Source organism: Paramisgurnus dabryanus, chromosome 18, assembly GCF_030506205.2.
Source record: "Paramisgurnus dabryanus chromosome 18, PD_genome_1.1, whole genome shotgun sequence".
Lineage (NCBI taxonomy): Eukaryota > Metazoa > Chordata > Actinopteri > Cypriniformes > Cobitidae > Paramisgurnus > Paramisgurnus dabryanus.
The window spans coordinates 4,242,110-4,357,227 of NC_133354.1; the positions used below are offsets into that span (position 1 = coordinate 4,242,110).

Sequence of the window (115,118 nt, forward strand, 5' to 3'; positions counted from 1 at the left end):
ATGCTTGTATATGCAAAAAATAAGCTTTTTATATCAATGACTATGCAAATTAGAGTTAATCCATGGTCATCTTAAATGTGTATTAATTAAAAAGTTCTGTTAAGTGAGCTTCCGTAAACGACGAGGACAACTCAGCTAAGTTAGCTAGGACTTTTCTACACCGCCAGTTTACGTTTACAGCCCGGAGATTATGCTGATGTGTTTTGTTTTCATAGCATCATATGTGAGTGAATGTCTTTGATAGGGGACATAGTAGTGCATTTGTATGAGCATTTAAATATTTGTAAATCAAAATACACCTGATGACAGTTAGAATTTGAAGTATTGAGTATATGTTCTGTATAATACAGTAATATACTCTGTATATGACCATATTATGGTGATCCTGGGGTCGTGATGATGGGGCCCTTGAATATTGTTGCCCAGGGTATAACAAAGTGTTAATCTGGCCCTGGGGAGATGCGGTGATCACAAGGAATTTCAATCACGGTCCTAAGTGGATCCCCGGGTTCATTACAAAGATGACTGGCCGGTCTCCTACAAAGTCATGTTAGTGTATGGTAGCATTGTGCGCAGACATGTAGATCAGATATTGGCAAGTTCTGAGGACAAGGACTGGGAGGAACCAAAGTTCCTGGAACCCCTAGACCTGCCTGAGGTATCTGCAGCAGCTTGTGCAGCGGCAGAGAGTCCCAGGCCTGAGGGAAATGACTGTATGTCAGAGACAAGCGCTCAGGATGTGACAGAATCTGAGGCCGAATATGCTACCCCGGCCGTATTGGACATGTCATCTCCTGGTACTCAAAAACCGTCGCCCACTTTGACTGTACCAGTAACGTCGGTCGGTGAGACCTTGTGTGAAGCCTAGTTGTTTGAAGGACTATGTGTGTTTTCACTCTTAGGGTTAATTTGAGCCTATTAATGCATGTTTATTGCAATATTATAAATTTGTGGTAGGATGTATTTGCTTAAGGGGGGAGGAATGTAGTAAATGGGAATATCTCTGTTACTGGATATTGGAGTGGTCTCTAGGGGGCAGTGGTGATTCATTTGGTAGTATGGGGTGGTCATAGGTCATGTGATAGACATATAAGGAAGTGATCTTGCTCATGTATCACGTTGTCCCTACGTTTTGAGTAAAGACTCTAAAAGTTATACCGTTGTCCGCTTTACCTTTACCAATTGCAAGGATATTACACTGTACTAAAATCGTAGCCAGCTAACGTTCGCTAAGCTATATTTACTGCACCAGCCGGTGTTCACCCTGCAGGGTGAGGTGGGATAAAGTAAAGTAATAATTACAAGAGTTTTTCTGTTGTGAGTATTGTGTAAGGCGCTATATAAATGTGTATTATTATTATTATAAGGTGCTGTGAGCTGCGTGATCCGCCGAGCTTTAACAAGCTAAGATGTCAAAAGTCATTCACGTTGTGCGGGAGGATCTGGAACAGAGGCTGTTTTTCTTCGTAGGGAGCACATTGAGGAGACCCAGTTTGGAATCGACAAACATCAGTCTGACTTGTTGTCATTGGTTATGTCTGTTTTTAAAGATAAGGCTCCACCATGTTGCCAAACTCACCTCTCTTGAACTACAGAAAGGGAGCACTGGTAAGAAGCTCTGCAAAACAGTCCTCTTTCAAGGGTTTGTGTGTGTGTGTGTGTGTGTGTGTGTGTGTGTGTGTGTGTGTGTGTGTGTGTGTGTGTGTGTGTGTGTGTGTGTGTGTGTGTGTGTGTGTGTGTGTGTGTGTGTGTGTGTGTGTGTGTGTGTGTGTGTGTGTGTGTGTGTGTGTGTGTGTGTGTGAATTATCACGTTGTGGGGACCAATTGTCCCCACAAAGATAGGAATACCAGTGTTTTTGTGACCTTGTGGGGACATTTTGATGTCCCCATGAGGAAACAAGCTTATAAATCAAACAAGATGATGTTTATTGAAAATCTAAGGTACAAGAAAGGTTTTTGTGATGGTTGGGGTTAGGGAATGGGGCAGGTAAGGGGAATAGAATATACAGTTTGTACAGTATAAAATGCATTACGTCTATGGAATGTCCCCACAAAACATGGAAACCAGAATGTGTGTGTGTGTGTGTGTGTGTGTGTGTGTGTGTGTGTGTGTGTGTGTGTGTGTGTGTGTGTGTGTGTGTGTGTGTGTGTGTGTGTGTGTGTGTGTGTATGTGTGAGAGAGAGTGAGAGAGAGAGAGAGAGAGAGAGTAACAAATCATTTTAAATTGTTTCTTCACCTTATTAAAATATCTTATTTTACTGCAACTATATGTTTCTGCATCTTTATCATATTTACAATGTTTGATTTATAAAATATCTTATATCCTACATCACATATTTTGATTTTGGACGTCTGCTCACTTGATATCTTATATTAGAATATTTTATTACTGTTTAGTGAATATTCTTTCATTCCTACTATGAATATTAAGTGGCGCTGTCCACATTACTGTTTGTAACACTTATACCCTATTCTAAACCTAAATCTTGACAAACTATATATTGTTGGAAAGCTCAAAGAGTATAATTTTCATATTTCATTACCATTTGGGGAAATTATGACATAGTGAGGGTCTGTTTCTAAAAGGTTACGGGCCCACAGGTAGGCCAGATTTGTTTTTGCATATTATAACACTAAACCCTTACTCTAAACCTAAAAAATCATGACAAGCTATATATCATCGGAAAGCTCTCAGAATGTAGTTTTAACATTTCAAACCCTTTTTGCATTAATAATAATGCGGTGACAGTAATTTCTAGCAAAATCTAGTGGCAGTTGTTGGTAAACCACTAAAAGTATTACACAAACCTCATTTTTATGCTTTTATCTTGAAATTTGTATCACAACTACTTGAGACATATTGCTTCATGTTCACATTATTTATTGTGTGAAACATTTTTATACTTTTATTTATGAAATTAATATGTTATTGCATTATTTTTGTATATTAAAATTAAGGTAAACTGCTATAAAAAAAATTATATTTAATATTGTCACCTTCTTACACATCTGTGAAAAACCCTAAATTGTCTTCTTTAAAACAAGACCAAGATTAGGCTTCTAGCCCAAAAAATCCCAAAGAAATATTCATTTAAAGATGTACATTGTCGTCACCCACCACTCAAATGGAATTTGCGCCACATAAGGGGTTAAAATATGCTGAACCATGTGTCCTGTATCATAGATACATGAATGACCTTTCCAGCAAAACAATCCGCGTGAAAATCAGTTCGGTGTTCACTGAGATATGATTAATTAAATGCGCTGATAGCTCATTCCACCTGTCATACAGATTACACTGAGTGGAGCGGGTGACCAATCTAAAATGGCGGCCCCACCACGGCTCAACCGCGTCAGTAGGCAGTAGCGGTCGATAGGGCGTCTACCTATAGACCGTTTCACCGGGCGCACGTGCGGTGACGCGACAAGCGGCTGGTCCGAACTTTACTTCCGGTTTCTGTTTGTTTAATGGTCTGACTAGTTGCTGAAAATGAACTCTTAAACAAATACCTCGTCGAAAATAACAAATAGTTTGGGTTCCAATGTAATCTATGTGTTGCTTATTTTGCTTATTATATAAATAAACTACTTTAAAAGGACTTTGTTGTTATTTATTCTTCGTGGAGTTTACCGGAAGTTACGTGATGACCACAAAGCCGCTTGTTTATGTTGTTACTGCTGAAACCTGCGCACTTGATGCTGCCACGACCACCAGATTCAGCGAGGGGGAGCTGGAGCTCCAGCTCCGCCCATTTGGCTCTGCAGCAAGCTCCACTTGGAGAAAGACGGCAATTTCAAAATAAAATACACATTTCACAATCAATTAAAATACAGCAACGAAGGAACGCATCACAGTGTAACAAAATAAAAGTAAGATTTATTTTTTTCCACCTCGGAAAGGCAAAGTGAGTCGAGAAGGGCATATGGGCAGTTGCCCAGGCAACCTGAGAAACCCCCCTGTGCATGTCCCTGCTGTTGAAAACATAATACATCAGGTAATCTCTTCGTCAATGCTAATTTAGTCCCTGAAAATGGGGGTCCCAATAAATTGTTCCCAGTTCCTGTGGTGTGAATATTTTAATTGTTAAGATACTATAAAAAGGTACCCGCTGTTGAATGGGGCTACGATCATTGACCAAGGAGATCATTGAGGAACAAATCTGTATTACCCCCTCCCCTCAGTTTTTTTGCAATGTTGATTGTGTTAAAAGCACTGGAATTTGAATTTTTTTTTTTTGTGTCCTTTAAAAAATGTATGCATGCCTGCATATGTATGACTATCTGCTGGTGCATATCGATAATTACAGTTAGTTAACTTTGTTTAGAAACTATGTTTATTACAATATCATTGTCAAATATTAAGGCTTAAAAAGGCTTATTGGAAACAATTGAATCAAGTGTATAGTGGTGTGGTTACATTTTATTTCATGTTTTCTCTATTTGCTGTATTTTTTCTAATATAACAACAAAAATACAATGAAAATTAAGCAATATTAAATTAAACATTGTTTTTAAATCCAAAATATGTCACTTTTTTTACTAATCCCACCACAATATCTCTCATTACTGCTGTAAAGAGTAAAGTTTTGCTGAATTCAGTGGATCAGGATGAAGAAGAAGAGTGGCCATAAGAGAAAGAGGAGATTCTGTGTGACGCTCTTAGCACCGTTACACAGATTCCCCTTACAGCATGAGAAGCTCATGTAACCTGCATTCGCTTGTGATGTGGCATCACAGATAGATTTAGAGGCACATCCTTTAACAGTCTGAGAAGCAGACCCACCAGGTACTAATGTAAAGAAAACAAAAGCGTATTAAGTGAATCATTCAAAACTTGACAACACAGAAATCTGATAAAACACATACGGAATACATACATTATACTCGTGGTTATGGATTTCACAATTTTATCGTAAATAGCCTATATGATAAATATATTTCTGTGATTAAAGTTTATCAGAAAACCATCTTCTCTGATTCATGTTATCACATATTGGTATGTCCTATTGGTATGCACTTACAAATAGTGCAATTAAAAAATGTAACCTAATCAACTATAATAATGCAGAAAAATGACTTGATTCTCACCTGTAGCTTTAATGCAGTAGTCTTCGTTTCCTAAACAGTTTAATATGTTGAAGCAACTCAGTCCATCGCAGGAGTAACATTGTTTTCCATTGAGGCTGTTAGAGCTGGAATCTGTAGATGAAACAAATCTTATTCTTTTATTTTATGGAATACCTTAGCTTAATGCCTGCATATATACTAAATTATATATATATATGTGTGTGTAAAACAAATAACAAATATCTGTTTATCAAAGACATACCTGGGGCGTCTTTGCTATTACAAAGGTCTGAGTTACAGCATTGTGTAGATGTAACTGTCCTTGTAACTCCGAAGTTAATAGATGAAGTTATACAAGCCTCCGTCACTGTACAACTCTTAGACTGCATTTTAACTTCATTGCCACCTAAAAAAAAAATTATATGCTTAATGCTTAACACAAGACCATTGTGATTTGTAAAGCAAACGTGTGTGTGTGTGCAGGGCCGGCGTCAAGGGGGGGCATTCGCGGGCAGTGCCCCCCAAACAGTTTTTTTTTATATATATATCAAGAATAATTAAAATAAATTAAACATTGAATGTTTCATGACTTGTAATGTAATCAAATGAGGAAAATATAGTTGATATATGTTTTCTTTAATTAAAATAGACCAGTTTCTCTGATTGGATGTATTGCCGCGTCTCACCCGTCTTACGTCTTTAGCATATTTGTGACTTGATACTAGCAACGTGTTTTTTCGCTGCATTTTATGGATCGTGTAAAATATGAATATTAGAACATTTAGAACGAATCAGCAGCGCCTGCTTCATCTGACTTCATGCAAACACAGACTGGCTCAAACTCAGAGATTAGAGGTCGAGGTGGAATTTACAAATCTACAGGACCCTGTTTTAAGGAAGTTTATGTTCGTACACGCCGTCTTCAGCTTTTTTAAAGCATTGTTTTAAATTACGTAAGCTTAAATGTGAAGTGTGGCTATAGACCGTTAACAGCATTACGACGTGATTATGTTAAAGCGGCTTTTTTCAAGCCAGGACGCGGTGTGCGCTGCCCTATGAAACCCATTCATTTCAATGGCTTGCGCCGCGCGAGGGTGGTTTTTTGTTGCGTAGAGCAAAGCTTGCGCTCACGTCGCGTTCGAAGTTCAATAGTTTTGCGCATAGTTTGTGGTCTTTTTATACAGGAAATGAGCTGACAGTCTGTACCAGTTGTATGAGTGTGTGTGTGCTTGCACTGTATTTGTTGTTTTAATGTATTGTTTTTGAAAGTTATTGTTGCTATTGCGTGCCCCCCCCGTTGGAAGCCAAATGCCCCCCTGTTCGTTATGGTCTGGCGCCGGCTCTGTGTGTGTCTGTGTGTGCGTGCGTGCGTGCGTGTGGGTACAAATTGGTCCCCACAAAGATCGGGGACTTACAGTAAATTTTTTACCTTGTGGGAACATTTTGAGGTTTAAGAAATGAAATACAACACAGATTTTTACTCTTGAGTCAGATTTCACTCGTTTCATCAATAATATACCCACACAAATAGTCTGCTTTTAAGAAACTCCCTTCAATTGCATTAGTTTATGAGGAGTTCAGATGTAAAATCTGACATGTTTTCTTGTAAATGAGCATTTACTTATCAGGCTCTTATGCTTATAGGTTTAGTAATTCCTTGTGATGGCACTGAAAAGTGTTGAAAAGTCAGTAACTGAAATTCACAGATGTCACTTTAGTAATTTCATTCGTATTTAACAAATTTGACTGTCTTTAGCTGCAAAACCCTCTAAGTGCAAAGAGTCCTTCTTTACTCTCCTTTTTGTTGTTTTTAATGCTATTTGAGCATGAAACTAAACCCCTGAAAAAACATTTATGATACTAAAATACGGACGGAACTAAAATATATAGCTAGATTTTTTAAGATTTTTTGGGGGGGAGTGGACCTCACAGTTAAACGTTTATGGAGCGGCACGAACCTATAAAGCTCATAGAAATATATAAGCCAAATATATATATTTGAAAATAAAATGTGTTTACATATTGTATTAATTTGAGAAATGTTTGTGGCACCCATACAAAAGATATCTGATAGAGAGATAGAGGAGGATAAGAAGTTCATACATTTTTATCATAGATTTGTAGTAAGGTAATGAGGAAATAATTATGGTAATATAACTATACATAATATTACTATCTACATTATATACAGTATTATTTTATTATTATAGTTGATCCCACTGTCTGTAAAAGTGCTACAAATTAGATATTTTATTATAATTTTTAAATTGTTGTCGATGGCAGCTGTAAAGACGACCAAAGATGCGGTGTTTAAATGTAAATAGTTTTTAAGTACATTTGCCTTTGTTGAATAATTTAAATTTAAATGACACTTACACACATGATTTGGACAACTTTTTATATCAAGTAACATAAAACTGATAAAAACTGTTTACACTATTAACAAGGCCGCCTTAATGCACGGGCTTACCTGGGCTGAAGCCCAGGGGCCTCCCAAGTTCAAGGGCCTCCCAAGTTTGCGTTCATGATGAGCTGAAAAGGTCATATTGTTTTGTAACTTGTCAGGTTTTCTGTCAATCATTCTAATTGCACGTTACATGGCTGCTGATTGGTCCGTTGTAACTTAACGTGAAATAAAATGTTAGACGTAACAGATTTTTTATTCCGCGTAATGTAATTAAGTGCGCGTTGTCAACTTGACATTCCTGCACGTTAGACTGAGTGTGACAGAGAAACGGGAAATAATCCATCATCAAATGAAAGAGTAATTTCTGAAATTTCATAATAAGCACTAGTGAGGTGCAGGTCTCTCTCTCTTTCGTGCGCGCGCGCTCGCTCTCTCTGTGCTCGTGCAGCTGAGTCTCTGGCATGCAGAAGTCTCTCCAAACGTGCACAAGAAACTGTGCCGCTAAATTAAGAAAGGAGTTCCCGCACATAATGCTGTTAGTTGTTATAAGTTTACTCGCGTTTATATCAGTGACGCGTGCGCAGCTGGAGCGATGTAGTTTGACGCGACGTTAGCTCACAGTACATACATCTGTTGGTTTAGAAAGACGAGAAAGAGACGCAACGGTAAAGGTGCAAGTCTAAGAAAGTAAAGAGCGACAAGACCATCTCAAATGATCATCCCCTGATAGCACCATTATAATCTCATTATCTAAAGATCTTATATACAGGTATGTTCCCTGTCTGTCTTGTGCATATTCATACTTGGTCGTTTTACATGCTTATGTACTAAATACAATGCATACTATATCTTCAGTAGCCTACAAAATAAATAACTGATTAAAAAACAAGATTCTGTCTATAAAGACTTATCTTTTGTTATCATTAATGCATTTAACAAGATTCTGTCTATAAAGACTTATCTTTTGTTATCATTAATGCATTTTTACGTTAAAACTAACTTTAACTTATTATATTTTTAAAACTGTGGTGAGCATTTAAGTGTGAGTGGCAATTTTCTGCAAATTTGTATATTCCAAAAACTATATAAATATAAAGCTTATAAACATATATACTTTCACACATTTTGGTTTTATTATCACCACATGTTGCTGTGTGTGGTTGTTAAATAAAGTGTCTTGTGTTTATGCTCAAGTGGGCTCAGTGATATGTTAATAATGATATTATGGTGTTTTCTGGCTCAAAGAGGGAAAACTCACAGTTGTATGTCTCGAAAGAAACTAATGCATTTTGTGATGTAGATTACCTAGATATTACACTTTAAAAAAAAAAATTAGACTATAAATCGAAGGGAAGGGGGGGCCTACAAAACCTCTTAGCCCCGGGGCCTCACATTAGGTTAAGGCGGCCCTGACTATTAATGAAGTAATGCAGTTTTTCTTTTAAAAAATCATGAACATGAAATTTAAATGATGATAAAATATCTAATTTGTGGCACTTTTACAGACAGTGTGATCAATACAAGATGTGTTAAAACAACACAAAGTGTGTTGTTCCAAAAATAACACAGATATGTTTTAAGTTAAGGACAACACATTAGATGTGTTTTCCTTAACTAGACAAAATATGTGTTATTTTAACACATTTGTTTTAAAAGTGTATGTACACCCCAAAAAATGTTTAAAAAAATTATTTACGGATTTAGAAATAATTTTCCTTTAACTGGTGTGAGAGCACAACGATGCTGTAAATGTTTTGGTATAGCATAGTTATACTTTTTATTTCCTTTTCTGCCCTAAGGACATCTCGTTTAATTCAATGTTAAGGACCCTCCGTAGATCACATTCTTTAGAGCAGGGGTTTTTAAACTGTGGGTCGGAACCTACTAGTGGGTCCCACAGTGGGATCAGATGGGTCACAAAGTCACTTGAATGTTGTCGTCAATGACACACAAACAGTTTTGTCCTATTTCTGACAATGGATTTGATATCAGGTATTTTGGGATTGTAATTAAACTTGCATTTAATTCAATAACAATGAAAATATAAACTACTCTGTTTTAAAATAGAACACATTTTTGTATTTCTAAATTTATTTTTTGAGCATATTTTTATAAAAAAAAAATCTTGGTTGGTCCTGACATAGATTATACCCATTACGCAACCTTCTGAAACAAGACACAGCCAGTATATCTACTTTAACTAGTATATCAAGAGTTTATACTATAACTAGTATATACTCTGTTTGAATCAGCTCAGTTAAAAAATCCTGATATATTTTGGAAATATGAAGGGGAAATGTTATGTTGGCTGTTTGAAAATGATGTCTTTTCTTTGGCAAAATTTATAGAAAAGGCCTGGTGTCGGCGGCAAACTATTTTGTATCCCATATGAAAAGCCGAATCTTTTTGTATGTGTATTTTTAGTGGTTCAATTGTGTTGGGATGCGTTTTGTGTTATGTTATGGCCATCTGGAGATAATGGTGAAAGTATTACTGTAGTGTCTAATAAGCCCATGAGGGCTGGGCACCATATGTTGTTTGACACTAAAATAAATATATCATTCATTCATTCAAGACCTGTGGGGACGATTTTAGGTGTGGTGGGCAAAAAAGCTGCAGAATTAATGTAGCAGAACATATATTAACCGCATGCTCTCAACACTTATAGACTACATACACCCTCTAATACTTTCACTTTCAGTTCAAATCCGCTTAATCCCAGCCTCACGCCATTCAGAAATACCAGTTTTATGGCAGTATTTGTTAAGAGTGATTAGAAGAAAAACATGTCAGATGAGCTTTTTAGTTATTTTTTTACAGTTTAGGATAATGAAAAAAATTCAGTTGAGTTAAGCTAACATTCATGTTAAATTACCCTAATTTCCATTGGTTGTCTATAATATTTCAGTAAATTTATCCTCCATCATACTGAACTCACCAGTGTTGGTCACAATTGTTGCACTTCCACATGTAGCTGTGGCAATGCCTGGACACGTTGTCACTTTGCTTTCACAAGAACCCATTATACCTGAACACTCAAAACATTTGAGTGAATGTCCTGAAAAAAGAAACAGAATGAGGTAGAAATTTATTTTGTAACGAATAAAACATTAAATAGGATTTTGTTGTTTGTACCTCCAGTGAAAAGAGCGCAGAAGAGAACAATGAAGATTTTCAGTTCCATCTTTGGTCTGTCAGGAGGTGAATAAAATCACAAACCCTTTCAGTGGCTTTTATATGAATAATCAAAAGAGGGGGCAAGGCTTTGATGAGAAAAGGAAACTTAAATAAAAAGGGCGTAAGTTTAATTTTGACATTGGTGGGTACATAAGTAAAATAGTCTTTAGAGCCACATTGTCACAAAGCTTTATTACTGTTTACTTGAACAATATTTAAAATAGTATTTCTGTTGTCATAATCTTATTTATAAAGGTTACAGGTCAAAAACAACAAATATACAATAAGCCAGGGCTGCACGATAAATCGCTTGTGATTGTTATGCGTATCTGGTATTTTACCACACAGAGCTGTAGTTCACCAACAAGCAAGCCAACTATCGAATCGCCTGCAATAATTAAATGCGATATTGCACAACTTGTCATTGAATGAAACAACAAACAAAAAAATATAATTGCTAACTACATACTGTACAGACTACGAAGGAGGATTAGGGCCAAGCTAAAATAAAAATAATAAAACCATCTCGAGATTAAAGTCATTAAAATGCGAGAGTAAAGTCATTATTTAACGAGAAAAAAGTCAGAATAAATATATTTTCGAAAATAAAGTCGTTATTTAACCAGAAGTAATTATTTAACGAGAGTAAAGTCATTATTTAACGAAAATATAATTTCGAGAATGAAGTCAATTCAGTTTAGGCCTTTTCTTTACGTTGTTTACTGCATTAAGACAGTGATATAAATACACTAAATTCACTACACACTCACGGGCGCTGTAAAGGGGGAGTAAATGATGATGATTCTCGGGCCCATGACTAAGAGGGGGCCCAGAGAAGCCCCCAATAAATTGTGGTGCTAAAAAAATATTTGATAGTTAAATTATTAACTTTAAATTATTCTATTTGCTGTTTCCTGGTGTCAATTTTTTTTTATTTGTTTTGGGAAATACAGACGTCTGTGGGCCCCTCTCCTCCTCTCGATTATCATAAAATGGTTCAGTCTGCCCAAATTGTATCCAGGCAACACAAACAGCTTGACTTCACTTATAGCGCCGGCAGAATATCATTTTGACAGAAGAGGAAGTGAAAATGCCTCAAAAATCTGGAAGTCAAAAACGGAAAGAGAAAAAAATAAGTGAAAGAGGCAAAGGGTCGACAGTATGTTACCCAATATTTCACAAGAAAAGGTGGGTTTGTAAGTAGGCCTAAATTGTTAGTGGACCGCCTGTGACAATGATTGTAGCCTACGCAGGGGTGCTGTAAAGGGGGGGTAAACAATGACAATTCTCGGGCCCCACGAGTAAGAGGAGGCCCAGAGAAGCCCCCAAAATTTGTGGTGCTAAAAAAATATTTAATAGTAAAAATTATTAACTTTAAATTATTCTATTTGCTGTTTCCTGGTATCAAAAAAATGTATTTGTTTAGGAAACACAAACGTCCGTGGGCCCCTTTCCCCCTCTCTCAATTATCATAAAATGCTTCAGTCCGCCAAAATTGTATAATCCAGGCAACACAGCTTGACTTCACTTATAGTAGACCCCGAAGCCGTTTGTTTTGAGAATAATGGCTGGCTGATGAAGTTATTGGCTGGCTAGCCGGCTCAGCCGAAACCTAAATGGCTGCTGCAGCCGCCAAACTTTTCATAGCTGCAAATGGCTGAAGCTGCCACATGTCTACAGATGTCTACGTTATACTGATTAACAGTGTTGGGAAAATTACTTACAAAGTGTAATACATTATATATTACAAATTACTGTAATTTCAAAGTAATTAGTCACATTACAATGTTACTGTCTCTGAACTGTAATGAGTAACATTACTTTTGAGTTACTTTCATCAAAATAACAGAAGTATGACTAGGCATTAAAAAATGTTAAAATGTAGTTTATCGATGCTTATAAATCTAGAAGTTATGTGTTTGCCCTCGAGCTTTGAATAGGCACAGTGAAGACTTATGGCAAAATACAATAACTGTCAGAATTATAAACATAGACAAATGATCTGGTAAAAGTATGGTAAATTATGGTACACATAACCAAACACAATAGAGCTAGAGCCCACTATAATGCTACCTATAGACTAATAACATGGCAAAACATGCAACCTCTTTTAATTTCTATTCTTTAATTCACTTTTAATTCAGAGCCACAGCACAAACCTGGCATGCACTGGGTTGAATGAATGAATGAATATGGGTTCCCATACAAAGGCTGGTAAAAACTTTTAACATTGATGTTTAAAGTCTACACTAATTTTACGTTGTAGTTTTGGTTGCTGTTTGTAATAAAACTGTAGATAGCATAGCAATAGCCTAGCAATCTATGTATCTGGACTGTAACCATAGCAACGTTAGCTTACCTTGTCATTGCTGGTGTGATATGGATTTTACTGGCAAGCTTTTTAAAAGTCTCTTTACTTCTGGGGTTCAAGCAGCACAGGAGACCGATAGAAACTTTCTGTTGGTTTTACTTAGTGCTCTCATTCGCAGAATTATGCGTGTGCTGCGCTACCGGACCTGATTGCGACCACTTTAGTCAATGTTATACAGCCACGGACTTCCCAGAAGAAACGCTCTTATAAGAAACACGTCTATATTTGACTTCACCGATTCCAAATCGCAGTTCCAATACAAAATTAAAGTAAAAATGAACATACTGCATACAGTACCCGGAAACAGACATACAAACGTTATTTTACCCGCAGCTTTTTCCTGTGTGGATGCTGGTCGCGCGCATTGGTCAAAAATAAAAAATAACACGGTCTATTTTTGAAATGCATTGTTGTGACGCGCACTAATGCTTCGCTTCTTCTGTACGGAAAACGGGCAATTTTAATTTCCCAATCTGAAGACTGCAGCCTCCGGAGGTCGCATTTTTACGCTGCCTACGTCATCAACACTGTCTTATTTCAAAATATCAACAATTATAAAGTTTATTCTTATTATAAGTTAATCGTAAATTGTTTTAATATGCGTATGGCTTGCGAATGTAATGCCCAGTTAACTTAAATAAACCAGGCTTGATGACGTATGCAGCCTGCATATGAGACCTCCACAGGTTGCAAGTTGCAACCCCTCTGTGTATTGTAGCAACGAGCGAGCACAAGACTGTGCTGTTATGAAACCAATCGGAAAATGGATCTCGTGTATTGTTTATATATTTCGTGTGTGTATGTCTCTATGTGATAGAATTATTATTTGATTGCAAATAATTCTAGACGGCTCAGCCAAACTTTGTCAGCTGGCGGCTCAATTTGGCTTAGGAAATTATTGGCTGATGGCGGCTGAACTTCTAAATGGCGCAAATGGCGGCGCCTGGCGGCGGCTTCGGGGTCTAACTTATAGCGCCGGCAGAATATCAACTTGGCAAAACTCAATTTAAACAGCGCAAAATGAATGCCTGTGGACGTTATAGATAGAAATGATTATATTTCTGTTTTTATTCACACAATAAATATTTAAACTAGTTTTAATGAAAATGCATGTAGTTTTAGGAAAATTCAGAGAGCAGCAATGCTTTATGATTTATTTAGACAAAGTTATTGACGGTCAAAATGACGCCTTGTTTGTTCTAGTGTTAAAGATAATTACCACACTGCAAAAAAATTTTTTCAAGAAAAAAATTCTTAGTAGTTTTGTCTTGTTTTCAGTAAAAATATCTAACATTTCTTAAATAAAGATGCTTTTTCATGATGAGCAAAACGACCCAAGAAAATTTATCTAGTTTTTAGACCAAAAATATTAAATTTAAGTGATTTTGTGCATAAAACAAGCCAATGGGGTAATCTGCCAAAATCTGCCAATAGGGTAAGCAAAAAAATCTTGAACATTTTTCTTAAACACTAAATTCAAGAAAAATTCAAGAAAAATGTGCTTACCCCATTAGCAGATTTTTTTGCTTGTTTTATGCACAAAATCCCTTAAATGTAATATTTTTGGTCTAAAAACTAGACTTATTTTCTTGGGTCGTTTTGCTCAAGAAAAACCATCTTAATATAAGAATTTTTAGATATTTTACTGAAAACAAGAAAAAAAAAATACTAAGAATTGTTTTTCTTGAAAATAATTTTTTGCAATGCATAAGTTTAAATGTTATGGTTAAAATGACTGCTGGTGGCCGTTCTAGTGTTAAAAGTGCATGATAAGGGAACTCAATTTTCTCCCCATGTTAGGTCAAGAAAACGCTGGAAAAAATAACAATACACAGTTTTAGTTAAACGTTCAACACTGCAAAAATGGACTTTCTTGCTTAGTATTTTTGTCTTGTTTTAAGTAGAAATATCTAAAAATTCTTAAATTAAGAAGCTTTTACTTGATGAGCAAAATGACCTAAGAAAATAAGTCTAGTTTTAAGACAAATTAATATACAATTTAAGTGAAATTGTCCTCAAAACAAGCAAAATGATCTACCAATGGGGTGAACATTTTTTTTAAAATAATATTTCTATTTTCTTAAACACCTAATTCAAGTAAAATTTTCTCACCCCATTGGTAGTCAAAATACCATAAAAGTGCATGATTTTATGTAAATTAATATGAGAAAAGTCTCAGCTGTGTTGGGGGCCCTGTCAAGATTCTTTTCATGGGGCCCAAAATCCTTAGCAGCGCCCCTGAGCCTACGGCACTTTTCTGTGCTTACGAACGCTTTGTACATGAGGCCCCATCTACGGTGGCCGACAGGGGTCGCTGCACTGCAACGAAAGAAAGCACATGCAAATAGAAAAACACCAGCATATCAAGAAAACATCTTCATCAGTTTGACAACACATATGCTGCAGATATCGCAACACATCCAAATACAGAAACGCGTTGCAAATATCACAACACGAACAAAAACAGAAACGCGTTCCAAATCTCGCAACACGCACAATAATAGAAACGCGCTGCAAATTTCTCAAAACACGAGCAGAAATGCGCTGCATTAACAGAAACGCACTGCAAGTATTTCAAACGACAACGGAAGTGTTTCAGGGGGGTCACAAAAAGTGATGCACTGGTCTGAGAAGTGTTTTCGGTTTACATTCAATTCGTCTGTGGAGCTTTTGTGAGTTTACATCGATCAAATGTAAGTTTTTCTTGTTTATTTTAATATCCTAATCGCATATTTGTTTTAGCCTTTCCATTATTATTAGACTTAAATAATTTGACGAAATACATAATAAACTGTGAAACGTTGTGTTAGCTGGCTTAGTTACACAAATGTCACTAGATAGTGTTCTAGGAGGACAATAAATACCACATTCTTCATTAAAACAAGTAAAAATAACGTGTGTGTGTGTGTACACGCGTGTTTCTATGTGAGGTTTTTGTGCTAATAATAGCTTATAGAACGTCTAACCGAACGTCTAACCAAACGTTGTGTGTGTGTGTGTGTGTGTGTGTTATTTTCAGGCAGCAAACATACTGTTTATAACTATATACAATAGTGTTAATTCAAGTTGTTTTTCATATTTTATTAGTTTTATATAATCTTTTTTATAAACTCTTTTATTATGTCTCAAACTTGTTTAATTTATATTGTGTGCTATGTGTTTTACAAATAGTTTTCAAAGTCTTTTATGTCATGGGACCATAATGTCATTAATTGTACATTAACTTTGCATGGTATAGGAACACTGAGAAAGTCGCTGTTCAGATTATTCAGTAAATCCAAAACAGCTGATTTGCCGTAGTCGCTACAACGTGAGAGATTATGTACATAAATATTATGTTTTATGGCATATGACATTGTAATTGCATCAGTTTATGATTTTACCAGTATTTTATATAATATGTGTTCGAATGTTTTAAATTTAAGCTAATTTTAAAGATTTTTAAGTATTCAACATTTTCAGTATTGCTTGAATCTAGGTTTTTAGACTTATTTACATCATACAATAGTAAAAACTCTTCTTCTGACAAAATATTGTCATTTAATGCCAGCAATCCTTCTTCTCTTGCTTTTTTAAATGACATATTTTTGCATCTTAATAAATTAATTAATACCGCGTTGCGCTGTCCTGTTTACGTTTGCTTACTGATTTTTACGTTCTTGGCTACGGTGGTCTGACAGCTTACTTCCGGTCGCCGTAGCCGTTCCATTCCCAGCTGTTGCTTAAAGTCCCTACTTTCAGAGAAAACGAAACCTAAGTAGTGTTTACCCCTGAGCGCCCCTGCATTTACAAGAACCCCTTTCCTGACATGTACTGCCTTACAACAGAAGCTGTGTTTATTTGTTTGTACAAAACAGCATCGTTTTATTGCCTTACACATTAAATAAATATTTTTAATAAATGATGTTATGTCACACCCCTTCCTTACACATTAGAATGTAACAAGTGTAGTTATTTAAGTATTTTTAAATAAAAAATAGGCTAATTAATGATTACAAACTACCCAATAAAACACTTCAATTTGTTGAACGACTTATTGGTGTCATGGTCAAAGTTCAGTTATTCATTTAATAGGACAAAAGAACAATAGATTTTAAATACAAATGAATACAAATATTTTTTATTCTGATAGTCAAATAGAAATGCATATCTGGAGTCTCCAATAATCAGCAAATTCAAAAGTCCTCATACTCTACTGTACAAAGAATCTGCTGCATGTCATTCCAAACCACTATGACTTTCTTTCTTCTGAGGAACACAAAATAAAATTATTTTTTTGAAATATTTCTGTAGTGTTGTGTCCATACAATGGAAGTTAAAGGAACAAATTTTGTTTGATTACCAGCTTGGACTACTAAAACTATTGGCAAGACAAATACAAACTACAGACCAGACTGGGCCTCTGTATGTTTTGTGCATAAAGAAATTCAATTCAATTCAATTTTATTTAAATAGCGCTTTTCACAATTGTTAATTGTTTCAAAGCAGCTTCACATGAATAGATGTAGGGAAAAACACAGAATAATAGACCAGTTCAAATGATGTAAACAACACTGGTCCAGAAACACTTTCTGTTACAGTTTGTGACAGTTAATTTTTTATTTCACATATATTTTTATCTTTAAGATGTTTGTTTAATTCAGTTAATTCAGGTTGATATGTTCTGTTGGTTTATTTTATCCCAACGTTTATCTAGTGTTAAAAAACGGAAACAGGAAGTGCTTCTGGACCAGTGTTGTTTACATCTTTTGAAATGGTCTATATATAATATAATATAAATAAACATTTACTAAGAAATCTATGAAACACAAGGGAATTGTTTGGTAACACAAAAGTTAATTGCAGTATTGTATTAGCAGTTATGTGAAGGAAGTTGTGCAGAGACCAAGAACTTTCGATACAACCACATAAAGTGCACGTGGTAAATAAAATGTCTGTGGGGGGAATCCGATGTGATAATTACATATGAATAATTACAGTAATTTAACTTAGCTAAGACATTTTGTTATCATTATAAAAAAATTTCAAATGTAAAAGCTTACAAACGCTTATTGAAAAAATCGAAGCAAGTGTGGAAGTGGTGTGGTTACATTCAAGGGCGTCATGCACCAATTTTTTAAGGGGGCACAGTGTGCACAGCTCACAGAAATTTGTGCATACACAGACATCAAACCAAATATTATAGAGCTTTCAGTTTTTTCCATGGCACTATTTTGAGCGCCCCTGCCTTAATGCAAAAACCTCCAAATTAAAAATGTTGACAAACTTTCATATCAAATACTATTCAATCAGAATAATTACATATGAAATGGCTGGTTTTGTTTATTTAAGTTTTGTTTATTGACTTGTTTAATTGTGCCATTAATGCATTTTGCACAACAACTGCATTATCCAATAAAATTAATGTAATTTTAAATCCATATATAAACAACAAAAATTAAGCTATAGCCACGTGATTGAGTTTATTGTTTAATAATGATAAAAAATGTTTAGATAAAATTATTAGAGGAACGGATTTTTGCATTCAATTAATTTTACCTCATATGTAAGCATGTGTGATTCCGCGAATCTAGAAATCTCTACTGATGTAACGTTGAGAACCATAAACCATACATTTTCTAAACAGAGGAGGGCCAACAGATACCACCACTTTAGTTGCAGAACATGTATTAGCTTTATTAGGACACACCGTCATCACACCTTCACAAGAACCTATCGCACCTGTACACTTATAACATATGAGTGAGTGTCCTAAAAGAAAGCACAATGAGGGAAAACATTAATCTGTATTTGTAGCTAATAAAACATTAAATAAGCTTGCGTGTTTTGTACTGTACCTCCAGCAATAAAAGTAACAAGCAGAACAATGACGATGTTCAGATTCATCTTTGGTCTGTCAGGAGGTGAATAAAATGACAGACCCTTGTCAGTGGGCTTTATATGGCTGATGAGATGAGGGTGAGGCTGTGATGAGGAAATGCACCTTGAAACAAATGTGGGCATTCTGTGAAAAAATAGTTTACACACCGACAGCATCGTTTGGTTGAACATCATTTTATAAGAAATGTGCACTTTATTAGTTTTACTGCTGGCAGTCTCTCAAATCAGTTCCTGTTTACTGCAAAGGGGCCATCAGTTGTAATCTAATATTTGTAACATTAAAATGAATGACAATAGAAGTAATGTACAATGTAGTTTAGTCATTGAACTTCCATAACCATGCTGTTCACAAGCAAATATTGGGTAATCTGATGTGAGATCATTGCCTGAATTGATTACCTGAATAAGCATAAGCATAGAAATGAATTGTGGTCTGAAGGCTTTAAACAGATTAACAGAGCAACAGGTTTTCACTTTACAAAAACAGGAAATTTGTGGCAGAAAGCAAAACTGAAGTATTGTTTGCCCCCAAGGGCCTAAGTTTGACTAAATACCACCTTTCCTGACATTCACATTATAAGCATTATGAATTTTTATATGCATTTAAATTAGTTGAAAATTACAATTTACAATTACAATTAATATTGTGGTTTCTCAGAGTCTGTTTGTCGTCGCACATTGGGATGGTTCATGCATGGCACCTATATGAGTGGATTATCATCGCATCTTGTTATACTGTGGAGCTGCAAATTGGGAAATCTCTTGGTTTCCTCTTTTACATATTTTTATGGACTACGCAAGCATTAATATCATTGACCATCTTTGGATTCGTATTGCATTCAGCACTTGGTAAGTGGTGCTTGCGGGGAAATTGTATTATGACCATGTCGTTGTTTGGCGGCTGGACTTTTTGGTGTCTGTGTTGGGGTGTTAGTCATTTGTAGCAGTGTACCTGTACATTACCCCTTTGATATGACTTCACCATCGGCTTGTAGCATTGTTAAGCAACTACACTGCACTAGAACTCAAGTGTCTGAACTGTCGACTTAGATCTCACCTGATACCAAGCACTTTGGTGCGCTAAGTTGGGTATCCTTAAAGTTTTCCAGCTTTCACGGTAAATCCTGAAATATACCTGTTATATGGTCTACAAAGCGATCAGAAACAACCACAGTTTGGTGTAAATTCAGTTTCTCTCCATTTTATATCAAAGAGACTTACTTTTAAGAGTCCTCTTTACAGGGAAATAACATGACGCCACCAAGAATGGCGAATAGCTTACATTTAAACCAATTCTGGTCAGGATAAAACCAAGTCGGGATAAAAGAGTTTCTAAGCCTATTGGCAGGACAGGGGAGTCTTGGATCAGCTATAATGGATTGGGCCTTCTTTGCCACTCTGTTGGAGTAGATGTGGGAGAGAGTCGGATTGATGCCTGCAATCTTGCTACATGTCCTAATGATACTGTCTTTTTTTGGGGTTTTTTATGGACAGAGAACCAAAACAGCAGATAAAACAAAAGGTTAAGACAGACTCAATAAAACAAGTATAATACATTCTCATGAAAATGGGATCAATGTTAAAATTAATGGCTTACACCAGATGATCACAGTTCCTTATGTAAACTCTTAGAACTTTTAGTCAGGGTGGCAGGGTTGCTGTGTTTTTCAAAACTCGTTTTCATGCAGGCCTATGTCTAAAGATTGGTCTGTAAAGTTGATCTAATGAATCCTTTGCTTTGCGCTCTGATTTACAGAACACCAAAATCCAACAAGGAATTTTTTAACAGAGTTAAAAAAAAATTTAATCAAACTTGGCCACAAAAGCTGATGACATGTACATTAGGGCTGCACGATGAATCGCACGCGATTGTCACGCTCATCTCGTCACTAAAGCCGGTTCATTGATTAGTAATAAATCACCATCAGCTGCTTTCAGATGGAGCAGCATTTATTACACAGGACCGTATTGACAAGCGGGGAAATATCGCATTTATATACGCGATTATGAATGCAATATTTCCCCGCTTGTCAGTGATCTACGGCTCTGTGTAGTAAATGCTGCTCCATCTGAAAGCAGCTAATGGCAATCTTATACAGAATTCTAGTGTTGATGATTTGGTTGATTTAATTTGGTAGTTTTAATACCTCATGTACTGAGATTTTAAATTAAATTGCTACCCTCAAACTTAGGAAATTAAAACCTAGAAAACAGCCTTGGATTAACAGAGAAGTCTGTGCTCTGAGGAAGGAATGTAGAAGAGCAGACTGAAAATTGAGAAAGGATCAATTATTGCAAAATTAGTTGGTCAAATTTCAAGAGGCGGTTGCCTTGCAAAGGACTAAATATTTCTCAAATCTGATTTCTCAAAATTCTTGCCTCAAATATGCAGTGATTCATCCGTTGCTTAAAAAAGTAAATCTGGATCCATTTGATCTTAAACACTATAGACTTATCTCGAAACTTTCTTGTAAGAATAATGTATACGTGCATTGTTCAATACAGTGGATCACTGCATTCTTTTATGACTCAGCCTTATAGTGATTTGATTCATATTTCACTGAGAGGAGTTTCTCGGTGGAGAGAGGTCAGTTTAATTCATCGCCCACTTTTGTCACATGTGGGGTGCCGCAGGGCTCCATTTTAGGCCCGATGTTATTTTCCTTATATATGCTTCCCCTACATTACATCTTCGAATTTCATAAGGTTCCATATCACATTTATATGGATGATACCCAGTTGTACATGTCAATAAAATCTGGATCAAAATCTTAATCTGTTTTGTTAGCCTACATAAATGACATCAAAAGTTGGATGGGTAAAAACTTTCTTCAGCTAAACAAAAGCAAAACTGAAGTAATTCTATTTGGTTTCCCCTATTTGGTACATGGTCTGACTCCCAGTTTAGGTCCTCTGCAAGCAAATATCTGCCCTTATGCAAAGAGGGTGTTGTTGTTGACTCAAGAGTTAAACTTCGACAAGCAAATAAACTCTGTTGTTAGAGCTAGTTTTTAGGAACACCTGTTTAATTTCTCATTAATGCAATTATCTAATCAACCAATCACATGGCAGTTGCTTCAATGCTTCAAGACAATCTCCTGAACTCCAAACTGAATGTCAGAATTTTGAGTGTGGCATGGTTGTTGGTGCCAGACGGGCCGGTCTGAGTATTTCACAATCTGCTCAGTTACTGGGATTTTCACCCACAGCCATTTCTAGGGTTTACAAAGAATGGTGTGAAAGGGGAAAAACATCCAGTATGCGGCAGTCATGTGGGTGAAAATACCTTGTTGATGCTAGAGGTCAGAGGAGAATGGGCCGACTGATTCAAGCTGATAGTTGTTACTTTTTACCACTGTGCATGCTGCTGGTGGTGGTGTAATGGTGTGGGATGTTTTCTAAGCACACTTTAGGCCCCTTAGTGCCAATTGTGCCACGTCCTACCTGATCATTGTTTCTGACCATGTCCATCCCTTTATGACCACCATGTACCCATCCTCTGATGGCTACTTCCAGCAGGATAATGCACCATGTCACAAAACTCGAATCATTTCAAATTGGTTTCTTGAACATGCTATAATAAACGAAAATACCCGCATGTCATCCCAACAAGATATATCGTCCAGCTCCTCAAAATGCGGGTTTTAAATGCATATAAACAATCACGATGAGAAATGTCTGAAAACTGTATTAAAGCAGAGATCAGGGAGCTTGTCAAATATCCACTCTGAAGCTGAGATCATTCACCAGCATAGAACTGTGCGTTCACGCGCTCCTTTGTAGTCTTATCATAAACAAAAATGCACGCGAGTTGTTTCTGGAGAGAGAAATAATAAATAATATGCAAACTTCAGACGCTGCGTAGAAGAGAGGGCGGGACTTTCAACATGTCACGTGTCTTTCCGGGACCATCAGATGCCGTGTAATCTTGGCAGTGTGAATGTAAAATAATCTAACTATTCCGGAAAAATCCAGGATTCAAATCCTGTGTATTTTACGGAATTTCTGTGTGAAAAGGGCTTTAGGCAAGGCAAGTTTATTTGTATAGCACATTTCATACACAGAGGTCATTCAAAGTGTTGAAGAGGTCACTTTAGTGTGTCATCTAGTCTTAGGGCCAATCTCATTTCTCTGTCTTACCCCTTCCACTTTGTCTTCATCTTCCCCTTGCCCCTCGAAACCGAGATTGTTCGTCTAAAAAATGAGACACCACTCGATTACCGTTTTCGTCACCTTCCCTTGACGCTAACTGGCTGCTACGTAAACAGACAAGCGTTGACATAAACAAAGAAGATGCCGTCGTCTCAGGTTGTGAGCTGAGCTCAACAAATAGCGCATAACTTAGATGCTATAGCTAGCGCCTTAACTAGCGATTCAAAACAAAAACATTACAATTAAAACCTCTTGAACATTTTATTAAAAGTATCATAAAACATGAGTGTCATAAAATCTCAATTAAACTGCAGAAAATAACGTTACTTTCATTTGTGCAACTCCCCTGACAGTTCGATGTTCAGCCATAAAACATTTTGATGCCGGCTCTCCTGAGAAATTCCTACGTTAAAGTTTACCCCTCTCTTTCAAGTGTGGTCCTTATCACACTTTGTTTCAAGGGCTATGTATCCCTACGCCTTGGCCCTAGCCCTTAATCAAACTGAGAATTGAGACGCCACTTCACCTCACATGAACGCGCAAAACTGGAGGGAAGGGGTAAGGGGAAGGGCTAAGACAGAGAAATGAGACGCACCCTTAGTCTTGTGAATCTTTGTAAATGTTTTGTCTTTTGCCCCCACGTGAGCTCTTTTGTTAATAAACCCTTTTTGAGTTCACCTTCCCTGCACTTGGATCCCGTTCCTCTCCGTGAGTCATGACAGTAATATCTTTTCAACACTGTAAAAAACATTTGACAAAAAAACATAATTTTTTTCATCAATACTAATTTCATGTGTCAAATATGGTGTGAACATTCTAAAAGTGGGTGGTCCCACAAATAGTTCAGATACTATTTGTGACCCAGGAGGTCATTGAGGTAAATCTGCATTACCCCCCTTTTTTTTTTTTTTTTGATTTGTGTTAAAAGCACTGGATTTTAAATTAAAGTTGTGTCCAAGTAAATCAAATATATTCTTTGAACAAAAATTTATGCAGATACCTGCATATGTATGCCTTCTGTAAAATATATGTATCTGCTGCCACCTGCTGGTACATACCATTAATAACAGTTATTTAACTTAGTTTAGAAACATTGTTATAACAATATTATTAAAATTTGTCAAATATAAAAGCTTATGGGAAAAAAATAAAACAAGTGTATAGTGGTGTGGTTAGATTTTATTTAATGTTTTCACTGTTTGCAGTATATATATATATATATATATATATATATATATATATATATATATATATATATATATATATATATATATATATATATATATATATATATATATATATATATATATATATATATATATATATATATATATATATATATATATAATTTTTTTCTATCAATATAGTACCAAAGAATACAATAAAATTAAGCAATTTTAGGTAAGACATTGTTTTTAATCCAAAATATGTCACATACTGCTTTTGCAGTGATAAGATGCATAAATCAGCTTTTTTTTACTAATCCCAGCTTTTTTTACTAATTTTGCTGAATTCAGTGGATCAGGATGAAGAAGAAGAGCGGCCATAAGAGAAAGAGGAGGTTCTGTGTGACGCTCTTAGCACCGTTACACAGATTCCCCTGACAACATGACAACCTCGTGTAATCTTCAGGTGCTTGTGATTGTGATGCAGCATCACAGATAGATTTAGAGACGCATCCTTTAACAGTCACAGACACAGACCCAACAGTTACTAATGCAAAGAAAACAAAAGTTGATCAAGTCAATCATTTAAAACTTGACCACAAAAATATCTGATAAAACATATACAGAATACATATACGGCAATGGCGGCTCGTGACTGATCAACCAAGGGTCCAAATTCAGAATGTGTGTTCGGAGTGTCACGTGTCTTGCTCATGGTTTCAAAATATGTGTTCTGCGTGTTGAGAGATCCTGTGTGCATCACGTGTTTTGTCAAAATAAGTGCCTGCTGCACACGCGTCAAAACCATTTATGATAAAAGAGATGCTCACATTCACAAAATACTCGCAAGACATTCCCTTAACAGTAAACTCTGATTACGCATGAGATTAAGCGAGTATCTGGCAAACGCGAGCGACTCTTTTATCAAAAACCCTTTAGACACGTCTGCAGCAGGCACTTATTTTTACAAGACCCATGATGCACATAGGTTCACCTGATGCGCAGAACACATATTTTGAAATTACGAACCACACACATGTTGTGACAAACTTTGCATGGAGTGCCCTCGAAAAAAGAAGTCACTGGCCGCCACTGAAACAGTTAATATTCATGGTTATGGATTTCACAAACTAAAAAAGTACATTAGCTTTTGTTAAATATATGATAAATATATTTCTGTGATTACTAGAAACAGTACATTAGAAACCATGTTCTCTGATTCATGATATCACATATTGATATGTCTTGAACAAAAAGTGCAATTATGTAACCTATGTATTAAAAAATTTTACCTAATCTGTAATAATGCAGAGATAAGAAAGTAATTTAGTCAGAAAAAATGACTTGATTCTCACCTGTTTCTGTAAGGCAGCGGTCTTCATCTCCTAAGCAGTTTAATTTGTTGAAGCAACTCGTATCATCATTGCAGTAGTAACATTGTTTTCCATTGGGGCTGTTAGAGCTGGAATCTGTAGAAGAAACAAATCTTATTCTTTTATTTTATGGAATACCTAAGCTTAATGCCTGCATAAGTACAATATATATATATATATATATATATATATATATATATATATATATATATATATATATTAGTTATGTGTATAAAAGACATACCTGGGGGGTCTTTGTTATTACATAGGTCTGTGGTACAGCATTGTGTAGATGTAACTGTCCTTGTAACGCCGAGGTTAACAGATCCACTTATACAACTCTCCGTCACTCCACAACCCTTAGACTGCATTTTAAGTCCATCTAAAAAAAATATATATATATGCTTAATGCTTCACTTCTGACCATTGTGATTTGTGTCAATAAGAGGAAGAATTTTGCTCTCTAAAGCTGAAGGTCTATCTAGACTTATTTATGCAGCTCTCTCCTTAGAGGTTGATAAAGGAACGTTAAAAAAGGTTGATAGCATAATAAACAACGTTGTTTGGAAAAATAGAACCCACTTTATCAGAAAATCAGTACTGATAAATTCAATTAACAGCTAATGAATATGCTATTGTTTCTAATGCAAGTCCCTCTGGTGTATTTTTGTTAATGCAAGGATCTTCATTTCCATGGCCATGTACTTATTGTTTTAATTTTACTGACACAACAATTGGAGGTATATGATTCTCAGTAGAGCAGCAAAAAAAGAATTATAAAGTCAGAGCTCTCTTTCAGAAAGAATTAACTACAATTCCATATGTAATACCCTTTTGAAATAATGTTGTGGAAGGTATACCATGGGAGAAAGTATGGTCTTTGCCTCACAAGTATCTGCTTACCAATAAAGTAAAAGAAGTAACATTTAAATTAGTTGAATTTAATAATTTTTTTTTTTTAAGGTAAGTGGTTGCAATCAATTTATTTAAGCTACATTTAAACAAAAACGATTAGTAAAGTAAAATTAAATATAAAACTTTTGTTTAAATGTTGCTAAAATAAATTGATTGCAACCACTTACCTTAAAAAAATTGATTAAATTCAATGAATCATTTACATAAGCAAAAAAGTATTGGATCCAAACCTCTGTTTTCTTTATTTAAAGATGATCTGGACTGGTATATGAAAACTATTCAGAGCTCTATTAATCCTAAAGCAATGAAAACTCTTTAATCTCTCTATTCTTCCATCGTCCTTTTAATTTTGCATTATTGTCCTCTATGTATTCCTGGCATTCTCTTTTTTTTCTTTCTTTTTGTTGTTTAATAACTGTATCATTACTGCTGTAGTGTGCTGTTTTGTTGAATAAAAAAATAAATAAAAAAAACATTGTGATTTGTAGGGGTGCCCCGAATAGTCGAAGATTCGATACATCGATAGGAGAGGCCTGATTCGACTACCAATCTCACAGTCGAATCGTCGTAGATGTGTTATGAAATGAGGAACGTTCAATTTTAGCCATATATCGGTGCACAATATCGGATTTCACATATAACAGCTTTCTCCCAATATATTAATATACAGCATATTATGATAATGGTATGCATATAATATGTGAAGTAGCAGCTTTCAATAAATATTTTTAAAATGCGTTAATAAATCCAACAACCCCTGTGACCGGGCTACACGTCCATAAGAGGTTTCTATAGGTTAATAAACCATTGCCTCTTTGTTTTTACATTTAAAAAGACAAAGCTGGCAGTTTTGGATATACTTTCATTCTTTTAATAATTTCTTTATTTTATTTTATTTCTCTGATTTATCTATTTAGTTTGTGTTTTGTTTCTGTGCACTTCAGGCATTTTGCACATATTTGTTGTGCACCTTGTTTACTTCTGACCTTATTTAAAAAATATATATATTTATTATAAACATAAATTCTGATCTAATTTAAGTCTGTAAATTTTGGATTGCTTTTCGTTGTATCGATTTTGCACTGTTGCGTGCTGGTCATGCTGGCGCATGCAATTTAGCCGAACGAGCTAGGTGTTCTGCGTCTCATATTAAGGAGTTTTAAACAGTGTGGTTATCTTGTCAAAAGTTTAACTACAAAACAGGTAAGCCGTTTCTTTAAATTTCGGTGATGACACGGAAAATATCTGCACTGAACCTATTTATGCCTGACACGACTGTCTTTCTTGTGATTTAATATTATGGTCGGTGTTCACTTTCAAATGATAGAAAATAGATTCCTGAAATAAATAATATAAGAATCACCAGTTGTTTCCTAAGTGAATAGAGATGATCAAAGTCAAAGTAAGCAAGCAGGTATTTCAGTGCTAAATAATAAACGTGTCTATAAAATCATTACTTCTTTCAAATGCATCGTCAGTTTTGTCTTTCGTTCATCACTTGAAAGACAGTTTTGGTCACTTTATCAGAAAGATGTTTATGTGAGCTGGCTGCTTGTGAAAGAAAATAAAAGTTACCCATTTGGTCTGGACACTTCCCAACCCATGCACACAAACATAGATGATTCGACTATCGGTCGACTATAGAAAGATTCGACAATTCTGATTTGAATATGTAAATCCTTAGTCGAGGACACCCCTTCTGATTTGTAAAGCAAATTTAATCTTTCATTCTTGGTGTGTGCGTGTGTGAGTGTACGTGCATGTGTGGGTGCGTGCGTGCGCGTGTATCTGCGTGCAAGCGTCCGTGCGTTACCTGAGAGGTTATTTAAATTCTGACTCACAAGTACAGACTTACATCATAGTGACATCTGACATGTTTTCTTTAAAAAAAAATTTTTTTCAGATTTAGTAATTCCTTGTAATGGCACTGAAAAGGTTAATTATTCAGTAATTGAAATGCCTTATTTTCACAGAAGTCACTTTAGTAATTTCATTGGTATTTAACACATTTGACTGTCTTCAAACCCTCTAAGGGGGCGTGCACACCGAGGTGTTTAAACGCGGCTGAAAAAGGCAGGTGGAAAATGACTGTAGGCACTTGCCAGCTTTTTTCATCTAAGTTCTTTGGTTGCTATGATACTTCTGCTTTGTTTATCAGTCGTTGAACGATGCACCAGTTGGATGTTGTGATATTTGCCCCACCCAACCTGCACTGTGATTGGACGGCCGAGTAAGAAGTGACATTGACAAGCTGAGCGTTTCAGCCAAAGTTGAACATTTTCCGCTCAGACAAAACCCTCCAGCTGCTGCAGTTTTTGAAAAGTTCTAGCGAAACGATTGTCATTTTTGACAAATAAATAAATAAAAATAATTCTCTTTTAAACCACAACTTTTCATCTAGGTCCGGTCCAGCGCGACCTAATGGTCCACAGATATCACTCGAGTTAAGGCGATTAGTTGACCTTTCAATTCACGGGTTTCATTTAATTCTATTTTTTTTACACGTAAATGTAATATTTGTGTCTTAAGTTTTGTTTCAGTTTGCCATGCCTCCTGCACGGCCAGTGTAAAAATAAGATATTTTTCGACTTTAAAACTCAATCATCATATCCTAAATTGTCGGAATATATTCCATATAGATTAATTTGGATTTATAGATGTTTAAGATTCAAATCGATGCATGAGAATAATTTATATAAATTATATAATTTATTTAATACCCACCACTCTTAAATGCGCATCAAGGCTTTACAATTTAGTTCCTTTCATGTCGTTTAAATCATTTAATTCAATCTTTTTTAATTTAAATGTTTACTTTAAATGTTCTGTTACATTTACATGTGCGTTAAACACCGCAAAACAATTTGTCTATATTTTTAAATAGTTTTTGAAAAGATGACCTTTTTCTGATATGCAGGGTGAGGAGTAAGTTGGAGAAATAACACTAGTCCTCGGGACTTTTGGGCTGTGTGTGTGATTAAAGGGACACTTCACCCATTGGCATTAAGCTTTGTATAGTTAGAACCCCAGTCATGTTTTTGAATGGTCATGCATCATTTTCTCAGTTGCCGCTGAGACAGGAGAAATAGTGCATGCAAAAACTCCACTTCTAGGTCTTGAGTCCGTCTTTACTCTCCTTTCTGTTGTTCTTAATGCTATTTGTGCATGAAAAACATTTATAATACTTGATTTATTTATGAAAGAGTGAACAACTCTAATCAAGGAAGGGCTGTATTTCGCAATTTAAAATAGCCCATATAGCTTGATTTTGCGTGCTTTTATACGTTAACACTAAACCAGTTTAGCAAATCCGTCCAGTTTCCCCAGCTGTAAACCCATTGGCTTTTAAAGTCTTTTTTTCTTATAATAAACTGACATGTTGATAACACATTCAGTTTATGTGTTTATGAGTAAACTTTCAGAATGCTCTTAGTTACATGAAGTCTGTGAGTGTGGTGGTGCTTATGGGGTGTCGCGCTAGGACGAGTAAGCATAAGGGTGAGAGGGAAAAATCAAAGTATACTCACTATAAAAATCTAGACTACACCACTGAAAATAGGTAATTTCTTCACTCCTGTTAATGTTGCCGACAGTTCTGTTAAGTCAGCTTCCGTCAACGACGAGGACAACTCAGCTAGCCAGGACTTTTCTACAACGCCAGCTTACGTTTACAGCCCGGAGAATATACAGATGCTGTTGTGTTTTGTTTTCATAGCATCATATGTGAGTGAATGTCTTTGATAGGGGACATAGTAGTGCATTTGTATGAGCATTTAAGTTTGTAAATCAAAATACACCTGATGACAGTTAGAATTTGAAGTATTGAGTATATGTACTGTATAATACAGTAATATATTCTGTATTTGACCATATTATGGTGATCCTGGGGTCGTGAATCTGGCCCTGCGCTACTGTCATCATCACTGCGATCCTGACGACGAACCTTGTTGTGTTGTCATAGTAATGAGTAACAGAACGATTGCGTCTGTCACGTGACATCTACCGGTAATCAAAACTTTAGAGGTAGCAATCTGCACCATATAACTGGCTTAAACAGACGATCTGACAGATTTAAGAAGATTAAATGCAACCCGAAACTAAAAAACAGACCAGGCCTTTATTTGAGATAAACATCCTCTGTTACTTAAATAACAACCTCATGCAAAGCATTCTGGGAACCAAAATCTGAAGGAAAAAATAGGATTTCTGTTTTTCAGAATACTTTGCATGAGGCTGTTATTTTAGTTTCATTCTGTAAAAACTTGTTAATGTTTATTGTTCATTTAACTTCAAACAAACTGTCGCACATAAATAACATACATTTAAATTTACTGGCAAACCTACAGCAACAATTTTTTACACTGTACATAATATTACTATCTACATTATATAAAGTATTCTTTTATTATTATACTTTATCCAACTGTCTGTTCTACAAATTACATATTTTATCATCATTTAAATTGGTGACGATGGCAGTTGTAAATCAGGTTGGTCACACAAAGACAAAAACAGTTTTGTCCTATTAATGTCAATGGTTTTGATATCAGGTATTTTGGGATTGCAATTAAACTAACATTTATTCATACAATGACAGAGAAAATATAAACTACGGTACTCCTTTCTAAAAGAGAACACATTTATTTTTGTATTTCTAAATGTATTTTTTTCTGCATATTTTATAAAAAAATATTTTGGTGGGTTCTGAGATTACCTGTCTAAGTGGGTCTCTGCTTTAGAGGATGCAACCTTCAGAGAAAACGAAGGACGCAACCTTCTGAAATGAGACACAGCCAGTATATCTACTATAACAAGTATATCAAGACCTGTGGGGAGGATTTTAGGTGTGGGGACCGCAATGACAGAATTAATGTAGCGGATATTAACCGCATGCTCTTAACACTTATACTATACGCCATCAAATACTTTCAGTTTAATCTGCTTAATCCCAGCCTCAGGCCATTCAGGAAAAAAAAACGGTTTGATGGCAGAATTAATTAAGAATGATATAAAAAATGCTAATTTACAAGAAAACAGATGCACTTTACTAAGAAAAAAGTTAGTTTCTTACACATTTTTTGTGTTATGCTATTTAACACATATGAATCATTTAAAATAAAACACACGTTTTGTTAAAAGTAACACAAAATATGTTGTTCAAATAAAAATGTTACTAACACTGAATGTGTTGTTTTTACACACATCCGTTCTAAAAGTGCATTAACTTTTATGGTTTATTTTTTTTAAGTTTAGGATATGAAAAAGATTAGACTAGTCCTAGACTAAAATAAATGTAAGAGCTGTCCAAACTGAAAACAACTTGCACTGACATATCTTAAAATACATCAGTGCCATTTATTTTTCCTCAAAATGCACACAAGTAATGTTTTTAGTAAGGCGTGTTTGTTAAAACTAGTTATATTTTCTAACTAAAGGTCTAAGGTCTAGTCCTGGCTTAAGCTATTGACCCTTTAGTTGAGTTAAGCTAACATTCATGTTAAATTACCGTAATTTCCAAGCATATAATATTTCAGTAAATTTATCCTCCATCATACTGAACTCACCAATGGATTGTACAGTTGCTGCACACGCGGCAGTGCCCGGACACGTCGTCACGTTGCTTTGACCACAACCCATTATACCTGAACACTTATAACATTGGAGGGAATTTCCTGAAAAAAGAAACAGAATGAGGTAGAAATGTATTTTGTAACTAATAAAACATTAAATAGGCTTTTGTGTTTTGTACCTCCAGTGAAAAGAGTGCAGAAGAGAACAATGAAGATTTTCAGTTCCATCTTTGGTCTGTCAGGAAGTGAATAAAATCACAAACCCTTTCAGTGGCTTTTATATGAACGGTCAAAAGAGGGGGCGAGGCTTTGATGAGAAAAGAAAACTTAAATACAAGGGGGTAAGATTGATTTTGACATTGGTGGGGACATAAATAAAATGAGATGAGAATGTCTTCTGAGCCACATTGTCATAAAGATTTTTTGCTATTTACTTCACAATATTTACAAATAGTATTTTTGTTGTCATAATCCTATTTATAACGGTAACATGTCAAAAACAACAAATATACAATAAGCTATAACTTTAAGGAAAGGTTTTGATTTTTGTGTATTTTATGAGTTGTATCTCCCAGGATACAACATTTCCCTATTAAGGTATAAAAACGAACAATGTCATCACTATTTATTTTTTATTTGCAGCAAAAATTATGTGCTTCTGACTTCCTTTCTTGTCATACATATTTTTCATCCATTTTAAACAGTGTAAACAACAGGTTTACAAGTAACAATGTATATAAATAACTAATGTAAGTAGGCCTAACTAAGAATGAGCCATTTTTGATTGGCTTCATTGGTGCCTGTCCGCCACCTGCAAAAAACTATTTTTTTTAGGTAATAACAATTTGGTAAATTATTTGATCAATTTGTACCCCTCAATGTAGACTTTATCTGTTTCATGCATGCATAGGCCTCTTATATGGTGCAATTTAGAATAAAGCATGCCTGTCATGAGGAAGAGTACCTACATTTCTTAGTAACACATCTTCATCACTTTTCTCCGAATCTGAAGAATGCATTGGTAGCTGCTGTATATCTCACATCGGCTCTCATTCCTTCTACCGTAAAATGAGCTAGTTGTGAATCTGTGAAAGAAAATATCGTTTACGTATATCGTATGTCAGTTTAACCTGCAAATTTTATCATTTATTTAATTTTTTACTTAAAATACAAAGATATTGTGGTTAATGCCTTTTTATACCCTAATCTGGCAATGTATCTCAAAGATACATATATTTCAAAATGTACTAAATAACAATATGATCAACATATAACTTCATTTTCTTCTTCAGCACCTTAAGACAATTTTCACAATTAATATAAGCAGTATTATTATTATTTTTAAAGAAGAAAAGTAAGATTAATAATATATACTGTATATTTACTTAGGCTACCACAACACCTGTCTGTGCACAACCAGTGGCCATGTTGGACCAATTGATAAAAAAAATTGAAGCAAATCATGTGGCCCACATATTTAGGACAGATCAGGTATGATAAGTGATATAAGTTTGATGAAAAAGTATTTTTTAAGCCCCAAACAAGACACTGAAGAGAGCGTATCTCATGGTGCACATTGCCTGTTTAAATAAATAAAAGAGGGCGGTCATGGCCCAGCACTGGGTTTAAAAAATTGTTGCAAAGGTGCTCTTCACCAGAAAAACATGCATCTAAAAGGATAACCGACCAGACATGAATTCTAAAAAAGCCTGAAATGCTTTTCAGCAGGTTAATATAACATGGAAAACAGACACAGCATGAACTAAGTCAAACGTTTAGCTCTTAATAATACACTTGAAGAGTTTCGTTGCAAAACGAGATAAATCCGTTTTTTAAATTGTTCAGAAATGTCGTTTTTTTGGTTGTGCATTCCAATTAATATCAATTCAACTGCAGTTGGTTTGTTTTGATTTTAACCTTCATAACTTAAAAAATACAGCTAAGTAGCACCATAAAACAAACTAATAACATGATAACAAACATGTTTTGACAAAAATGTTAAAAATGGATTTATCTCGTTTTGCAACAAAACTCTTCACTTGATGTCTGGCTTTTTAAAACTACAGTATCTAACTGTGGTGGTCAGATAACAGCACTCGCTTTAAAGACTGATAATGTTTTTATCCTTATTCTTTTGATAGAGTAAACTTGTTTCCTTTTATCCAATTGAATAAAAAGATACATTTTGTTCAACACACCTCAAAATGTGTGTTTGAACTGCACGTGAAGCTGAAACGAAATCAAATCTGGGATCAGTATACTTTCAAAGAAAACGAAACCTATGTAGTGTTTACCCCAGAGCACCTGCATTAACCTGACATTTACATTTAAATGTAGTCACTTAGCAGACGTTTTTATCCAAAGCGACTTATACAAATGAGGTATGAACAGCAAGAACAGCACAAGAACTAGTCTCATCCAGGATTTTGAGTTAATTCACTTTTGAGTCAACTAAAATTTTGCCTTAACTTAAAATTTTAAGTCAACCAGATAACTTTTTTAAGTTGAACCAACAAATCATTTCTCAAAAGTGTTGTTACATCTGTGTGCCAATTGTTTGTCTCTCTCTCTCTTTCGCTTTTGCTTCCTCAGACCCCACCATTGGTAAGCACCCTTGTCATTTACCGCCCCTGTCCGTTGACGTCATCATCCGGTCCGCTTACCCAGTGGTTCTGAAACTGGGGGCCTCAAGATTGGGGGCCAGTTTTATGACGTTTTATAAAATAAATAAATGAATTTACATTCTGTCTAATTAAATCTCAGAAAAATAAGGATACTAACCAACAGCACTGCCACAAAACAAAAAACTTTGGATGGAGTATGAACAATGCAAACAAAATAATATGGCCTTTTTTTGTCTAACTCTATTGACTTTTATTTTTACAGTGAAATATTAACATCCCATTAATTCTTATTCTATGCCGACTCTCTGTTTGTGCTACACATCTGAATGTAATGTCATATATTTACCCTGTAAACAATATGTCAAAATTCAGTATTTATTATCATTTGCATGTTTTAATGGGCAAATGTCATGATTTTAATGATTTCATGTAATTGTTGTCTATTAGGAATGATTGTCTTTGCCACATTTTATTATTAATGTATTTAATATTGAAGCAGTTATTCAACATTGAGTAGTGATTTGTTATATTAGCATAATAATTAATATATTTATTTGTTTTGTATATGATTTGTTTCTTCTTTACTCCTAGATACATTATGCACTATATTTTGTTAATTTATATTATATTGATTTTGCCCATTTATGTAAAGAAACATATATTTTTATTGAACGCTATGGTGTGGTCTCCCCCATTTTATGTCAGGTCTGCTTTGAGCCAGGCGGTCCTTGAAATTTTAGTGTATATTTTTATCTTAACAATGTGATTTTAATACACATATTTATTATTGTATTACACCGTAATGAAAATGTGAAATATAAAGTCTTTTCTGATGTCTTGCAGTTCTGTTTTTAAACTGTTAAACCCTATAAAGTGCTGAAAATAAAAAAGTGGATAAATAAAAAAACAAATCCTCCTGACTGCTGATAAATTAAAGGTTGTTTATAGCAGCACTGTGGTTCTATACTGTATAGCACTTTTCAAGGCAAGGTTCTGCATAGAACCATCTATAAGAGTTCGATATAGCACCAAAAAGGGTTCTGCTACACTGAAAAAAACTTTTTGGTGTAGTAATACTATATAATTAATTAATTAATTAATTAAACAATATCATTCAGAACTTTACAACATTTGATGATGATAAATACACAATTAATTCATGTAGAAAATGAACTGTGTGGGAATAGTAAGTCGTATTAGATATTTTCTTGTATTATTTACATGTTTTATAATCACTGCACATAGTCCTAAAATAATTAAGTAAATTTTAATTTTAAAACTTTAGCAGATTCAAGTAAAAAAATCTTAGTTCATTTAACTTAAAAATATATAATCCATTAAACTTAAAAAATCAAGTAAAATTAAGTTAAATTTATTTGCACATGTTGTAAGGAATACCCACAATCCTTTGCGCCTGAATATTTTAATTTTTTAAGCTTTATCACAGAATAAGAACTGATAAGAACTTTAACTACTTAAATATGTGTTAATAAAATGTCATAAAGGTTTAAGCTCTTATATTATTGATGTTGTTTTGTTGTAAATTATAATTTTGTGAAGCCACCGTTCAGGTGATCAGTGTTTCCGTACATGAACCCTGTTCGGATCATTATAATAATGTATTTCTCTCCACAGTGCTGACAATGCATGTCAAAAACGCAGTTTGTGTGCGTTTCTGTTCAAAATAAAGTTTATTCATGAGTTTTGTGTTATAATGCCATTTATAACACTAAAAATAACTAAGTCCATAGAACTATGTCAAAGAAAATATCAAACAGTAAATACGATTTATTTAATATTTTTAGGAAAGCAATGCTTCAATTTAAAAAAAAAACTAAATAGACTTTACCTAAACGATTCAAATAAATATATAACTTCTGAAAAAAGTAATGAAGTAACATTTACTTAATTATTTAACATATGTTTTTCATGCATTATTAGGTAGATTTTGATTTTAGTAGGTAAGTTGTACTTAAAGAAAGCAGTAAAATTTACTTTAAAGAAGTTCGTGCAAATTGTTACAAAAAGTTGTTTTTTTCAGTGTATTGTTACAAGCTGAAGAACCCTTAGTTGGTACTATTTAAAACCATTTTACCATGTGGTAAATGATGTTATATACAGTTTTGCATTTAAAAGAGACGTTTACACAAAAATAAAAATTCTGTCATCAATGACCCTCATTTCATTCCAAACCTTTATGACTTTCTTTCTTCTGAGGAACACAAAATAAAAGAAATTTTGAGAAATATCTCAGTAGTTTTGTGTCCATACAATAGAAGTTAAAGGAACAAATTTTGTTTGGTTACCAGCTTGGACTACTGAAACTATTGGTGAGACAAAAACAAACTACAGACTAGATTGGGCCTGCAGAAAACAACATCTTTATTGTTAATGCAAAAGGTAACACAAACACAATGCAAGACAACAAAAACAACAAACGTTTAATGTAAAATGATAATTTATATGATAAACAAATATAATCTTTATATAACAAATATATGTGAATGTATGTATGTGTATTTTCTGCATAAAGAAATAAGCATTTACTAAGAAATATTTTATGAAACACAAGTGAATTGTTTGGTAACACAAAAGTTCATTGCAGTTTTGTATCAGCAGTTATGTGAAGGATGTTGTGAGCAGAGACCAAGAACTTTCTGTACAACCCACTGAGTGTCAGGATTTACTGGCAATGAACCCAAGCGCAGACAGAGATAGAAAAAACACTGAAGACTTTATTAGACAAAAACAAGAAAAACAAAACCCACAAGGGGGCTAAACAACACTAACCAGATAATACAAAAAGACTAACAAGACTAGACTAGACTAATAAGCTTCACAAGAACTAGAACACTAAACAATTGACTTGACTAAACTGGAAATAAGGACTGAACAGGAACAATAGAAAACGACACCAGACAGAACAAAGAGCACAAAGACTTTAAATAGGGAGAACTAATGAGGGGAACAGGTGACAATTATTAAACCATAAGGACGAGCGGGCTAAAGTGACAGGACACAGGAAACACATGGTCTGTCCTCCAAAAATTACGACCTAATACTTTGTTTATGCATGCACCACAGAGATGGGGACTCGAATTTGAGTCTCGGACTCCAGTGCGACCTATGTCCCACACAGTGACTTCAGACTAGACTTCAGACTCGACTCGAACATATATTTCAACTGCACCGGCCGCTGCTGTGCCATTCGTCTGAAGCTTTAGTAGTGCTGTGACGGATCCGCGGTTCGGCTCGCATGCGATTAGCGGATTAATATGCAATTTAAATAGGGTACGTTTATCATTAACATGTTTCTAAGGCTTAAAATTGTTTAAATGGTTAAACAATTTAACCGCAAAAAGGCGCTCAAGTGAGCAGATTTCTGTACGCACATGCAGTTAAATGTGTCCGGTCCAGCTCCATTCAGGTCCAGAGTTGCGCTACTTTGTGTCATACTGTAGTCCATTAACATACATTTGCTGAATATAGCAATGAAAAACAACGCTCTCCGCCCTCCGCCTGTGTGTGAGCCACGTTTAAGTGCCCTCAGTAGTGCACATACAGAGAGAAGTGTTTCAAAAGTTAAGCCAACATAAAATCATTCTTTTCTTGACAGGGCACATACACAAAATTATCTCACATTATTACACGGCTCTCTAGAATGCTTGATTCTGATTGGTCAGTTGAGACATTTGCAGGTTCGTTCTTTTCAAATAATAACCGCTCCAAAATAATAACGCATAGCCGGTACTACTTGCACGAGTAAAATCGCTCCGCGCCAATAAAGATCAATAAAGATTACTGTCTGTTTGGCGCCATCTTGTGACAAACACTTGACAACCACGACAAGACACAGACAGCTTACTGAGACTGAACTTGACAAAATAGAGCATGACAGCTACGAAGCCAACACACAAAAAAATACAGAATGGGCATTAAAACTTCTCAAAGACTGGCTAAAAGAGAAAAAATGGAGACAAGTATGAAGCAGAGGATCTTAATAAGGTATTACGATCATTTTATGCATCTGTGCAAAGTTTCGGGCAAGGATAAAAATGTTAATTTAAAACAAATATGCCAATAAAATGTTTAAAATTCATATTCATGTCCAGTTTTTTTTCTTATGTGGCAAGTAGCTTCGCGTCGGGTCCTGATCACACTGTCGGGGCTTATTTCCCAATAACTACCGGCTGCCTCTACATTATCCCTTATGTATTCTTTTTCTAATAAATACATTTGTTTATGTCTTAAGTGTATGTATAGATTACAGTCAGAAACCAGTCTGTGCTTATTTGTTCTTAAAGAGACAGTAACCTCAATTTACCTACAACCCCAAATCAGAAAAGGTTGGGACACTGTAGAAATTGTGAGTAAAAAAGAATGGAATAATTTACAAATCTCATAAACTTATATTTTATTCACAACAGAATATAGATCACAAATCAAATGTTGAAAGTGATTCATTTTGAAATGTCATGCCAAATATTGGCTCATTTTGGATTTCATGAGATTTCATGTAGAATGGTTTCTACGCAGTATTTTATAAAAATTTTCCCATTTCAGTTTTGCAAAATACACCTTTTCCGAATTGCCTGAAAACCACCTCATTAAACATTATTGAACACAAAATCAGAAACAAGTGTAGAAGTATTGTGGTTATATTTTATTTCATGTTGTTTTGTTATATAGTATATAGTATGTAGTATATATGTTTCTTAAAATCATTACATCAAGGAAAATAAAATGAATTTATTAGAGAAAAAAGCATTGCCTTTTATTCCAAAATATGTCAACTTTGTCGCTATATGTTAAGCTGCTATATGTTCTTTTAAATGTATGTTACATTCACTTGCTGCATGCAATAAAGTGCAAAGTTTTGCTTAATTCAGTGAATCAGGATGTAGAGGAAGAACGAGCAGAAGAAAATGAGGACATTTTGAGTGAGGATCTTAGCATTGTTCCAAACGAAGATCTTAGCATTATTACGAGTGAGACCGTTACACAGATTACTGTTTCAGCATGAGAAGTCAGTATAACCTTGTATACTTTTTGATTTGACAGCATTACAGAAAGTTTTAGAGGCACAGCCTTTTACAGTCTTCGATGCAGACCCAGAATTTGCTAATGTAAAGAAAACAAGTCAACGAGTCATCAGTGATTGCTAAAAATCTGATAAATCTTGTATACAAACCTATTCATTGACATGTATGTTATACAGTAGATATAGAAATATGTTAAAGATGTTTACATTTTCATGTATGGAAAATATCAGACACATTTCTTTGATTTTAATTTGATTCCTATATTATTTAAAAAAAACCATGTTCTCTGATTTTGGTTCACACAATGTACAGAGAGAGAATCATCTATTCAGAAAAAAATGACTTAATTCTTACATGTTGCTGTAATGCAGTAGTCTTCAGCTCCTAAACATTTTAATCTGTTTGAGCAACTCTTCTCATCACAGTAGTAACATTGTTTCCCATTGGGTCTGTTAAAGCTGGAATCTGTAAAAGAAACAAATATTATTCTTTCATCTGCAATGTTTAAGCACAATGTTAGGATATGTGTATAGTGCTACATTTCAAAGACAATACCTGGAACATCTCTGTTATTACAGAGGTATGTGTTACAGCATTGTGTAGATAACGTTGTCCTAAAAACGCTGAAGTTCAGGGATCCACTTCATTTGCATTCTTAAGTCAAATGAGCCTACTTCTGACCGCCTGTCACCCTACTACAGAAATTATCAGACTAAAATATATAAAATGTAATGATGCTATTTTAATGAACAAAGTTCAATGAACAAACTATAATTACAGGTGTACACCAGCAGGTGGCAGCAGATAGGCTTTTGAGTACAGTAAAGAAAGACCTTAATCCCTCGCACCAAACTTGTACTGTAAGTTAGGTGTGTATGTGATTTGTTGGCTATCACATTTGATATTAGGAGTTGAGTCATAAATGGTTTGATTGATTAGGATGATGCAAGATTAAGACAACTATTTATCTGCATGCATTGATTATTTCCATGTTGTTGTGAAATTAAAGGGTCTGACCAAAGTTGGTAGCACTCAGTGGCAGTTTGCTTGTTGACAACAGGGCCAGCTGCTGGTCAGAACAGGATCTGTTTTTTTCTTATACTGATTTTTACAGTTTTCCAATCATAATTGTAAAATGTATATTCTTTCTTTTTTTAAGTAAAAACAATGTTACGCCTCTTGTAGCCCCCTCACAACAACACTGGATCTTCTGTTTTAATTATGATTACTAAACTCTACCTATTCAAAATTGACTTTTTGGTTAAAACACCAAGCACTCAAGTTTGGTGTCATCGTCAATTTTTTTGCTCTTAATGGACTTTGTTAAAGTTCAGTTATTGATTTAATAGGAACTCACTCAAGGTTCAAATATACCAGCACAAAAATATTTGGGTCTGACGATTTCATTGGACGCATGTGTGTTGTCAGGGTTACGTGTCTGGCCCAAACTTCCGGATCGATCTGGATACAATACTGTCAGAAATGTGCACTTTATTAGTTTTACTAGCAGTCCTTTCATTTTTTGGTTTACTGAAAGGGGCCATCAGTCGTAATCTAATATTTGTAACATTAAAATGGATGACAATAAAAGCGCTCCTATGTTCTTTACAATTTAGTTTAGTCATTGAACTATCAGAACCTTACAGGTTTTTGTAGTAGAAAAGGACCCTGAGTTTGACACAAAACCTCTTCCTGACATTTACATTTGTAGAACTTTATAAGCATTTTCAAATTTGATAGGCATTTAAATGATGCATATAAAACTACATTAACATGAATTGATTAAATTACATTTGTTGGCCAAAACGACTGTTTTACATGTTAGTACTGTATGTCACGCTGTATTTTGAGTTGTTTCGAAGTAGTACAGTAATGTGAAGTAATATATGTTACACCAAACATGTTTGTATTCTGCATATTCAAGAGAATGACTTCTGTTTTAAATAGTAACACAAATTTAAGCTCAAATTCATTATATTGAAATCTAAACTTTGAAATATAGCATCAATTTTGCTTTGCATTAATGTTTACAAATATACTAAAACATCTTTCCATCCGATATAAAAAAACAAAATTGATGTCAGCATTCTGTGGGGTTTCTGTAAACATGAGCCATGTGTTTGTGGTTGTGATTGTTTTACTAATGCACACCATTTAACCACAAAAGATATTTCTAAGTATGAATCATTAACACCTTAATTATTTCTTTCTGTGACTGCATATCAGAAAATAATGCTGTTTGACTCATGTAACCAACAACAACGTCCAAATCTTGACTCTTGCTCTTAAAGGGATAGTTCACCCAAAAATTCTGTCATCATTTACTCACTCTCATGTTGTTACAAACCAGTATAAATTTCTTTGCTCTGATGAACATGAAGGAAGATATTTTGAGTAATGTTTGTAACCAAACCATTCGTGGACCCCATTGACTTCCAACGTAGGAAAAGGAATACTATGAAAGTCAATGGGGTCCACAAACAAACATTTCTCAAAATATCTTCCTTTGTGTTCATCAAAACTAAGACATTTTCACGGGTTTGAGAGTGAGTAAATGATGACAGAATTTTCAATTTTGGGTAAACTATCCCTGTAATGTAAGCAATTGTGAATTATTTTGCTTCTAAGTGTTTCAAACTCCTTAATAGTAAATACTCAAAAATGTAACATCCATTTTCAAATGAACAAAGATTAATAATGTTGAAAAAATATATTGCTCATTGTTAGTTCATGTTAGCTAATGCATTAACTAATGTTAACCAATATAACCTTATTTTAAAGTGTTACCATAAAATGCATACATCAGCAACAAACAAGCCTTTAATGTACATATGCTTATGTGTGATAATTGTCGAGAGAGAGAGAAATTGTTCTTTCAAAATTGTTATTCTTTCTTAGCGTCATAGTTACTGGACTACAGCAAACATATTTTGCCTATTTTTGGATAAGAGAAGTTAAAGTGTCACTGTCAAAATTGGTTATGTTACAGTTTCAGAATGATAATACAGAGAACAGATTCAAAAAATAATTTATAAAGCTGCCATAAATGGAGAACAAATATGAGCAGGGGACCATGCTTTGGAACCCCTAGATTTGGGCTAAGCCCTTAATGTCTGGCTCCGCCCCGGTGTCCAAGAGACTCAATAATAATCTTTTCTATTTGAATCCTTAAATTTTTTATATTATAAAAAGGGTTGTGTGCTGCTGCGCATGTGATAAGCAAACGCTCATTATCATCCCGTATTACTAACGGGATTAAATAACAAAAACAATATTGCGCCATTGACATAGACCAGGGCTATTTCAAATCTTACCCTGGAGGGCCAGAGCACTGCATAGTTTAACTCTCCAACCCTGATCAAACACACATGAGCAAGCTAATCAAGGTCTTCATGGTCAGTAGACAGACAGGTGGTTAAGTTTGGTTAGGGTTAGAGCCTGAACACACCTCGTTTCCAGACCAGAACGCCTATAGGTGCAAAACTGGCACAAATGCATTCGCTATTTAAACAATGTGGGCCAAACGTGAAAATGATCATTGCGCCGGGCTGAAACTAGCAAAAAACACTTGCATCACGTATTGCGCGGGGTGTATGATAGAGTGGTCTTCTTTCTCCGCCTAGGGCCCAAAAGTTTGCGTAGTTACTCAGGCATTTACTCGATTAATGTTTTTAATCACTGTTTTTTTACAGTATGCATTCTGATGTAATACTTTATTGTCGTATATATAAAAGTCATTTATATGTCATGTATACACATTACTGAGGGGCAGGGGCGTAACTATCGGTAAGCAGGGTCAGAGCCATAGAAAAACAGAGTTGTGCCACCGGAAGTCCAGAAGCTCGCCCGTCACGTGATACACGGAGATTTCAGTTAGTTCCTAGAAGCCCATAGTGAGCCATTGAAATACATTGAGTAAGAGGCAAAGAGCTGTGATTTTTCTTAATTTATAGTCAAGAAACGTATTTTTTTACAATATTTATATATCACATCAAAATGTGAAGGTAATATTGTTATGTAGTTATATAAACAATGTTTTTTGACAAATTAAATTCACCAATATAGGAAGATTTGTATGGTCATCTGCTGGTATGTCCCTTGTTAACATGTTTTACGCTGCCTTTAGTAACTTTAAAGCTTTAAAATGCATCACACTGTGTACTAATGTAAGTTTATGCCTGTTAATAATATACAAAGTGAATGTGCTGTGTATGTAACTCATACTGGTTTAATTTATTAATATACAAAGCACAACATAAAAAAAGACTTACAAAGCACTTTGTTTAATTTATCATAAATTATTATAATATTTCTGGCTTAGTGTAGTTTTCTTTTTGTTGTTAATATAAACATCTGATGGGAAATAACATCATCATCACTTTAAATGATTACTAATCTCTTAACTATGTAAGTATACATTTGACAAGTTATTAATAAATTAATGTATTTTATTTTATTTATTAACCAGCAAAACCACAGTGTCAAAAACACTCCACCCATACGTTTGATGCATAAATATGCACTTTATACCAGCATCACTTTATTTAATAGCCTCTCTAATTACACAATATTTACAATAATGGATGAATCTGCATTAAGAAAACAAAATTTACCAATAAAAGGCTGTTCGTGGTTTGTTGTGTGTTGCTAAAGTTATCCACAGCTTGTCCTAGCCTGACCCGTTTTCTACTAACACCCCCTAAATGTACTTATTAAATGAGAAATAATGCACTACAAACACACTGATGCATAAAAAGTCATTCGATTCACATGTATTGCTAACATACAATCTTATTTGTAAAGCGTATTAAGTCTTAAATCTTGTATTAAGTTCAACACATTCAATCTTTCTAATGCAACTCTATGGAGCTGACTGTGACTTCCGGGAACTCTGGAGAGACTCCGTGGTCCGCCATTGCTGTAAAAAAACCGTTCCATTGGAGTCAACGGACTTGACGTAACTCTCTCCTTCTATGGCTCTGAGCAGGGTAAGCGTTGCTTACGGGCCCGGACCAATCACGTACTCGTTGCTATCCGCTGTTCCCAGGCTTTCTCACGGATTTTCAACGGGGCCGTCCGGGGCTAAGCCCCGGCACATAGGCTGAAGGTCTCGCTCCGCTCTTGCCAGTGTACCAGCTACACAGTGAAGGGAATAATGCGTTTCCATTCATTATAGGGCATACTTACCAACGCAAGTTTAACGATTTGCGCGAACAGATTACATACAAAGTCAATGCAAAGACGCAACCAGGTGCGTTCTCACAGGGCGATGCAAATGACGCGAATTGGGCGGCGCAATTGCGGCGAAAACACGCGCTTTCCCCTTTAAACGCGTCTTCACGCAAGTTATGCAACTCAAGCGAAAAAACTCAGAACTGTAAGAACGCGCTCTCACACAGGATCATTTGACATTGTAGAGGAGAGAGAGAGCAAGCGAGAGAGAGAGAGAGAGAGAGCGGTAAGAATGGTGCCCACGTCGAGAAAACTTAATAGAAGACTAGAAACGTGTAAAGAATTAAAAGTATTTGTCACTCACATTTAATTACAGTATGTTAACTGGATAACACTGGATATAACTCATTGTATAGGCATCAGGGGCGTAGGAATGAGTTTAACATTGGGGGGGACACATATCGGAAACCTGACAGATCCGTTAATGATTTGAACAGAAATATGTCATACACTGCAAAACATTCACAGACATACTTTATTCTACTAAAATGATATAATTAACGTGTTCACTTCTAATCATGTTCAAACTTTCCTTTCATGATCAACAATCTAAAATCACCTCACCCTTCATATAACACCTACCTGGAGCTCAGTTCTAGCTTTCCCTGCATTACCCTCACCAGTGTCACCACTGTTAGTTTCCAGCTGAACTTCATCTGATCTCTAATATGAAAGTAGTGGAAATGAACAAGGTATAGAACAATACTGATGGGAATGTCATGAACAAGCAAAAAACACACAGACAGACTAACTCATCATGTTCTTTTACAATCATCCTAAATACTGTTTTTAGTGTCAAATCGCTTTTCTCCATTACATTACTGGAAAGTCTGCCATATTTTCGCCAGCCTTCGTTGGCTAGTAAGGTTAATAGTAACAACGTTTACCTAGCAAGAGTGTAGCGTTACTAGTTAGATGTTGAATCACAACATCAGCTTAATATCAACAAGTCTAAGGCATGGGTTAAAGTGAAAAAAAAAAAATCACAACGTGGCAATTTTACCATGACAAATTATCTATATGGTATTTTGAGCTAGAACTTCACATATGTTCTCTGGGGACACAAAAGATTTGACATTTGACATCTTAAAAAAGTCTTGTGAACTGACACTTTATGTAAATAGGTGAGACCAATAGCATTTTACGGAGAGATGTTTTAAACTGCTTTAAAATTGTCAGTTTGCATATTTTAAATGCCATTTTTAATCTCTGAAATATACTTCAGTAAATACACTTTCAGTGCATGTTTATATTTTATTTTCTTCTGATTAATAGCAAGCTACCACTTTTTTGCTATTAATGCAATATTGAAGTCTGGCATTTATAGTGTTGCCAACTGTCACTATAAAATACAGGACCAAAGGTGGGCTACAGCAGCAGTGCAAGTATGGTTTTGTGTGAATATACATTGTATTGTTTTAAGCCATTTGTCAAAATGATAGTTAATCTCCTAATTTATAACTTTTATGCCTACAACATATAGTAGGTTTCTTAATAGTTTGTTAATTTACAGCTTTACTTTTAACACAGTCCTTTAATTGAACCATTCCCTTTACTATATGTCTAAAACAACTCCTGCACTAAGGGTTAAAAAAACGTTATCCCCTTCATGTTAATTTTTGTGACTAAAAAAACATCTTACATAGATTTTGCTATTTAAAACACGCGTACAGGGTGTGACTCACGCAAGAGAATGTTCAAGCAAAGTTGGAAATGCTTTTGGGGCATTTCAGATTGAGGCGAAACAGCTACAGTAAATTACCCACTTTATAAAAAGAAAATATGAAATCGTATATCACCCCTGTAATGTACACTCGACGGGACGGGGTCTGTGATTGGATGACAGGTGTCGGTGATCATTATCATGTGCCGTGATCAGCAGCACTGCTGCTTATGCTGCGGGTTCGACTTCGGGCAGGGGTGCTGGAACCGACAGGCGGATGACATCAAAGTACCGTTAAAGCATTTCGATAGCAGTCTCCTCGTATGTTTTCTTGAATCGCTCTCACAGGATTTTGATGTCATCTGCCTCTAGGTTCTTGTGACGCCACATGAAGTTTAACAAACATGTACCAGTGACTGATTAGATCAGCGTATCAGTTAAAAAACGGGACGCGAGTGGTCATGTAACGGACAAATCCCTAGGCATACAGTGCAAAGACACCAATTTTACCAGCTTAACACACTACAGTCTGAAAACCCGGAGCGAAGTGATTACAGAATGCTTACAGTGGAGAGAAGAACGTGCTTTCGCTCCACTCCAGGCTTTGATCAAATCCCGCTTAGCAAGAGGAATACACGTCGTCTTTATGAAAAGTGAATTTAAAAATTTTGCAATTGACAAAGAACTTATCCATGGCTTACGTTAGACATAAAATATAATTATCCTCCTGGACAAAATTTATACCAACTCACATTTCCTTTCTTTCTTTTCTTCCCCAGTAGAAAGAATTATTTAAACTGAGCTGCTGCTGTCTCTTCATATTAACCTCAGACGACCTGTCGCCAGCTTCAGACCCCACTAGCCGTTGAGGGGGTGGGGCGGGCCGGTGAAAAGACGCTGTGTTGCGCTTTCAAAATAAAAGCACGCGAGTTAAAGATTTTAAAATCAAATATTTTTCAAATAATTTTTGGGGGGGACAAATGAAACTGTCTCCAATATTGGAGGGGACACGTCCCCCCCGTCCCCCCCGGTTCCTACGCCCTTGATAGGCATAGTTTAATAAAATAATGTATTTTGATTACACAAATCAAACCTAACTATATGATTGTTTTAGCTGCTGACCAGCATAGGGAATCTCTATGGCTAATTTATAAGACATGTAAGAGTCTTTTTGGGTATCTTATGCCTAGAATTATTCAAGGAGGTTGATTCTTTTAACTTCCTTTAAAATGTGATCAATTGTGCATACTGACATGTGTAACAAATGGATATAGGGTGTCAAACTCATAGATTTGCATCATTTAAAATTCAGATGCTCTTTTTAAAATATTTGGGGTCAACCTCTGGCACAGCTTTAAAGCTGAAACTTATCAAATCCTATCAGAGGTCCAGAATGTCATTGAAACACACCAGTGGCTTTGCTGTCATCAGTATTAAACATGTTACCCATCGAAGTACCCCTCCCCGCAGTGCCCCCCCCCCCACATAACAAATCCCAATTTAACCCCTGAATGTAAGTGAGCATCTTTTTTATGTATTTAGACCTAGGTGTATGTGTGTGTGTAGTCATAGCAGTAACAAAATGTTATAGTGTGCTGTCACCAGCAGTGTTGTTTCATATGTTATGGTGCGCTATCATCGATGTTATGTTTTTGTTGTGGTGCACGTAGGCTATTTCAGATTTTGTCAGTCATCTCATGTCTCTATGATCCTGTCCTGTCCCATTCATTGTAGCCTACTTGTGGACATTGCGTCATCACGTGCTGTAGTAAAGGGCCCGCCTTGATAATCCTGTTTAGGGGCCCGGTGTTGGCTCGTTACGCTACTGCTGAGGGGTTGAGGTTAATGTTTGGTTTCCTACATAGAATAAAACATAATAAAGTGTTGTCCTTATCTGTCATTTTTAATGTAAAGTGTTACTTTATTATTAATACAACAGTTACCATGGTTGAAATAATAAAGCCAAATTACTAAAATTAAGACACACTACTGAGAGGGAGTACATCTATAAACAGAGCGCAGTAGTCCGAGTAGCTGTAAAGGAAGCCATCAACATGGCCGCCATGCCAAGTAATGACGTCACGATGCCCAAGCCCTATTGCAAAAACAACAAATCTAATCGTAGCATGGTGGCATGTTGTTTTGTTTTTAATTTTGTGTACATATTTCCTGTATTTTCTGTTTGTATCTTAAAAAAGAGTGAAAAATAAATATGGATGGACATTAAAACTGCGCTAAAACAACAAAGCTGGTTATTGTGGCCTAAGACTTTTGTACTGTACTGGGCCGGGTTTCCCAAAAGCACCGTAAGGCTAAGTAGATCGTAAAAACGATCGTACGAATCATCTTAGAATTACGGGCTGTTTCCCAAAAGCTTCGTAACTTAAGTTGCACTTGAAAATCATCGTAGATCTACGAGTGGTCTGGAGTAATCGTTCATTCATAAGTGCATCGTAAGACAACAGAGTTACAAGGTCACCTACAGGACAACCAGCAAATTGCACTCCTGCAATGACGATAATGTAATGTTTTCAATGTAGGCTATATTTATTTATTGGGTTCGTCTTTGTTTATTTTATATTAAATATATAATATAATATATTTAAAATTCAAATGAGAAATCAAATTTAAATGGCTAAACATACATTTATAAAGAAGGAAAACGTATTTTGTACAAGTTGGTAAAAGTTTTTTTGGATTTTGGTAAAAGTTGGTTTAGCAAATTGATAAATGGTTCATACCGATTGCTGCTATAATTAATCTAAACATTGTTTTGAAGGGAAATGGTATCTAATTAAAGAAACCAAATAAATATTTACGGTAAATGCAATAATCCATAATAATAAATAAACATAGATAATAAACAACAAATAATAATAATAATCTAAACTATAATAGAAACGCAGAAGGCATTTTGCAGTGGGACGAGTCCTAACTAAATACGGAAAAGAATATTAAATAAATTATTAAAACATTTAAAAAGTCATTGAACAATAATGAAAATATATTATTAAAAATATTACTGCACATCGGCTGAAGATCATTAGCCTAAACAAGCTTCAGCTACAAATTCAAGTCATTCTATTGGTGACATTTCAGCACTTGACAAATGGATAGCGACTCGTAAGTAGCACTTAAAACCCAGCTGCGAGCGATCGTTTCACGTGCATCTTTGGGAAACGCACGTAAATGAACAACGAATGTTCGTTAAGTAGCTCGTAGAAAGCGCTCTTAAGTGCTAAGTTCAATCGTTATCGGGAAACCCGGCCCTGTACTGTAAAACACACACACACAAACACACACACACACATATATACATACACACAAACTCATATGTTGTGTCCCTCACTACCATTAGCTTAAGTGGCTCACCGCAAGTTTTACATTGTAAAATTTTAAAATATATATATTATGCATTTTTTGGTATGCCAAGTACTTTGAAAGGTTTTGACACATTGTTTTAAAGGAAGTTATCAGATCACAGACAGCTGTGGTTTCAACATCATCTCTGCAGTTTTTAAAATAAATTTGGTGTGAGATGGATACTTTAATAGTTCTTTGACCAGAAAGGTGTTGCATTTAACCGCTTTCCTCTGATGTGTTGCAGCTTGACCTTTAACTTGCATCTTACACACTGGAAACAGGATGGAAAAATCACAAGCTGTTACACTGTAAAAAAAGCTGGTTGCCGGTAACTTACAGTAGAGTTAAATTTATGTTATTTACTGGCAAGAGTTTGTTCAAAGTTAAATAATTTTAAATATTAACAAGTCTACAGAATAAAACTATACAATAACAGCCTTATGCAAAGCTTTGGTCAACTAATCTGTACATTGTGATTGGCCTGAATACCTCTGACGTCAGCCGGAAATGTGAAGCTCCTTACCATGTTTGAAAGATTCGGTCACTATGTAATGCTAACAGGAGTTAACTTACAGGCCAAGTCCGAACCGGGAGAAATTATGATAATGTCGGTCTTCTCTACGTCACCAATCCCAGGAAGTAAACTGTTGCCTACAATCCGTGTGTTTGTTGTAGTCCAAGGAAAAAGATTTACGTTGGAGATGATAACTCGCGTCATTGTTTACTTTGGGCTTTGTACCTTTTGCATATTATAAACATACTAATACACACTTACACACCGAAGGAAATGTAAACACGTGAATCGGGTCATAGTTGCTCTTTAACAAAGAGAATTGTTTGTAAAAATGTTATACTGTTGTTTTTTGGTCAATTTAGGCAATAAATACCTGTGACTGTACATTAACTTGCGTGTTGTGTTTTATATGGTTGAGAACTGGTTTGGTTTAGGTAAAGGGTGCAATCTATGCGTTATTTTGTGTTTTGTGTTGATTTTGTGTTAAAATAGAACCCAGTTGTGTTAAAAGTAATAAAACATGTGTTATTTAAAAAAAACAGATGTGTGTATTCTAGGACAATGCATTTAGTGTGTTGTCTTTAAACTAACACTGACAGTGTTGTTTTAACACATCCATTGTGTGGGGTTAGATGCTCCAAAATATCTTTAAAACCATCAATGTTTGTGAAACTATTTCTATATTCACAAATGAAGAAAATAAAATGCATCTAATATGAGGCAAAACCCTTAAAATGTAACCACAGATTGTAAAAGCTACTGGACACTTTTCATCGTCGTTTGGTGTTTGCACAAACAAACCATTAGGTCGTTATTTTTTTGTTTTTGTAGTAGAAAACTAAGGGCCCTGAGTTTGACACTAAACCTTTTCATGATATTTACATTTGAAGAAGCATTACAAATGTTATATGTATTTAAATGATGCATATAAAACTACATTAACATGAATTGATTAAATTAAATTTGTTGGCCAAAACGACTGTTTTACATGTTACTACTGTATGTCACCCTGTATTTTGAGTTGTTTCGATGCAGTGCAGTAATGTATGTGAATTAATATATGTTACACCAAACATGTTTGGAATTTGCATATTCAAGAGAATGACTTCTAAGCTCAAATTCATTATATTGAAATTTAAACTTTAAATTTAGCATCAATTTTGCTTTGCATCAATGTTTACAAATATACTAAAACATCCTTGCATCCGATATGAAAAAAACAAAATTGACGTCAGCATTCTGTGGGGTTTCTGTAAAAATGAGCCATGTGTTTGTGGTTGTGATTGTTTTACTAATGCACACCATTTAACCACAAAAGATATTTCTAAGTATGAATCATTAACACCTTAATTACTTGTTACTGTGACTGCATATCAGAAAATAATGCTGTTTGAGTCGTGTAACCAACAGCAACGTCCAAATCTTGACTCTTGCTCTTAAAGGGATAGTTCACCCAAAAATAAAAATTCTGTCATAATTTACTCACTCTCATGTTGTTACAAACCAGTATAAATTTCTTTGTTCTGATGAACACGAAGGAAGATATTTTGAGTAATGTTTGTAACCAAACCATTCGTGGACCCCATTGACTTTCATAGTAGGGAAAAGAATACTATGGAAGTCAATGGGGTCCACGAACGGTTTGGTTTTTGGGTGAACTATCCCTGTAATGTAAGATTGTAAATTATGTTGCTTCTCAGTGTTTCAAACTTCTGAATAGTGAATACCTAAAAATGTAACATCCATACAGTAAGTGCATTTTATTAATTTACAAAATTAACTTCTCTTCCAAGGGGTGCTAATTCAAAATATGTGTTTGTTGTGTCATGTGAATCATGTGTTTTGTCAAAATAAGTGCCTGCTGCACACTCGTCAAAATCGTTTATGATAAATGAGACGCTCACGTTCACAAAATACAAACAAGACACTCCCTTAATAGTAAACTCTGATTACGCATTGGATTATGAGAGTATCTGGCAAACGTGAACGTGACAGAGCTAGAGGGGTGTCCTGGGTGTCCAAATTGAATGTACTTTCACTCACTCAAATAATTATTTTCCTATTAATTGACATGTTTATTTGGACGTGCTGCAGCACAGCACATTGTTAAAAATAAATATTAATAAAATATTAACATATGTTGCAAATTTTACATAATGATTTCATTGTAGGCAGGAAGAGGGTGCATAGTATTTGTCTATCTGTGCACTGAATAAAGTTTATGCTTTTAAATTGGGCTTTGTTTTTCTCTTTGTACTGTTTAACAAAACAAAAAAAAACCTAAATCGCCCCTGGCCCTCTCTACCGGTTTTCTCTCTGTCTTCTCAGACCGTGCCAATCTGCCCCGATTTTCCCTCCCTCGGTGTGCCATCCTGTTCATCAGCTAGTCAGTTTGTTCTCCTCCACTGAGTTTCTGCATTTCTAAAGTGTAATTTCCTTTCCTACAAACTTCTCAAAACTGCCTTGTTGTGCCTGCCACTGAATTCTAGTCTTTCCTGATGTATCTCTATGATTTATATATATATACACACTCACCTAAAGGATTATTAGGAACACCATACTTATATTGTATTTGACCCCCTTTCACCTTCAGAACTGCCTTAATTCTATGTGGCATTGATTCAACTGAAAGCATTCTTTAGTAATGTTGGCCCATATTGATAGGATAGCGTCTTGCAGTTGATGGAGATTTGTGGGATGCACATCCAGGGCACGAAGCTCCCGTTCCACCACATCCCAAAGATGCTCTATTGGGTTGAGATCTGGTGACTGTGGGGGCCATTTTAGTACAGTGAACTCATTGTCATGTTCAAGAAACCAATCTGAAATGAGTTGAGCTTTGTGACATGCTGCATTATCCTGCTGGAAGTAGCCATCAGAGAATGGGTACATGGTGGTCATAAAGGGATGGACATGGTCAGAAACAATGCTCAGGTAGGCCGTGTCATTTAAATGATTCTCAATTGGCATTAAGGGGCCTAAAGTGTGCCAAGAAAACATCCCCCACACCATTACACCACCACCACCAGCCTGCACAGTGGTTACAAGGCATGATGGATCCATGTTCTCATTCTGTTTATGCCAAATTCTGACTCTGTCTCACAGAAATCAAGACTGATCAGACCAGGCAACATTTTTCCAGTCTTCAACTGTCCAATTTTGCTGAGCTCATGCAAATTGTAGCCTCTTTTTCCTATTTGTAGTGGAGATGAGTGGTACTTGGTGGGGTCTTCTGCTGTTGTAGCCCATCCGCCTCATGGTTGTGCGTGTTGTGGCTTCACAAATGCTTTGCTGCATACCTCGGTTGTAACAAGTGGTTATTTCAGTCAAAGTTGCTTTTCAGCTTGAATCAGTCGGCCCATTCTCCTCTGACCTCTACCGTCAACAATGCATTTTCACCCACAGGATTGCCGCATACTGGATGTTTTTACTTTTACACACCATTCTTTGTAAATCCTAGAAATGGTTGTGCGTGAAATCCCAGTAACTGAGCAGATTGTGAAATACTCAGACCGGCCCGTCTGGCACCAACAACCATGCCACGCTCAAAATTGCTTAAATCACCTTTCTTTCCCATTCTGACATTCAGTTTGAAGTTCAGGAGATTGTCTTACCAGGACCACACCCCTAAATGCATTGAAGCAATTTATATATATATATATATATATATATATATATATATATATAGGTATGGAAAGTATTCAGACACCTTGAAATTTGTCACTCTTTTTTTCATTGCAGCCATTTTCTAAAGTCAAAAAAGTTTATTTTATTTCTTTTTTTCCCGGTTGCTTAAACACACTTTTTGAAACTTTGCCTCATATTCTCAAAACAGTAAACACAATCTCACATAATTCCCCAACACTCCAATGAAGGTGTAGAACCATCTCAAGGAGGATCAGAAGAAATGGACAGCATGTGAGTTAAATATGAGTGTCATAGCAAAGGGTCTGAATACTTAAAACCATGTAATATTTTAGTTTTTTAATAAATTTGCAAAAAATTCTACATGTCTGTTTTTTTCTGTCAAGATGGGGTGCTGAGTGAACATTAATGAGAAATAAAATGAGTGACAATTTTAAAGGTGTCTGAATACTTTCCATACCCACTGTGTATAAGTGGATCAAAACATTTTATAAAAGTTCATCTTTGTGTTCTGAACAATACTCGTTGATGAACATTTTTGATCCACTTCAAATGTTGACTAGTGTATTTGAGAGATTAGTTTTTGTTTTGTTTGTGTTGAAAATTTTTTTCATGTACTTATAGTCCAGAGCTTTACATCAGTCTTTATCTCTGAACCCAGATTTTACACTGATGGACAGCACCAAGAGTAAATACAGAGCCGGCGCCAGACCATAACTAACAGGGGGGCACTCGGCTTCCAACGGGGGGCACGCAATAGCAACAATAACTTGCAAAAAGAAGACATTAAAACAACAAATACAGCAAGCACACACTCATACAACTGGTACAGACTGTCAGCTCATTTCCCGTATAAAGTGCAAAAGACCACAAACGATGCGCAAAACTATTGAACTTCGACCACTGCGTGAGCGCAAGCTGAGCTCCGCTGCGCTCGCGCTTCTCGATGCAACAACAAACCGCCCTCGCGCGACGCAAGCCATTGAAATGAATGGGTTTTATAGCGCAGCGCACACCGCGTCCTAGCTTTAAAAAAGCCGCTTTACCATAATCACGTCGTAATGCTGTTAATGGTCTATAGCCACACTTCACATTTAAGCTTACGTTATTTAAAACAACGCTAACTTACCTTTGAAATAGCGGAAGACGGCGTGTAAGAACATTAAACTTCCTTAAAACAGGGTCCTTAAAACTGCCCGCAAATGCCCCCCCCCCCTTGACGCCGGCCCTGAGTAAATAAAATGTCATTTAAATCAATCGTTAATTTTTAGGTAGTAAGTTCTCTACTTTACCACAAAACACATTGGTCTTGACTGTTTCAATGGTATTTTAAAAGAGGATTTAAGGCACAAACTTTGTGCTGTTCCTAACAAATGGCCCTTGAATACTTTCAACATTGTTGAAAACATTTTACAGAAAATGCATTAGGTAATCTCTTCGTCAGTGCTAATTTAGTCCCTGAGAGGAGGGTACCAATAATAAAATCATTCTCAGTTGCTGTGGTAGGAACATTTTTAAAGCAGGTGGTCCCACAAATAGCTCTGATACCATAAAAAGGTACCTGCTGTGTGAATGGGGCTGTAATCATTGACCTTGGAGATCATTGAGGTAGGACAAATCTGCATTACCGCCATTTTTTTTTATTATATTTTTTTATTCAGAAATGCTGATTGTGTTAAAAGCACTCAAAAATTATTGAACAAAAAGCTATGTACTGTATATGGCTGCATATGTTTGCTGCCATCTGCTGGTGCATACGAATAATTACAGTTATTTAACTTCGTTTAGAAACTGTGTTTATTACAATATCATTATTAGATTTTGCCTTAAAACAAGTGTATCGTGGGGTTACATTTGATTTATTGTTTTCCCTGTTTGCAGTATATATATTTTCACCAAAACCATTGTGACAACACCAAAAATACAATGAAAATTAAGCTATATTAAATCAAACATTTTTTTTTTTTAAATCCAAAATGTGTGACATACTGCTGTTGCTGCTGCATAAATCATAAAACATAATCTTTTTTTTACTAATCCCACCACAATATCTCTCATTACTGCTGTAGAGAGTGATGTTCTGCTGAATTCAGTGGATCAGGATGTAGAAGAAGAGAGGCAATAAGAAGAGAGGAGATTCTGTGTGACGCTCTTAGCACCGTTACACAGATTCCCCTGACAGCATGAGAAGCTCGTGTAAACTGCAGCGAATTGTGGTACAGCATCACAGAAGGATTTAGAGGCACATCCTTTAAAAGTCTGAGACACAGACCCAGCAGTTGCTAATGTAAAGACAACAAAAGTTGATCAAGTGAATCATTAAAAACTTGACCACAGAAATCTGATAAAACACATATACATATACAAAACATTTTAAATACATGACCCTATCCTATGTTAATATGGTAAATATATTTCTGTGATTACTAGATACTGTAAATTAAAAACCATGTTCTCTGATTTATGTTATCAAATATTAATATGTCTTGAACAAAAAGTGCAATTCAAATGTAACCTTATCTACTATAATAATGCAGAGAAAGACAGAAAAATAACTTGATTCTTACTTTTCGCTGCAAAGCAGCGGTCTTCATCTCCAAAACATTTTAATTTGTTGAAGCAACTCTTCTCATCGCAGTAGTAACATTGTTTTCCATTGGGGCTGTTAGAGGGAACTGTAGAAGAAACAAATCTTATTATTTAATTTCAAATACCTAAGCACAAAAAAAAAACGTATTAATTCAATTTAAAAAAAATTTTTAAGGTAAGTGGTTGCAATCAATTTATTTGAGCTACATTTAAACAAAAGTTTTTTGTTTTGTTTAAATGTAGCTTAAATAAATTGATTCCAACCACTTACCTTAAAAAAATTTAGCAAATTGAATGAATAATTTTTTTAATGAGCTTTATGCTAGCATATATATATATATATATATATATATATATATATATATATATATATATATATATATATATATATAATATTCATTCAATTTTCTCAATTTTTTAAGGTAAGTGGTTGGAATCAATTTATTTAAGCTACATTTAAACAAAAGTTTTTTTTATTGTATTTTAATTTACTAATTTTTTAAATATTTTTTTCAGTGCAGTTATAGTTATGTATATGAAAGACATACCTGGGGCGTCATTGCTATTACAGAGGTTTGTGCTACAGCACTTTGTAGATATAACCATTCTTTTTATTCCGTTGTTAACAGATCCATTTATACAATTCTCCGTCACTGCACAACCCTTAATCTGCTCTTTAACTTCAGTCCCACCTAAAAAAATAATATGATTAATGCTTTACAATGCTCTTTGTGTGTGTGTGTGTGTGCGCGCGTGCGTGCGTGCGTGCTTGTGCGTGTGCGTGTGTGGGGGGGGGGGTTGGTCTATGTGTTTTACGAGGACATGAGTAGTGTATAATGACATGTTTATCATACTATAAAGGTGGTTTACGGGGACACAGAGAATTCTAATATACAGACATCTTACATCAATTTTTGCTTCACAACTATTGATAATCTTGAGATATGCATCTCTACTCGTGAAGACAAGATCATACGATCAAACCACAGTTGATAAGAAAATAAGAAATGAAATACAACACAGATTTTTACTCTTGAGACAACATTTCAGTAATTTCATAGATAATAAACCCACACAAATAGTTTTGATTAATTCAACGTTTAGGATCATCCGTATATCACATTCTTTAGAGCAGGGTTTTCAAACTGTGGGTCAGGACTCATAGGGTCCCACAGTGGGATCAGGTGGGTTGCATAAAGTCACTTGAATGTCGTAGTGAATGACACAAAAACAGTTTTGTCCTATTAATGACAATGGTTTTGATATAAGGTATTTTGGGATTGCAATTAAACTTACATTTAATGACAATGAAAATATAAACTACTCTCTTCTAAAAGAGAACACATTTATTTTTGTATTTCTAAATGAATTTTTTGAGCATATTTTTATAAACAAATATTTTGGTAGGTCCTGAGATTATGCCCGTCTAAGTGGGTTGCACAATGAAAAAGACCACTGCTTTAGAGGATGTAACCTCCAGAGGATGTGAAGGACGCAACCTTCTGAAATGAGACACAGCCAGTATCTACTATAACTAGTATATCAAGACCTGTGGGGACGATTTTAGGTGTGGCGGGCAGCAATGGCAGAATTAATGTAGCGGAACAGATATTAACTGCATGCTCTTAACACTTATCATATACTATACACCATCAAATACTTTCACTTCAAATCCGCTTAATCCCAGCCTCACGACTTTCAAAAATACCGGTTTCATGGCAGAATTTGTTAAGAGTGATTAAAAATGATAATTTACATGAAAACATGTCAAATGCACTCAGAGGTGGGTAGCAGAGTCGTATAATAATAGAGTTACGACACTCACATAGACGTCCGTTGTAAGAATGGAATGCGGAAGTAACAGCGTTTCATGTAGTGACCGGTAGTGACGCATAGTTCCAAACGCAGCACTGAAGCCCATTCATTTCAATGGCACCTGCTGGTAAATCGACGAAATTATCGTTTCTCTTTACATTTTCGGACATTTTGATTAATATAGTCAACAGTGATATGTAATGATTATCGTTAATAATAACTAGTAACATTTTTATATTTTAATGAGTTGTGTATAATGTGTGAATAATATAGATTTAATGGTTTATTATTTTATTACTGGTGGCCATCTACTTTATACTTATCTTTTTATATATATTACGAGTAACACTAGGGGGCAACAGCGACAAGCTAAATGCCTTATAAGAAAGTCACACTGCTTCACAATGCTGCTATGTGTTTCATTGTGTTTGGTAAGTAATACGAGTGATGTATCCTCGAAAATCATGTATGATTATATTAACATTTAATGTGAATTTAAAATATGAATTTAGTGTGTTTCTGTTATGCTTGACTGTTACAAATAACCGCGTTTGCGATCTTTTTTGTGATTTTAATATATTAAAAGTGTAGGAATTATGTTTTTAGCAGATTGATAGCCATTTATATAGCCATATTTTGCTACAAAAATAAAAGATAAACTGTGTTGCTGTAGTTGATATAGATAACCACAGTTATATTTGGGTCACAATTAACTGTTTATCTTTATTAACTGATTTACTGTATTTCCATCACTCCCTAGTAAAAAAACGTTATAAACACAGTAAGTATAGTGATCAATTCCCATTACAAGCTAATATTTACCTAAAATAGCTGAAAACCTATGCAAACAGATTGACAGCCCTGCTTGGTTTGGAACTGTAGAACGTTACATGAATCACGTGACCGCGCGGCGGCGAGATCAAAGCGTTTCGTAACTCTGTTATTATACGACTCTGGTGGGTAGTAACGAATTACATTTACTTCGTTACATGTACTTGAGTAAATTTTTTTGTGTAACTAGTACTTTTAGAGTAAATTTAAGGAAAGGTTCTTTTTACTCTTACTCAAGTACATTTCTAGTGAAAAAACTGTACTTTTACTTCGCTACATTCGGTGGCGTTACTGCGCTACTTTCAAATGGTAATAATTAACGAATATATATTTTTTTTAAAGTTTATTCACCTTATTCCGCCACGCCCCTTTTTAATTCTTCGCTCTTCCGCACTTTGTCAACCGACTTCCGCTGCTAATATGGCACAGTGCATTCGGTGGTTAGTTTGGTGGTTAGAAGATTGTTTGTAGTTCACTATAACTTTAGTGAAATGACAAATATCGCTACTGCTGTAAATGTTTTAAATTAGGAGCACGGTTAAAACGTCATACGACGCTCGGATAGTCTTATATTGTCCCATCAATCGTCTCGTGGTTAGACGATATGAAGCGGCCGCGGCAAGTAACCTGGCATATTTAATTACCTCGTCCTTTCAGGAGTTGATGGAGCAGCATTGAAAATTATTAAAAGTATGTCTACCAATATTTACACAGTGATTTGGTCTTTTTTTATAGCAAATGTGCACCTTAGCCAGTCCAATAACTATTTCGTTTTTATGTGGTACCATGATAGAATTCATTTGCAAACTTGCCAACACTTATTCCTTCAAATCAGGAGACTTAAATCCTTTTAAGTGGAATCTACAAAGCTCACATATGGTTTAAGAAATTCCTTACAGATAATAACTGATCACACTGTAAAGGTTTATATAACTGCATGGCAGGTTACATCTGATCACATAGTAAATGTTTATAACTGCATGACAGGTAACAGCTGATCACATTGTAAAGATTTAATATAAATGCACAACATCTGATCACATTGTAAAGGTTTAATCAATCAATCTTTATTACAGACTCGGGGTCCAGATAAAACAAAAGAATACTACAGACAAGACATTAAAACAAGATAAACAACCCACACATCAACCCACACAATAAATAGCTACAGAATACAACAATACCAATGTCTCCAAAGCTTTGACTGATATCGTGTAGTACTCACACTTATATTAGATAGACCCACAATAATCTCATTATTAGAATAATTTAGCCGGCAGATAAATCTATAGATGAGATTTCGTAGCAGTGCTTTAAAAGTAATTACTCTAGCACTCACAAACATTTCACTTGCACTATGCCATCTAGGTTTCTTAAGTAAGATTCTCATAGCATCATTATACGCTACCTGCAGCTTCTGTAAACTTGATGTTCTGTAGTTAAACCACAGGTGAGCAGTATAGAGTGTAGTGCAAAATGCTTTAAAAAGTGACACCTTCACCTCATCTGAACAGAAACTAAACTTACGTAAAAGTGTATTCGCCTGCATATACATCATACGCCGTTGTCTTTCTATATCCTCATCATCTGTCATATGTTCTGTGATAAAATGACCAAGGTATTTTACTTTCACAGATACAGTAAGACTCTTATTAGACAGCTTAAAGACTGGAAATGTTATACTTTTATCCTCCTTAGTTCTACAGATCATAACCACACTCTTATCAGGATTATATAAAATATCATGTTTAAGACCATACTCAGAACACATATTTAAAAGCTGTTGAAGACCAGCACTGCTAGGACTAAACACCACAAGATCATCTGCATACATAATATGATTCACACACATATTCCCAATCATACACCCAGTTTTATAGGCATTCAAACATTCTGATAGATCATCCATGTAAAGATTGAATAAAATTGGGGACAAAATCCCCCCTTGTCTCACACCATTACTAACCCCAAAAGGGGCAGAGACTTTATTGCACCATTTGACTTGCATCATCTGATGGGCATACCAATAAGCCAGGATTCTCACAATATATTCTGGCACCCCTCTTTGTTTCATTTTTAAATATAACTTTGCATGGTTGACCCGATCGAAGGCCTTGGATGCATCAATAAAGCACATAAAGACTGATGAGTTTTTATTTCTATACTTATTTACAATTTCCTTTAATGCATAAATGCAGAGATCAGTACCATGTTTAGCCTTAAATCCAAACTGGTTGTCTTTAGATTCAATAATCACATTTAACCTATCCAGCAAGATTTTTTCCAACACTTTAGACAGGATACTTGCTAGAGCTATGGGTCTATAATTATCTAAGTTGCCTACCATACCAGCTTTGTTCTTAATAACTGGGACTAACAGAACAGACAACATTGACTCTGGTAACACGCCATGAATCAAAAGGCCAGTAAAACAGACAGCTAGTAAAGGGGCTATCCTCTTACTTCCATATTTTAGATGTTCAGCAGAAATATTATCTAGTCCACTAGCTTTATTTTGAGGCAATTTACTCATAGCATGTTCCACCTCACGTGACATAATCACCATTGAATCATTAGGTTGAATATCATCCACATTATATAATTCATTTTGGATGCAATTAAAAAGACTACAATAATGCTGTCTCCATAATTCTGCAATATTATCTGCCCCCGAAACTCCATCCAAGGCACAAGGAAGAGATACTCTGCATCTATTAATTGTTCTGACATCTTTCCAGAAATCTGTGGTATTTTGATTTAATAGCTTCATAGCCATAGAATCAGCCCTCAATGATTGCTCATTTTTACCAATAAAGCGAATAGCGTACTTGTATCTTGCATTTGTAGATTTTTTATACTCAAGCTCAGGCCCCTGCCTGGGTCTTCCTGCTATATCCCATAATTTAAAAGCTTCTCTGGCTTCATCCTGATATTCAGATACATATTTACTCCAGCCAGGCCTAGTCTTATTTGGTATACCCTTCAATTTAAAAAAGGGCTTACTACAACCATGCAAGGCATTAACAATATCATTATACATTGAGCAAATATCCCTCTGATGACTTGGATCTTTACAGTTGACATCACTACACATGATTGCATCCCTAGGCAAGTTAATATTACCCAGACATCTATCTGTGTTTACATAATAAACCGAAAGATCCTCCTCTGTAAGTGCAGACCAATCAATTTTTGCTATATTGACATTATTATCATTATTAGACATTGCAACAAGTAACTCCGCATTTATCACAATGGACACAGGTATGTGATCAGTTGTTACTATACCATACAGAATACTCATACCACTCAGCGATGCATGTGCATCTGCTGTGCTAATACAATGGTCCAACCATGATGTTGTGTTCCAAGCCTCACTAACATAGGTATAACTATCTACAGGCAAACACACTTCTGTTGACAGAATAAGATTATTATTATGACAAAACTGAGCAATATGACTGGAAAATATAGACTTTTTGTCTGAAATATCTGCATTCATATCCCCAATGACATACACACTAGAAACAGTAGAACTTTCTATAAAAGAACTGATAAAAGCTAATCTATTTAAATACTCATCTTCATTATGATGACTTTCGTAAGGTGTGTACACATTTAGAATAATAAAATTCTTATCTTGATAAGTTATCTGTATTGCAATACACCAATTAACATCCAATCGAATTACCTTAACCAGTGGATCTAGCTTTTTATTCCATAGTATGGCTACACCCCCAGATATCCTACCTTTAATTAAATCCATACAAAGATCCACTGTGGATTCACCAGCACCATGAAAATGATCATGAATAGAATTTAATTTATCTAAATCTTGCATTGGTAAGAAAGTCTCTTGCAGACATAAAATATCACAGTTCTCTAACAGACTGTCCACAACCACACGGCGGGCTTTGTCCCCATCATCCTGGCCGACACGAAGGCCACGACAGTTATATGACACAACCCGAATGTCCATGAGAGGTACACAATTGTTTATCCTACCCGAGGACGCACACTTTCCCCAGCGACTGGAGCAGTATTTGACCCATTGATTCCCACCCTACGTGGTTCATAATAGCGTCTTACAAAAGCCCCTTCGGGCCAGAGATGTGGGTCATACATTTCACTGACTTCATTACATTCAGCAGATACTTTAAATGAACTGTATCTGCTTTGTATTGTTTCAATTTTCTGACAAGCAACATCGCGTCCAAGTTTTTGTTTCAGGTACTCAGACAAAGTCAAGGCATCTAAGTCAGGTGTAAACTTGGAGGCAAAAACACTCACCAGTTTGGTCTTAATCATTCGGATGTTGCCCACAGCTCCAGTGCCAACAACAGACTTAACATTACCGGACTTCTTTTTCTGCATGCTGGTATCATTAGACGATCTTGTTTTAAAATCAGCATTCACAAAGCCTTGTCGACGACCCTTTTTTACGACGCGACTCCACTTCGGGGAATCCAAGGAAGATGTTAATCCGGTGGCTCCCTCCATTGACACATGATTTTCCACTCTATCAGCACTCAACGATAATGACCTCGCCATCAAAACTCCTTCACCGCTTATGTCCATTTCAAAAGTTTCAACTGACGTGGCTCCGAGTGCCGTACCCTCTGTCCGCGCAGCATTAGCACTAACGGGCTTTGCAGAGCCCTCCATGCTGGCAACCTGCATCCCATCCGTCGCTTGCTCCAAAACACTCACTCTCCGATTAATATCCACTGTGATGGCTCGTAGATCTTCATCCGCGTTAACATGCAGTTGCATTGCGTGTTTCATAGTACAAAGCTCAACACTCAGCTGCTCCATTCTTCCAAGCAAACTTGAGACATCAATGCTATCGAAGGACACTGGAGGTAACTCATCCAAGAAATGGGAAACAAATCTAGGAATGTCTTCGCCACATTCATTTATCACTTTAAGACAGCTTTTTATGTTATTGATGTCTTTCTGTGGCCCTTTATGAGAAACATTCCGTTGTGTTGTAGGACACAGTTCAAACAATACCTTCTTTGAGGCCTCAATCCAATCAGAGTCAAACGTTTTTGCAGCCAACAGGACAATTTCATCCTGACTCAGAGTCTTAATTTTGACAGCAAGAAAATTAAGGAATTCATCCTCAACAATAACTTTCCCGTCAACAGTATTGTATATCTCAGGTTTCAGACGAGAACGTTTAAATACAGAAGCAGATGATACAGCCAGCCCTCGTGAGGCAGCGTCCGCCATGTTAGTAGCAGTGTAATATAAATGCACAACATCTGATCACATTGTAAAGGTTTAATATAATTGCACAACATCTGATCACATTGTAAAGGTTTAATATAATTGCACAACATCTGATCACATTGTAAAGGTTTAATTAAAATGCACAACATCTGATCACACTGTAAATGTTTAATATCACTGCATGACATCTGATCACATATGAAGGTTTAATGTAACTTTACAACAGGTAAAGCAAGACCACCCTGCAATAAATTAAGACACAGCTTTATCGGAGTCATCAGGAGCTGATCCCAAGCGTATATCTGGAAGCTGTTGGTGTATGTACTGGTAAAGTGCTTGGCGACTGTGTAATGGATGCAATATCAACCCTGTTTAAAGCTGACAAAGATGGTTTTTTCTCAGTAGAGATATGTACATTTGTGCCAGCTCAACACATTGAAGCAGTTTCTCGGACAGGGTTTACAGGACTAGGCCTTAATTATATTAGGACATTTTAGTTTTTACAAACAAACCCTACAAAAAAACAAGACTGGTGCGCATCTTGTGACAAAACAATGGCACTCATATATGTTGAGGTATGTCAGTAAAAGGTGTTTTTAAATTATTGTAGCTCAAATATGCATTTTAGCCTGGGACCAGGATAAGCCCTGTCAGGGAAACTGCACCAGTGTTTTCCCATATCAGATGTAGGTTGCTTCAGGTTGAGTTGTGATTTTAAAGTGTAGTTGTGGTCAGAGACGGATAGATGCTCCCATTGTGTTTCTGCATCACAGTTTAGGAACATGTTGATTGTATCATCCTCACAGTTGTCCACTGCATCACTAAACATCAATGCATCTGTGAAAACAATATAACCATAAACAGTTTTATGTTAGTATTTAAAATAAACTTGCATCATGAGAATTAATATATAAATGGCACCCATACTTAAAGGAACAGTATGTAGGATTGTGGCCAAAACTGGTATTGCAATCACAAAACGTGTGGCTAAAACTGGTACTGCAATCACACAGCTGGTGGCCAATATACCAAACGACAACATAAACATCAGTTGAGGGCTGCAACTCCACTTTTTAAATGACAATATCCTGGCCGGACCGCTGTTGTGAGTGATAGAAGTATTTGAAATGAAAATGATTTCTTAATGTCTAGTGACATTTCAGGGCGATTTAATGATTAATTGATATAAATTTCTTACATACTGTTCCTTTAAACAGAACAGTGTGTAAGAGAGATGCATTAAAAAGAGACAGAAACATTATGCACACAACCTTTAACTTCAGTGTTAAATAATACGTTGTTTAATAGGTCATTATCATCAATATCTGAATGAGAAATGAACTGACATTCTAGCATCTGAAATCTCAGTAACTTGTAGGAATCACGTGGGCTACTGTAAGAATGCAATGTACTATAATATCTCGTTGTATATCGTAAATATAAAAATATAGGTGGACAATTAAAACCATTCAAATAGTTGCATTTTATAAACTAACGTTACTGATCTTAAGTGTATTTGTAGAACGGACTTCACAAATCTAACTTTAGGCGAACGAGCACAAAGTTAGCTAAGATAGCTTACCTGAAACTGGCCACCTTTTCAACACCCGGCGTGGTTTAAAGTTACCGGAACATCGTAGTCGAACCATTAATTGGGATAAGGGTGTTCCTCAGTTGGCTTAAAATTGGTAAGAAAGAAACATAAAGGCGCTCGAGTGAGCTTTTTTAACTTAACACGTCGCCTTCCGTCACTGCCTCAGCTGCTCATCGTCTATGCGGCCGGAAGAACGTTGACAAAATGAGCGAAATGGCGCCGCCCTTGTTGTCGTGAAAAATAAGGTGAATAGGGCGTGTTCGAAAGTTTCGCGAGACAGTCTGCGTCACCCTTTAGCGCGCGTGACCGCGCGGTCACCCTTTAGCGCGCGCGACCGCGCGTAGATGATAGAAGAAGAAGAAGAAGGGCGCGTGTGCGTTGTGCGAGATATCGGATGCAGATCATGCATGGCGGCTTCAAGTTCGGTCTATGTTTTCACTCCAAGAGGTCAAAAAGAATAGTTTCATGATGCGATGCATGCTTTTTTCAATAAACGAGCTGACATCTCAGCGTACAGGAATTCAAGATCCAACCTGAAGTAAGTGTCACAGTATTGTCTATTTGAACACTATCAATGGTCATTTCACACACTGTCCGAGGTTTTTTGCCATATGCACTCTTGTGCAAGCGATGACAAAACCTAGTGTAAGTTAAACCATACAAACAGCACGTTCACATCTGCACATTTCCATATCATTTCCCCACAACTAAACAAACTGAACAGCATAATGTAACGACGTCTTGCATTTATACACAAATCCGGACACCTTACTAATGTGTAGAAAATTCAAACGGGATTGTACTTTATTTAAATCCTTCCTAAAGAATGAATGAATAAAAATAAAGGAATAAAGTTTGATTTTAAAGAAACATGTATTATATATTATACTTAATGTAGAGTTGATTTGCACAAACAGATAAGTTCCATATGAAATTCTAAAATGATAATTTTTATTAAGCTCGTGTTTATGTTCAGTAATTGCACTTTAATGGAAATGAAAATAACCTATTCATATAAAAACATGATAACAAACAGACTCACACGTTCTTTTTTGTTTACTGTTTGCATGTTTAAAGGCAGATGCTGACAAGTTTGTGTTGTGAACATGAAAATAAATACAGAGTTAACCGTCAGAGAAACATCTGTGTGTGTTTGAGATTTTTTCTCAAATGACACGTTATGTGATGTCCCATTGCAGGACTGAGATAGGCTGCTTTACTTGTATATAAGCAGAACAATGAGACTTTTAAGGAGAGGTTTGTGAAAACCCTCCAAGTAGTCTGAAATTCAGTGCTTTTGTGCTACTTCTTTATCAGATCGGAAGTAACGAGTAACTAACTACTTGAGTCGTTTTTTCATCTTATACTTTTTTACTCTTACTCAAGTAAATAATTAGATTGATACTTTTACTGGAGTACATTTTTGTATAAGTACTTGTACTTTTACTTGAGTACAGATTTTGGGTACTCTACCCACCTCTGAATGCACTTTACATGAGCTTTTTAGGTTTTTGCAGTTTAGGATAATGAAAAACATTCACATTAGTTAAATGACCCTAATTTCCATTAATCTATAATATGTAAATATAATAGTAAATTAATCCTCCATCATTCTGAACTCACCAGTGAATTCTACAGTTATTAAACTTGCACATGTGGCAGTGGCAGTGTCCGGACACGTTCTCTTTTTTTTCACAAGAACCCATCATACCGTAACACTCATAACATTTGAGTGAATGTCCTGAAAAAAAGAAACAGAATGAGGTAAAAAAAATGTATTTTGTAACTAAAAAAAACATTAAATAGGATTTTGTGTTGTTTACTGTACCTCCAGTGAAAAGAGCGCAGAAGAGAACAATGAAGATTTTCAGATCCATCTTTGGTCTGTCAGGAGGTGAATAAAATCATAAACCCTTTCAGTGGCTTTTATAGGAACGATCAAAAGAGGGGGTGAGGCTTTGATGGGAAAAGTACATTTAAATACAAGGGATTAAGTTGTCGTAATCTTAAAGGTCAAAAACATCAAATATACAAATATATGTGTCAGGCTCAAAGAAAACAGAAGATCCCAATGCAGTTAACAGAAAGCTTTAATTCAAATAATAATGAGTGCAAATAGACAATGGCACGTCTGGGCATAAAGCCACACCAGGGCAGACGGCTGAGGAGGGGAGCTCCTGCGACAGGCAGAGGGAGAGAGAGCATTAGTGGTGCTGAAGGGAGAAGCTGGGCAGCTTCAGTGCTGAAGGACCCTCCTGCTGGACAGCGGCAATGCCGCGGCGAGTGTGCGCTGCTGCAAGCACAAGAGGCAGTCAGTGAAGCAGGCAGACAGTAAGCAGGCAGATGGAGAGTAGTCCGTAACTGGAGGATGAGAAACAGTTCAGAGAGCCGTCGAGTAAACAAAGTCCACAGCACAACTCCCGGGAAGCAGAGAGCACAGACTGGGGTAGAAGAGATAAACCCTGGGCAGCACAGATAAGAGGGGCAAAACAGACAATAAACTGGAAACAACTAACAACACGACGTGACAAGACTGGAAACTAGCTGAGCTAGTAACGGGCGAGTACATAGACAAGTACAGACGAGTACATCGACAAACGGACTTGCAAAGACACACTAAACACACAGGGATTAAATACACAGACCAGAAGAGGGGATAACAAGCAACAGGTGAGGAAGACAAGAGGAGGCAATCACACTGAACAGGAACACCTGTGAGGGAAGCACACGTGAACCTGTGAAACAAACACAAACACAGGACAACCACAGCACTAACAAGACAAAACACATACATATAAATATATATATACACACATGAAAACAGAACACTAGACAAAACAAGACATAAAAACAAAGACTAGATAATACAAGGGAGCGGGGAAGAAGTCACAAGACACGGGAAAAACGTGGTCTAATATGACAATACCAAAACCACGTTCTCCCACACAAAACATTGTACTGTCAGGACCCTGCCACACACAACTAGATATAATTACCAAACAAGATTATGGCAGAGTCCTAACAATATGTCTATTCTATTTATTCTTTTTTTCTTCTTTTTTGTGATGCCAGTGGAAATTTAGGCAGTGCAGTTAAAAACTAAACCAAAACATTTCCTCAAGATTTGCTTCAGAAAAAAAAGTTGCAAGAGTGCTGTTCACCAGAAAAACATGCATGTGAAAAGTATAACAGACCAGACATGAATTCTGAAAGCCTAAATGCTTTTCGGCAGGTTATCAGTATCTAACTGTGGTGGTCAGATAACAGTACTCGTTTTAAAGACAGATAATAATGTTTTTATTCTTATTCTTTTGAGAGATTAAATTTGCTTCCTTTTATCCAGTTGAATAAAAAAAAAACATTTTGTTCAACAAACCTCAAAATGTGTGTTTGAATTGCAAGTGAAGCTGACACGAAATAAAATCTGTGATCGAACCCTTTCCTGACATTTACATTTTGTCATTTAGCAGACGTTTTTATCTAAAGTGACTTAAAAAAGGGGGAAACAATAAAGCAATTCGAAAAACACAAGAACAGCACAAGAACTATTCTCATTAAGCCTAACACAGTGCACATATTCAAGGGTTATTTTTTAAGACAGAAAAGATAAAAATAGAAAAACATTAAAAAATATATTAAACTCTTTATAGGAAGTTAGGTTTTAGCTGATTCTTAAAAATGACCACAGAATCAGCAGATCATTTGTGGCAGACACTTTCAACCATGTTATTTATTTTAAGAAAATTAGCTGGGAACAAACATAAAAAATTATTAGAGATTTGTACAATCTTGAATATATCATTCACTGGAAAAAGTTGGTTCATCTTAAAATGTACATGAATTACAAATTTTTTTTAAATACAGTGCATCATTTTTGCATCCACTTAAGTAAGTTTCATATGGAATTTTAAGCAATTTAAGCAATTACATTTTTTTAAGTAAGTTTTTCAATTGCTTAAAATTCCATGTAAAATTGACTTTAAAAAGTGGAAGCAAAAATAATGCACTATATTTAAGTATACAGCCCATTATTTTAAGTCCACTGCCTAGTTAGTTATATTTACTAAAATAATTCAAGTAGTTTCAACCAAAAATTATTTATTTATTTTCCTTCTTACACATTTTACATGGTAAAATTTAGTTAAATTTACTAAATAATCTGTTTATTTAGAATTACTCACCTTTTTGTGTTATGTTTACTCAAATTTGGTTAAAAAACAATAATAATTTGTTTTTTAATAGAATTTACTTATTTTATATAGTTACATTTACTAAGCCCCAATATCATTTTTACAGTGACCTGGTTGCCTTAAAATGTTGAGTTAATTTAACTTAAAAGTATAAGTTGACAGGAACAATATTTACAACTTTTTGAGTCAACTAATATTTTGCCTCAACCTAAAATTTTAAGACATCTAGGTATCTTTTTAAGTTACCAACAAATCGTATACTGTTTTGTTACCTGTTTGTGTTTCTCTCTCTCTCTCTTAATTAAAATTTTCAATTTAAGTGTGCTTTATTGGCATAACAAAAACTGTACATTTGTATTACCAAAGCATTTGCAGCTGGGCTGCGTACAAATAGTGCAAATAAAAGCAAAAATTAAACAAAGTATATAGTGCAAAAATAAAAATAAAATAGTACGTTATAGAAATAAGATAAAAATAAGAACAAAGTTAAATAGTAGAATAAAGCAGTAATTTATATTACTTATCTTCTACATATAATGGAGACATTAAGTCAGGTCAGATTGATTTTCTCTTATATGACATGTAGACACACTGTAAAAAACTTTGCTGTCTTAATTTTTTTTAATCAGCTCAGATTTTCAAGTCATTTCAACTTACTGTTATTTATCTTGACTAAATGAGTTGTTATATCTACAGATGAGTTGTTATAACTTATTTCAACTATATTTTATAAGTTGTATCAACTCATCTCTTGTCAAGATAAATAATTGTAAGTTGAAATGACTTGTAAATCTGAGTTGATTCAACACATTTTTTTTTACAGTGCACATATTGTGCTGCTAACCAGGGGCGGATCTACCAGGGTGGCACGGGGTGGCAGTTGCCACCCTAAATAAAAGCATTGCCACCCCATATGCCACCCCAGCGCGGGTATCTTAATATATATAATATATACCCGAGTAGGCTCTTTTAACCAGAAAGGCAATGTAGTTTTTCTCTGCGTGTGTTTGGGGGTGGGAGACACAAATCTGACGATGATTGGTGTGTGTGTCTTAGATGGGGTGGGACAACCACATAGCTGATGGTGATTGGCTTAATTTCCATCGTTAGCCAACCAGAGGCAGCAGAGTTCATACACAAGCATGCAGTCAGTCCAAGTAAAAAGTCTTTTACAGTGTAAAAAAAGTCCGCGCAGATTTGCCAACTTTTTAGACCCCTTTAGCGACTTTATTAAAAAAGCGACTAGGACAAATCTAGCGATCTTTTCTGGCGTGGTTGGAGTCGCACAAACCCGCAACAACAGAGCGATGGGAAGTACAACGAGCTCAAAACAAAGGTAGCGGACGCAAGCACAAAGTATAAAAAGCACAAACGTTACTTTTCCATCGTTGAGGTGAAAGGCAAGAATGTTTATGAACGTGCAACTTATGCCCATGAAGAAAGAGTCTCTTCACGTCTGTAGCGAGTAATTCTGATCTAATAAAGCACCTCACATCATCACATGCTGACAAAAAGTTAGTGGTTTCTTTTTAGTGTCTTTAAGTGATTAAGTTGAGCATCACATCAGCAAATCAGAGTACTAAATACGGTCATATTTTATAGATAAATGTTGCATCAGGATAAAAATACAAAAATTAAACTGATGTTAAATATTGCATGAGGTAGTTGCTTGGTAGTTAAAACAACTGAACTGCAGTTTTGTGTAAGCAGTAAATATCTTTTAAGCAGTTCTTTCTAGCCCGTCATGTCTTGTTAGTGCAGCAATCAAAATATTCCATACGAGCTTATTATATCACTTGTTATGTATATAGTCTAATGTTTTTATTTATCTTCATTAAGGAGACAAAACTATTTAGTATTGTGTATGTTTAGAAAGCTTGAAAGACAACTTAATGCGGCATTTTCCAGGATATTATGAAAAGAAAGATATACATTATTTTTACCAAAAAGAATTGAAAAATCAAATACTATGGGAGTGGAAGGTACAAATAAAACAGAAAAATATGTTGTGGAAGGGAAAGGAATAGATGAAGTAATGAAGGAAAGAAACATATGGATGGCAAAGAGCTAAAAAGAAGTAAAAAGACAGAAATCCATCATGAAGTGAGTGAAAGGATTAAAGAAGAGGATTATGAGAGAAAGAGATGTGTGCCTTTCAAATGTTTTACATAAATATAAACTAGGCAAACCTATTTTATTTATATAACTGTCTTTATACCATTATGTTCAACCAGTCAGTGTTTTTAGATATTGATAAGCTGTATGTATTAACTTAGTATTAAGACAAAGGGTGCTACAGTAGAGATGCTAAAGGTAGCTGCTTGGGTACTTACTTATAGGAACATTTGTTGTTGCGTTTATTAATGTTATAAAAATTTGAGGTCCAGTGTTCACCGAATATAGTATATACAGTATATAATTTCTTGAATCCACGACAACCATGCAAGGACGCTTACTTCATTGCCACCCCTTGTAGTTCTCATGCCACCCCCTTGCCACCCCATAAATAATTTTCTAGATCCGCCCCTGCTGCTAACACACAGCAGTCCTTGTGTTCTCCTAACAGAAAGCTCAGTTTCTCAATGTTTAACAGGCTTTCGTGTGTCTTGTTTATGCCGTTTATTTTTTGGTAGAAGATTGTTCGTATATCTGTGTACTTTGTGCATTCGTTTAGAAAATGTAGTTCTGTTTCAATTTGGTTTTGGTCACAATGTGGATACAACCTGTGGCAGCCATGTTTTTCTCTGTCTGACGTCTCTATAGTGTCCAATGAGTCTGTATCTGGTCAAGATGGATCACCTTGTACAGACCGTTTGCCCCAATTTCTCTTTAGGGTCAAACAACATTGCATTTTACTTTGTTGTTGTGTTTGAGTTTTCCAATGAGTGATGTAACTTTGTTTGATTTGTTTTATAATTTGGGTAACTTTTATTTTTTATTCATGCTTTCCAAGCTTCCTATTCCTGTTGGATATTTTCAGCAATTAATAAAGTTTATACTGTGTTACATTGGTTGGCCAAAACAACTGTTTTACATGTTTGTTTGTGCAGACAGTGCAATAAAGTATGTGAAAGTAATATACATTACACCAAACATTTTTTTTTATCTCAAAAAGTGTAAAAATGTAATGTAAATATGTTTTTTAATCATGCATTTTGAATGTGCATTTTCAAGAAAATGAGTTCCATAATAGTAAATATTAAACACACATTTAAAGGGATAGTTCAGTTGCAGAGTTGCAGTTGGGACTATTTTCGAGGACTTTGTAATATCATTGCGCCTGGTACGACAGCAAAGTTCCTTGATTTTTTCAAAACATAATTTTTCATCAATACTAGTTTAGTCCCGGAAAAGCAGGGTTTCAGTTCATGTGGTGTGAACATTCTAAAAGTGGGTGGTCCCACAAATAGTTCAGATACTATTTATGACCCAGGAGATCATTGAGGTAAATCTGCATTAGGCTACCCAAAAGGTTTTTTTTTTTTTTTTAGCTGAGTGGATTGTGTTGTGCAGATGGCTGCTGTATAATATGCATATGCTGCCACCTGCTGGTACATGCCAATAATTACAGTTATTTCACTTAGACTTGTTAATTACAATATCATTATTACATTTTGTCAAATGTAAAGGCTTATAATTAGAAACAAGTGTATGGTGGTGTGGTTAGATTTTATTTCACGTTTTTCTCTGTTTGCAGTATATATATTTTTTTCTATCAATATAAAACCAAAGAATACAATAAAATTAAGCTATATTAAATAAAACATTGTTTTTATTGGTGGCTACTGTAGCTTCACTATGCGTTTCAAAAGGGAGGGGAACGGTGCATTCAAACGGGTCATACGCGTTAATGCTTCCCATTCACTTTTAATGGGTGATGTTGTGCGTTACCAAACTGAATTGTGGATCCGTCAGTGCCGTTGCTCGTGGCAGAGGTTGAACATTTCTCAACTTTTCAAGTGGCAATGCGTGCGTCAGCCAATCAGATCGCCTTTTGCAAAAACCTAGGCAGAGCCAGCCAATTACGTTTATGGAAGACCAGGTTGTGGCCACTGTGATTGGCTGTTGGCAACGCTTCAGTCAAACCTTCCGTCAAGCGTTACGCTTTCGCCTAGTGTGAATGTGACGTTAAGCTGTGGACTGAAAAAGGAAATACGCGATCAGATGCGTCCTTGCGTAGAGTGAAGCGAATGACATGATATGGGCGCCGCGTTTACCGCTAAAACACGCGCTATTCGCCTTAAACACGTCTTCGCCCAAGTTGAAAATATTGAACGCAAGCAGAAAATTTGCATGGCACGAAGTTAAATCCAGCAAGTAATCTAGAGCGAGTAACACAATGTCCGTGTTTTTTGTGTACGTAGCATGAGCTGTTGGTTGCAATTCATAGCCTTACCGCTAGATGCCGCTAAAAGTCCCACATTGCACCTTTAAAGGGGCGGTGAATTTGTCGATTTTATTGTTTTATACTGTTGCCTGATGTCTACTTCTGATGTCCGCGTGGTTTTAACATTCAAAAACATCAAAAACAATAAGTAATAGGCTATTTTGTAACATAGATTAGTGGCTGTCTGGAGAAATGGTTCGTTTGAAGGGGCGGGCCGCATTGAAGACCTGGACATAAACACCCACTGCTATGATTGGACGGCTTCATTCCCCGTCATTACATGTGGGGAAATGTTTTAAAAACATTAATGTGATAAAAATAGCAGCCGAACACAAATATGTTTGAGCCACAAAAGATTCTGGGTGCTAAATATGATACGCATAAATGACAATACGTATATTAAAGTAGAAACAAAACTCGACGTGACTAAATTACCGTATACAACACAGTAAGCGCGCATCAGAATCTAAACTGCGGCTAATAAATCCTTATCAATAACTTTGTATAATTCGATTGTGCTTGTGAGGTTGCTTTTACATTCACGTAATGTTAAATACCACAGTTATATGATAAAAAATAAGCTTTGTTGAGTGTTTGACCTTTCAAACGTAACTCGCCTAAATTACCGTATACAACACAGTAAACGGGCATCAGAATCTAAACTGCGGCTGATAAATCCTTCTTTATAAATAACACTGTATATTTCTACCGTTAAATTACAGTCGTGTTGTTAAGTGGTGTATCTTTATTAATCGTTTAATGTTGTTAGTACATTAAAACAGTCAAACATACGTGTTTAGACACGGATGTTACAACAGACATATCAAGCGATCTCTTCTAACAAAGCAATAGTGAAACGCAGTAACTTAAATAAAGTAAAATGTCTTACTGTGTATAATGCTGTGTCATTGTTGTCAGATCCAATATAAGTGGTGCTTTTAATCACAGTCTCTCTGCAAATCCAGCATCGACTTCTTTCCAAATGAATCCGTGTACACAAAGTTAACAAACACTCCCCACACGAGCTGGAACTTCTTAAAAAGCAAACTTTTTCCAGGCATTTAATGTTATGTTCCAAATCTCCGAATTAAAGTATTTAGCTTCTGTGTTGTTCCCACGCGGTTCTTCCACAACCGAAAATGCGTTTCCAGTCTATCATAACAGATCACCGCGTCAAAATAAAAGTCTCTCAGAAAAAATGTATTTAAAAGTCATTTTGATTACATTTGTCAATCTTTAAAGACATATTTACTTGTTGAGACACACGTGTGTCACGCAAAGCTGTGGGCGGGACTTCAAAAGTGGTCCTTGTATTTGGCTATGGGGCGGTGCTTCAATTCTACTTTGACGTCATAGATTTCCGAATTCCACACTGGCTTGTTTTACTGGCTTGGTGCCAAAAACGGTTATATTTCAGTAGCACGGACGTTTTCAGTTCTGAAACTTGCAGGATGTTGATTTAAGTATGATGACCTCTTATATAACAAATTATCAAGTTAAAATTGAGTATTTGATTCACCGCTCCTTTAAAGGAATAATTCACCCAAAAATGACAATTCATAATGAAAATCCACATAAAGTGCACATAAAGTTGCTGTGGGGGAGTCCGATATGGAAATGGGTTAATGTCTTAATTTAACAAAAAACTTTGTAGTGCATGAGTAAAAGTTTGATGAAAAAAATCCAGATAATCCAGATTTACTCACCATGTCATCCAAAATGTTGATTTCTTTTTGTTCAGTCGAGAAGAAATTATGTTTTTTGAGGAAAACATTTCAGGATTTTTCTCATTTTAATGGACTATAATAGAGCCCAACACGTTACAGTTTAATGCAGTTTAAAATTGCAGTTTCAAAGGAGGAGAAGTTATGGTTTAAAAATGCATACTTTTTATTTCCCTAGATAAAACCCTTATGCCTCGTTTGGGATCGTTTAGAGTTCTTTGAAACTGCATTAAAACTGTTACGTGTTGGGGTCCATTAAAATGAGAAAAATCCTGGAATGTTTTTCTCAAAAAACATAATTTCTTCTCGACTGAACAAAAAGACATCAGCATTTTGGATGACATGGTGGTGAGTAAATTATCTGGATTTTTTTTTAAGAAAATTGACTAATCCTTCTTTCTTTACTGTACTGTACTTATGTAACCTATCTGCTGCCACCTGCTGGTACATACCAATAATTACAGTTAGAAATTTTATTCATTACAATATCATTATTACATTTTGTCAAAGGCTTGTGTAGATGTGGTTTGGTTATATTTTATTTTTAATGTTTTAATTTAGTTTTTTGTAAAAAAATATCAACAATATAACACAAAAAAATACAATGGAACAACATAAACATAAAGCTCTTTTATTACATTACTGCTGTAGAGAGCGACATTTCGCGGAATTCAGTGGATCAGGATGAAGAAGAAGAGCGGCCATAAGAGAAAGAGGAGATTCTGTGTGACGCTCTTAGCACCGTTACACAGATTCCCCTGACAACATGACATTTTGAAGTGCATTTGAGGCTCAAGTAATGCAGGTACAGCATCACAGTAGGATTTAGAGGCGCATCCTTTAACAGTCTCTGTTAGAGACCCATTAGTTGCTAATGCAAAGAAAACAAAAGCTGATTAAGTGAATCATTCAAAATTGGCGATACAGAAATATAATAAAACACATATTTAATACATATACAGTATATATTCATAGTTATGGATTTCACAGATATAAATTTTTTTAAATAGGTTTTCCCATGTTAAATATATGACAAATATATTTCTGTGATTGAATTCTTACACATACAGTAGAAAACCGTGATTCATGTTTACTTGACAAGTCTTGATCAAATAGTGTTGTAAACAATGTAATGAAAAACAATCATTTATTCAAAAAATGAGGTAATTCTCACCTGTTACTGTAACGCAGTAGTCGTCTTCTCCTGAACAGTTTAATTTGTTTAAGCAACTTGTAGGATCATCACAGTAGTAACATTGTTTTCCATTGGGCGTGTTAGAGCTGTAAACTGTAGAAGAAACAAATCTTTTTCATCCTTTTTATGCAAGTACTGTATTATACATATAAAGTGATGTGTATCAAAGACATACCTGGGACGTCTTTGATATTACAGAGGTCGGTGTTACAGCATTGTGTAGATGTAACTGAGCTTATAATTCCAAGGTTAACAGATCCACTTATACAATACTTCATCACTCTACAGCCCTTATACTGTATTGTAACTTCAGTCCCACCTAAAAAATAAATGCTTAATGCTTCTGACCATTGTAAAGCGGAAATTAAATCTGACTATATTGATGTGTGTGTGAAATAAAATACATGATTTTTTACACAAAAACTCTGTTTTTAAGAGACTCCCTGCATGAGTTTATAAGGAGTTCAGATGCAAAACCCTCTAAGTGCATCTGACATGTTTTTTGTAAATGAGCATTTTAGGCTTTTCTCAGGCTTCTCATGCTCTTATGTTTTTGTTCAGTAATTTCACGTCAATTTCAAGGCCAATGTAAATGCCTTATTTTCACTAATTTTACTGGTCTTTTGCATGCAAAAATCTTAACACAGTCTCACCCCATGGCGTCAATATTTGACGACACTTGACCATGCGTCAATATGTTACGCGGAGGGTATACCTTTCGCGTCATTTTTTGACGAACTGGGGACTTCAATACTATTACGTCCGTTGCATTCTCTTTCCTATTTTCTTACCATTTTCGCGTCGGTTTAGGGTTAGATTACGCAAAATTAAACAGTGTAGGCTACGCGAAATTAAACAGTTGTCACCTGGCGTTGGGGTTAGAGTTAGGTTTGGGTAGGGATGTCATTATGTAAATCTAACCCTAAACCGACGCGAAAATGGTAAGAAAAAAGAGAATGCAACGGACGTAATAGTATTGAAGTCCCCAGTTCGTCAAAAAATGACGCGAAAGGTATACCCTCCGCGTCAACATATTGGCCCTCATTTATCAAAAGTGCGTACACCAAATTTCCAGCGTACACCTTGCGTACACCCAAAACCACGGTGACTTTGAGATTTATCAATATGGACGTTGGCGTACGGCACGCTCAAATCCTACGCCAGCTCAGGAGGTGGTGTACGCACATTTTGAGTTAGTGCAGAAATGCGCAAAAACTTCCTAACACCACAAAACGTACTGACAAACTAAAATATATGATATATTATGACCCACTGTAAAAAACATAGTAATTATAAACTTCAGTGTTTATTTTTATGCAACAATGTTCAATGTTTAATTTGTGAGACTTTACCAAAGCATTTGATTTGTATGCATATGTATTCCTTCAGTTGAGAGCCTGTGCGCTTTACCTGATGTTTCAGAGCGAGCATGTGAACGGAGCTTAGTGGGAGCGGAGCGTTGAGCGGTGCGGTAATATTACCATCAAAGCGCCTTTCCGACAATTCCGCTCCCTCAGCACCGCTCGTTGAACCCAGAACGCCCTTTGATAATTTGCTAGTTCGATAATCTGTAAAAACGTCTAGCAATAAGTTATGGAATTCAAGCCTTATACATAAATGTAAAGTAAAAATCAAAGTTAAGATTGAGCAGGAAGAAAAAATTGAAAGGGACTGCGGAGAGACTGTAAAGAGTTAGCAAATATTCTTCCTGGAATCTGAAGCGGCACATTGCAAGAAAGCACAAGGATGTGCTACGAAAACATGGTAATGCATCAAAAGGTAAGCTAGTTACATACCATTCGATGATAAATAAATACAGATGAGGTAAGGTAAAATGCTTGTGTTGAATGCAGCCGTAAATCCGATCATGATGACATGCGGACAAAATTATGGCCACAAATTATTTTTTATGCTACATTATGGACACTTCTTTTTCTTATTTAGTCTAAAGTATGGCCATAAATTTAGAATTTGTTCCCAATATTCAACAGTTTGTTCCTTGGAATTAATTATTATAATATTTCGTAATTACTATTACAATTATTATTACTTCAAATTATGAATTAGCTTAGTAAAACATGTGGATGTTGTGGAAACAAATTGTTAATTTGAATTATATCCGGAGCTCCCTATCAAACTGGATCTAAGATACAGCTAACAAACAACTGTATGTAAATACAGAACAACACACTACAAAAGTTACTACATCATTTTAAAATATTATATAAAAAAATTAACTGAACCATTAAGCAGACATAGAATTTAGATGTAGGCAACAGTAAATAATAATAATAATAATAATTATTATTCTTCTAAATATCAATTAATAATACAAATAATAATAAGAATATTACAAATTGTCATCCAATTATTAATGTGTCTTTAATCCCACTCTTTAAACTGCCAAATAAAACAATTTTGTTTCTTTTAAAGCAACACTATGTAGTTTTTCGACCTTTAAATAATGTCTCTAAAATTATTTCAGTGATAGAACACCTTTTAACTGGACAAATTGTACTGTTGCTGCAACCTGAGCAGCCTCCTAGCTGCTACAAGCACACTCTGAAAGTGTTGGTGGAGGGTAGGAAACACAGCCCCGCCCCTCCCCCTGCCTGCAGAAGAGTGTCTGATACCAGGCACTGTTGCGCTTTTCAACCACATGGGGGGGCTGTAAGTCATTTTTACAAGGAAACTACATAGTGTTGCTTTAACTTCCCTGGATTCTCTTCTTTGCCGTCTTTCGTGTGTCAATGGCGTAAAATGAGGGCGTGGGGGAGGCGGAGACTTGAATTTATATGGGCTTGTTATTCTAATGACGCTCGTTTTCGGCCGCGGCATTTATGAAGGGCAGATATTGCGTACACCTGAATATCAACGGTACGCACAGTTTCATAAATCAGGCGGTGAGAGGAGTGTAAGCATAATCTTACGCCAACATATACGCCCGTTTCTACGCAAGAATGATAAATGAGGGCCATTGACGCATGGTCAAGTGTCTCCACTTTTAAAAAGCTTTTCAGCCATTCTTTACTCTCCTTTCTGAATAAATGTAAAAGGCTAAATAATTCAGTCAATATCCTAATATAGGTTAAAAGAATTCTTGCAGCTCGACCTATGTGCGCTGTCTTTCATTTAATTGTTAGGAAAAAGAACCGAAACTCATCATATACTTTTTAATTCGGGCATGATGATTTGGTGATCATGCATGAATGTTATTTTATGAATCCTAACCCCTGGAAAAACATTAATGAGTTATTTATGAAAGAGTCTGACAAAAAAAAATTATTTGCAAGAAAACATGTCAGATGCACTTTTAGGATAATGAACAACAATCAGTTGTAACATTGAATTAAGTTAACATTAATTTGAGTTAAATTACCAAGCTGTAATCTATAATATTTCAGTAAATTTATCCTCCATCATACTGAACTCACCAGTATTTTGCACCATTGTTAAACTTGAACATACGGCAGTGTCCGGACACGTCGTCACTTTGCTTACACAAGAACCATTTACACCTGAACACTCATAACATTGGAGCGAATGTCCTGAAAAAAAAACAGAATGAGGTAGAAATATATTTTGTAATTAATAAAAAATGAAATAGGATTTTGTGTTTTGTACCTCCAGTGAAAAGAGCGCAGAAGAGAACAATGAAGATTTTCAGATCCATCTTTGCCAATTTAGGAAGTGAATAAAATGACAAACTCTTTCAGGTGGCTTTTACAATATCAAAATAGGAGGAGACTTTGAGGAGAAAATGAAACTTAAATACAGAAAAGGGGAACATCCTTTATTTAAACAATTCTGAGTTTCATAATAACTTATTTTTTTGGTACTGTTCACCAGCAAACATTTAATAGAGCCTGGAAAACAGACGTATAACATTAACTAAGTTAACATAATTAACTAATTAACATAATTAACATTTACTAACATTTAGCAGCTCTTTTAATATTACACTTTGTTTTTGCCTTTTTTTAATCTATCAACAGTATATTTCTGTGGTGGTCAGATAATATTAATTGCAACTTTTTATGAAACCAGAGCGTTAATGTTTTCATTCTTATTCACTCTAGAGATTTAACTTGCTTCCTTTTTCCAGTTGAATTAAAAGATTTTGCTCAACACACCTCAAAATGTGTGTTTGAATTGCATGTGAAGCTAAAACGAAATCAAAGCAAATTTCTGAGGCTCTTTGTGCAGATTCAGCAGGAAAAAAGATTTCGATGACCACAGCAAGATGCTTTTAAAGAAAAGAAAAGTTTTGATGTAGGTGCAGTGATGTATATGAAAGTTTCAATGCTATCTCATGGCAATTCGTACATATTTTAAAAGGTGGCAAATTCGTATTAATTTGTATGACCACATTCATAATTTTTTTAATGATTTGCCTTGACACCTGTGACAATGGGGTTAGGGGCAGGGTTTCGTTATTGTTTTTTTATGATAATCGTATGTTTTTGCACGATCAACTTCGTACTAATTCATACGAATTAGCCAACTCGTAAAATATGTACGAATTCTTGTGAAATCAGGCTGGAAAGTTTGCAATCTCAAAAAACATTTTTGAAACATTATATATTTAAGAAAATCACGAGCTCTATTATTATTACATGTTAGTAACACACATACACACAGTCAAGCTGTTCACTTTATTGCAATTGTATAATACAGCATCAATGTTGGGTCAATTTTAACGCAGCGGTGTGTTCTGTACAATATTTACCCATTATGGGTCAAAAATAACCCAGACATTTTTAAAGTGTTGTGTGGGTATATCAACACACAATTTAAACATTAAATCTGTCCAACTAAGATTTCTAAGCATTTAAAATCTCTGAATAGTTATACTAACAAACATAACAAACAAAGTGCATTTTAATGATTAATAGATACAGCATTTTGCAAGAAGCAAGCCTTATATAGAAAACAAAATTTTTTATTGTGTTACATTTTGTTGTTGCAGTTGTTGTTTTTGATCATATAAACTCAAAAGTTCAGATGATTTCAGTGAAACAAGATGATGAGGAAGAAGAGTGGACACATGAGGAGGATGAAACTTCCCTTATGAAGTCCATCTGATCAAGACACAAAATGTTTTATTAACACCAAACTAACATCAACATGACCAGAACAGCAGAAGAAAGTTTCCCATCTTAGCTAAACTTGACACATTTACACATGATATTATCAGTTTAAATTTAAATGTATATAGTCATGACTATTGTGTTGTAATGAAATAATCAATACTGTACAAATACTTAACTATAAGTGTACTGCACAGTAAGTATGATTCAGACATTACAGACTTTACTACAACAATATAAATCAAATCAGGTATTTGAAATAGAACTAAATCTGCATGATTAATTAAGTCTTAACTATAATATAATGACATTATAGCAATGCAGGCTGCATCTTTATAAATAACTTGTACATGGAAGTATAAAACTGATTCGTTATAAATCATTTTATAGTGGATTATGAGCATGCACATTGAAATCCAAATGTATCACTTATAAGTAATAAAAAATATATTATAAATGTAACTATACTGTCCTTATAATGGGGTTTATGTGTTGTTGTGTCTTTATAAATATATTTATAGAATAGTAATAACTGCCTATAAATAATTATAAAGGGGGTTATAATTCATTATATAAGCATGGGCTTTATAGAAAGTGTTACCAAAATTCTTTGCTGTTTTAATAATAGCTGTAGATAGTTGGCTGTATTTTGCAATCAGCAGCTTTTTGCTCTTAAACGCAACGTGAAAAGATTTGTGATATATATAAATGAGCAAATGGACAAGTCAAGGTAAATACCTGTGCGGTTACAGAGGTCAGTGTCACAGCATGTAGAAGAAACAACCCCTCCACGTAGTACTATGGTCTTCGTTTCACAATCTTCTTCACAGCTTTTTATTTTGACATCCATAGCGTCTAAAGAAACAAGCCATGTATATAAAATAAGAAAATGTAAGCCCTATAAGAAACATTTCTATTATGGCATGTTTGCAAATTCACAATGATTAAATTCACATTTGATCATTTCCACTTCAATACTTTAATGGTCAGTAGATTATCACGTAACTTTTTATTCTATCAAACTGGACTTACTATAAAAACCTGTCCCTGTTGAACTGAAACATTTGTCAAATCCATGAGGACATGTCACCTGTTTCTCTTCACAGGCACCTGATTTATCTTCAGGCGCACACACATAACATCTGCGTGAGAGTCCTAGAGTTAAAACAAGAGAGAGAGAAAGAGATTTAATAGTCTCTGTATGTGTATCAAATATGAATGCATGCTAAGTTTTGTTCATACCTCCAGTGATGAAAATGAGCAGATGTACAATGGTGATGTGCAGATCCATCTTTGCTCAGGGTTGGGATGGTTAAGCAATGTTTCAGGTTTTTTTTATTACTGGAAAGGGGAGGGTTCAATGAACAGACTAAACTAGACAAGTTTTTAACAATTTACAAAAAGCTTAATGCAGTAAATATCATTTTCAGAATCCACGGGACCCAAGGAAAACATTTTATACTTTATAATTCAACTCATTGTGTCATAACAGCCAACGGTAAAACATTAAAATAACTCAGACACATTTTATTGATTTAGTTTAAATCTTTACATCACTGTTACTTAAAGTACTTTTACAAACCAAATAATTGTGTTTGTCTTGCATGCACTTCAGTAATTCACATTATAAGGGTAAAGAGTAAATCACAGATGTTGTAATACACTTCATTATGTCTTATTAATTGCAGAGAAAATCCCACATATACAAAACAATACTCTGAAAAGCCCAAACTCTACTGTAGTACTGGATACTGTAAAACTGTCTAAATGGAAAGTGTCCAAAAACAGTGGGCACACCCATAGAAACATAGCAATTATCTACAAGGTATTATTTTCTATATATTTTTTGGTGATACATCTGTTCCCTGTCAGGCATACTTACTGCTACTACTGTAATAAAGCACATTTGCTTTGTATCATAAATGATCTAATCTGCACTTATTCCAGCGATATATTTATACCAGGGGCGTCGCTAGACCCCTTTTACTGGGGCACGTGCCCCAGCGTAAATCTTTAGGTCCCCGGTGTAAATCTCAAGTTTTAGAAGTTAACTAGTGTATTCCTTTACAAAGACAATCGCGGCAAAAACACTAACTTACATAACAGTTAGCAGTAACTATGACTGAGATTATTTAGTATAGCAGTCATAAAATCAATGGTTTCTTAAAATATTCTTGTAAAAATAAGTTAATAATCATATAATGTAGAAAATATTTCTCTGCTGTCATTATTTTCAAACATTTGCCATTTATGCTTTCAAACATGTTAATAATGTTAGGTATGATGAAGATTACACTTTTATATGTATCTTTCGCAGTAACTGTTGCACTAGAATAGTGGGTTAAGCAAATTACATTGTATAGAAGTGTTACAAACTTCTCGCACACAGCAGGCTTTCAAAAAAAAATCTGCAAAAAATTGGGGCCTGTGCCCCAGTAGAGCTTTATGTCTAGCAACGCCCCTGATTTATACCATTAGTGATTAGATGCCATCTTTACTTTATATTGGCAGATACTATTTGCACCTCAGTATTTTTTTACATTAACAAGATCATTTTTTTCTCATGTTTTGATACATTTAGTCGCGTGCCATTTACGTCTGTAAGAGGTTTAAAACACAGTTTTTAAAGGAAGTTGCCAGCCCACTGGCAGTTGTTGAGGTTGGTTTTCCCACCCTCCTATCTTCAGAGTTTTTGTTTTATAGAAATGTGGTGAGAATGGAAACTTTTTTTATACTTGTATAGAAACCACATGTGGCTATGACTGATCAAAAGAGTGCGAGTCTGTGATTTGAAAATGAAACTTAAATACAGTATAGTGGGTGAGCATTGAGTTCACAGACTTACAGCATATTTTTTGCACTTTACATATTTTGAAGGCTTGTGTAAAGTGTAAATATGAAGTTGCTACCTGATGCCATAATTCTTGTCAGTATGGTTTCAAAAAGAACATTTAACATCTGAGAACATTTTTGTTTCACTATTTCAATTTTGCATGCATATGATACGCCAGTCCTTCCCGCTCACTTATACCACACATCTTTTGGGTCTTTCATCATTGTCGCTTAGGTTTAGAACAAGTTTCTGTTACGTTGTAGACATCCTAACCCACACCCCAACTCTTACGCCAAGTGATAATGGTTTAATTAAAAAAGAAAAAGAAAACAATCCATAAAATGACATGAAAAGATGTGTGGTCTTAATACAATAAGGACTGGCAAAATTAAACAAAAGCAGCGTAAACAGAATGAGAACATGGATCCATCATGCCTTGTTACAACTGTGCAGGCTGGTAGTGGTGGTGTAATGGTGTGGGGGATGTTTTCTTGGCACACTTTAGGCCCCTTACTGTAGTTCCAATTGGGCATCGTTTAAATGCCACAGCCTACCTGAGCATTGTTTCTGACCATGTCCATCCCTTTATGACCACCATGTACCCATCCTCTGATGGCTACTTTCAGCAGGATAATGCACCATGTCACAAAGCTCGAATCATTTCAAATTGGTTTCTTGAACATGACAATGAGTTCACTGTACTAAAATGACCCCACAGTCACCAGATCTCAACCCAATAGAGCATCTTTGGAATGTGGTTGAACGGAGCTTCGTGCCCTGGATGTGCATCCCACAAATCTCCATCAACTGCGGGATGCTATCCTATATATAAAATCAGAAGGTAAAACTAAATCAAATCTCTTTCACAGATTGGCTGTGGCTTAAATAGTTAAATAACACACATACACACATTCAATCTGTCTGCTTTATTACATATGTTGCCATTCACAATTTTCACAATTTTCACTTTGTCTTCATTTGTACAGATAAAAATGTGCAGATGTAATATAGCAATAACACATCACTGTTCTGTGGGTTTTTGGTGGAAATGTTCTGGGAATAGGATAAACCCGATCCAGGAAACTAAATTTGTAAATTGTGTTACATTCTGATGTTGCAGTTGTTATTTGTGATCTTATAGACGTTTGGTTGATCTCAGTGAAACAGGATAAAGAGGAAGAAGAGCGGACACAGGAGGAGGATGAAACTTCCCTTATAGAGTCCATCTGATCAAGATAAAAAATGTTTTATTAACACCAAACTAACATTAACATGACCAGAACAGCAGAAGAAAGTTTCGCCATCTTAGATATACATTTTGCGCATTTACGACTACAAGATGTCAGTTTTGTTCATAAAATATGTCATCTAAATAATTTTTTATTTTTTTTGCTAGTAATTTGACTACTTATGACCCCATCGTAAACTGAACTGTTACATTGTAGCGAAACGCTGATAAATTAAATAGATCAAATATAAATGAGCAAATGTACTAGTCAAGGTAAATACCTGTGCCGTTACAGAGGTCAGTGTCACAGCACTTCACAGAAATCGTTCCTCCACCTCGTTTTGCTAAAGTCTTCATTTCACAAATTTTTGCACATGTTTTAAGTGTGACAGACCTGGAGAGGTCTGCAAAAAAAAAAAAAAAAAAAAAATACAGAAATAAGAAACATCTAATATGAAAAACATTTTGATTATGCCATGTTTGTGAGCCAAATTAACATTTGATCATTTCCACTTTAATTATATTTTAATGGTCAGAAGATTATCACGTAACGTTTTATTCTATCAAACTTGACTTACCATAAAAAGTCTCTGTTGAACTGTAACATTTGTTAAATCCATCAGGACATGTCACCTGTTTCTCTTCACAGGCACCTGAGTAACCTTCAGGCTAGCAAACATAACATCTGCGTGAGAGTCCTTAACAAGAGAAAGACATTTAATAGTCTCTGTATGTGTATCAAATATGAATGCATGCTGAGTTTTGTTCATACCTCCAGTGATAAAAATGAGCAGAAGTACAATGGTGATGTGCAGATCCATCTTTGCTCAGAGTGGTTTAGCATTGTTTCAGTGGTTTTTTATGACTCTATACAGGATGTGGAGGGTTTAATGCATAAACTAGACTCACAAGTTTTTAACATTTTACAAAATGTAAAAGTAAATATCCCTTTCAAAATCCACCGGACCCAAGGGAAACATTTTATACAGTTCATGTCTTTACATCAACTCATTGTGTCATAACAGCCAACAGTAAAACGTTAAAATCAAACTTCTTGATCCCCTGAAGAAACTGTATTTTCATCTCTGTTGTTTTTAATGATAATTAAGTAAATGTTGTATATAACAAATCTCTGTCTCATTATTTTATACATTTATTAGCATGTCATATAGATCTGTAAGAGGTTTAAAACTGTTTAAAAAGAAAGTTGTCAGACCACATGGTTGGTTTTTTCACCCTCCTCTCTTAAGGTTTTTTATATAGAAATGTGGTGAAAATAAACAGATGCCATGATTGTTAGGCTTATAAAAATGATAAAATTAGAACAAAAACCAAAGTAATTTCTCTATAACAAATATCACTGTTAACCTGGATAAGTCGAATTTAACCGGATTTTCACACGGTTTGAGTTGTTATAAGCGGCAGAGATTTAGTTATGATACAGGACGCTGTCACACATTGAAAAATACTGCTTTCATGCTAAAATACTTTGTATTATGCTCTTTAAGTATGGCATATTGACAGAGGCAGACAGTAGTTTACTTTCTACATAAAAGTAAATTTTCAAGTATCTGTATTTTATCAGTGTTTGTCTTTGGAAAACTTATATTCCAAAGCATATTATCATAATTTTTACTCCACTACCTTTCATAATTTAAAGTTTTTGGTTTACATTTAAGTACATTAAACATCTACTTTTTTTACTTTTACTTAAAAAGTACTTAGTTAACAATTTTTATGTAATTTTTACGTAATTAGGTATTTTATGTAGGTATTAAATTAATTTTAATATGAATGAATTGAGAATGAATTGGCTGTAAGAATTTTCTTTCCAAATAGCGGCCGCGTTACTGAAGCGCCATCTAGTGGCTGTTGCTAAAAACGAATCAGAGTTTCCCCTATTGTTCTTCTATACTCTTTGCTACAGAGCTTTGACGACTCTGTCACAACAAACCCCTCCCGTTTTATAGCAACTTCCCATTGCCTCCTCATGCCTGTATCACTGGGAAACCTTCAAATGTGAAGAAAAAACAGCGGGAGATCATGAGAGAAAGTACCAGTTCCTGCTGAACATTGACATAATATTGTAAATAATAACGTAAAATAACCAAAATGATTGTTCAATCTTACTTGTGAAATGTAATCCCATGTGATCTGGAATCAATACTGCGCCGGTTATTGCAACCGTAAGCTGCACAAAATAATACGGCCATAGTATGGCTTTCTTTCCGTTAACTCCCATTGACACTGGTGCTAGCGTACAGTGAGGAGACCCATCCAATATGGCGCCGACGCTTGATGCGTTCCAGCACGTCATGAGGTGTCTACGTATATAATGTCTATGGTCAGAATAATGTTGTGAGGGTGCTCTTCAGCTGGGACTGGGCGATTGGTCAGGATTGAAGGGAAAATGGATGCTGCCAGGTCCATTCAATTCTTGAGAAAAACTTGTGTCCTTCTGCAAGACAGCTAGGTGAGCCGGTCAATCACCTTTCAACACAACAATTGCCTTAAAAATACCACCAAAAGAACAATGAAATGGCTTAAGGATATATAGGAAGGTGAAAATCCTAGAAAATCTTTGGAAAGACTTGAAGAGAGCAGTCTATAGCCGCTCACAATGGGCAAATACCTATGACTGTGATTTTCTGTCTGCCTTTTGGTTTCCGTTTCAACAGTCTTTATCTCTGTACCCAGATTTTACACTCACCAAGAGTAGTAAATAAAAATGTCCAATTGCTAGATTTTGTAGCCTTAGAACTCAAATTTACCACACAAAACTATCTGCCTATCCGCCTACCTAAAGGCCTATCTGCTGCCACCTGCTGGTACATACCAATCATTACAGTTCTTAAACTTTTTCAATGCGTTCTTGTCTGTACTTGTGTTCTTGTGGGCCTGTAAAACGTCATCAGTCGCGACCCAAGTACTGTTCCAAATCCAAATTATTGTTTTAAAAAGAACATTTAACATCTGAAGAATATTTTTGTTTCTTTTTGAGCCAAAAATGACATTTACATTTGTAGCAGACCCTTTGAATCATGTTTTTTTGTTAAGAAAATTACCTTTCAAATGGGAACCAACATAAAAATCAGTTAGGATCAATATGTTAAATAAAGCACACAAACTTCATTGAGCATTTTGCAGACGGTGTCAAACATACGGCCCACGAAGGTGTCCAATCCGAAACGTTTTAGGCAGAGTGTTAAATGAAATGAAATATGTTTTATTTTGGTCCTTACAATTAATTATTAATTCATAAGAATATTATACATAATAATCAAAAAAGGTGTTGGCTAAATCTAAAGCTTTTATACAATCATATAAACATCACTTCCCCCCCGGACTGGATTATTTCAAGATAACACAAGACATTTTCCACAAAAAAAAAAAAAAAAAAATATATATATATATATATATATATATATATATATATATATATATATATAACTGAGTTCGTTCCTTTTTGATCAACAGTGCTGAGCTTATCTTTGAGAACTGGACGCTGGCTTGCCTGCTTTCTCAAACCATTTGGTATCACTTGGTGAACTTTGGTTTGGCAGATGATCATGGCTGCAGTGGCCCCTGCTGGAAGATGATGTAACTACATCATTATTGGGGTAAAAGCATTTGTCTCCTTCAATAAGCATATTTGGCCCATTCTTATTTCTATATGTGAAACACTTTTACTGTTTCTAATCTGCTCTCCTATTCGACACATAAATACAGTATTTAAGACAAGCCTTTCTCATCTCAAACTTTTATCTTGAGTAAAAGTCTTAATTTATTCTTTTAAGATCTAAGCCTAGAATTTAAAAGCTTTGTGTTAAGTGGCGTTATATTTAAAAACAATCATATGCTTTACTGTACTGTTTATCAGCAATGTATCCTTGATTTGATGGCTAAACTTCGCAGGCAACTACGTAAAAGGGATGACCAATGAATTGAGCTAGACACACTCGACGATGTATCCCAGAAACTGGATAGAAGATATGGAACTGACATTTCTCAAGTTTAAGGTACAGTTGATGCTCTCATAACTTCTCCAAGACTATAATGCTGGTGGCCACGAAGAAAAAAAAGCTGGAAGCAGCAGGGAAAGTAGTGGGTCGAATGAACAACTGATTTAGAGCTTCCTCCACATACTCCTCCATGGCCTTCTGTTCAGGAATAGACAGGGGAACGATGAGTCCTTTGGGTAGTGAAGCTCCAGGTAGCAGGTCGATAGCACAGTCCAATGTTCAATGTGGGGGAAGTTGAGTTGCTTGCTAAAGACATCCTGGAATGCCTGGTATTCTTTAGGTATTTCTACCTCTTTGGAAACTGGAAGGCTTTCGACCATTGTAGGTCTGACTGGGAATGATATATATTATATATCAAACTTTTTGTCCTATTTTCAAATAAATATATATATATTCAGAAATGCTGAGTGGATTGTGGTAAAAGCACTCAAAAATTCTTGAACAAAAAGCTATGTACTGTATATGGCTGCATATGTTTGCCTATCTGCTGCCATCTGCTGGTGCATACCAATAATTACAGTTATTTAACTTAGTTTAGAAACTGTGTTTATTACAATATCATTAATAGATTTTGCCGTACAACAAGTGTATAGTGGGTTTACATTTTATTTCATGTTTTTCTCTGTTTGCAGTATATATATTTTCACCAAAACCATTGTGACAACACCAAAAATACAATGAAAATTAAGCTATAATAAATCAAACATTGATTTTTAAACCAAAATATATCACATACTGCTGTTGCTGCTGCATAAATCGTAATTTTTTTTTTACTAAACCCACTATAATATCTCTCATTACTGCTGTATGTGATGTTCTGCTGAATTCAGTGGATCAGGATGTAGAAGAAGAACGGCCATAAGAGAAAGATGAGATTCTGTGTGACGCTCTTAGCACCGTTACACAGATTCATCTGACAACATGACAAGCTCGTAAGATGTTCTTTCACTTGTTGTGATATGTCATCACAGGCAGATTTAGAGGCACATCCTTTAACAGTCTGAGACACAGTCCCATTAGTTGCTAATGTAAAGAAAACAAAAGTTGAGTAAGTGAATCATTCAAAACTTGACCACACAGAAATCTGATAAAACACATACAGAATACATACAGTATATATTGATGGTTATGGATTTCACAAAATATTTTAAATACATGACCCTATCCTATAGCCTAGAAATCTAGACGCACCCTAGCGGCCGCAAAATATATTTGCTGCCAGGGTTTAGTCTAGGCACTCACAATAGACCAATTTCGTGTTTGCAAACAGAGATGACGTTTTTTGTGGGCGGAGCCAAACTGGTTGCAGAAAGTGACTGCTCCGCAGTAGGGTTGTGAAGTGTTTTAGCATTAAACTGTGATTTTTATGGATCCGGTGTTCTGTCGAAGTCTGATTCCTATATGTTTCCCTTTAATACATGTTTCTTATAGCGTTTTAATCACGTTACGTTTATTTTTTTAGATAGATAAAAAGTTTAAATGGCTTGGCTACTGATATGCATGTATGTAATGTATATGTATTGTTCTTTTTTGCTAAATCAAATATTTTTACAGTCTGAATCGCTAAAGTACATGTAAAAGCAATACTATCATGTATTATATATAATAGCGTTTATTAAATATTTCATAATTTTCCTGTTTTCTATTATTTCTTCCTTAATAAATTATAATTGTAACGTGATAAAAACGCTATAAGAAACACATGGAGGGAACAGACTTCGACAGAACACCGGACATCTTCTCTACTTATTTTCTATTCTAATTATTAAAAGATTTCCAGATGATTTCCTTGCTCCATTCTGTCCGTTTAAGGGCTTATTGTAATCATAAACACCTACGTTTATCTTCAAATGATGTCTTCGACGATGGTATTCTATAAAAATGAAAGCCATCTTTTTTGGCATTCTTATTCTGACACTTAACAGCACAACCGGACATTTTCCAGTGAGTTATCTTGCTCTTTTCACTCGTGTCTAATTCATTTCCACTGTTTTTCTGCAACCGCATTGCGCGCGCAGCTTGCAGTGACGTAACTGTGACGTCTACTCTAAATTGGTCTATACACTTAACAGCTCCAAAAACCAAAATTTGGTCAGGCCAATCACATCGTGTGTAGCGTCTGTGGGGCGGGCTTAACATGATGACGACAGAGCTGCAACGGTTCCTACTTGAATGGCTGCTGCTGCTGCTGGCGAACAGCTTTCTTTTGAAGCGGCTTTGGCCGCGACTCTGGAGGACTTAGACTTATGTTTTTCTTTGAGAGAAGAGCAAATAACCCTACTGAAGTCCTTTTTAAGCAAGAAAGATGTGTTTGGAGTTTTGCCGACTGGTTACGGTAACTACGTCACCTTCTTCGTTGCTCTGATCCGTCATAGCGCTATCCTATTGCGTGCAGAGGCATTTTGAGGGACAACCTTATATCCCGCCCCTTGCATTGAGCCGTTTGTGTGAAGAGTTGCCAGACCTTACATCTTGATGTAGGTCTGGCTAACCAGGCTACCTATCCTATGTATTTTAAATATATTTCTGTGATTACTTGATACTGTAAACTAGAACAGTGGTTTTCAAACAGGGGGGCCGCGAGATGGTGCCAGGGGGGCCCAGTTTTATGACATTTTATGAAATACATTAATTTATCATGAATTCTGTGTAATTAAACCTAAAAAAAATAAGGCTACTAACCAAAAGCACTACTTTTTTGTCACAAATTTTCTTTGGGGGGCCGTGAAGGAATGCACCGTACACAAGGGGGGCCGCACGCTGAAAAGGTTTGAGAACCACTGAACTAGAAAACCATGTTCTCTGATTCATGTTATCACATATTGATATGTCTTGAACAAATAGTGCAATAAAAAATTGTATATTATCAACTATAATAATGCAGAGAAAGACAGAAAAAAATGAATTGATTCTCACCTTTTCCTGTAAAGCAGTAGTCTTCATCTCCTAAACAGTTTAATTTGTTGAAGCAACTCTTCTCATCGCAGTAATAACATTGTTTTCCATTGGGGCTGTTAGAGGGAACTGTAGAAGAAACAAATCTTATTCTTTTATTTTATGGACTACCTAAGCTTAATGCTAGCATATGTACAGTTATGTAATCTGTTTATAAAATAAAAAGACATACCTGGGGCATCTTTGTTATTACATAGGTCTGTGTTACAGCACTGTGTAGATATAATTTTCCTTATAACTCCGTTGTTAACAGATCCATTTATACATTTCTCCATTACTGTACAACCCTTAATCTGATTTTTAACTTCAGTGCCACCTAAAAAAATAATATGATTAATGCTTTACAATGCTTAAAATAATCTGCTTTTAAGAAACTCCCTTCACTTGCATTAGTTTATGAGGAGTTTAGATGCAAAACCCTTTAAGTGCATCTGACATGTTTTCTTGTAAATTAGCATTTATTTATCATATGCTTGGGTTCAGTAATTCCCTTGTCATGGTACTGAAAAGGTTACTAGTCAGTTATTGAAATTCCTTATTTAGGGATTGTAAATGTAAAATATAATCTCTGTACAAATATTAACATTTTTCTTTGAACAATAAAAAAAATATATATATATATATATATATATATATATATATATATATATATATATATATATATATATATATAAAGAAATTCCTTATTTTCACAGAAGTCACTTTAGTAATTTCATTCGTATGTAACACATTTGAGTCTTTAGCTGCAAAACCCTCTAAGTGCATGCAAAAATCTTCACTTTTAAATAGCTTTTGAGTCCTTCTTAACTCTCCTTTCTGTTGTTTTAATGCTATTTGTAATTAAGCGAAACCCCTGGAAAACCATTCATGATACTTCATGTATTAATGTACAACTCTACTCAAGGAAGGAATTTACTTCGCGATTTAAAATACCCCATATAGCTTGATTTTGTGAGCTTTTTTGGAGAGTGGACGTCACAGTGTAACGTTTATGGCAGCGACACAAACCTATAAAGCTCATATGTGTTTACATGTTGTTTTAATTTGAGAAATGTTTGCATCATACATACAACAGATAGAGAGACAGAGGAGGATATTAAGAAGTTCATACATTTTTATAAGAGATTTGTGGTAAGTTGTAATGAGGCAATAATTATCTAATACAACTATACATAATATTCTATAGTATTATTTTAAAGGAGTAGTCCACTTTAAAGATGGGGTCCATTGACTTTTTATAGTAGGAAAAAAAATACTATGGTAAGTCAATGGGCCCCATCTATAAAGTGGACTACTCCTTTAACGTTATAGTTGATCAGAATTTGTTAAGAGTGATAAACAATTGATAATTTACAAGAAAACAAGTCTGACATACTTTACATGAGCGTTTTAGGCTTTTTACATTTCAGCATAATGAAAAACATTCAGTTGAGTTAAGCTAACATTCATGTTAAATGACCCTAATTTCCATTGGTAGTCTATAATATTTCAGTAAATGTATCCTCCATCATACTGAACTCACCAGTGAATTCTAAAGTTGTTGCACTTGAACATGTTTCAGTGTCCTGACACGTCTTCTCTTTGCTTTCACAAGAACCTATTGGACCTGAACACTCATAACATTTGAGTGAATGTCCTAAAAAAAAAAGAGAATGAGTTAGAAATATATTTTGTAACGAATAAAACATTAAATAGGATTTTGTGTTTTGTACCTCCAGTGAAAAGAGCGCAGAAGAGAGCAATGAAGATTTTGAGTTCCATCTTTGGTCTGTCAGGAGGTGAATAAAATCACAAACTCTTTCAGTGGCTTTTATATGAACGATCAAAAGAGGGGGCGAGGCTTTGATGAGTAAAGGAAACTAAAATAAAAGGGACATAAGTTTGATTTTGACATTGGTGGGGACATAAATAAAATTGTCTTTAGAGCCACATTTTTCACCTTATCACTGTTTACTTGAACAATAAATTTTTGCATAATTTTTGCATCCACTTTTTTAAGAAAGCTTTACGTGGAATTTTAAGCAATTTAAGCAATTGCAATTTTTAAGTAAGTATTAAAATTCCATGTAAAATTTACTTAAAAAAGTGGATTCAAAAATAATCCACTATATTTAAGTATACAGCCTATTATTTTTAGTCCACTACCTAGTTAGTTTTATTTACTAAAATTTAAGTAGTTTCCTTCTAACAAATTTTACATGATAAAATGTAAATTTACTAAATATTGTGTTGCTAAATAATACTAAATAATTTACTGAATAATAAACCTTTTTGTGTTATATTTACTAAAATTTGGTTAAAAACCAATTTTTTTTACAGTGACCTGGTTGCCTTAAAAATTTGAGTTAATTTAACTTAAAAGTATTAGTTGACAGGAACAATATTTACACAAATTTTTGAGTCAACTAATATTTCAATTTAAGTGTGCTTTATTGGCTTGACAATTTGGATTACCAAAGCATTTGCAGCTGGGCTGCATACAAATAAAATAAAAGTAAAAATTGAACTATACTAGAAAAGTATACAATGCAAAAATTACAAATAAAATAGTAAGTTATAGAAATAAGATAAAATAATAAGAAGAACAAAGTTAAATAGTAAAATAAAGCAGTAATTTACGTTAAGTATCTTCTACATAATGGAAACATAAGTCAGGTCAGATTGATTTTTCTCATGCAGACGCACTGTAAAAAAAAACTTTGATTCAACAAAAAATTTAAGGCAGCAATTCAGATTTTCAAGTCATTTCAACTTACTGTTATTTATCCTGTAGTTTCCTTTTGAAGTTTCCTCTTTCTCTCTCTCTCTGCAGGCGGTGCAAGTGCGTGTTGACGAACAATACGTGCTCTCAGATTTGCAAACCCTACCTTCAGTTTTTGCAATCCGTACCCACAAATTCATAAACCATGCACGCTTTCCCAATACTTCCGGTTTTGCAAACTGTACTAACGGATTTGTAGCCCCACACTTTGTCGCTTTTATTCATGCTTTCCAAGCTTCCTATTCCTGTTGGATATATTCAGCAATTAATAACGTTTATATTGTGTTAAGATACTGTCCTAATTGGATTATGGTGTGGTTTACCAGACAGTGATTAGACTATTCCTAGTCTAAAATAAATGTAAGAGCTGTTGAAACTGAAAACAACTTGTACTGACATATCTTAAAATACATCAGCGCCCTTTGTTTTGCACAAAATTAATGTTTTTATTAAGGCTAGTTATATTTCCCGAACTAAGGCCTAATCCTGGTTTAAGATAATCCCCGTCTGGGAAACCATCCTATGTTTTCATTATATTTTAATAATATAATAGCCCAGCATTTCAACGTTGAATCAACATCAGGGACCAACGTTGAATTACCTTTTGGCTTTGCGAAGTGAATCAACGTTGATTTCACAACGTTGTTTCAACATTGATTTCACAACGTTGTTTCAACATCACACTTTTTTAACTGTTTATATCGTGACACAGTTTCAACTTCCTATTTTTTAACACTAAATATAGATTTTTTAACTTTAAAGTGCAGTATTCATCAAATGATTTATGTAAACATGTTATGTTTTCAGTGCAATTATCACATGAATGCAACTTGCTGTACATAACTTACAATACAACCTATTCATAAAACTAAACACCTAAAGTAAAGTTAAAGTTTAAATGTAAACAGGCATGTGCCTACTCTTTCTAAATAAGCATGACTGCAGACGTTAAAATTGATCTTTTATAGATAAAAAAACATTATTTAAAATAGTTAGGTTTCCAGTTAGTAGTTTAGAAGTGGAATATTCCAAATATAGAATAAAATAAAGAACAAAATATGGAAACAAAATCTTGTTTAAAAGGCACTTTATTCATCTAAATAGAAAAACATTTTTATTCAAGGAAAACGGCAAATATGTATTTTGTTGTTGGTTTTGCTGACAGTCTTCTAATGGTCACCACCACCCAACCATTCTGGCTTATACTGTACAAAACGTCATCTGCAAGCGCCGGAAAAGACTGAACATGCTAGAATCCTTCACCATGGCGTTGGTTTCCGCCATTTGGGCCTACGGATGGATGGGTGATATATTTTTACTCCCTTACAACAGCCGTACTGCTAGATGCTGCTAAAAGTCCCACATTGCACCTTTAAAGGAATAATTCACCCAAAAATTACAATTCTTAATGAAAATCCACATTAAGTGCACATGGTAAATAAAGTTGCTGTGAGGGAGTCCGATATGGAAATGGGTTCATGTATAATTTAACAAACAAACTTTTTAGTTTGTTCTTTATCTACTGTACTGTCCTGCTCCCTGCTGGTACATACCAATAATTATAGTAAAAAAAAATCATTACAATATCATTATTACATTTTGTCAAATGCTTATAAACACTTATTGAAAATTAAACAATTGTAGATGTGGTGTGGTTTCATTTTATTTTTAATGTTTTAATTCAATTTTTAGTAAACACATGTAGTAAGGACATTGAGTCCATACACCTTTACAAACACCTGCCGCACCGTCACACACAAAACAAGAGAGTGAGTGCCCTAAAAGAAGACAGAATTAAGGTCAGAGTCTAGCTAATAAAATATTAAATAAGCTTAAGTGTTTTGTACTGTACCTTTAGCAATAAGAGTAACAAGGAGAACAATGAAGATGTTCAGATCCATCTTTGGTCTGTCAAGAGGTAAATTAAATGACAAAACCTTGTCAGTGGCCTTATAAATGCAACAAGAAAATAAATGTGGGTGGGCATTCTGTGAAAAAGAAAAAAACATCAGTTTGCAGACCGACAGCACATCATTGGTTGCACATCATTTTACAAAGAAAGGGCAGTTGTGGCCTAATGGTTAGAGGTTTGTGTTTGTGTGTGTGTGTGTGTGTGTGTGTGTGTTGGCAGGTGCGTGCGTGTTTGTGTGTACCTGGTAATTATCACGTTGTGGGGACCAAATGTCCCCACAAAGATAGGAATACCAAATTGTTGCCCTTGTGGGGACATTTTGAGGTCCCCATGAGGAAACAATTGCTTATAAATCAAACAAAAAAAAAAGTTGTTTGCACCACCATAATACTTAATTTTGTGTAATTGGAACCTGTTGTACACAAACGTGGCCAATTACAGTGCTTTATGTTCAAAGAAAAAAAATGTTTTATTTATTGGTTCTTCCTAACCCTAAAATAGCTGGAAAAAAGACAAACCAAAGCTCAGGTCTGGGAGGTTCGTTTTATTTGCAGTCTCTCAAATCAGTTACTGGTTTACTGCAAAGTGGCCATCAGTCGTAATCTAATGTTTGTAACATTAAAATGGGTGACAATAGAAGCGCTCCTGTCTGTACAATAGTCATTGAACTACCAAAACCATGCTGTTTACTAGCAAATCTGACATGAGATCATTACCTGAATCAATTAATACCTGACCTAAATGAAAATTTGTTGTATTTGTAGTAAAATATGCCTATGTTTGTTTGCCATTTTAAAAAGTGTAAAATGTTTTTAATCATGCATTTTCAAGAGAATGAGTTTCATGTTAAATAGTAACACACATTTAAGCTCCCCACTTTATTAGATATGTTGCGATGCAAACTGTAATACAGCATTTATTTTACTTTGTATTAATTTTTACAAATATACCAAAAAACCCTTGCAGCTGACATACATCAATAAAACCATACAACTGACGTCACCATCCTGTGGGGAAATGATCTGTGTGTGTGTGGTTGTGGTAGTTTTACTGAGGACACCATTTAACCACAAAGCCTTTCTGACTTCTTAACACCTAAAATATTAATGTAAGCAATTGTGAATTATGTTGCTTCTAAGTGTTTTAAATGTCTAAATAGTTTATACCTTAAAATGTAACTATTTACATTTTACAAAGTTACATTCGAACTAATACATAAGTGCATTTTATTCATTTATGGATACAGTAATTGCAGCATTCTGATATAGTGAAATGGGTAACACTTTATAATAATGTATATTTTAACATAGTAGTACTACTAACAATGATCAACACTTCTACAGAATTTATTAATCATAGTTAATGTTAATATCAGCATTAATAAATACAGCCGCCTGCGCAGCTACTGCCGCCTGCGCAGCTTGGGTAGGGGTAGTGTGCTGTATTTTAAAGGATTTATATTCACATTGCATTAAAAGAAAAACTTTGTTATAACCTGTAAACATAACAGGTTTAAAAAGGTTAATATTAAATATATATATTAGCCTTTATATAATATAACTATATATTTATTATTGATTAAATATATTTTCAAGTGCAAAAATATACTTTTTTTTATAAAAATATTTTTGCTGTATGGGTAAGTAAGTAGAAATGTATTTGTTGCCCCTCCCTACTAAAAAAACAGCCAAAATATAAATGTATGCTGCTCTTTCTCTTAGAAGGATTTTTTTGTACATTTTAAAATATATGTTGATACATAAAAAATATTTAATTAAGCTTCACTACCAAATGTATTTAAAACTTTAATTTTTGGCCAGAGAAATTTATTTTTGCCATATGGGATTTATTTTTATTTTTGACCTGTGCCACACCAAGTTGTTTATTATTATTTGGTTATAATTAAATGGATAATAATTTTTTTTTTACAATTGTTGTCGTAAGCTTGTCGCATATGACTAAAACATTATTAAAGTTTGTGGTTTCTGATTTCACCACCTAACCGTGTTTGTAAAACATATAATGGTGTGTTTGGGAAAACAATTGAGAATGGTTATATACGAGTTCATGAATAACATATATGAATTTAATACTAATGTCTGACAGTTATGTAGGCAACAAACTGAGCAAGGACTGCCACAAAATCATTACAAAGCAGTTGCTGTAAGTTTTTTATGGAATTGGACATACTGTACATGATACAATCTATTAAATATCGGGCATAAACAGCATAACAGTAACAATACATGTTTTACATCTCTGTACGCTGTCTCTAAAGCGTAAATATAATTCCTACAAATATTTCTGTGTGATCCGAGGAGCGCAATAATTTCAGTGGCGCTTTAACGTGAAACAGCAAACTCATGAATATTCATGTATGCTCTGCCCAGGACCACTGAATATGAAGAGCCAGAACACCAGCCGATCTCACCATTCGGTGGCTGTGATGTATTTGACCAATGAAATACATTTGGTCATGGCTGCGGGGCGTGGTTTGAGCTTACCTGCTTTAGGGGAAAAATCACGCGGCCGCGAGATGCGTAGACTGCACAACAGTGTTGGCCAATGAAATTGAGTTAGACACGACAGTTGGGTGAGGTTTTTGCATACGGGGCGTGGTTTGTGCTTAACTGGTTTGGGGGTGAATCACGCGTCCGCGAGACGCGTAGACTACGCAACAGAGCTAACCAATGAAATTGAGCTAAACAAGACAGTGAGGTGTTTTTTTGTATAGGGGCGTGGTTTGCTCTGAACAAAAACTACGCGAGGCAGTCGAGGGCGGATGACGTTAAATTAGTCACCCTGTAACACGGACGCTGAGAAGATCAGATGAAGGTACGTGAGAATTATAACAGTTATATCTCTCCATTTATTCACAGTTATTAGTGTTATTGTGTTAATTTGAACGGGTTTATTATGACTGTATAAATGTGAACCGAGAATACGAGCGCTTTTAATAAAGCTGTCGCGCTAGCTACGTTAGCTTAGCAATCTTCGTTTCATCATCTGTGTTTTAGCAAATTTATTAAGGACGCAATAAACGTACGTTTTTATTACCTTTTTTAAAATGTGTATTTTATTGCATTTGTTGACTTCTTTGATTACAAATGTGTTCATGTACTTGACAGCGATGTGTCAAACGCTATTAATGTTTTTATATTAAAGTGAGTGTGCTGTGCGTATGTGTCATCATAAACACTGAGCTTGTGTTATGTTAAAGATATTAAAATATGTTAAAAACCCACCTGTCTTTTAAAGATCGTTAACTGGAGTAATACTGCTAAAGTCAATAAAAATAATGCAAAACAATATAAAAAAGATTTAAGTATTCCTAATTTCTAAAAGTTGTTTACTTAAACTGTATAAGTTTATATTTGTTATGTTCTTGTCATTTAGTAAGTTGTGACCTTGCTGTGTCACTTTGACATAGAAGTTATATTATAAATGTTAATGTGTGATATTAACTAGTAGGGCTGGGTATCGATTCAGATGTTCCAGATCGATTCGATTCCGATTCTCGATTAAATTTTCGATTCTGGTTCTCAGGTAGGTTTTTATACTCGATTCTCAATTCAACTAAATGAATATAGATTTAATACACATACTATATTAATAAAAAAGAACAGTGAACAACAGTTTACAAGTGGGTAATTAATAAAAAGAAATTAAAAGCCACGACACGTCTTGCTTGCGAAATCTAAAATGCTTCCATTCCTCCGTTCAATGTTTGCGGAAATAAATATGAAAAAAAAAATCGATTCTGCTCTTTGAGAATCGATTTTTTTAATCGACCACGTTTTAAAAAACGATGAATCGAAAAAAAATCACTTTTTTTGCCCAGCCCTATTAACTAGGTGTTATTAATTGCTTTAATCTATTTTGTGTTTTTAATATATTTATGAGTTTTGATCTGTTCTGTTGACAGGTGATCCGCTGAGATCCGTGATGATCATGTCTCGTGTCTTCAGGTTTCATGGCCTGTTCGTCGCCTCCCATCCATGGGAGGTGATTGTGGGAACGGTTGCCATGACGATGTGTCTGATGTCCATGAACGCTTTCAGTACCACCGACCAGATGTGTGGCTGGAATCATAAATGTCCCAAAGTGCAGGAGGTGCGGGAATTTAATTTTAATATTGTGTACTTGGGATTCAGGAATTGTTTTCACGCGCTGTTTCTGTGTATCTGATGTTAATCTTGAGTACCTATTGAGTCCTAGTACATCCTACATATATCCAAAGAGTCTTTAGTTTTATCAGACTTATAAAAGACAGATCAGCTCCAGCGATTCTTTCCGATAACAAAACATTTGATACTTTGCCTACTTTTAGCATGAGAAAAACAACTCTATAACTGTGTTAATAAGTCAGAATGCATGAAATACTGTTGATCCACCCTAAGTGCTTGACATGCAAGTTATAATGCTGATGTTTTTCTTGTTTGTCATTTACAGAAAGTTTTAGGCAGTGATGTTTTAATTTTAACCATCACGAGATGTGCCGCCATCATTTACATCTACTTCCAGTTTAGAAACCTAAGACAGCTCGGCTCTAAATACATACTGGGTAAGTGACGTACTAGCATTAAGAAAACAATATTTTTAAATGTAACCAATAAATCTTTACATGTTTGTACATTATATTTATATTGTAATGTTTTTGGATTTCAGGTATTGCTGGTCTGTTTACTTTCTTCTCAAGCTTTGTGTTCAGTACTGTGGTGGTTCAAGTCTTGGGTAAAGAGCTCACAGGATTAAAGTACGACTCATTTTTACTCTTCTTATCTTTTCTGCTTTATATTTGTTCATGATCAGAAGCTGCTGTGAATCCATCTAATCGTTTATTTTCTTCTCCAGTGAGGCTCTGCCCTTCTTCCTGTTGTTGATCGACCTCTCTAAAGCCTGCACGCTTGCCAAGTTTGCACTCAGCTCAAACTCACAGGTACAAAAACAACTCAAAAACAAAACCTGCTTCAATACGCCTTATTCAGTCTGCCGCCATGTTAGTTAGAAACTGAGGCTGTGAGGGATGGAGCCCACTTTTGATTTATTATAGGAGTAAAGCTGTGCATTACAGAGATTTTTCCATAGTTAGATACGGTTAAAACATAAAGTGATTTTACTGTAGTCTTGACAGTATACGTTGGTTTGATCTGATTGGGTGTGACTTACAGGAAGAGGTCAGAGAGAACATCGCTCAGGGAATGGCCATTTTGGGACCCACATTTACTCTGGATGCGGTCGTGGAGTGTCTTGTTATAGGAGTGGGGACCATGTCTGGTAAGATACCTCAATCTTAATGGTAACACTAGAACTCACCCAACATTCATGTCTTAATAATCATCACTTTTTGTGTCTGTTTTCAGGTGTGCGTGAGCTGGAGATCATGTGTGGCTTTGGCTGCATGTCGGTTCTGGCCAATTATTTGGTGTTCATGAGCTTCTTCCCTGCCTGCGTGTCACTGGTGTTGGAGGTGAGAACGTCAGTGATGGAGTACATCAGCAGTGTTTGTGCACAGATGTGAGATTATGTTAACATGATCTTTTTTTGCAGTTATCCCGTGAGAGTCGAGAGGGTCGACCCATCTGGCAGCTCAGTCATTTCGCTCGTGTTCTGGAGGAAGAGGAGGGTAACAAACCTAACCCGGTCACACAAAGAGTTAAAATGATCATGGTGAGCTGTGTTTTAACACCTGACATGGTGTATGATGTCATTCGAAGAGTTTTTTTATTCCTCTGGTTTGTGTTTGCATCAGTCTTTGGGTCTGGCGCTGGTTCACGCTCACACTCGCCTGGTGGCCGGATCTCCGGCTCACAACACAAGTGGCTCGGATGTGGTTTTGACTCAACCCAGCATGGAGTCCGACAGAGCCATGAACCGGTATGAGCTGACAGAAATACGAGTGTGATCGAGGGGGAATTTATTAGTTTAGTGTTGTGATAACATTTCATTCTTTCTCTCTGTCAGTTTGGATTTGGAGCAGATCATCACTCTCTCTCTCGCTCTGTTATTGGCGGTGAAGTACGTGTTTTTCGAGCAGGATGAAGCAGAATCCTCCCTGTCCATCAGATCCCCTGTGGCCAATAGGAAAGGAGAAGAGGACTGCTGTCACAGGGTACCCGCCCCTCCCAAAATCCAAGAGGCATCCAACACAGATCGAAACATTCCTCGCAAAGATCAGACAGGTTAATGTGTGCTGTCAATCAAAACTTTACGACACACGATATCAGCTTATTTCTTTATAAACAAGAAATGAATTAAATAGTTACTTTTAAGTGCGTTCATAACAGACTAGGGTTGCAAAATTCTGAGAATTTTGGAAACTTTCTATGGAAATAACACAGGAACATATGGGAATTTCGGCACGTGGATGAAGATGAGTCGGTTGTGGAGGAAGCAAATGTTTGTATGTGATGCAGTTTGTAAAAATTATAGAAATTTTACGATTCATTTCCTTTAATTCCTTAAGTTTCCAACTTAGCATATTTCCAAAATTCCTGAGCTTTGCAACCTTATACCAGACGCGATTAAAGGGTTAAGCATGAGTAATTTACATGTTAACTCGATGCAAAGATGCGATAGACATCGTATGGCGCGATTCGCGTGAATTTAGCATTTCAGGCGCTTGAAGCCATCAGGAGCTTGCTTTAGAAGTGATGTGATTATGACGTAGCGAGTGGAGGAATCCGAATTTGTGCGAATGATGCAAAGATTTTGCTTCGCGAGTGATTTTCAAAGATTTTGCTTCGCGAGTTATGCAAAGATTTCGAGAGTGACGCAAAGATTTCGTTTCGCGAGTGACGCACACATTTTGTTACGAAAGTGATTTCAAAGATTTCGCTTCGCGAGTGACACAAAGATTTCGCTACGAAAATTATTTCAAAGATTTCAAGAGTGACACAAAGATTTCGTTTTGCGAGTGACGCAAAGATTTTGTTTCGCGAGTGACACAAAGATTTCGCTACGAAAGTGATTTCAAAGATTTCAAGAGTGAGACAAAGATTTAGTTTCGCGAGTGACGCAAAGATTTCGTTTTGCGAGTGACACAAAGATTTCGAAGATTGTTCTTCGTGAGTGACACAAAGATTTCGCTACAAAAGTGATTTCAAAGATTTCAAGAGTGACCCAAAGATTTCGTTTCGTGAGTGACGCAAATATTTAGTTTTCACGAGTGACTTCAAAGATTTCGAAGATTGCACTTCGCGAGTGACTTCAAAGATCGTGCTTCGCGAGCGAGTGACTTCAAAGATCGCGCTTCGCGAGCGAGTGACTTCAAAGATCGCGCTTCGCGAGCGAGTGACTTCAAAGATCGCGCTTCGCGAGCGAGTGACTTCAAAGATCGCGCTTCGCGAGCGAGTGACTTCAAAGATCGCGCTTCGCGAGCGAGTGACTTCAAAGATCGCGCTTCGCGAGCGAGTGACTTCAAAGATCACGCTTCGCGAGCGAGTGACTTCAAAGATCGCGCTTCGCGAGCGAGTGACTTCAATGATTGCGCTTCGCGAGCGAGTGACTTCAAAGATTACGCTACGAAAGTGATTTAAAAGATTTTGAGAGTGACGCAAAGATTTCGTTTCGCAAGTGACGCAAAGATTTTGCTACAAAACTGATTTAAAAGATTTTGAGAGTTACGCAAAGATTTCTCTTTGCGAGTGATAGAGATTTCGGTATAAAAGTGATTTCAAAGATTTTGCTACAAAAGTGATTTCAAAGATTTCGAGGGTTACGCAAAGATTTCGTTTCGCGAGTGACGCAAAGATTTTGCTACAAAAGTGATTTCAAAGATTTCGAGAGTGACGCAAAGATTTTGCTACAAAAGTGATTTCAAAGATTTCGCTACAAAAGTGATTTCAAAGATTTCGAGGGTTACGCAAAGATTTCGTTTCGCGAGTGACGCAAAGATTTTGCTACAAAAGTGATTTCAAAGATTTCGAGAGTGACGCAAAGATTTTGCTACAAAAGTGATTTCAAAGATTTCGCTACAAAAGTGATTTCAAAGATTTCGAGGGTTACGCAAAGATTTCGTTTCGCGAGTGACGCAAAGATTTTGCTACAAAAGTGATTTCAAAGATTTCGAGGGTTACGCAAAGATTTCGTTTCGCGAGTGACGCAAAGATTTTGCTACAAAAGTGATTTCAAAGATTTCGCTACGAAAGTGATTTCAAAGATTTCGAGGGTTACGCAAAGATTTCGTTTCGCGAGTGATAGAGATTTCGGTATGAAAGTGATTTCAAAGATTTCGCTACGAAAGTGATTTCAAAGATTTCGAGGGTTACGCAAAGATTTCGTTTCGCGAGTGACGCAAAGATTTTGCTACAAAAGTGATTTCAAAGATTTCGAGAGTTACGCAAAGATTTCACTTTGCGAGTGACGCAGGTTAGCTCAACGTTTTCAAGCATCCAACTAAGTGTGAGTAACACAATTTATTCACTTAATTTGCATCTGGTGTGAACACACAGTTAGACAATCAGCTAATGAAAGATCAATAAGACTGGACCGTTCAAATCATTCATCATCTCTCTACAACTTTCCCTTTTGTTTTCCTCTTCGAAATGTGTTTTCACACTCTCTGTTGTTTACAGATGAGGTGTTGAGGCCTATCGAGCCGCATCTGTCCTGTAATTTAATCCAGAAAGATTGTGATGTTACACACCAAGAAGATGAAGTCAAAGAGGATCTGCCTGAACAGTGCCGCCCTGTAGATGAGTGTCTCACCATTTTTAAAGACCCAAAAGTAAGTCATCATAACACTTGCATTTGACCTGATTTAAACTACACGTTTGTGGTCATAACATCATCACCTCTCTTCTTCTCTCCAGAGAGGAGCTCGATACCTGAGTAACGCTGAGGTCGTGGCTCTGGTGGAGTGCAGAAGCATCGCAGGATACCGCTTGGAGACACTGATGGAGAGTCCAGAGAGAGGCGTGGCCATACGCAGGGAAATGCTCTCCGCCAAACTGCCCAACCAGTGTGCCCTGGACAGTCTGCCCTACACAAACTATGACTACTCCAAGGTACTGATCCACAATCAGCTGTGCACTTTAAGGTCACGTGTGGATCAGAGTCTAAATGTCAACTCTCTTCATTCTCAGGTGACTGGCACTAACTGTGAGAACGTGATTGGCTATGTTCCCGTGCCGGTGGGTGTGGCCGGACCGTTGCTTATGGATGGTAAAGAATTCCACGTCCCATTGGCGACTACAGAAGGCTGTTTAGTGGCCAGCACCAATCGAGGATGCAGAGCGATCAAAGTGAGTCTTGCATTTCCTTTACTTGCTCTTATAATCTCGTCTGCGTTTCATTTTTACTAATGATTGTTTTGTTGCGTGTGTAGCTGTCAGGTGGTGTGAGCAGTCGTGTTTTAGCTGATGGTATGACTCGTGGTCCGGTGGTGCAGCTGCCATCAGCATGCAGGGCGGCAGAGGTCAAGGGCTGGATGGAGAGCTCAGAGGGGTTCAGTGCCATCAAACAGGCCTTCGATCACACCAGCAGGTCAGAGGACATGCACTTTAAAAATAATGGGTTAACTTTAGCACTGCACCAGCCAGATGGTAATGTCATCAATGTAACATGTGCATGTGTGTTTTGTAGGTTTGCTCGTCTGGAAAGGCTGCAGGTCAGTTTGGCTGGGAGAAACCTGTACATCCGCTTCCAGTCTCAGACTGGAGATGCTATGGGCATGAACATGCTGTCAAAGGTCAGTCTGTGACACAGAGGAACACTTTTATATTGCATGCTTCATGGTCCATGGGTTTTGTGGGATTTTTTTTATTTATAAAAATCGATAATGAAATTCGTTGTCAACCCGTCGAAAAGTGTGGACATACAGCGCAAACTGTGCGCCTTTAATAAAAGTCAGACGCAAACAGAGCGAGCTGCGTGCTTAAATTCATCGTTTTGTTCATATAACGCGAGCTGCATGTTTATCAGGCAACCAGCTTTTTTAAAAGCAAGGTAGGGTTGCCAGATCCTCGACCATTTGGCAGAGTTCTGAATTGGGCTACTTTTAATCTGTTTCTGCAGATAGATGTTTTTTGATGGGTTAGAGATTGAAGGATTTGGTCCATAAGTTGTTGGTATTTGGGTTGTAAATATAGTCATTGGGAGGCTTTTGGACAAATTTTGAATGGCCATTGGCCTGGTTTTGGTATGCGGATCTGGCAACCCTAACAGGACAATGACGAAGCAAAAGCAAATGAACTTTTTTATAGATGTCGACCGATAGTGGATATAACCGATCCTGATGAAGTTGGTCCCTGCTTGCCATTAACCGATTAATCGACTGATAGTTTTAAAATGGATACTGGATAAAAAACAAACATAAGACTCAAAGTGAAACGGTGCTGAAATGTATTACAAAGTAATAAAACAACAGTACTGAAACATGAAAATATTTTTTTAATAATATATTTAATAAGTATTGAAGTAAATACTTGTGTGAAATACTCCCACTGGTAAAATTTAAATCATATAAATGTCTATTAGATTTGTAGTCGTGTACTTTATTTGCTTCAGTTTTAACACATAATAATTCAATAATCAAAATAACAAAAGATGTATTGCAGTGATTTTGATTTATTGCACATGTTAACGTAGCCGACAGCTGCATATAGTTTGCTTTTTCTCATTATTAACTTCAAAAATGGATAAAAGTAACCAGCTGGAAATAAACTAATGCAAATTGATTGTAATAATCATGACATTAAACATTTGGGTTGGATTTATCTGCGTGTAACTGTTTGAGTACTACTAATATTAGCATCTTGATGTTGTTTCTCTGATAATGCGGCATCAATTCAGCAAATTAATTACTTTATAATGATATGAAGCAAATGACACACTCGGAAAAACTATTAGCATGTTTTTTATGCTGAAACGATTGTTCCACAAATGAACTATCTGTGCCGATTAATCGGTCTACCTCTACTTTTTTTATTTAAGGCTTAAAATATCAAAATGCAAAACATATTAGTAAAACCTCTACAGATGAACACCTTAATTTAGTGCCTTATTTAACTATAATAACTGAAATAATATCTAATATTGATGTTTTTTATCCGATTGGTCGATTAATCGAAAAATAATCACCCGATTAATCGATTATGAAAGTAATCGTTAGTTGCAGCTCTATTTTTATCAAAACATTTTGTAGCCTTACTGTGCATGGCAAAAAAAACTGGATTTTTAGACAGAATTGTGTTTGTGTCTCTCTGTAGGGTACAGAACAGGCTCTGTGTCGAGTCCGTGAGCAATTTCCTGACCTACGTGAGTTAGCCATCAGTGGAAACTACTGCACTGATAAGAAACCGGCCGCTATCAACTGGATCAACGGCCGAGGAAAATCCACAGTGTGTGAAGCGCTCATACCTGCGCGAGTGGTCAAAGAGGTGAGTCGGATACAGCAGATGTTACCTTTGTTCAGTGAGCGCCAAAACCTCAGATCTGCATTTGCTATCCACCTGCTTCTCCTGCTCACTGTGTTTCTCTGGTCTGTCTGAAGGTTTTGAAGACCAGCACGGCCGCTCTGGTGGAGCTGAACATCAGTAAGAATCTGGTGGGCTCGGCGATGGCCGGTAGCGTGGGAGGCTTTAATGCTCATGCGGCAAATATTGTAGCCGCCATCTACATCGCCTGCGGACAGGTGCCTTACCTGCGACCTTTTGTATTTAAAAAAAAGCTGTTTATCAACATTGACTGAAATGATTTTTGTGTGCAGGACCCTGCGCAGACGGTGGGCAGCAGTAACTGTATCACTTTAATGGAGTGTGTTGGGCCTGATGGAGAGGATCTGTACATCTCCTGCACTATGCCATCATTAGAACTGGGAACTGTGGGAGGAGGAACCGGCCTGCCTGCACAAAACGCCTGTTTACAGGTAACGCACACGTACTTGAACAATATGAAGGCCACAAAGGCTGAAAGATAACTTATGAACTGAATAACAGAAATAATTTGTGTGTCTGTTATCAGATGTTAAATGTTAGCGGTGCGAGCGAGGAGTGTCCTGGCGAGAACGCACGGATGCTGGCACGGATCGTCTGCGCTACGGTGTTAGCTGGAGAACTTTCTCTCATGTCTGCGCTGGCTGCTGGACATCTTGTCAAGAGTCACATGACTCATAACAGGTAAACAAAATGACATAAAACTAATATTTTATTGCCTGAGAAATATTTTAAGTAATATAATAAATATTTTGTATCATAAAAGCATTGATATTTTCATTAAAACATTCAAATTCGTCAAGTAACAATCTTACTACACTAAAATAAAACTAGAGTTATTCACTTGTTTGGTCGGTCCCATAAGGCAGAAAATATAAATTTTTTCAAACATAATTTTAAATATATTTTAAAATATACAAAAAATGTCCAAACATTTTTCACCAATGTATTTTTTATCTTTTTTTTTTTTTAGTAATAATAATAATAAATATATTTCAAAGCATTTATATTTACGTTGCATTGGAAGAAAAATGTTACAAACCTGTAAACATTAAAATTAAATATATTTTAAACAGCAATAATATACTTATATTTTCCAGGCCAAAATATAAAAGTTTGTATAAAATATATATTTTTTTTGCTGTATGGGTTAAAATTAGAAACATATTTGTTGCCCCTGAAATACATTTTGAAAGATGTTATGTGTAATAAAGGATAAAATTATTTTTAAATTCAAAAAGGGAGTTATTTATAATTTTTAACGAATTCGATGTGATGTCAGTAGTTTTAATTTAAATAATAGTGCATTCAGGAGATGACGACGTAGCAAGCCCAGGCATAAATACGAAACAACAAAGGCGGCCGCGGACATTTCACACTGAATTTCATGCGCAAATTGAGCGTTTGAAGCGGATAACGCATGAATTGCGCAAGTTGAAAAAATATTACATTTAGCAGATTTTCGCGCTGAATTAACCAATCAGGAGATGACGACGTAGCATGCGAAGGCAGAAATACGAAACAACAAAGGCAGACAAAATCATTGTCGCACTGGAGCTATATGACACATCTTTGTACTTTTATAAAAACGGGATTTAAACAAAATCTTGCTTGGGAAAAAAGTAAGAAGGTAGGTTGGACAATCTGGCAAGTTGTAGAAAACACTATTTATTCAATTTGACGCACGCACACACTTCTAGCTAGCTACAGCCAGCTAATTAATCGTATTTGCATCTGAATTTGACACGTGAATTGAACGCAAATGAAGCAAGTTAAAGGCGGGGTGCATGATCTCTGAGAGCCAATGTTGACATTTGAAATCAAATAAACAAACACGCCCCTACCCCAATAGAATCTGGACCTTCTTTTGATAGACCCGCCCCACACATACCCAACCCAGGCAAGGATGTCGGTTAGTAGACACGCCCCTTACTGCTGATTGGCTACAAGTATGTACTTGGCCCGACTCCCTTTTCCAAAGTGTTTTTCAAAAATCATGTACCCCGCCTTTAACCAAAAACGTCCAATTATGTGAAATAACGCAATTTATTTGCTTCATTCGCATCTGGTTTGTTTCCTGGAGTGATCAAAACGTAGATTGTCCATTTTTAAATGATAAACAACGTTTTGTTCTCTCATGACAGGTCAAAAGTCAACCTTACATCATTACGCAATGAAAACTGAAGCACTTTGAGCGAGGACCTCAGTGCATTCTGGGAAATGCAGTCTTGGACAGCCACATGTGTGTGGGAGCTCATGTTTCTTCTCAGGGTCTTTAGAAGTGCTGGAAACATCCATAGACGACAGCAAATCATCTAACAGAAGTCAAAGTCTGTAAAGAACATGAGGAGAAAACTGGTGTTTAACATTTAAACACTGATGTTTAACAGCTTTGTGCGTAATGTTTCCACTAAAGCGTGATTTTGTGACAGACCAATCACAGCTCATATTATGGTGTGAGGTTTAAAGGCCGTGAATATTGCCTAAAACTGTTACTTGCTCATGGTCCTAAAGTTTTTATAGCGATATAAAACATGTCAGTTTATATCAAAAACGGTGAAAATGCTGAAAGTTTAAATTAAAATGAGAGATTTTGTTTTGCACATCCAGACAAACAGAGGAAAAGGGACTTTGGATCTTCAAGGTCTTGATAGTTTTAAGATTAAATCAAGAAGTCAGATTTTGATGGATGATTTGCTGTTTATACTGACAAAATGTCACAGATTGTAAATGAATATATATTTGTGTATTTAAATGTTTAACTGATCATGCCAATCTCACTGTGATGAACTACAGTATTAAGCTAAATGAAAAGCTCTCTTGTAAATGAGGGGCTTCAGTAGATTGATTATAAAGATTTGCATTTGTAAATGCTTGTGTTTATGTCCATTGGGTTTTACTAATGAATGAATGCTGTAGTGCCAGACTGTAACACTGCTGAATTCATGACTGTAAAGCACTTTGGCTTTAAAGCAAATCTTTTTGATTCTACTCTCTGGTCATAGAAAGTGCTGATAAAACCATGTCTGTATTAAAACAGCTTTAAAATTATTTATTTGTTATGGGATTTTCTGCTTAACAAGCTATTGAATGTTAAGCTGTGCTTGTTTTTAAAATGTCCATTTATTTAAAAAAATAATAATAATATTAAAGGTTAATTTATAATCTGTTTGTCAAAAAAAGTCTTGTTTACAAAACATTTTTCTACCAAGTAATAAGACACTTGAGGCCAATTAAATTCAAAATCTAGTCAAACTACAGGCTATATGGGCGATTTCGAAGCACGCTTCATGAGGCTTCGAAACATTTAAGAATCGTTTGTTTCGAATCGTCGGTTCGAAGCTTGTTTCAAACTGGCCAAAGTTACTCGATTTTAGCAAACGAGGCTTCATTACGTCATAACTGTTTCGAAACGTTTCGAAAATCCGACGATTCAAGGCATCTTTTATTGAATTCATTGATTGGAAGAAGGCCTGGCTGTTACCTCATAAGTACTGCATGCATCCCCAATAACTTAAGTCCAAAGAAATTCATTTTAAGGTCTTACATAAGATATATCCCGTGAATGATAGTGTGGCAAAATATATGGATGTTTGACAACTCTCGTTCATTTTGTGGAAAAGAAGAAGAAACACTGACCCATTTATTTTTTCATTGCGACAAAACTCACATTTTTTGGAAAAAAATTATATTCTCATTTAAGTAAACACATTGATTCTTCCAAATCCTTCCAGTTAAAAGAAATAATTTGCTTATATGAAGGCACATCTAATATTCCAATTAATTACATTGTTAATTTATTTTATTTTATTTGGAAAACATTTTATTCACAAACAAAATTCTCTAAATCGCAGCTTAACTTTCCACATTTCCTAATCGAAATTGAAATATTTCTAAAATCCCTTAAATTTGTTAAAAACAAGAAAAATTGAAGATTTTTGAAATATTATGATGACTTTTTCTGTCTCACTGATGCATAATGTTTCCCTATGTTAACTTGTTATTTTTGATATGTATAATTTTATTTATTTGATTGTTTTATTTTCTTATCGTACTTATTTATATTTCTGTTATCGTAAGTTATTTGTGAAACTTTACATATATAATCTGTATGTTTGCATTCCTGTAGACGTTTTCTGTGTATTCTGTCTCTTTTGTTAAATGTTAAAGCGTTAATAAAAAAAATTAAAATAAAATCCGACGATTCACCACTAGGGGGCGTTGATCACAAATGACACTGTAATGAACTCGTGTCGGTTTTATTATAAAAGTTCATAAAACATTCATCCTTCTGACTTTTTTATAGACAGCTTTAATGACAAAAATGTGCATAATTAAAAAGGGAGTTCGTTTTAATGATTTATTTGCCATAAATAAAACTAAAAAACAGAAAACCCTTTTAATAATGTCTTAATTAAAATAAATAATTTATTTTTCTTAAAAAAATATTTTTAGAACAATCTTGCTATTATTTTGTAAAAAGTTTAAAATGTTTGGAGCTCTTTTTTTACCGTCTATGGTTTGGACAGATCTTGCTGCTTTTACACTATTTTGACCAGCAGGTGTCACCAGCGTGTGTAGAGTTTCGAACGCTTCGAAAAACTGAATCAATTTGCGAAGCAATTGGTTCAGTTGATTCGAAGCTTCGAAAGCTTCGTTTCTCACATCACTACTACAGACCGTTGATATTTTCATTAAACCTTCGGATTTATCAAGAATAAATTTATCAAAATAAATCCCTGGCATCTAAAACTAGAGTTATTTACTTGTTTGGTCTGTCCCATAAGGCAAAACAAATTAAGAATTTCAAACATAATTTTAAATATATTTCAAAATATACCAAAAATACCACATTTTTCACCAATGTATTATTATAAATTTTTTGGTATATTTTGAAATAATAATAAATATATTTAAACGCATTTTTTTATACGTCGCATTGGAAGAAAGGCTTTGTATGTTACAAAACTGTAAACAATGAAATTAAATATATTTTAAACTGCAATAATATACTTATAATTTTATACATACTTGTACATTTTATACAAACTTTTATATTTTGGCTAAGAAAAATAGTTTTGTAGTCATATGGGTTGTAAAATTAGAAATAGATTTGTTGCCCCTGAAATACATTTTCAAATATATGTTAATATATGAGGG

General features: G+C 35.4%; 5 protein-coding genes and 4 long non-coding RNA genes across 9 annotated transcripts; 1 reads left to right on the forward strand and 8 right to left on the reverse strand.

Annotated features, from left to right (window-relative positions):
- Positions 1-4,401: 4,401 nt before the first annotated feature.
- On the reverse strand, positions 4,402-10,743 carry LOC135721792 (uncharacterized). Its single transcript, XM_065244248.1, has 5 exons — positions 10,611-10,743; positions 10,414-10,533; positions 5,331-5,474; positions 5,090-5,200; positions 4,402-4,790 (listed from the first exon to the last, which is right to left on the reverse strand). The coding sequence occupies exons 1-5, from the start codon at positions 10,657-10,659 to the stop codon at positions 4,597-4,599; spliced, it is 618 nt and encodes a 205-aa protein (XP_065100320.1). The 5' UTR covers positions 10,660-10,743; the 3' UTR covers positions 4,402-4,596.
- A 13,824-nt stretch (positions 10,744-24,567) lies between these two features.
- Positions 24,568-68,109, reverse strand: LOC135721525 (urokinase plasminogen activator surface receptor-like). The gene is made up of 5 exons (XM_073812567.1): positions 68,055-68,109; positions 32,074-32,181; positions 25,839-25,976; positions 25,577-25,690; positions 24,568-24,768 (listed from the first exon to the last, which is right to left on the reverse strand). The coding sequence occupies exons 1-5, from the start codon at positions 68,101-68,103 to the stop codon at positions 24,569-24,571; spliced, it is 609 nt and encodes a 202-aa protein (XP_073668668.1). The 5' UTR covers positions 68,104-68,109; the 3' UTR covers position 24,568.
- Positions 55,856-57,431, reverse strand: LOC141281012 (uncharacterized). Its single transcript, XR_012335367.1, has 3 exons — positions 57,300-57,431; positions 56,730-56,837; positions 55,856-56,444 (listed from the first exon to the last, which is right to left on the reverse strand). It is a non-coding gene; the product is annotated as an uncharacterized lncRNA (long non-coding RNA).
- LOC135721517 (uncharacterized) lies at positions 64,742-66,472 on the reverse strand. Its single transcript, XR_010521499.2, has 2 exons — positions 66,215-66,472; positions 64,742-65,469 (listed from the first exon to the last, which is right to left on the reverse strand). It is a non-coding gene; the product is annotated as an uncharacterized lncRNA (long non-coding RNA).
- Positions 68,110-77,142: 9,033 nt separating the features above from the next.
- On the reverse strand, positions 77,143-81,429 carry LOC135721521 (phospholipase A2 inhibitor and Ly6/PLAUR domain-containing protein-like). The gene is made up of 5 exons (XM_065243822.2): positions 81,347-81,429; positions 81,157-81,270; positions 77,898-78,041; positions 77,702-77,815; positions 77,143-77,398 (listed from the first exon to the last, which is right to left on the reverse strand). Exons 1-5 carry the CDS (start codon positions 81,393-81,395, stop codon positions 77,199-77,201), a joined length of 621 nt encoding a protein of 206 aa, XP_065099894.1. The 5' UTR covers positions 81,396-81,429; the 3' UTR covers positions 77,143-77,198.
- A 2,102-nt stretch (positions 81,430-83,531) lies between these two features.
- On the reverse strand, positions 83,532-84,129 carry LOC135721791 (uncharacterized). Its single transcript, XR_010521577.1, has 3 exons — positions 84,055-84,129; positions 83,845-83,967; positions 83,532-83,667 (listed from the first exon to the last, which is right to left on the reverse strand). It is a non-coding gene; the product is annotated as an uncharacterized lncRNA (long non-coding RNA).
- A 2,434-nt stretch (positions 84,130-86,563) lies between these two features.
- On the reverse strand, positions 86,564-87,745 carry LOC135721790 (uncharacterized). Its single transcript, XR_010521576.2, has 4 exons — positions 87,646-87,745; positions 87,452-87,571; positions 87,155-87,277; positions 86,564-86,871 (listed from the first exon to the last, which is right to left on the reverse strand). It is a non-coding gene; the product is annotated as an uncharacterized lncRNA (long non-coding RNA).
- Positions 87,746-91,446: 3,701 nt separating this feature from the next.
- Positions 91,447-95,613, reverse strand: LOC135721522 (urokinase plasminogen activator surface receptor-like). Its single transcript, XM_065243823.2, has 5 exons — positions 95,563-95,613; positions 95,373-95,486; positions 94,023-94,166; positions 93,812-93,919; positions 91,447-91,918 (listed from the first exon to the last, which is right to left on the reverse strand). Exons 1-5 carry the CDS (start codon positions 95,609-95,611, stop codon positions 91,722-91,724), a joined length of 612 nt encoding a protein of 203 aa, XP_065099895.1. The 5' UTR covers positions 95,612-95,613; the 3' UTR covers positions 91,447-91,721.
- Positions 95,614-101,236: 5,623 nt separating this feature from the next.
- hmgcrb (3-hydroxy-3-methylglutaryl-CoA reductase b) lies at positions 101,237-113,009 on the forward strand. The gene is made up of 20 exons (XM_065243820.1): positions 101,237-101,358; positions 102,449-102,636; positions 102,976-103,087; positions 103,192-103,279; positions 103,378-103,462; positions 103,695-103,800; positions 103,887-103,993; positions 104,074-104,193; positions 104,276-104,400; positions 104,488-104,705; positions 107,100-107,251; positions 107,337-107,531; positions 107,610-107,768; positions 107,852-108,009; positions 108,109-108,214; positions 109,734-109,904; positions 110,018-110,158; positions 110,234-110,392; positions 110,488-110,642; positions 112,103-113,009. The coding sequence occupies exons 2-20, from the start codon at positions 102,469-102,471 to the stop codon at positions 112,140-112,142; spliced, it is 2,565 nt and encodes an 854-aa protein (XP_065099892.1). The 5' UTR covers positions 101,237-101,358; positions 102,449-102,468; the 3' UTR covers positions 112,143-113,009.
- Positions 113,010-115,118: the final 2,109 nt, after the last annotated feature.

Bases quoted from the DNA above. Each gene is read 5' to 3' on its own strand.
- LOC135721792 (XM_065244248.1), bottom strand. From the start codon at position 10,659: ATGGAACTGAAAATCTTCATTGTTCTCTTCTGCGCTCTTTTCACTGGA. The intron at 5,475-10,413 runs GTGAGTTCAGTA...TTTTTTTTTTAG, and splicing joins AACAATTGTGACCAACACTG to GTGGCAATGAAGTTAAAATG. The intron at 4,791-5,089 runs GTGAGAATCAAG...TCTTTACATTAG, and splicing joins CTACTGCATTAAAGCTACAG to TACCTGGTGGGTCTGCTTCT.
- LOC135721525 (XM_073812567.1), bottom strand. From the start codon at position 68,103: ATGGATCTGAAAATCTTCATTGTTCTCTTCTGCGCTCTTTTCACTGGA. The intron at 32,182-68,054 runs GTACAGTAAACA...TTCTTTTTTCAG, and splicing joins CTGCGCTCTTTTCACTGGAG to GAAATTCCCTCCAATGTTAT. The intron at 24,769-25,576 runs GTGAGAATCAAG...TCTTTGCATTAG, and splicing joins CCGCTGCCTTACAGAAACAG to TAACTGTTGGGTCTGTGTCT.
- LOC135721521 (XM_065243822.2), bottom strand. From the start codon at position 81,395: ATGGATCTGAAAATCTTCATTGTTCTCTTCTGCGCTCTTTTCACTGGA. The intron at 81,271-81,346 runs GTACAAAACACA...TTTTTTTTTCAG, and splicing joins CTGCGCTCTTTTCACTGGAG to GACATTCGCTCCAATGTTAT. The intron at 77,816-77,897 runs GTATGTCTTTGA...TTTCTTCTACAG, and splicing joins TAATATCAAAGACGTCCCAG to TTTACAGCTCTAACACGCCC.
- LOC135721522 (XM_065243823.2), bottom strand. From the start codon at position 95,611: ATGGAACTCAAAATCTTCATTGCTCTCTTCTGCGCTCTTTTCACTGGA. The intron at 95,487-95,562 runs GTACAAAACACA...TTTTTTTTTTAG, and splicing joins CTGCGCTCTTTTCACTGGAG to GACATTCACTCAAATGTTAT. The intron at 93,920-94,022 runs GTATGTCTTTTT...TTTCTTCTACAG, and splicing joins TAATAACAAAGATGCCCCAG to TTCCCTCTAACAGCCCCAAT.
- hmgcrb (XM_065243820.1), top strand. From the start codon at position 102,469: ATGATCATGTCTCGTGTCTTCAGGTTTCATGGCCTGTTCGTCGCCTCC. The intron at 103,801-103,886 runs GTAAGATACCTC...GTCTGTTTTCAG, and splicing joins AGGAGTGGGGACCATGTCTG to GTGTGCGTGAGCTGGAGATC. The intron at 109,905-110,017 runs GTGAGTCGGATA...GTCTGTCTGAAG, and splicing joins CTGCGCGAGTGGTCAAAGAG to GTTTTGAAGACCAGCACGGC.